The sequence below is a fragment of the Acomys russatus genome, chromosome 26 (genome assembly GCF_903995435.1).
Source record: "Acomys russatus chromosome 26, mAcoRus1.1, whole genome shotgun sequence".
In the NCBI taxonomy this organism is placed as follows: domain Eukaryota; kingdom Metazoa; phylum Chordata; class Mammalia; order Rodentia; family Muridae; genus Acomys; species Acomys russatus.
In genome coordinates, this window is record NC_067162.1 from 29,138,220 (window position 1) to 29,244,793 (window position 106,574).

General features: G+C 46.8%; 7 protein-coding genes across 7 annotated transcripts; 6 read left to right on the forward strand and 1 right to left on the reverse strand.

The window, feature by feature from the left end:
* Positions 1-6,636: 6,636 nt before the first annotated feature.
* Positions 6,637-27,995, reverse strand: Tk2 (thymidine kinase 2). The gene is made up of 10 exons (XM_051168687.1): positions 27,845-27,995; positions 27,080-27,117; positions 22,231-22,305; positions 21,201-21,254; positions 18,894-18,983; positions 17,139-17,212; positions 10,078-10,166; positions 9,439-9,518; positions 8,230-8,310; positions 6,637-7,262 (listed from the first exon to the last, which is right to left on the reverse strand). Exons 1-10 carry the CDS (start codon positions 27,993-27,995, stop codon positions 7,164-7,166), a joined length of 831 nt encoding a protein of 276 aa, XP_051024644.1. The 3' UTR covers positions 6,637-7,163.
* LOC127209121 (40S ribosomal protein S26-like) lies at positions 15,569-15,802 on the forward strand. Its single transcript, XM_051168686.1, has one exon. It carries the CDS (start codon positions 15,569-15,571, stop codon positions 15,800-15,802), a length of 234 nt encoding a protein of 77 aa, XP_051024643.1.
* A 2,467-nt stretch (positions 27,996-30,462) lies between the features above and the next one.
* Positions 30,463-45,479, forward strand: Cklf (chemokine like factor). Its single transcript, XM_051168908.1, has 4 exons — positions 30,463-30,727; positions 37,542-37,700; positions 43,163-43,258; positions 45,041-45,479. Exons 1-4 carry the CDS (start codon positions 30,650-30,652, stop codon positions 45,149-45,151), a joined length of 444 nt encoding a protein of 147 aa, XP_051024865.1. The 5' UTR covers positions 30,463-30,649; the 3' UTR covers positions 45,152-45,479.
* An 822-nt stretch (positions 45,480-46,301) lies between these two features.
* Positions 46,302-59,173, forward strand: Cmtm1 (CKLF like MARVEL transmembrane domain containing 1). Its single transcript, XM_051168843.1, has 4 exons — positions 46,302-46,700; positions 51,089-51,247; positions 58,230-58,328; positions 59,153-59,173. The coding sequence occupies exons 1-4, from the start codon at positions 46,302-46,304 to the stop codon at positions 59,171-59,173; spliced, it is 678 nt and encodes a 225-aa protein (XP_051024800.1).
* Positions 59,174-59,960: 787 nt separating this feature from the next.
* LOC127209315 (CKLF-like MARVEL transmembrane domain-containing protein 2B) lies at positions 59,961-63,302 on the forward strand. Its single transcript, XM_051168907.1, has 4 exons — positions 59,961-60,104; positions 60,206-60,364; positions 62,187-62,288; positions 62,894-63,302. Exons 1-4 carry the CDS (start codon positions 59,976-59,978, stop codon positions 63,188-63,190), a joined length of 687 nt encoding a protein of 228 aa, XP_051024864.1. The 5' UTR covers positions 59,961-59,975; the 3' UTR covers positions 63,191-63,302.
* Positions 63,303-82,327: 19,025 nt separating this feature from the next.
* LOC127209245 (CKLF-like MARVEL transmembrane domain-containing protein 2A) lies at positions 82,328-90,799 on the forward strand (the record flags this gene model as incomplete). Its single annotated transcript, XM_051168844.1, has 4 exons — positions 82,328-82,414; positions 82,515-82,673; positions 89,920-90,021; positions 90,707-90,799. Coding segments are annotated over 4 exons (441 nt in total), but the record flags the coding sequence as incomplete, so codon positions are not given.
* A 5,247-nt stretch (positions 90,800-96,046) lies between these two features.
* Cmtm3 (CKLF like MARVEL transmembrane domain containing 3) lies at positions 96,047-101,966 on the forward strand. The gene is made up of 4 exons (XM_051168973.1): positions 96,047-96,206; positions 98,831-98,986; positions 99,855-100,431; positions 101,874-101,966. Exons 1-3 carry the CDS (start codon positions 96,060-96,062, stop codon positions 100,077-100,079), a joined length of 528 nt encoding a protein of 175 aa, XP_051024930.1. The 5' UTR covers positions 96,047-96,059; the 3' UTR covers positions 100,080-100,431; positions 101,874-101,966.
* Positions 101,967-106,574: the final 4,608 nt, after the last annotated feature.

Sequence of the window (106,574 nt, forward strand, 5' to 3'; positions counted from 1 at the left end):
CAGGAAGGTCTCTTATTATCTCTGGCCTGAGGACATGTGCCACTCTCAGGAAGGTAAACAAAAGATTCTGTCCTAGGGTGGGCTTTCCAAAGGCGAGAAAGAGGCAAAGAGGACTATATACTCACAGGCTCCAGCCTGTTTCCTCTGCCTTACCCATCATCCTACCACCATGGCCAACGTGCCACATTCTACCCACCTCAGCCCTTTCCGTCATGTTGTACCCATCCTGGTACCCAACCATCAGTCTCAGTGATTGCCAACCAGAGGTAGATGGTGACCACATGGGGATGACAGATGCCCAGGAAGGCAAGGCTGGGGACAGTTGCTGACCAAGGCCCCTGGCCTATAAAGAAATCAGAGCTGGCCTCCAGCTACACTGGACTCACTGAGCAACATCTTGAATCCATCTCAACTCGTACCTCTGAGGTTTCTCTGTTGGGAGGAGGGGACCCTGTGCCCAGAGAGGCACAGCTCCGATGACCCATTGTGCCTAGCGGCAGACTCCATCCTAAAAACATTCTATGAGTTTTGGATGTGCAAGGCCCTCACGAGAAATACAGTCACCACCCTGCCCCCAGTTATACAGGCTTTGCTTCTGAAGAGGAATTGGGCAAAGGTCTGAGGAATGGATCTGTGACATCACATAAGGCTTGAGGCTGCAGTCCAGTGGCTGTCTCCTCCCTCAGGACTACCTCACTGGGAACTCTTGTCTCTCCTCCTCCAGCCTCTCCCTTCCTGAGTGGTCTACCTGAGATGAGGTTCCAGGGTCAGGGCTGGTTACTCTCCCCAGGGGGGCCAGTCCAGCACAGAGCTCAACAGGGATGGGTGAGGCTTTAGAACAGAAAACTGTTTAACAACACATAGTGCTATTCTGACAGGAAACAGCCCTCCCAGCCCTCCCCCTGGTGTTATGCGTGAGCATGATAGTTAGGTGCTGAATCTCAGACCTGGGACCCTCCTCTGCCCAGGCATCACTTTTAACTGGCTCTCCTCCTCCCTTAGGACCCCAAGTTCATAGGTTATACAAGGGCCTCGGGAGCTGTTGAAAATGAAGGTCCCTCAGTCTACTGAGACCAAAGCAGTCCTTGAATATCCCTTGTCCCTTGTCATTATACCACCAACTCCACCCCTCCCCACCCCAAGCTAAGCACTTGGGCAGCTAGTGAAAGCAGTTTCTCCCTGAAGGTCCAGAAAGTGTCACTGGTTCTCTGCACAACAAATACACCAGGCTGCAGCAGGCCAGTGTGGAGCCAGGCATAAGCTGCCATGGAGAAGCAGGACAGGATCAAACATGGCGGCCGGGGGGGGGGGGGGGGGGTGGCGGGGCGGAGACCTGAGGAAAACACACCTGGTGTTTTCACTCCCTTTTCACTCCCCTTCCAATCACAGCTTCCTGTGGAGAATTAGGAGAGGCCAAGTGCTGGGAGCTGAGATGTCTAGATTGGGGGAAATGGTTAACTTAGTAAGAAGTCAACAGCAAACAGAAGAATCGCAAGGAGGAAACGACCTGCCAAATCGTGAGGTCTGGGCTAGAGGAAAAAGAGGAGGCCACTCCAGCCTTCCCTTCAAGGAGCAAGCCTGCCTACAGCCAAGGAATGAATGAGAGAGAGACAGGAAGCCAAACATGGTGAAGAACGTCTGTAAGATGCCAGAGTGCATGTCAGCACTCAGGAGAATCAATTCAAAACCAGGCTCGGCTCCGTACCAAGTTTGAGGCCAGCCTGAGTGACATGTGACCCTGTATCAAAAACAGGGGAGAGCGGAGACTCTCGTTTTACACTCTCCCCCCCCACCCACACACACACATACATACTTCTTGGCCAAGTGTCTTAGTTAGGGTTTCTATTGCTGTGACAAAACACCATGAACAGAAAGTGCATTGGGGAGGAAAGGACTTATTTGGCTTACACTTCCACATCAGAGTCCGTCACTTGAAGGAAGTCAGGACAGGAACTCAAACAGGGCAGGATCCTGGAGGAGGCAGGAGCTGATGCTGAGGCCACGGAGGGGTGCTGGTTACTGGCTTGCTCAGCCTGCTTTCTTTTAGGATCCAGACCACCAGCCCAGGGATGGCACCACCCACAATGGGCTGGGCCATCACTAATCGAGAAAATGCCTTGCATCTGGATCTAATGGAGGTATTTCCTCAACTGAGGCTCCTTCCTCTCTGATGACTCCAGCTTATGTCAAATTGACACACAAAATGAGCCAGTACAGCCAAGAGACCATGCCCTTTAAAACAAATCAAAGACCTAGAGTCCTGCATATAACCATCTAGAAGCCTCGACTACCAAGTTTCACAATGTTGGAAAAATATGACTTTGAGTATCAAAATAGATTTGGGATGATAGAACAAAGAGGGACTCCCCTCCAATGCAAAGATGTTTGCATCCTAACCCCAGAACCTGGGAGCCTGCTGCCTCTCTTGCTGGTGGTCAGGGCTGTCTGGGTGGCATCAGGTATTTCTAGGTTCTTGGCCTTTTATCCAAAGAATTGGAAATGAGGGCTCACATCTGTAGAGGAATCCTAATTCAGAACACAGCTGCTCTGGCAAAAGATCACATCCAAAGACCTGGGTCTGTGTGATCTGGCTGGAATACAAACATGCCTTTAATCCAGGAGACAGAGGCAAACAGATCCTGAGTTCAAGGCCAGCCTGGTATAGAACAAATTTCAGGTAAAGAAAAGCTTAGGTCCAGGCATGGTGGTACACACATTTAATCCCACACAGTGAAGGTAAAGTTCGTTTGTAGAAGGAAGCATGTTTGAAAGTGATGATTAATTGACAAACAAAACCAGCCAGTACAGCCAAGTCAAAAAGTGATGAATCAGAGAAAGATTTGACAAAATAGGATACACCCAACTCTCACAAGAAGAAAGAGGAAAGAGAAGCTACCTAAGGGGCAGTGCAGAGATAAAGGGGAGGCAGTTTTACTGGGAGAGTTTTACAGAGAGAGGTTGAATGAGGGAACAAGCTGGACACAGGTGAAGATAGGAGGGGTCAGGAAGGTAGAGCAGATTGCTGGAGTTGGTTTGAGGCCAAGCAGAGCAATTCAAAGACTGAGAGAAAAGCCAGATTGAATTAAGTCAGCCAGGAGAGAAGTTTGAGCCAGAACATCTGAGTTGAACCTGCCAGCTCAGAAAGAACTAGAATGGGTGAGCTTATTCAGCAGTTTAAGTCTCAGAGGCTGAAAAAACAAAAAAATCCTGGCCAAGGTTACGTTGTATGGAGGCTAGAAGCTTCCAGGACTAGGCCTATGTTAGCAGACAGAGGCAGTAAGCCTCTGAGACAGACAAATAAAAGTTCCTTTTACACACACCAACTTGAAAAAAAAAATTAAAACAGCAACTCTACCCAGAGGGAAGTGAGAGAGTAGATGAGAGACATGCTGTCAGGACTGGCACGAGTGAGGAGGCTCAAGGCTCCAGTTCTTGTTCGGGGCTTCCTTTTATGGCTCCCAAGAGAATGAAGAGCTTGTTACTAAGTGGTGGGGCGAGGGTGGTTGTTTTGATCAATAGATTTGGTCATCAAATCACTTTCTGCTGTGCAAACCCCTTCCATTATGCACCTGACCTTCATCGTACACAGCCTGTTATGCATAGGCATAAGGTGTTAAGAAAAAAGAGGATTCTCCCTAAAAGCTTACTCCAGGACACAGTTTTGCCTTATCCTGCATGTACACCCAACCCAGTTGAGGCCAGATCAGTCTTCGTATTCTTCATTCCTAGACACACTGGGAATATATTTCAATAGAAACTAATTGTTGCTAGAGGAGGTGGAACTTATCCCAGTGTTTTCTTTCCTTTTTTTTTTTTTTTTTTTTTTTTTGAGAAGGCTGTATTTCCAAGATATAAAAATATAAAACCAGTGCGCAGTTGCAAATAAAGATGTTCAAATCTTTTTATTTTTTATTTATTCAGATCACATCCTGATATGTTATCCCCTCACTTGTATCTTCCCATTCCCCCTCCTCTCTTTCACCTTTCCCCCTCCCCTAGGTCTGTGACAGAAGGGACCTCCTCCCCCACCATAGGATCACAGCTTGTCAGGTCTCATCTGGATAGCTTGCTTCCCCTTCCTCTGGTTGCCACCAGGCCTCCCCACCAAGGGGAAGTGGTCAAACTGGGGGCACCAGAGTTGATGCCAGAGGCAGTCCCCGCTCTCCACACAACTGTGCAGAAGGAGCTGTCCACTGGCTAGATCTGAACAGGGGTTCTAGGTTTACTGCATGCATTGTCCTTGGTTGGTACAGCAGTTTGTGCAGGGGCCCTCTGGGTCCAGATCCACCAGCCTTAATGGTCTTCTTGTGGGGCTCCTGAACCCGCTGGGTTGTTCTGTCTCCCCATTCTTCCCCAGTGTTTTCAAGGCATGTGCATGCAACCTGACACAGGTGTTGAGCCAAGGTCACAAGGTTACAGAGGGGTACTAGGTCACCCATAGTTATTAGAAGAGGGAGATGTGCCTAGCCTAATCCAAAGAGCCCCAAGTTACTGAACTACCCTAGATTGTCTGCCTCACATTACCTAGCAGAGGAGATTTGATAAAGAATTGATTATAGAGTGAACCCAAATTTGATTTCCAGCACCCACATCCAGCGGCTCACAACATGTTAACTACAGTTCCAGGGCATCCAAGGCCCTCTTCTGGACTTCATGAGCACCGTACCCATGTGCATATGTGGGGTACCACACAAATACACTGCCATACACATAATTCAAAATAAAAATAATGTTTTTTATTTAGGAAGCCAGAGACCAAGAGGTTCAGAAGAACCAACCATTTCTTCTTCCTCCAAGAAGTCCAAACCTCACTAGCCTAATACCCAGCCTGCAAATCCTGAGGCGAGAAGCAAAGAGAGCTTGCTATTTGGCCATGGGTCAATTTTCACAGCAGACTGAGAAGTGACCCTCCAAAATGTAGTTAGTGAATCTGACCCAGATGGAAGGAATGAGTTGTCTTGGAGTCAAAGCATGGACACTACAGCTCTACAAGGATGCCAACCCCTGCCATGCTCTACCAGCCACTCAGGGACAGCTGTCAGGAGTGATGCCCTGTGGCCTACCGTGTGCTACCCACCTTCTTCTGGCCATGAGATGGTAGTGCTGGTACTTGCTCCATGACCTTTGCTCCTGCCTGGCCTGCCTGACAGGTCACAGCCCTTGTGAAAGCTGGCTCTCTGGCTGTTTCAGGTGTGACCTCTGAGCTGGAGGTTTCTATAAGCCTAGCCTGGGCCATAGATGGTCTCCTGTGTGCAGTGTCAAGGTGTGAGGACAGGAGGCTCTTTCTGAACCGTGCACACTATGTTAGGAAACAGGGTATTTGAAAAATGAACACACGGGGCTTGGTGGTTAAGAGCACTGGCTGCTCCTCTAGGGACCCTAGGTGCAGCACCTAGCACCCATGTGGCAGCCCACAGCTAACTCCAGTCCCAAAAGGCCTGGTGTCCTCTTCTAGCCTCCATGGTTACCAGGTACACATGAACACACAGGCAAAACACCCAAACACATAAAAATAAACAAAGAAAAAAATTACATTAAATTAAAAATGAACACACCAGCCAGACGTGGTACTACATGCCTGTAACCACAGCACTCAAAAGGCTGAGGCAAAAACACTGCTAAGAGATCAAGGCCAGCCTCAGCTATAAAGTATGACCCTGTCTCAAAAATAAATAAATAATAATAAAAAGAGAAAACTGACATCAGGGTTTAGATGTAGAATTTATTGGCTACTACACAGAGCAAGAGAAACATCACATCTCTCCCCAAAAGAGGTGCTCTGGCTGAGCAGAGGGGCAAGCGCTGGAACATTCTTTTGCAAATTCTAAAGATGCTCCTGTGTCAGGGCTGCTGGCTCAAAGGTTTGGGCCTTTCTCAGGTTTATGGCTTATCCCTCATACTACGGAAAGGGCCCAAGACTTGGTCCAAGCAGGAAGGACCGAGAGCTGGACTCCTGGCCCTCTCTCTGGCCACCAGCTGGCACACACTCGTCTGCAGCCCACCTTGCTGTGTATCTCCAGAGTGCACAGGAATCATTCTGAGTCCGTGTCCAGTCTTCTCCTAATAACTCCGCCAACTCCAGAGTGTCAAGAGCAAGGCTTTGGATGCCTTTCTTGGCAAGCCCTGACTTCCCAGCCCCACTGTCCCCGAGGAATGGTTTCTTTCTTTTGGTCTTTCAGTGCAGTTACGGCCAAGCAAAGCTAAGGTATTTTCTGATCCCATAGAGATCGCTTCATGCTCTGTGATCCAAGACATCCGCTCAGATGGAAAAACACTTCCAAGGAGCTAAAGCCACTGTGTTTCTCCCCAGAGCACAAATATTCAGTAATTCCAAGGGCGCTGCCCCTCACACAAGGACAGGAGAGAGTGACGGGGCCTTGGAAGGCCAGCTGGCTGCCCTTGGCCTCGCTCAGCACAGGGCAAAGCATCCAGGTCCCAAATGCCTTTTTTCCTGACACAGAATGACATGAAACTGGCAGCAGTCTGGGAAGGACCTTCATCCTCAAGGACACTGGCACCATCTAAAGGCCAGTGCAGTATTCTCCTATGGACACTGCGGTCCAGATGACAAAGGGCAGGAAGCATAGCAACTTTATGCCAGGAAGCACTGGGCTCAGGCCAAATGACAAACTAAAGACTAGCGGTGTCTCTTCTCCTTAAAACTTGCCCGGTAGTGAAATATGATGGAATCCACATACTGCCAGCTCTTCTCATGAAGATGTGGTGGGCAGGAGCTCAGAGCAGCAGCAGTGCTGTGGGGATTGGCTCAGGTGTCTAAATGGTGGCAGCTCCGCTATGCACTGGCTGTGTGACCTTGAAGAGTCCTGCGCCTCTCTGAGCTTCAAATCCTTGCCTGGGATGGAAGACTGTTCCCTTGCCCTACCGGGTGGCTTGATGCACAGCACCCAGAACACCACGAGAGACCCAGCGAGCATTTTTTTACAAACAGTTTCAGTATCAGGAAGCCACCAGCAGGGACATCTGGATGTGTGCTTCAAGGATCTGACAGACAAAAGCTATTTGTCCCATAATGAGAAGGCCATTATGAGACTAGATCTGAACAGGTAAGAGACCCTCCTAAGACTGGATTCTCCCAAACGCTCCTAGCAGCTAGCCTGGCCTGCTAGGCTGCTCCTAGCCCTGTCTCGTAGACGGCTCCAGTCCTACGGGCCATGCTTCCAGTTCTCTGGAGTTAATATCCGGGCCCGGTTTTGTTCAAAGAGTTCTAACATTTTCTCCAAGTTGTGGTCAGCCTCAATCACCTGGAAATAAAACAAACAGGTCACAGGCTGCACTAACCAACTCCATGCCCACTGGGAAGGCAACAGAGGCTGAGAGGCCAAGAAGGTCAGAACCCTATAGCTCCAAGCTCCAGGGTAGTCTACACCCTCGACTGGATTTTCACAGAAGGATCCACCCCATCATCAATGCCTTTTCTTTTCACTGGGTCTGGGAGCCAGGGGGCTGTGCCGGGGGCTAAACCTGGGAACTCACCATCTAGACGAGCTCTCTGTGACTCTGCTACTTCCCCTGCCCCCAGAAGTTTTAACAGCGAAGAAAACAATAAACTCTGGAAGCTTCCACAGTGAAGCGCTCTCTTGCTGCCTGCCTCTCGTGGCCAGAATGTCTATGTGAGCCACAGGCCAAGGCCATAAACAGAAGCTCATGATTCCCTACTGGATATGTGACAGCCTCGCCCAAGTAGTATCTGCCTGCTGAAGGAAATTTAGGAAGAGCAAATTAGAACACAGGGCATAAGCAGTAGGCCATATGGATAGGGAGGACATGTCAACACAATGCTATGAGGAAGTGCTACAGTCAGCCCAGGAGCTCAGAGGCAGCAGGCAGGGGTGTGGCACTTGTACACACTCAGCACTTCCTGCAGGTGCCACTGTGTGACAACTAAGGACAGCCACTTATAGGCCTTCTGAAGACACCGAGTCACCTAACCATGATGAATGGACTCTGTGTCCCCAACTAAAGGATGTGGACCATCACGCCCAAAGGTCCAAACTCAAACCCAGGTGCAGAGCAGCTGGAGTACTTCTTTGCAGTGATGCAGTGTATGTGACACATCACTAAAGTAACCAGAGAGAAAGAGAGAGAGAGAAAGAGAGAGAGAACGGGGGGTGGGGTGAGGGGGGAACACGCTCTTTTCTGTGGCATAGGTGACATTCTCTGGGTCTTCCTCCTCATAAAGTCTCCACTCTGGGAGGGGCACAGACTTACCAGAACAGGGGCTGCAGCTGGGAAAAGGCCACCATTGAGCAGCCACTCCTCGTAGAGACAGTGGATAGCACAGAGGTATTCCTGCCATGGAAATACAAAGGCTGAGGGGAGAGGGAGGGGAAAATCCCACCCACCACCAAGGGTCTCATGGAGACAAGGCAGGACAGATTTCTCAAGGACTATTAGGAAGTGACATGAACAAAAGACCCTGTAACAATCAGCCTGGCTGTGGGAACTGCCTGTGACTTAAATGCTCAGTGCGTCCCCCACCACCCACTGGTCTTCCCCAGCCAACTTTAAAAGCACACCTCCCCCCACCTGGCAGCTCCCATTTCTTGCCACTTCTCCAGCGAGAGACCCAGTTCCACCATGTGGCAATGTACAGCTGTCACTGACAGGTGTCCCAGCGCTGAGCAGCTCCTACCCCTCCCTCTGGCTTGTCATCAGGAAGACTGAACCTCTCCTCTTACTAAACTCTCCGTGTAGAGCACTCACGTGAGAGATTGCTCAGGCCGTAAGGACCTCTCCTGGGGAAGGCCTGATGTGGGGCAGTACAAGGAGAAGGAGATAGTTGCCCCCACGCCACTGTTGCCCACATGCATGCTCAGGCAGCCAGCCAGCCCCTCCAGCAACATTCTGCCCTCCACCCCCGAAGCTGGCCCACAAACCACACTGCTGCCTTCTTACCCACCACTGGACTCCCCCTGGGTACTAGGAGCCAAGCTTGTCCTAAAGACCTTGTCAAAATCACTAGGTCAACCCCTTGGATAATGGCTTGGGAGGACTCCAGCCAGGGCATTTCTTGGGAACATCTGAGTTGTTGAATAGAGCACAGAAATGCCAAACCCCAGCACAACACAGCTGCCCAAGCTGAGCTCCATGGTGCTCCATCACTGTCTCCAGGATTTCAAAGGAAATGCCTGGAGTAAGGCTAGGCCTTCATGGCTGGGATGTGCCTTGTCGGTCCAAAACAAAGCTTGGCTGGGCTTTAGGAATTAGACAGGCCTGGAGCACGGTATACATGGGAGTGCAGCAGCCTGCATCAGGAACACAGGAAGTAAAGCAGCTCTGGCACCCACAGGGCTCCAAAGCCATACAGGAAGCCAGAGTTCACCCTCAGTTGTGAACTTCCTGTTTTTTGCTACAAATATTCTTGATAATGTTGTGGTGAGCTAGCAGGATGAGGCGGACATGCCTCTGGCCTCTTACCATCGGAATGACTTTCTCCTCTTCCCTGCACCTCATCTTTAATCTCTGGTAGCAGATCTCAGGAGTGGTTCGAAGATAAACTGAGATTTAAAAAACACAAGTGGCTCTGGTTGCTGAGCTCTTGGTGTAGGAGAAAAGACGAGGGAGACACATGGGCGGGGGTGGAGATATACTACCTCAGTCATGGCAGGAGCCTCGCCAAGCCTGCTCAGTCTCCCCCTAGCCCCAGGAGCCTTGACCCTCAACCCAACCCCCTTTCCTTGCCCTCAGCCCCCACAGTATCGCCATGAAGTGTAAAGGGATTCCATTCCTACACAGAGTCTGGCAAGCCAGTGGCTTCAACCACTGTCCAATTTCTGTCCCTCCCACACAACACAGAAAAGCCATCAGATCAGAGCAGATTGAGGTGGGTCGGGGGGGGGCTGGAAGTAGTTGACCCAAGGGAAGAAAGTTTAAGGAACCAGGCCAGAGTTCCTTCACAGGGAGAAGAAACCCCTAAATTCTGCCTGCCTTTGGGGAACTACGATGGAGAAGGAATCCTGGGTGGTAGGAGTCCCTGCCTGCTGTGTCTGCAAAGTAGAACCTCACAAGCTGTGCCCCCAGGGGCCTCCAGGTAGGGACAGGGAGAGGCTGTCTTACCTATCAGGTCAACAGAGACATCAATGCTCCTGACAATCCAGTCAAACCACTCAGACAGAACCACATAGTCCACCTCAGGCATCTTCCCACTGCAATGAGAGGACCAAGGTTTGTTTTCACCTATGTGCTGTGTTACTTCGCCCCAAAAGACCCACAGGTGGCTTCTGTTTGGAAGGCATCGCCAAGTCCCATAGTGTGGTCTACAGATGGTGGATGGCATATAGAACGCCAGGACCATGTGCATCTACCTTTCTGGCCTGCCACCACCAGGGATGGGGCTGGCCATGGCACTGACTGACTGAGGGTGACTGCTTCTGGAATTGAGACAAAAGCACTTCAGTCTGTCCTCCTCCAAGCACAGAGACAGCATTCCAGTTGGGAGTGGATCAGTGGATCATTTTCACACCTCTTTCTCAGTGAAAATACTCAGGGATGCTTACCATGCACTGCTCAGCACAATGAGAAAGCAAGTCTTGGCAGCAGTAAAGCACGCCGTGGCTGCAGGGTGGTGTAGTAAAGTCATACGCAGAAAAGGGAAAGGCTCTGAACTTACTGCTCAATGAACACAGAAGGTTAAACTGTCTGCATATGCCCCGACCACATTAAAAAAAAAAAAAAGTGTGTCCACACTTTGAAGTGACTAGAAATGCACCAAGCCGTCCAGCGTGCTCTTCTCCGAGCTGCAGAACTACTGAAACTACAGCTGTCAACTTTCTTCTCCTTTGCTCTTTACTTTTCAAACTAGAACAAGGTACTAATGCTCAAAACAAGAGTGGGGGGGCATTATTACATATTTTAAATGTTATAACTTAAAAAGCAAAGCTGGGAAATTGGCTCAGTAAATAAGAGTGCCTGCTGTGCAAGCATGAATGCCTGACTTCAACTTCCTATAGGAAGGGGCGGGGGGGGGGGGGGGGGGGGGAGCTAGGCATGCCCTATGTGCCTATAAACCCAGCCAATCTAGCCAAAAGGCAAGATTTCAAGAGAATAAGGAAGAAATTTCAACTGAGAAAACGCCTCTGTAAGATCCAGCTGCTGGTCCTGGGTTCTGTGAGCAGGCTAAGCAAGCCATGATGAGCAAGCCAGTGAGCAGCATCAGCTCCTGCCTCCAAGTTCCTGTCTGGCTTGAGTTCCTGCCCTCACTGCTTTTGATAATCAACTGTTTTGTGGAACTATGAGTGAAATAAACCCTTTCCTCCCCAAGTTGCTTTTGGTCACGGTGTTTCATCAGAGCAATAGTGGCCCTAACCAAAACACAGAGAGACCAAGTCAACTCATTAACTGAGCCAGTGAGTCCCACTGCTCACCATACTTTGTATCAGGTTTCTACTTAGTTCAGCTAAAAGTACCAGATGCTAAAGAACCCACATCACAGGTGGCGCCTGCCTGGGGTCCTAGGAGCGTCTAAGATTCCATAGCTAATCTTAGGAGGCCAAGGCAGGAGGATCTCATGATTGACACCAACCTGGGCTACATAAAAAATTCTTAGTTCCTGACTACCTGGGCTCTACAAAGAGACGCTATCGCAAACAAATTAAGACAGAAAGCCTGTACTTCTGCTGAGGCCAGTTCCAGCCCTAGGTTACAGATGAGGAGAACATGGAGGTTCAGGCCTGAGCCTCACCCGCAGTCCCACCTGCTCTCCAGTGCATTAGTTGTCTTCCCTGCTCTGTCAGCAGTGATCAGTGTGGATCAGTGTGTGGACCACCATGTGGATCAGGGTGTGGATCACAATGTGGATCACAGTGTGGATCAGTATGTGAATCACAGTGTGGATCAGTGTGTGGATCAGTATGTGCATGTGGATCACAGTGTGGATCAGTGTATTTCTGTGGCCTGGCCTGGCTCTGGCCAGGTAGGGGAAGTGAGAGGGCCCATGTTCCCCGCTGGCCCCACTCCATTCCTCTACTGCTGTTCTTAGGAAAGGAGGAGCAGGCAGTCTTGTGAAGCCTTTGCAGTCAATTCTTCAGCCCACGGGGCTTACCACACAACTGCCCGTGTGGCCTCCTTAGCCATTTGATGCTTCCGCGCCACCTTCAGCTTTGCATTGCAGCCCTGTGCCCACAGCTCACAAGTTCCTGTTTCTGATGTCAGCATGAAATCCGAATCTTCTCTTCAGCAATTTGCACAAAGCCCTCAGACTGCCTGTGGCATAATTGTACCCACTCTGCCTCCCACCCTCACCAGAAGAAGTGAGCTTCTCCTTTGGGGTGCTCTTCACTTGTTTATGGTTCCAAAGGCAAGAACACTCTGAGAAATTATGCTTTGAGGAGATGCAGAACTCCAAATCATGTCTGTGGGCTTTTCCAGAAACCCAAGCCTTTAATTATGGAGTACAAAGCCAGACCCCCTCCTCCAGATCCTCAGCAAAGGTCCAGATCCTCCCAAGGATCCCTGAGAAAAATATCAAGCGAACACTGCCAGGTCAGCCGTGACTACATCCCTGTCTGTGAAAGGACTCTCTACCACCCCACATTAGCAAGCCTTTCCCTTGGGCATCTCAGGAAATGAGGAAACATGAACCTCTGGGCTAGAGTTGATCCCCATGTATACCTGTACTCAGCTGAGCTTCCACAGTAAGAACCAAGATATTTTGGTCCAAGTACAGGCTAAGATACCACCAAACCTAGTTAGTTCTATATTGCCTGTGGTTCAGGCTCGAACAACAGGTTGACAGTTCACAGACATGTTGGTTGTAACTCTATTTTATCCACTATGTGAACCTAGCATGTATTCCAAGCCCTAAAGAACAAGAAAAGATATTCAGATAGTCATCCAGGGAGATGTATGTTGGTCACTGATGCCCAAGCTGCTTCTTAACAGACACAAGACACATTGACAGCTTTTTCTTTGTTTACTTAGTGATGGTTTTTTGAGACAAGGTTTCTCTGTGCGGCCCTAGCTGTCCTAGAACTCACTCTGTGGACCAGGCTAGCCTCAAACCCAGAGATCCACCTGCCTCTGCGTCCCAAGTCCTGGGATTAAAGGTGTGCGCCACCACAACCCATAACCCTGACAGTATTTTAAGAAAAGCCAGGTGCTATCCAATTTCCTGGCTGAACAAATAAACCTCTCTTCCTGCTTTAGGGTACTGGGATCCACCCTCCTATCTTCCTGTCACGCTTCTGTCCACAAGCCCCTAATAAATTGTACTTTGACAGTCCTGGACCTAGTTGCCTCTTGGGGTTCTCAGCGCCTTCTGTCTGTGGTGACTACTTCTCAGCCAGCAGGATGATGGGAGTGGAGGCAGAAAGCGCTAAGCAATCCCTCTCCAGCACTTCATTGTCACAGCCCAGTTTACTGGGCATGCTGGGATTGAGAGGAGAGTGGCCTTACAGGACCTCCCAATTCCCTTCTTCCTCCCACTGGCCCTCTAAAGCTGTGATCCAGAACACTTTTCACTGTCAAAGCAGTGGCTGACAGCTGCCCGACTCTAGGCCTGGAAATAAACCTGGAAACCTTTACCACAAAGACAGTATAAACCCCACCCAGCAGAGCCAGAGGCAACACCTGTGAGAGACAAACCACAGGCTCAGTGCAGGAAAGAAAGAACCTTGCACAATAAACCCTCAGTCCCAAGAACAACTCTCAGAACTCAATCTTGTTCCCACGACAGAAGGCCCACACTCCAGGAAAAGGGCAAAGGTGTGGGGATAGAGAGCAACCTGTACCACATGGTGGCTGGCCTCTGCTGGACCTCATTTACAACCTGTTCCTCAACCAGAAGGTTTTTAACCAACACTGAGAGTCCTGGGCTCTGCCCACCAGTACTAAGGAGACCTGTGTGTCTATGGGATGCCCAGGTAGGTGATGGAGGGAGAGGCACAAGTGAGGCCGGTGTGGAAAGAGGCACTGGCTTCAGTGGTGCCTGTAGTTTGCCTCTCACCATTCCTCACCCCTCACTTGCCCCATGTAGCAGGGGGCAGACTACCATCCCTGTCTTGAACTGCTCCTTGCACCTCCGAAATGCAGCTGCCTTTGCAATCCCTTCTGAGTTCCTCCCTTGCCAAGTAGAGCCTAAAATCTGCTGACCTCGGGCTCAGGGTGTGAGACTGGGGGAGGGGGCACTCCCAGCCACTTGTTAAGCATGGTATTTACTAGGAGATCAAGCATTTCTCTGGAGTTAAGCACACAGACTAATTTTCAGATGTAAACAGACAAAGTCCTAGAGTAAAAGATGATACTCAGAAGGAATGTCCAGACGGTTACCAGAGCTGCAAGGCTACGCTGGGGAGGCAGCACCCAAGAGGGCTTTCCACTGCCCCCAGAGAAGGTCTGAGGGTCGCCGCCCTCTCCCATGCTCCTGTACCCTGAGACAAGTAGTCTCACCCTTCAGATGTTCCACTGCCCCAGCAGCCTCTGAACTACCCAAGGCCACTTGTGGGCCAACAGTCACTGGCTTCTTCAAAGGTCTTCAGGGAATCCTGACCCCTGGAAGGCTAAACAACCTCAGAACAATTAGCTCCCAAGGACAGAAACAAAGAAACTAAACTGTTCTGAGCTTCATGGTCTCAGGGAAATCCAGATCACAGGTGCCAGGGAGGCACAACCCTGAAGTCACCAGGACAGGAAAAGAGGTGGAAAAGGAATACAGAAAAGGAGGGGCAGGGGACACTACATTCTCCTCCTGTGCCACCCACAAACACCACAGAGCAGGGAAGCTTGGAGCTGCCTGTTAAGCCTAATGAAGAAATGCTGTAATAAGGTACCAGCTTGTCTGGCATATACAAGGACCTGGGTTTGATCCACAGCACCACACAAAAAAACAAAACCAAGGAGGCTCTGTCCACATACATAAGATGGTCTGGGAGCTGGAGAGAGAGCTCAGCAGTTACGAGCGGCTGTTCTTGCAGAGGGCAGGTTTTGATTCCCAGTGCCCACAAGGAAGCTCACTGCTGCCCATAGCTCTAGTCCAAGGAGACCTGAAGCCCTGTTCTGACTCCATGGGCACCAGGCACAAACATGCACACAAGCAACACACACACACACACACACACACACACAAATAAAAGTAAATAAATCTTTTTTAAAACAGGTGGAGGCAGAACAGTGAGGACAGCTGTGGACAGCAGGGAGGGAGCTGAGGAGCCAGGACCATTCTGCACAACTATGAGGCCCAGCTCTCCAGGAAGTAACAGTAGTATTACAAGCTCAAAACAGGAAGCAGTGGTAAGACTGGGGACACTGATAAGGACAGGGGCACCAGGCACACGGCTATAAAGATGGAAACTGCTCAGAAAAGGCTGGAACCTCAGACTTCAGTCTGAAACCCACCTCCTCTAGGACCCTCCCAAATCATCAGTAACCTGAGCACAGAGATGTAGGCCCCCCGCACTTGACCCAAAGAACCGGCGGGGGGGGGGGAGCACTAGAAGCCTTCCAACTGTAGGTAAGATAAAAAAAAAATGATAAAAAGATAAAAGATGGTCTTTCTTTGAATGATCCAAAAAAAGAAGACACAACGGTCTTGCTAACAAAGGGCCTTGGTCATATGCAGCGAATTCGCTGGATGAACAGTGCCCAGTGCCTGCTCAAGGACAAGGGCATTAAGACGTTCATCATTTGGAATATTGTAAGGGCCCTTGCTGTCAGGGACATCTCCAAAGCAAATGCCTTCGATGCTTATGTGCGCCCCAAACACTATGTCAAGCTGCATTACTGCGTGTGCTGTGCCATTCCCAGCACAGCAGTCAGGAATCGATCTCGTGAAGCCCAGAAGGACTGAACACCCCCACCACAGTTTAGACCTGCTGGGCTGCACCACGACCTCCACCAAAGCCAATGTAAAGACAGAAGGACAGAAGAAAAAATACTTTGGACAAATAAAATGGATAAAAGATAAAAGATGAGGACAGAAGCCAGCTTTGAGTGAAAACCCACAAACAACATCAGTGCCGGCAGACTGACCACTCCTGACGTCCCAAATCTCCATCTTCCCACCAGCCTTGCCCTGTGCCATGGAATCCTCTCAGCCTCTCGCCTGCCACCCCTGGGCTCCTGTGCACTGGGACCAATGAAACACCAGCAAGAGTGGAACAACTACTGTGGGCGTGCTGGTGTGTTCCCACTGGGACTGCTGCTATCCGCATGCGATGAGAAGGCCTATGCTTGCTTCTGGTCCCAGAGGACATGGCAGGCAAAAGGAAGGAGGAGTTGCCTGGGTTATTGTGGCCAAGTCCATCCTAGGCCAGCCCAGTCCCAGAGATTTTGCTAGGCGAAGGTAAAGGAGCCACCTGGCTGACCTCCGAGCCAACGTGGCAATAAAGGAAGGTGGCTGTCACTACCTGGTTTTGTGGTTGTTACACGGTACCATAAAGCAACAGAAGCTTGTCGATGCTGTTGGTACTCCATATGTGTCAGGTAAGTAGGCAGTGCTTTAGGGCCGGGAGACAACTGCTGATAAAGTGCTTGTGCAAGCATGAGGACCCGAGTTCAACTCCCATGGAATCCTCTTGGCCCTCTCACCTGCCACCCCTGCCTGTGAAAAGCACAGGCCTGATGGTATCTGCCTGCAATCCTAGCACTGACCAGTAGAAACAGGCAGGTCCCTGGGGTGTGCTGGCCAGCCGCCTAGCCTAGTCAGTGATAACTAAGCCAGTGAGTGAGCCTGTCTCAAAAAGCAAGGTGGAGGGCTGGAGAGATGAGCCGGTGATTAAGAGCATTTGTTGCTACTGCAAAGGACCTGGGTGTGGTTCCCAGAACCCACGTCGTGGCCATCTATAACTCCAGGGGATCCAATACCTCTTCTGACCTCTGTGAACACCGGCACACACACGGTACACATACATACATGTAAGCAAAGACTGAAACAAAAAACCACTCATACACATAAAATTAAGTAAATCTAAAGAAAAAAAATTTAAGATAGATAGTTCTGAGGACTAACACCCAAGGTTGTTCTTTGGCTTCCATATGTGTATACACCCATGCGCGCGTGCGCGCGCGCGCGCACACACACACACACACACACACATACACACACACACACACACACACACACACACACACACACACACAGAATGAGTGGTTTAATAAAGGGCAGACTATACAAACTACAGTACCTTCTATACAGGTTTTCTACAAAAATGTATCTTGCGCTGTAAATTGACCTTTCCATCAACCGTACAGGTGACATCTAAAGGAATGGAAAAAGTGATTTACTCTCAGGTGCAGAAGACAAAGGCACAGGAAGTCCTGAGAACTGCCCCACCACTCTCATGTGTCCCTTCCACCTTTGCTGCACATTAGACTATCCTGAGAGGGCAAGAGGACAGCAGAGGCTCATAGTGCCATCTGCCTCCACCCTGACCTGACCCGGCCTGAAGTTTCCAGGATGAAAGACAGTGACGGCAACAGTGTTGGGGGGCCCACAGCACCTCTTTCCATAGGAGAAGAGAGACCCAACCAGGATATGGAACATGCTAGCAACGCTGCCAAGTACTGCCTGATTGGCACAGTCTGGTGAGTAGAGCCTTTACTTCAGGACCTGGGTATGTGAAGCAGAGCCACAGAAGGCCAGGGCCGGGGAGGAACTCTGGAGGCTCTGCCTACTGAGACCGGGACGTCCCCTGCCCAGTGGGGAAGAGGACAGCTGGACATCACCTTTCTGCAAGGTGCTCACACCCTCCATGGATCCTCTTCTTCTTTAACACACTTTGGGGAAGCAGGAGGGACTTGCCCACCTGACACCTAGTGGACAAACACAGTGCGGCCCACAGTGGCCACGGGCAGTTTCAGATCTCTAACTCACTCTCTGCTCACCGACCTGCCCTCCAGGATCTCCGAGCACCCACGTTTCCTTCTATCCCTTCTGTACGAGCTGCTCCTATCTTTCTTGGCCCATCTTTTTCTATCTCCCCCTTCAGCCATCTCGCTACTGCTCAGTCCAACTGGCTCTGCCTCTGCCTCCTTAGCACATTTCAGCCCACACCCCATAATAGTCACACATCATTAGATATAATTTAGAGTGCAAAGCAGCGCAGACCAAGGAGGAAGGTGATGACTGTAGGTGCTGATTTATGGAAACATTTAGAAAGTAGAATAGACTTCAAAAAGTCTATTCACATCTGTCAATTTGAAAGGATACAGATTTATGTCAAGTGAAGAATAAGAGCGGCAGCTATACGTCATAACCAGCTGTAGCCAGGCTTGGACCGAGCTGCTCAGCCTAGTGACTGTGCCAGTGCTATTGGCTATAGGGGTGTCCTGTCTCCTACATGGAAAGGCTCTAGCTGTGTTTAGACTTTTGCCCATAGGTAGTGACCATGATCATCCTTGCCACCTTATCTCCTAAGACAATCTGCTCCTGCTGATGGAGGGGCCTGGGTAGCTCCGTGTGTCCTGTCTTGCCCCAACACCTACTTGAACCAGTGCTAGATTGCTGACCCAAGGTGAGTCAGATTATTGAAGAAGCTGAAAGCCAGACCCCATGGAGATTTGATCAGTAGTTCTCAAACACACGGACACACAGAGCATGCATCCAGGAATCCTGGACAGCTGGGTAACGCAGATTCCTAGACCTCTCAGCCCTAGATTTTCTGACTCAGTAGCTCTGGGGAGGAGCCAGGAAGTGGACAATTCTAACAAGTCCCCAGGTGATGGTGCTGCTGCAGCCCACTCTGTTAGATGATGGTAAGCCCATCAGTGATCAGATTACAAAGACACGAGCTCGGGATGACATCAAGACAGCCACCTGTGAGGACAGAAGGCCTTGCTGTAGTCAGAGATGACTTCCTTGTGATACTTCCCTTTGTGACAACACCTGAATTTCAAGAGTGTTCTTATTTGACCAGGTCAAAAGTGAATCTGGACTGTACCTGAGGACGAGTGTGCTGGTCCAGCATAGTGAGCTGCACGTAGGTCTGCAGTGTGAGGCCCCATCGACTGGCATCCCGGTACATTAGCCCCTGCATAACAGAAAACAAAGCACTTCCTGTCTAAGTGGAAAGTGCAGGACCCAGGTCTCCCAGTCCCTGAAAGCCATCTCAGGAAACCCACATGGGCAGGGCTGGGGCCAGAGGGAGATGCAGGACAACTGCCAGGCTCTCCGAACAGGGTGGACAGAGACAGGTATTAATTATGGAGGGCCCCTAAAAGCCAGACCAAGATGCACCCCCTGAGGAACAAGCAGACACGCATGGTCAGCTTTGAGTTTCCCCATGATCTGTTCTCTATCCAGCAGCCAAAATGAACTTGCTAATGTCTCCTCCGCGCCAGACCTTCTAGGGACTTTGCACTGCATTCAAATGAAATACATCCTGGTCTACAGGCCCCAGAAATCCACTGCCATCCTCGTCTCTTCCCCCTCTTCCCCTGGCCAGTCAGCTTTAGCCACACAGCTTCCTTAGTGTTCTGCAAACATGCCAAGCAGGACCCTGTCTCAGGGCCTTTGCACCTGCCTCTTTTCCTCTTCCTCCAGATGCCTGCAGTGCTCCCTCCCTCATAGACAGGTCTCTGCTCAACTGTCACTTTATCAGAGATGTGGTCTCTGGCCTACCTTACACACAGTAGGGGCCAGCCCTCAATCCCTCTATCACCTACAGACAAAAACACTTCCTGCTCCAGTCTGCTCACTAGTAATCTTTTGCTTTACTTTCTGCAGGGGTGGGGGAGGGGCCTGTTTGGTGAGAAGAGGAAAGACTGGGTCTTACTATACAGGCAGGATGGTCAGGGACCCAGGATTTTCCTGCCTCAACTTTCCAGAGTGCAGAGACTACAAGCATGGGACACTATGCCCAGCTTCTTTTCTGCATTTTTGTTTTTGTTTTTTCCTCTTGGTGTAAACTCAGCATTGAGTGCTCAGCATTGAGAATAAAAGGTTTTATTAATTATAGTGAAAGAAAATCTGAGCAAATCACAAGCTGGAAAACACTGCAAAAACACCTAATTTCCTGCACCACAGAACGAGCATGGTAAGCCAATTGTCACACAAGAATCATCAATCTTGCTCTGTGGATCAGCAGAAAGTTGTGGAAATGATGATGATGACGACGACGACGACGACGATGACAAGGATGACAATGATAACAACAACACTCATAATGCAATCTCCTGAGGCTGTACTTCTGGTCTGTGACGCGTCTCCTATAATCCTAGGTATCTGAGACTACAGCTGTCTCACTTGATATTCAGTCCTAGTTCCTCTCTGGCTTCTAGAAAGTATGACTGGCAATGGGTTTTCTCTGTTATATGCCAAGACGGCTGACAATCTCTCTTCTGCCCCTGGCATACGTGTCACAGGTCTGGGTGCTTCTTATAGACTATGAGCTTTGCTTATCTAGCAGCATTGCTTTCACCTGCTGTAGCTCTCTGCACAGCTCCCTTCACAGCCACCATATTCTTACACCTAACTGTCCTCCAACTGACTATTAGGCCAGGGGACCAGAGACTTTATTTAAATTGTCCTAGCATGCAGAGCAGTGTCTGCCACACAGAAGGTATGTAACAGTCGCTGAGCGAATGACATGCAGATACTAAAGGCTAGGCGATGCAGCTTCGCTCTAGCAAACGCCAGTGAGCACAGTAGACACAGGTGCTGCCTGCTGCGGAACTGAGTCTAATGAACTCCAGGAGACACTGCCGAAGTACTACAAGGCACTGCTAAAACTCTGGGACCAGTTTTTTTAGCTGAGGAATACATGGGAGCCCAGCACCAAGAGCTCTTTCCTCATCCCATCTGGTACTATCTGCCTTCTATCCATCTTTGTCGAGCAGGCAGCACACAGCTTTCTGAGTGCAGGAGGGAGAAGAGGTGCATGCACATCACGGGCCCTGCTGTGTAGGCCCAGCTTGGGAAGGGAGATGGGCAGCTCCAGGGTAAAGCACAGGAGTCCATGACTAGACATGAAGCCCAAAGATAAATCAGAGGCCTGTTGAGGAAACTGACAGCCTGGACAGCAAGGTCCCCGGGAAGCTAAGGCACTGGGAAAGTTAGAGACAGCTGCCAGGAGACCCCTGGGTTTGTGCACACCCAGGCCTCAAGAATCCGTGGCTCGCCGTTCTCCGTTTCTTCAAGTCAGCTAACAGTGGGGACAAAGAGTGTGTGTGCTGGGCTCAGGATCCAGCATCGTCATTCCTAGGTTCTCAAGGGAAGCTAGCAGTTTGTGCAAGAAACAAACACTCACCAGAGGATTATGGCCGCGCACATTTCTCCACTTGAGCACAGGCTCCATTAACACCTGGAAGGAAAGAAGATATGTTGGGACAGTGTGCTATTTAAATACAGACAGAGAGAAGTGCTGACTGGGTGCCACGAGTGGGATGAACCCCCTCTGAAAGGCCACCCTTTTAGGAGGAGAAACCATTACAGAAATGACCTGTAACTAACTGAAAACCAGCTCAGGCTAAAGGGGAGTGGGCTTACTAAAGTCAACCAAGCTCTTCATAGCTTGGAAGACAAACAGGGGCAGACCTGGCCCAGACACACCACTGTATAGGTCAGGGCTCTCCACCAGGGCAGGTCCAACTACATGGGCATAGAGATTGATGTACAAGAGGGAACTCGTTAGCAGAATTGGCTTGTGCAAACATGGAGGCTAAGAACTGTCTCATGACAGGTTGTCTAAAGCTAGGGCCCCAGGGATGCAAGCAGCACAACTCAGTCTAGGTCCAAAGCTTGAAAACCAGGTAAGTTGTTGGCGTGGTGTTAAGTCTGAGTCTGAAACCCTGGAACCTGGGGGCCTCTGGCTAAGCCCCAAAGTCCTAAGGCTGGAAAGGCTAGCATTGTGATGTCCCACAACAGGAAGGAGAGAGAGAGGAAGTCCTTTCCCTTTTTGTTCTATCTAGGTCTCTGGGCAATCATATGGCCCTGTTATATTATTATATAATTATATCTGAGGCCCAAATTGAGAGTGCTGCAAGTGCTAAGTGAACTCCAGATCCCAAGGACTTAGTGTGAGACACAGAACGCAAGCAGTTCACTCATGACTTCACTGCTGACTTCACTGGGACATGTTAATATCTGGGGTGTCTTAAAGTGCTCTTTCTGCTGCACCCCCGCCAGGCTTCTGAAAGCGCTGGATCACATGTGTGGACTGCACAGGCGGCTGGCGGCAGCCTTCTGTTGGACAGGGCTATCTGTGCCCTGTACAATTCATTCCACTGAGGCAGTTTAGGTTCCTTCTAACCCAGTGGGTGGGGGGGGGAGTGCCATACCTCCACATCTGGAGTGTTGGAGAAGAACTCCAGGCATGTCGTCTTCCCACTTGCAATGTTGCCCTCGACACAAACCTGGCAAAAGACAAGTGTACATTAGAGATGAAGATAAAGCACCCAGGGAACACGAGGGAGCGACTAGGCTCAGGCAATCAGACCACTTGGTTCCATGCAGGACTTTGAGTGGCAAGCCAAAACCCTGCCTCGGGAATCCCTCAAGGTCCCACTAAGCAGTAACAGGAAAAGCACACCCCATCCTATATCCTCCTCGCAATCCCACGTGATCCATCCACACCACACCCAGTCCCTACTTCTGTTTTAAACAGCAAGCTGAGGAGCAAACCCAGAGCCTCATACATGCCAATCAACCTCTCTACCACTGACTACACCTCAGCCCAAACCAAGACACCTGATGTCACCCACTCAGCTTGACTGCCCTGTCAAGTTCTGAGCCCTTCCCTAGCTCCACCCTTTGGACAGTCATGTGTCAGCTACAAACTTGTTCTGTTTCTGTAACCTAGGTCTTATGAATGGCTTTGAGGTTAAAAAGCATCCAACTCGCTAGCTTGTACAGACAAGAAGCTCGCAATTGGTTATGGTTCCAGTGGGTCACAAATGGTGTACAGTTCAGCATAAGACAAATTGGTCCTTCAGAACTCTCTTACACATCCTGTGGGTCACACAGAGAAGTAGCTACCCCGCCATATAGTGGCTTATTGCACACCCAGGCTGGAAGTACCCCCAGATATGTAGTGACTTGCCAAGGCAGTAATCCAGGTCGGTGGGGTGAATTTGCACCCAGACCATGGCTTTAGGTGTCACCTGTCACATTCTACATATATAACATCTATCACAACTGGCCACCTCACCACGCCCAATGCAAAGCCTTCCCTAGCAAGGACACTGTTGATTGCTAGCAATGGTCTCCAATCTTGAACCTAACAAGTGTCCAGAAATGGACAATGATCCTTCCCACAGATGCAAGGCCACCCTCCAACCCAGACCTCTGCCAGGTCATACATACTTTAGAATCCAGAGTAAATACAAAATGAACGCAAAGGAGTAAGTGAACAGCAAGAAGCAGCCGGGCAGGGCACTACTGGCCTTTGGTTGCTACTCTTCCCTGAAGAGTACTTTTCCTCTCCCTGCACACCCACAAGGAGCTCAAGCTGGACACCACTCTGCATCTGACCCTATTCAGACTGCTCAGAACACTCGCTTCTATTCCCACCACGAAGATCTAGAGAGATGGTAACTGTTAACCTCCAATGTGCTCAGCCAGCGTACCAGGCCCTCATCAGAGAGCAAGCATTAGTGAGGGCTCACTATGTAGTTCAGACTGGCCTGCTTCGGCCTTCTGAGTAAAATTACAGGCATACACCACCACCCACACCCAGAACAGATCCTTCTTTCATGAGTGTACACGTGTGGGCAGGTATATGCACTTACACGTGCGCATGTAAAAAACAGACTCCAGGTATTTTCCTCAATCCTTCTCAGCTTTATCAAGTGGCTAGACGAGCTGGCCTAGGAACCCCAGGGTCGCTCCTGCCTCTGCTTCCCAGCGCCAGGAACACAGGCACGTGCCTTGCTTTCTATCCAGGGGCTGGGGATCCCAACTCGAGGCTTCACGCTTACGCAGCAAGCACTTTACCACTGAGCCATCCCCACCAGCCCCTGCCTGGACCCTTCTTAGTGTGATGCCTACAGATACTTAAGAGGGCTGTCTGCCCACAGAAGACATTCAAGGCACCACATAGAAAATATCATCCATCATCTTAATGCAAAGATGAACACCATCACCTTTTCTTCCATGTGCACATTCCTCATCTGTGAGTCGTTTGACTGTTTGCTGAAGGCCTACTATGTGCCTGGCATTTTATATGCAGAACCCAACCTCCACAGTGCTCATGATAAACATGAAGGTGTCAAAGAAAGTAATGGGTGATTACAGACATAGAAAGACGTGCTGTCAAAGTATTCAGGCAGCTTGGACCACAGTTCAGTGTCTACTGCAACTCACCCTGCTTTCCTCCAGAGGCCGAGTCCAATCTCCAACCATTATGACTGACACGGCGAGCCCCCACCCTACACCTCTCTCTGGTGCTGGGAATATAGTGCACCTTACGCTTGCTAAGCTACACCACCAGACAGAAAGCTACCCCTTCTCTCATTTCCACTTTTTAGTTATTTACAGATAGAATCTTGCTGTGTTGCCCAGGCTGAGCCTGGATTCTCCATCCTCTCCCCAACACTAGTATTACAGGCCTGCATCACTGTTTCCAACTGAACACCTTTCTTTTTAAGTAACATTTAATCTCTCCAGAAGATGGAATGTAAGCATTCTTATTGTAGGGGAGACTAAGACAGGCATAGTGGCACCCACCTTTAACCTCTGCACTTAGAAGGCAGAGTTAGGTGGTCTCTGTGAGTTCCAGGCTAGTCAGGACATGGTTGAGACCCTGCCGGGGAGGAGGAATACTACTAATAATAATTACCCATAACCCCACAGAACTGCCAGTCAAAACCAAGGACACACGAGTAGCATTCCTCCTACTCCTACTCTCCTCTCCTTTCCTCTCCACCTCTCTTACCCCACAGGACTCCCACTGTGGTCCACCACCATCCCACCCTGAAAGGCAAATCAGATCACCCGGCATGGCAGTGCTAAGATTTGAACTGTGTCCCCTAAAGCTCACAAGCTGTAAACTTGTCCCCGGTGCAACAATGTTGAGAGATTCAACCTTGGAGAGGGATTGAGAGCTCTGCCGTCAAGAATGACTTGATGTCAATGTTGCAGGTCAGTTATCGGTTATCAGAAGAGGGATTCCTGGTGAAAAAAGCATGAATTGTGGGTGGGCCCCTCTCTCTCTCTCTCTCTCTCTTCCCCCCCCCCCTTCCCTTTCTTGGTATGAAGCATGCATGCAGCCTCCAGCAGATACTAGTCCTTTAACCTTGCCCTCCTCAGCCTCCAGAAACACGAGCCAAATAAAGTTCTACTCCTCAAAAGTTACGTGATGCCCCCTTCAATCCCAGCACTCGAGAAGTGTGAGTTCCACTTCAGACAGGCCTATACAGTAAGATAGTGAGATCCTGTCTCAAAAATTTAAATAAATCAATAGAAGTTACATGGCCTATGGTGACGTCCTGTGGTGGCTCTGCTGTTGGCACCTATCCCCAGCTCCTCTGCACGCTCACAAGCCTCCATCTCTCAAGGGGCATCAGCCCCCTCAGTCATCAGTCCCCTCCTCAAACCCTCAGACTCACTGCTTCTAGATCCACCACTGTCCTTTTTATTGTCTCCTCTGTCAGAATGGCCTGAGACTGCCTAACGCCAGCGGCTACTTTGTTTTCAGGTCCCATGGTTCCAGCCCAGCACCTCCCACACAGAAACGTACTTAAATGGCTATCGGCTGTGCTGAGTGGGGCTGAAAGCAGGCTCCACACTACCCACCTCCTACAAACTGCTACTGTGCACCCAAGGGTGCTTCAGACCACACCCAGACAGGCCCAGCACTTAGCAACATTAACTCAATAATTACCAACACAACGATACACTCACTCCCCCTTGCTGCCATCTGTCATAGCCTCTTCTAATTTTTTAGGTGTTGCGTGGATGTTTTGCTTGCTTGTATGTCCAATACATGCCTGGTGTCCAGAGAGAGCAGAAGGGGGACAAGGAGTCAGATCCCTTAGAATTGGAATTAAAACCGTTTGTGGGGGCTGGAGAGATGGCTCAGAGTTGTTAAGAGCACTGGCTGTTCTTCCAAAGGTCCTGAGTTCAAATCCCAGCAACCACATGATGGCTCACAACCATCCGTAATGAGATCTGGTACCCTCTTCTGGCCTGCAGGAGTTATGTATGTATGTATGCAGGTAGAACATTGTATACATAATGAAGAATAAACAAACAAACAAACAAACAGTTTGTGAGCTGTCATGTGGGTGCTAGGAACAAAAACCTGAATCTTCTGCACAATTAACAAGCACTCTTAAGCACTGAGCCATTTCTCCAGCCCCCCTCTTCGAACCTTAGTGAGACTGCATGAATCCCAAGCATCTTGAGAACCAGGCCTCCTCTCCCTGTGATGTCACTCCTTCCCACGCCCACTTCATCTTCTGACTACCTTCCCCCCACAGGGGGCACACCTTCTACCCTCAGCAGAGACACCCAGGTGCTCCTGCTACCCTTTCCCCAGCCAGGCTTTCCGCCTCCTTACAGAAATGAGCCCCTGACCACATGTGGTGACACGCACCTGAAATCCCAGTATTCAGATCACAAATCTGAGGCCAGGCTGGGGTACAAGGGGAGACTGTCTCCAAGGAAGAAACCGACCCCCTGGGCTGATGGTAACCTCAGCACCTGAACCTGTCCAACCTGCACTTCCTTTGACCTTCAACCTCACAGCCCTACTCCTCTGAGGGTGCCCCCAAAAGCTAGCCTGTCAAGATCCTCAGGACTAAGGCCACCCTGTGGACCCTCCTGGATTCTCTGGTCTCCACCAGACAGAAGGTAGTGTGAAGTTTCCTCACATCTGGGCTGGGCAAGCAGAAGTGAAAACGTTTACAATGACTCCTCATCTTTAGCAGTTCATACCTACCTGAAAAACAGCACCAGAAGACCCCCATCTGGGGGTAGGGGGATTGCGGGGGGGGGGGGGGTGCATACAGGAAATAGCTAACAGAGGTGGTCTCTGGAGAAAAGACCTGGGGCACAAGAAGGAAGAGAGCTTTTATCCCTGGATATCGTCTTGTACTTGTGTTTTCACTGTGTGGGCACATTGCTTCACGCGCCACCTCAAATAAGAAATCATTCTACACTGGAGAACGCATGCAAAGAGGAACTTACCACTGCTTTTTTCTCTTTATCACTTTCTCTATCTTTATCTAAAAAAGAAAAAAGAAAAAAGAAAGAAAACCAATGTTTCAATTATTCACTCTTCTCTGTGCTAATCTGATAAATGTCCACACAAATAGTCATTTTTATAATTGCTCCTTGGCTTTAAAAAATGTTTACCATTCTCAGGCCTCTCTGTGGTTGGGTCCTGTATGTGACACTGTACAGTGGCTGCCTGGGTCCAGGTCTATTTGTGTTTGCTTACTTTCCTTCAGTTGGTACATTCTACTTTCCGTTGTCACCTGCATTGTGTGTTCAGGAACCTCACAGTGGACACAAGGAATGACCTGCACTCAAGACATCCCGAGGGGCGGCGGATGGGCTTAGGCTTAGGGCTGGGGACCCAGGCTGTCTGTTCCCTAAGCTAAGGCTGGCAACACTCCCAACCCACGGGGCAGTGAAAGTCATGCCTCTTGGCTTTCCTTTCGGAAGAGGAGGATCCCCCAAGGCCAGCAACAGTGGGATAAAGTCAAAAGCCTGAACCCCGCCCCCTAGCTCCGCAGGCACCTGCATCCCTGAGAGCTGATTAAAAGCGGCTCCTGTCCCAATGTCCCCAGGCTTAAAAACTCTTGACAAAGAAATGGACCGAGAAGCCGTGCTTGGGCCTCAGAGTTCTTTAGGGCCCCAGTCCCCTGCCCCAGGAAGTAGGGCGACTAGCAGGTGAGGGGGGCGAGGACCAGCGCAGCCCCTACGAGATAACACAAAAATACTAGTTACCCGGAGGCCAGGCGTGGCGAGGTGCCCACAGCGGCCCGGCGCCAGAATCGAGACTCCCGGGCCTCCCGGGCCTCCCGGGCCTCCCGGGCCTCCCGGTGCCCATGCTACGCAACAACCGGGGAATCCAGGCACGCAGCGACCGCGGCAGCATAGCCCAAGTTGATGGGCTAGCCCAACTTCCTTCCGGTGCGTCTCTCAGCCCCACCCCATCCCTCTCCCGGCCCCGCCCCTTAAACGGTCCTCTCGTATTTCTTCCTCTAGACTAGACCAAAGAGATTCAAAGTGAGGATTGCCAAGTTTACAGACCGCGAAATGCCCTTGATTAGAGAATGGATGGCTAGTAATGCCAGAGACATATTGGTTTCTTAGTATATCAGATTATTTCATTGATTGCCTGCTCCATCCATACCTAGCGCGCGCCTACTCAGGATGCCCTGCATTTTCCTTCTAACTACTGTGCAGGTAGATCTGTCCTTCCCATTTTCCAAGCTTGGAATTGGGCACCTTGCTTAAAAGCGCCCTAGGTTTAATCTCCATCATCACAAAAAGCAGCGTGAGGGACGACGTACGGGAGAGGGGAGCTGGGTGAAAGCTATTGTTTCACAAGCTCTTTGGCATTTCCAACGTTTGGACCCCTCAGAAAGGCATAACCAGCATCTCCACTGAATGGAAAAAAAAAAAAAAAAAAAAAAGGAACTTAACACCCCCCACTTGTAAGGAGGTAGCAAAATATGCCTGGGTTAGGCACGGCTTGGGTACTATAATTCATCCGTCCTAGACCAGTAAGTCCAGACGTTGCCACCTTGACTGTATGTGGCAGTTACAACGTGAGGGTTAAGAGGTTTTCCACTTCTTCCAGATTGCAGGATGCTGGCAGTCCTCTTGGACAGGAGGAAGAAAGACAATTTCAGTTTTGCTCTTTAGACGCCATCATCCTAACTGGCCGCCCTGATTATTTGCTAGGCACCTGGCAAAGGCAAAAAAAAAAAAAAAAAAAAAAAAAAAAAAAACTTCAAAATCAAAGTTAACGTGTTTTTGTTGTTGTTGTTGTTGTTGTTGTTTTTGGTTTTTCTGTTTTGTTTTGTTTTGTTTTGTTTTTTGTTTTGGTGAGCGTCTTGGGGTGAGGCTGTTGGCAACTGCTGATCAGACTCAGCAGAATGAAGCGGCCTTAGATGGTCCCAAGAGGTCTAAATGGATCAGGGTGCTGCACTAGTTAGTTCTTATCAACTTAAGACAAACTAGAAACATCCGGGAGAAAGGGCACCTCAGCTGAGAAATTAGCTGCATTGGATTGGCCTGTGGACATGTCTATGGAGCATCTTCCTGTCGCTAATTGATAAAGGGAGGGCCTGGTCGCTGTGCGCAGTGCTGTCCCTGGCCAGGTGATTCTGGGGTATTTATGAAAGGGCACTCCTGGAAATGGAAGCCAGTAAACACTGTTTGTCCTTCACGGTCTCTGCTTCAGTTTCTGCCTCAGATTCCAGCCTTAAGTTTCTGCTTTGTCTTCCCTTGGTGAAATAATAACCCTTTCTTCCCCTAAGGTTTTGTTTGTTTTTTGTTTTGTGAGTCTTTGTTTTATCGCAGCAACAGAGACACAGGTAATGGACCCAATTCTCCAAGACCACCACAAGACTTAAATCACAGAAGAGAAGTGATGTATACTTCCTGTGTCTAAAAGGAAGTGACAGTAGTCCTGGCTACACTGGAGCACTGTTGCTGTTGCTTTGTTTTGTTTCGTTTTTGTTTTTCAAGACAAGGTTTCTCTGTGTAGCCTTGGCTGTCCTGGACTCACTTTGTAGACCAGGCTGGCCTCAAACTCACAGAGATCTGTCTGCCTCTGCCTCCCTGAGTCCTGGGATCACCGGCGAGTGCCACCATGCCCAGCTGTCGAGCACTTTTATAAACTGAAGGCAGATCTAAAGCACTCTAGAGACAGGCTTGCACATCCTGAGAGCAAGGACTGGCAAGGAGGGCCAGGCTGTAAGTTCCGGCTACATATTCTACAGCTATTGATGAGTGCCCCCAGACTCTGGGGACCCTACAAGGAGAGAAGTAGACAGATCCTTGGTTTGTACAACTTATATTTCCATCTTAACTGAAGACATACGAATTTATGAGGTATCACGTGGTGTTTCATTACATGTGCCCATATTGAATATGTGTAATATTCGTCTCAGGGTAAGTTTGTCTCTTCGGAATAATTTCTCTGCTGAAAATATTCAAATTCCTTTCTTGTAGCTTTTAATTTAAACGAAACAATTCACTTTTGTTATCCATAGTCAATCATACTAACAGAACACCGGAATTTCTTTCTTCTAAATCTAAATTACCAATGAATCAACGTTTTCCCGCTGGGTGTGCTTATACCTGGGAGGAGCTACCCAAAAATTGCAGAGAAATTCCTGCCTGTTCTAGACAAGGTGACCAAGGGAAATTTTAAGGAAGTGTGAGACCCGCAAAGAGCGAGGAGGCGGAGCTGTCGTTCTTGGGTCTTCCTCCCCCTACTCCAACAGCGCTTCTCCACAGGAAAGCTCCTAGGCGGAGCCGAGGTGAGGAGCTGGCCTGCGTTAAGTAGAGCGGATCTGCTTGGCTCCAGCTCTGCGCTTGTATCGGGGGAGCTTAGAAACCTGCCGGCGGAGCGAATGGGCGGTCTGTGCTAGTGCGCACGCGTGCCTGGACTTGAGCTAAAGAGAGGAGGTACTGCCAGCTCGGCCGCGGCAGTTGAGGACTTGGCGCGAGTCCTAAAGAGAGCAATTAACTGAGAAGGCTTGAAAGAGAAGCCAGGCTGTTGGGTCTGTGGGCGAGATGGAGTCTCAACAGGAGCACGCTGAACATCCACCCTTCTGCTTGACTCTGAAAGGCTTTGTGAAAATGCTGCGGTTGGTGAGGACCAGGGCGGGAATACAGGGCGGTGGTCAGGTGTGTCCGGGGTGGACAAGACTGAGTTAGGAAGCCTGGCCCAGCTTTTGCTCGGTCACCTCGTTTCTGGCCATGTCTTGCCAGACGCAAGGCATTGTTCTGTTGCTCTGTCCGCTGATAGGTACAGTGACCCTCCCCCCCTTCAGATGGTGTAGGGACACACCCATGGGTCTACCTGAATGTCCCTTACTTGGATCACAAATCGGTGGTAACCTAGCAGATAAGACAGTTGCAGTCTCACCACTCAGAAACCAACAAGATTTTTTTTTCTAAGTGGACGGTATTTTACTGTAAGTCGGACATTTGACGTCACCCAACTCAGAGAGCATACAAGCCAGAAGAAGAGCAAAAGAGGAAACTGCCCTTATTAGGGCTTCAGACAAAACAGGGGGGCATTGCAGTCCGTTGTGGACAGCGTTTTGGAGAAAGGAGATCATAACGTCCCTATCTAATTAGAGAAATACAAACTGTCAGGCCCCTGAAGAAACCCCTGACCGGCTCACTATGGCTCCTCCCAGCACGTAGAGAAATACAAACTGTCAGGCCCCTAAAGAAACCCCGAGGGGTTCACTGTGGCTCCTCCCAGCACGTCTCACCCCGCCCCCTGCCCTAAACCTCTCCAGCCCAGGGTCTGGGCTTCTCCACCCTAAACTCAGCTTCTCACGTCTAAATCTGCCATTTCAGCCAGCTCTCTGGGTCCGCTCCTCGGCTCCTCTCTTTCTTTTCTTTCTCTCCCCACCCCACCCCTCCTCTCACGGTCCAGTTCAGTCTGGACTCTTCCAGAAGCCTCTGGCTGTATTCTCCCTCATATCTACAATAAAAACCTTCTTCTTTCTCCTCAAGCGTATCTAGGAGCCGTCATGTTTCTCATTTTCATTCACAAAGTACTGAAGTTAAAGGAATCTGAGAAAACTCAAAAAGTATTGATCGTCTACACTTTTGAAGAGTTGGCATGAGATAGTTAAAAGTTACAAGGGAAATACTTCCACGTAGCACGAAGAAGAGTTTTTATATTGAAAAGGGCGCCAAAATTAGATGAACACCAGTGATAGCAATATTTCCCCAGGCAGCAGAAGGCACAGATGGGCACTGGTGAAGGGGTTGTAAAGGAGATTCAGACTTCAGGTGAATGAGTAAAAGAAATCGCATATGAAATCTTCCCCGGGCCAGAATCTGTGGTTCTGAGAAATAGCTACAAGTTATGACTCATATGAGACCATTAGAAAAGTATTCTAGAGTTAATGAAGAGACTGCCTTTTGGTTTATTTAATCCAGAAGATGATTGATGAACTGAAGCTTTACATTAGGGTCCAAAGGTTCTAGAACACTGAAAGAAAAAGGTTTGGTGTTTGGGTTTTTTTTTGGGGGGGGGGGGGGCGCGGGGTTTAAGTTTGGTATTACTTCTTTTTTGTTGTCCTGTTTTGGTTTTGACAAGGTCTCACAGCATGTCTCTGGGGCCTTGAAATCACAGAGTTCCACTTGTCTCTGCTAGATTTAACATTATCATCATCATCATTATAGGTAATAGCCAACTTCTATATATTTTTTTTAAACATTTATTCATTTTATGTGAGAGTGGTTTGCCTGCATGTGTTTATGCATACCACATGAGTCCTTGGTGCTCTCAAAGATCAAGATGGTGTCTGATCTCCTGGCAATGGAGTCACGGATGGTTGTGAACCACCATGTGGGTGCTGGAAAGCAAATCCAAGTCTGCTATCAGAAAAGTATATATGTTTGTTTGTTTGTTTGTTTGTTGAGACAGGGTTTCTCTGTGTAGCCTTGGCTGTCCTAGACTCGCTTTGTAGACCAGGCTGGCCTTGAACTCCCAGCGATCCACCTACCTCTGCCTCCCCAAGTGCTGGGATTACAGGAGTGCACCATGGCGCCCAGCTCAGTATGTGCTATTAACCACTGAGCCATCTTTCCAGCCCCTGATATTACTTCTCAATACAGTGCGGATATATAAAATAGCTAAGTGCTTATGGGTAGGTACCGCTCTTACAAAGAACTGGGGTCCAGTTTCTGGTACCTATGTGGAGTGGCTCACAGCCACCTTAACTCCAGTGCCAGGGGATATGACGCCCTCTTCTGGCCTCCATGGGCACTACACACATGAGGCATACACATAAATAAGTCTTTAAGCAATGTGACTATTTAATGTGTTCCAACTTCTGGGCTAGTAGCTGGAAATAAGATACCAAAGTGGATTCCTATCTCACAGAATTCTTCCATTTAGTCACTAGGTCCCTGAGTCATAGAACTTCTGTATTTAGTCACCAAAAGTTCGTGTGTGTGTGTGTGTTTGTGTGTGTGTGTGTGTGTGTGTGTGTGTGAGAGAGAGAGAGAGAGAGAGAGAGAGAGAGAGAGAGAGAGAGAGAGAGAGAGGATCCTCTGGCAGTGTTCCTCAAAAGTCACCACCTTGGTTTTTGAGAGAGGGCCTCTTCTTGGACTGGGGCTTGCCAATTAGGTTAGGCTGGCTGAGCAGCAAGCACCAAAGATCTTCCATCTCCACCTCCCCAGTGCTAGGATCACAGGCAGATTATAGGCGTGTTCTACCATGTCCAGCCTTGATTTTTTTTGTTTTTTTAGTTTTCTTTTTTATTAATTTATTCATATTGTATCTCAATTGTTAGCCCATCCCTTGTATCCTCCCATTCCTCCCCCTCCAAATCCCCCCCTAATCCCCTCCCCTATGTCTGTGACTGAGGGGGACCTCCACCGCCTATATATGTTCTTAGGGTATCGAGTCTCTTCTTGGTAACTTCCAGCCTTGTTTTTTAATTGTTGTTGTACAACAAGTGCTTTACTGACTGAGCCACGTCACCGACCACAAGAACAAAATTATTATTTTTTTCTTTTGTTTTTTCAAGACAGGTTTTTTCTATGTAGCCCCCTGGCTGTCCTGTAACTTACTGTGTAGAGCAACTGGCCTCAAACTCCAAGCTCCACCTGCCTCTGCCTCCCAAGGGCTGGGATTAAATGCACATGCTTCTATGCCAAGCTCAAAACAAAAGCTCTTGACTCATAGAATGGTTCCATTCGGTCCACAAACACAGGAGTAAATGGTTATAATCTGTGATAATGACGAAGATAGGGCACAGAAGTGGGACATCTAACCAGAAACTTCCAGAAGAACCTAGAGTTAGGACTAAGAGAGAGGGACCTGAATGAAGGAATGGTGACATGGAAATCTTCAGGATTGCTGCAGTAAATAATAAGAATTTGAATGGTGCTTCGTGTATTCATTCAACAAATATCTGCTGAACACTTTCCATCTGCAGTGAACAAAGAACCCTATCTGTACTGTGGAAATTACATATTGGGATGGGAGGGTGGCAGAGTCAGGCCCAATAGTTTATGTAGCACCCCAAGAGCAAGTGCTCTGGGAAAGAAAAACAGAGGCAGGCAAGGGAGCCTCAGGGGAGGAGACATTTGACAAAGGTGACAAATTGTCATTACAGGGTGATCAAGTTAGGCTTTGTTGAAGAGGTATTGGTGAGAGTTAAGTGAGATGAAGTATTATTAGTAATGAGAATATGTTGTGAAGAAGAAAATTCAGTGATGGTTCTGTGGCAGCCATGGAAAGGGGTCAAGAGAGAGCAAGGAGCCAACAGGTCTGAGCTGAGTAAGTAAAAGGGGATGCTGTGGAGATAGGAAGGCTGGTGGTGGCAGAGTGGGTAGCAAATTGTCATATTTGGAAAACACAGGTCCCCATCCCAGATGCTTCAGATCAGAACTGTCTTGAACTGGCATCATGTACAACATTAAATTTTTTTTTTTTGGATTTTGACCAGCCATGGTCAAAGTTACATGTCTTTAATCCCAGTGTTTGGGAGACAGAGGCAGATGGAGCTTTATGAATTTGAGGCCAGCCTGGTCTACATAGTAAGTTCTAGGCAAGCCAGAGTAACACAGTCAGACCTTGTTGTCATCCCACAACCCACCCCAACAACAACAACAAATGTATTTGGGAGCATTTTGGGTTTTCCGATTAGAGGTGCTTAAGATTTGCTAATGGTCCAATGGGTAAGAGAAAGCAAGGGTTTCAACCTAGCACCACAGTTTTGAGTCTACACAGGTGGGGGAAAAAATCGACTTGCTATCTACTGGTATCAGAAAGCCTGCAGGAGCAGCAAGTGGAAGGAGGGAGGAGCAGAAATTGAGCTTCAAATTCAGTATTAGATTAGAGGTACCTATGAGACCCATGAGCAGCCAAATTGACTAAGGGGAGTTGGCACTGGATGGAACAGGATTTAGGTGGACAGACGGAAGTAGTTCAAGGTTGATTGACAAGTGATGCCATCAAGAAAGAAATGTAAATAGAACAGATAAGAGGATAAATGAACTCTGGGAGTCTGACCATTAAAGGGAGGAGCAGAGAGCAGAATTAGCAAAGAACAGGAGAGAGCGATCAGGGATATAGAACAAGTCAAATGCACAGTGTCTTAGAAGCTAAGAAACGGAGGATGTGAGCCGGGCGTAGTGGCGCACGCCTTTAATCCTAGCACTCGGAGGCAGAGGCAGGCAGATCACTGTGAGTTCAAGGCCAGCCTGGTCTACAAAATGAGTCCAGGATAGCCAAGGCTACACAGAGAGACCCTGTCTCAAAAGAAAACAGAAAGAAAGGAAGAAAGAAAGAAAGAAAGAAAGAAAGAAATGGAGGGTATGATAGGCTGCATCAAACAATCAAACACCAGGGACAAGCCTGAGAAGTGACCACTGGAACTTTCATGTGTAAACTGAGAAACAGATGGCAGATGACTCCTAGATCTTGGCCATGTGGGAAAGGGAGACTCTACCACACAGAGCTGAAGGATTTTTTAAATAGATGAAATTTATGAACAATTTTTCACTTTAGGCGTTTGTGTTATGATAGTTGATGGAAAAGACACTTGCTATTGATCAGATGTTTCATCTGATCAATTTTAACACAAATATATAACTGTTAAACTATCACATAATCAGGATAATTAATACAGCCGCACATGGCATACTGTCCTAGGTGTGGGTTGATTGGTTAGACAACGGTGGTCCCATGAGATAATGTCACCTGGTGACATCAGAGCCATCATAGTATCTGTATTTTTATGATAAATTGCACAACAAAATCACTCAGTGTATTTCTTAGGGTATGTCTGGTTGTTAAGTGGCACGTAAGTGACACATAAAACCCCTAAGATCTTCCTCATGGCCCTGCTAATCCCTTCTTCCTGCCAAGTCTAGTCCCAGGGGGTCCACTTATCTGCTTTCTGTTAACTATATTTTCTATAAAGTATAGTTCTGTTTTCTATAACTAACTTTTGCTGTAACTGCCAGTATTCTTTCATTTCCTAGAATTTTCTTTAATTAACATATAGCATATACTCATTTTGTCATCTTTCATTTCATCATAATTTTTGAGATTCATCCATGTCATATGTCAATAGTATATGCATATTAATACTTCATTCTTTTTTGCTGCTAATACTCCATTTTGTGGATAGACTTGTTCCCCTCTCCAGGTAGGGGTGTGTTTGTGTGTGTGTGTGTGTGTGTGTGTGTGTGTGTGTGTGTGTGTTTTAGTAACTCAGGGCATTAACAAAGCCTTCATATGTACCAACTTGGTGACCTCTCATATCTCTTATTGAGCTACACCCATCTCTGATCACCTGTTCTTTTTTTTTTACATTTTTTATTAATTTATTCATATTACATCTCGATTGTTAGCCCTTCCCCTGTTTCTTCCCATTCTTCCCTCCCTCCCACTTCCCCCCTTCTCCCCTCCCTATGTCTGTGATTGAGGGAGACCTCCTCCCCCTATATATGCTCTTAGAATATCGAGTCTCTTCTTGGTTACTTGCTATCCTTCCTCTGAGTGCTACCAGGCCTCCCCATCCAGGGGACATGGTCAGAAAAGGGGCGCCAGAGTTCGTGTGAGAGTCATGATCACCTGTTCTTTAACCATCCTCTAATTGGCATCATGTAGGTTGTTTCCGATCTTTAGCTGTCCCTTAATTCTAATGGCATTGTATTTAGTAAGAGGAATTATATGAGAATGCACATTGAACAGTCACTTTTAAGACATCAGTTTTATGTGCCCTCTGACAATATGTTTAAACCTATCTCCTCCACTCCCACCTTCCCCTCCACCGTTGTTCCCTCTTGGCAGCATTCCGCTGATGTTTAATAGTAGATTGCAAATTACTAAGCGTTAAGGAATGATGAGGGCGTGGACAATGAAGAGTTTTTGGGGTGCCATGCTGTAGATGTCTCTGAGGAGTAACAAGAAGCAGAAACAAACAGAACAGAATTGTCTGAGGAAGAAGAAAAGGGCTGTAGGGTAGGAGCGTTTTAAGAGAAGCCAACACCAATGTGTTTATAGGAAGGTGAAGAAAAGAGCTGGCAGAGGAGGGCAGACTGAGAACGAGAGGAGCTATTTGGAGGGGAAGATCAGAGAAATACAGTTGAGTGATTAGCTGCCCTTGAATCAGGGTCACATAGTCCTCTAAAACCCAGCCAGAGGTCAATGCCCACATGTTTAGTCATGCCTTCCATGTCTACAATGTACCACCAAAATCTTACTGAGTTGCTTATAGACCTCACTGGGGACTAGAAATGTATGTGACTGAGCAACGTTTCAGCATGCACATACATGAGACCCTGGACTCAATCCCCAGTGCCACACATGCACACACACACACACACACACACACACACACACACACGAAGTAAACCTATCGTTTCTATACGCTAAATGTGTATGCTCAATGACTAAATCGTTGTTTTCTTCTTCTAGGGAGTAACTGTGACGTCTATGGTCTTTTTCATCATCGCACAAGCCCCTGAGCCGTACATCGTCATCACTGGGTTTGAGCTCATCATTGTTTTCTTTTTCATAACTTTGTACATGTGCAGGCTTGACAAAAAGATGAGATGGCTGTTTTGGCCTTTGCTTGTAAGTGATCAGTTTCAACCTTAAACGTTAGCTACTTTTTCCTGCTGTAGAATGACACTGTGTTCAACTACTTAGTTCTTCTAAATCTTCAAGGTGACCTCTGCTCACTGCTACAGGCCCCATGTTGTCCTTGGGGAAGGCTCTCAGGGATCCAGGGCAGCCAAAGAATATAAATTCTCTTTATTGCCTCTGCCTAGTAGATGTAGCTGGCCTTCCTCTGTTTGGAGAATTCTCTTGAGTATAAATGTTCTAAACAATTTAGACTTAGAGCCATGTTAATAAGAGCATGGTCTTAGCTTTTTTGCCTCCTTTTTTATTTGGGGGGTTTTTTTTTGTTATTGGAAATAGATCATTTTTTTCATATAATATATCCTGATTACAGTTACACCTCCCCTTCTCTCTGGAAACACTCCATTTCTGTCTCTCATTTAAAAAAGAACAGGCTCCTAAGAGATGAACAAACATGACAAAATAAAAGATAAGATGAAACAAAAGCTATCATACCAAAGTTGGACTCTGCACTCCACCAGGCACAAGAGTCAGAGAAGCCACTCGTTCTCACAGTTAGGAGTCCCATAAAAAAATACTAAGCTATAATATATATTCTGAGGCCCTGACACAGACATGTGTTAGTCCTGTGCTTGCTGCTTCCGTCTCTGTGAGCTCAGATGCTCCTGGCTCAGTTATTCAGAGGGCCTTGTTCTTGTTCTCCTGGTGCCCTCCATCCCTTCTGGCTCTGACAATCTTTTTGCCTCCTCTTCCCTAACCTCTGAGGAGAGTGATTTGATGGAGACCTCCAGTTTAGAGTCTCTCTTTGAAGAAGCCTCTCTGGTTTTGATTGGTTACGCCACTGGTCTATGAGGAGAGCAGAATATCATTAGGAATCATTTTATTGATATTTTTTAGACCAGTAGTATTTGGTTTTACCTTAGATCTCTGAACTATGTCTCTGCTTCTTAGTTACCCAAGGAGTGCCTGGTGTGGGTTCCTTCTCATGGGGGGAGGGGAGGGTTTAAGTCAAATCAGACACTGGTTGGCTAGTCCCACAAGTTCTGTGTCACCATTGCCCTAGCATATTTTGTAGGCAGGACAATTGTAGGTCAAAGGATTTGTGGCTGGATTGGGGTCCACATTTCTCTTTTGGCAGGTTGCAGAGTACCTTCACACACCAAAGACACTAGAACATAGGAGTGAGGGTGCCATGACAGCACCAGCTGGACTTCTCCATGTTCAGTGAGTTGTGTGGGTGTTGTCCTTGGCAATGGCCCCCACTGTCAGTTTGCAGAGAGCACCCTTTTGTCTTAACAACCTGGGTTGTTTGGGGATTTCAATGGGCCCCTCTTGGCCAACAACTCAATTGAATGCATCTCTTGTAGCCAGGCAAGGCTTCTAGTCCCACCCACCACTGGAAGCCTCACTGGCGACAAGAGATGGCAGGTGAGACCCTGTATCCCCCATTACAAGGAGTCCTCATTAGGATCACCTATACAGATTCCAGGAAGTTTCCACTGCGCTAGGTTTCAGTGCCAGCATACAAATGCCTTCGCCCAGTTCCAGCTGTCTCTTCCTGCACTCTCTCCTTTTAGCCCATCCCCAACCTGACTCCCCGCTACTCAAATCCCCAACCACCCCAGTCCACCCATTCCCTTCCTGTGGGGATTCCCCCATATCCCCCCTCTCTTTACCTAACTTCTCAGTCTACAGATTGTAACTTGATTAACATTTTACCTAATGGCTAATATCCACTTATAACTGAATACATACTATATTTATCTTTCTGGTTCTGGGTTACCGCACTCAGCATGTTTTTTTTTCTAGTTCTATCCATTTGCCTAGAAATTTCATGATATCATTTTTTCAAACAGCTGAGTAATACTCCATTATGTAAATATGCTACATTTTTCCATCCATTCTTCTGTTGAAGGACATCTAGGTTGTTTCCTGTTTGGGGCTAATATGAATAAAGATGTAATTAACATGGTTGAGCAAGTGTCTTTGTGGTAAGTTGAAGCATCCTTTGGGTATATGCCAAGAGTGGTATAGTTGGGTCTTGAGATAGATTGATTCTCAATTTTCTGAAGAACCACCATATTGATTTCCATAGTGGCTGTACAAGTCTGCACACCTACCAGAAATGAAGAGTGTTCCCCTCCCTCCACATCCGTGCCAGACTTGTGTTATTGACCTTAGCCATTCTGGCAGGCATAAGATGGAATCTCAGAGTAGTTTTAATTTGCATTTCTCTGATGGCTAAGGATGTTGAATATTTCTTTGTTTCTCATCCATTTGATATTCCTCTATTGAAAAAAAATCTGTTTAGATCTGTATCCCATCTTTAATTGGATTATTTGTTTTGCTGATGTCTAGTTGAGTTCTTTATATATTTCGATATTAGTTATCAGATGTGGAGTTGGTGAAAATCTTTTGCCATCTTTGGAAGCAAGTGATGAGCATTTTGGCGGTGTGTAATTCAATTGATAGAGTGCTTACCAAGTATGAACAAAGCCTCCATTTGGTCCCCCTGCCTAGCATAAATTAAGCATGTTGTTAGCACACACCTACACTCAGCCTCTTGGGAGGTGGGGGCTGGAAGATCAGAGTTCAAAGGTCATCCTTGGCTACACAGAGAGATGGAGACCAGCCCTATCTCAAAACAATAATAACATAATGGAGGTTAAAAATAAACCCCAAACTAGAAATGGCTTAAAGAGGCATTAGGTCTTTTATCATAATCTAATCATAAAATGATAAAGGCATGGACTAAGAATACAGCTATAGGTGGAGAAAAAGGAGTTCTCTAATGGGGTTTCTGGTACTACTGACTGAATGCAACATCTGCCTTCTACACAGCTGTCATCACTGAGGCTTTCTGGGGATTGTTTCTATGGCCTCTTGCATGTTAGGCAAATACTGAACCACTGAGCTACATGTCCAGCCCTCCTCGTACTTTTTATTTTGAGACAAGGCCTCACTATGTTGCCCAAACTGGCTGTGAACTCACCCTATAAGCCCAGGCTGGCCTTCAACTTTCACTCTTCCTGCCTCAGCCTCCCCTTGGGGGAATCTGAGGTAAGAGAACAGGCTGAAGAGCTGGGTGGCTCATGGGACGTAAACTGCCAGACTGTCGTCACTGCAGGGTCTTCAGGTGGCGGTGTTGATGATGTCAGCAGCTCAGGAGGAGAACTAGAGCTGAGGTGCCGGCAACTGAGCTCAGAGAGAGTGTAGGAACCGGAGATAAGCGGCCAGCAAAAGGCAGACGAGGACCCAAGGGAGCCCAGTGTCACCGACACCAGACAGGGGAGCATTTCATAAAGAACGGAATGGTGACTAATGTCACACAGACAAAAAGAAAAGTGCTAAAATACACACCCCACCCCCAGGCTGTGCTCATAAAAGGTCCATGGTAGGCTTTCTCCAGAGTGGCGAGTAATACGAAGGTTGTGAGGCCAAGTACAAAAGGAGAGGCAGCTTATAACCAGGAGGGTACCACGGGCCTAACTTCCTATTTCCCAAGGAAATCTCAAGGACAAAGGTAGTAGTCATGGGGCCCCTGCAAGATGAGTAGGAGAGAGGTCAGGGCTTTTCCCTGCCATTAAAGTGAAGTGAAGGAGGCAGATGGCCGAGGACCACAGCCACTCTGGAAGGAGCAGAAGGAGATGACAAACACTGATGTCCTACAGCCAGTGCCCCTAACTAGAAGATACTGGTCCATCTGTCTGCCCTCAGGATCTGTCATGCATGTTCATGCCCTGACATAATCCATACACCAGGCCTCTGTTTTCCTCCAGCACTGATAGATTATGAACATAGGAGCCAACCCAGGACTTTGTGGTTCAAAATTACTATGAAATCTCCATATTTTTTGTAATTAAATTTTCATTCTGCTTCACAACATATTGAGGATTTGGGGCTTTCTTTAGATTTTTGTTTTATGACAGAGATCTCACTAAATACCCCTGGCTGCCCTAAAGCTCACTATGTAGACCAGCTGCCCTTGAGCTCACAGAGAGCGGTGTGTCTCTGCCTCCTGAGTGCTGGGGTTAAATGTCTGTGCCACCATGCCTGGCTGTATATTGAGTTTTCAGTGTTTAAGTTAGGTGTGCCCCCTCACACTTATCATCTCAGCATGCCGAAGACTGAAGCGGGAAGCCTCTGAGTTTGTCCATCTGGGCTGCGTGATGACCAGCTTAGGTCACAGCCTGAAACCCTATCTCAAAAAAAAAAAAAAAAAAAAAAAAAACACTAAACAAAACAAACAAACACAGTGTTCTGACTTTCCACTAGGGAGCGAGGGTATTCTGAAATGAGCACATCTCCCTCTTATCCCCCACCCCCCGTAGTTCCATGTGCCCCCAAGAACACCACTTCTGTTCAAACGCATCGACAGCCTAACTCACAGGTCTTTACAACGGCCCAGTGCCTTGAAGGAACGCAAAGGATGCAGCCAAAAGGGATTTTACCCAAGACAACCGGTCTCATTGTCTGCTGCAACCCTTTTTTCCTTAAGTCAAACCTCTTTTCTCTTTATTAAATAATTTTCTTTTGGAATCTAGTATTTCTTCATTAATTTCTTCCTGCCTACTTACCGCAAGCGTTAGATAGGCCATTCCATGATAAGGACAATTTATTTTTCCAAAATACCCATCAATCTAAATATGTAAATCGTTCTTGTTAAAATGCTTCGTTTTGGGGAAAATAATAAATGAAGTAACAAAACTGGCAAGCTACTGCATTACAGATGTGGGTGGGGTTTATCCTGGAAATTGCCACCCTAAATCTGTGCTGTCTTCAGCTTTTTTGAGTTTGGGGTTTGCTGTTGTTGCTGTTAAACAGGGTCTCACTGTGTGGCCCTGGCTGGCCTGGAACTCTGTGTAGACCAGGTTGATGTCAAACTCCTGAGTGCTGGAATTAAAGACAGGGCACACCATGCCTGGCTTCAGTTTTATTAATTGCATTTTAGTAACAAAGTTATTTGTAGCAAAATTGTTTCACATCTCCTAATTTAAAAAATAAGCATTCCAGCTTCCTAAGGGACCTTCTGTGCTCTAAACCTTCTGCATAATTATCTATTTTTCCTAACCAGGTAAGTTCTCTCTCTAGCTATATCTATGTTAAGTGAAAAAAATATATAAATGGTTAAATGATTAAATGAACTGATATGTTATAAGAGACCCACTAGGTAGACCATAGAGCAAATATATGAGCATTATTTTACTGTGACATTTTAGTTTCCTAAAAGACACTGATGTGTGCTAAACTGAATAAAACACAACTTTCAAAAAAAATTAGGGAGCTGCCCCTACTTTTTTTTTTTCTTGTACTGCCTTTTGGTCTTGTCTCCCCTGTGACACCATGATGCTAGGCATGGAACCCCAAGCCTAGAGCCGTGGTAGCATCTGAGCTGTATCCCCATCCTCAGTGGTCTTTGGTAGCAAGCTGGCTTTTCCGTTCTGTGTTTTTAGGATGTCATCAACTCAATGATAACAACGCTATTCATGCTTATTGTGTCTGTGTTGGCTCTGATACCAGAAACATCAAAAATGACTGTCCTTGGAGGGGTAAGTAGAAACCTTTTGAGTTTTTTCCAGTTTGATCAAAATACAAATTTATTGGGAATTCTGACACAAGTACAGCAAGCGGCACTATAGTCGTGCCAGGGACTCCTGGATTGGCATACAGTGCCTACTGGCCTTAGAGTTTGTGTGAGCGAATGCATTCCCTGACTGGCAGAAACAGACTGGAGTCACGCAAAGAAAGAGGTCCCTGCATGTTTCTTAGAGGGCTACAGCAGACTGAGAGAAGCTGCTAGATTCGGCTGCAACTCTTAGCTCTGACAAGCCTGATGCTAAGAAAAGGAACGTGATGATGGGTGAGTGTCGGAGCTCTCCTTCTAAAGGATTCCTATCACTTGTTAGGCGAGACAGAATCTTCCCATAAGTCTTCAGGCGCAACATAACAGATTTCCTTACTGCAAGGGATGTGCTAGGGAGCCTCGCAACCAAAGGGTTATTCTGAGTACTGCTTAAAGAGAAGCAAGGCAACTTGGTCAGACTTAGTCCTGGCAGGAAAGCCAAAATAGGAGAGTGCAGTAATTCACTGTACTTCCACCTGGCATGCTGCTGAGATTGGGCCATTTGACTTTTCTGGCTCTAATCTAGAGAACTGAATTAGAGATTTCTTCCTTCCTACGTTCTTGTCCCTTCTTAGCAAGGGCCATAATAAAGCTGTCTGTGCTCTGCCATGTCTGTCAGAACCCTAGATTTCAACTCCTGTAGGCACTAAGCAACTTCATAAGAGAGTATAGAATTTTTCTAGAAATAAGGTATGCTGAAATACTAACCTCCCCCAATTATCTCACAGACAATCCTGTCTATTATTTAATGAGCTAGTCAAAGGACTCAATTCTTTTACTTGTCTGCCCTCTCACTTATACATTGCTTGATCGATGACAAAATAGAACTGTTGTCTGGCACAAGGGCCCAGTAGCCCAAAAGAACATAGAATATTTCATTAATAACTTTTATTATAGCAGTGATCTGTAAAGGGATAATATTTTGGTTATGTTGAGCTAAATAAATGTACTAAAATTTCACCTTTTTTTTTTCTTTCTAAATGAAGCTCTTGGGGAAAAAAAATCTTCATTATGTGGCTCATGGTGGAGACTTTGTATTCCTTCAGGATGGTGCTGGGCTACCAGTGCATGAGGTTCAAGTAGCCTCAGGTTGCTGAGAGCCTGACACGGCCGATGGAATGCAGCCAGCTGTAGATAAGCACGGACGAGAGAAAACAGCTGCTTCTCTCTGCCAGTGGAACTACACTTTGCTCAGTTTCTCTTTAGCTCAATCTTATTTTCCTCGGGCCTGTTTAAACTCTTATGCCTTGCGAGGATGTTGCCAGCCTTTGAGAGTTCCCTGTGGAGGATCTTTTCACTGCACTTGCACAAAACTGGCATCGCAACTACGGTTCCCAGGACTCAATCTTGAGCCACTGCCAGCACCGACTCTTTCCCCAGTCAAGTCTGGTGATAAGAAACAGCAAACAGCTGACCACTGGAGAGAGAAATGTTGGGTGAGAGCTGCGCATGCTCCCTGGGGCTTTAAAGGCTGCGTGTCAGAGCAAATCAAGATGGAGAGACCACATGCATGCCACCCTGCTCTTATCTTTTTCCTTTACTGTGGCTGGGTATGGGGGAAACGTAGCATTGATCTCCAAAGTCCCCTCCTACTTCGGTGTTGGAACAGTAGCACGGAGAACAAGCTCCCTACGCCACTGAGTCCAATGGGTAGATGACTGAGAATCTGTGTGTGACAGAAACTGACAACAGTGTCTCTTGTTTATAGGTGTTCGGTCTCCTGACGGTAGTATGTACCATTGCTGACTGTGCCCTTACATACCGGAAACTTCTGTTTAATCCAAGTGGACCTTTTCAGAAAAGTCCTTCTATTGATTAATAATAATAATTTGGGAGCCGGGCGTGGTGGCGCACGCCTTTGATCCCAGCACTCGGGAGGCAGAGGCAGGAGGATCTCTGTGAGTTCGAGACCAGCCTGGTCTACAAGCAAGTCCAGGACAGCCAAGATTACACAGAGAAACCCTGTCTCGAAAAACCAAAAATTTAAAAAAATGCCGGGCTGTGGTGGCGCACGCCTTTAATCCCAGCACTTGGGAGGCAGAGGCAGGTGGATCGCTGTGAGTTCGAGGCCAGCCTGGTCTACAGAGCGAGTCCAGGACAGCTAAGGCCACACAGAGAGACCCTGTCTCAAAAAAGAAAAAAGAAAAGATAATAATTTGTACTCATTTTAACTAGTTATTAAACATACTTCTTTACTCTTCCATAGCCTTTCTGCAGTTCTCTCTTTAATTTTAATGTGTGTGGGTCAACTGGACCCAAGCTAGAGTTCTTTTGGAAAGAGGGAACATCAGTTAAGAAAATGTTCCCAGATTGGCAGGCCTGTAGTATATTTTCTTGATTGATGGGGGAGGACTCAGCTCACTGTGGGGAGTACTGCCCCTGCTGTTCCTGGGTGCTACAAGAAAGCAGGCTGAGCAAGCTGGGGGGGGGGGGGGGGAACAAGCCAGTAAACAGCACTCCTTTGCATCAGCTCTTGTCTTCAGGTTCCTGCCTCATTGCTGCCCTGACTTCCCCAGATTATGGACTATAAACTGTAAAATGAATGAAACCCTTTCCTCCCCAAGTTGCTTTTGGTCGTGCTGTTTTATCACCAACTCTTAGATAATGTAGTAGCTTCGCAGATTTTTGGACCCTAAACTCTGCCGGGCATCCTTATTGTATATGGCTCAGTGCTGGAATCTGGCTAGGCATCTCCCCAAAACGACTCCAGAACTCTTTTCCTCTGGTTGGCTGGCAGCAGCCCCTATGGGTGTGGTTGCTGGATTTTGAATTTTCAGGCTAGACAAAGGACCTTTCCCACAGATCAACCAGACTGCTAGACTAGGCCACAGCCATCAAGAGCAGGTGCACGCGGGACCGGCTGCCAGCAGCCGTTGACGCTGGCTCCCCAGCGGACTACAGCCCTGCGGCCGCCCCACCCACTTGGAGCTGCAGGGCCAACCAGACACAATCAGGCTTAGGACCCCACCATGAAACCTGCACCCTCCAGGCCTGAATCCCGCCGCTCACCCAGCGGTGCAACACTTCAGTCTGTGGCCAGGAATGCTCCCTCACGCTCCGAGTCACTAGCATCTGTTGCCTCGACAACATCTCGCCAGTACAGACCTCCCGTAAGCGCCACACCATCCGTTAGATCTCTACATGCCGAGCAGTCAGCGCACAAAACTCCGAGTGCCGGCCAATTACCAAAGAAACCCGTCAGCAGCAAGAAGGCAACACCAACTAGATCATCATACCTGGTGTCTAAGAAAATCCAGATATCTGCCAAAAGACGCGCTGAGGGCCGCGTTAAAGTCCCACAAAAAATCAGAGGCAGCTTCAAGGAGTTTTGCTTCTCATCCAATGGGGTCTTGAAGGTCTTGAGGATGGTGAGCAGGAGCTGCCCCGATAGCTGGGTGGGTGTGGGGAGGGCGGGTGGCCTCAGGAGTTGAGTGCAAAGGTGCTGCCTAAGCAAAGTCTTCACGGTTCCCTTTGCCACAGTGTTCTGCTCCCTTTCTTGTCCCTTTGTTTGTTTTGGGGTCTTTGTTGTTGTTTTGTTTTGTTTTGTTTTTGAGACATCATCACTGTGTAGCCAAGGCTGACCTGGAGCTCACTGTGTAGAGCAGGCTGGCCTTAAACTCATAGAGTTCTGCCTGCCCCTGCCTCTAGAGTGCTGGAACTAAATACTGATGCTGCCACACCCTATCCTCCCCCCACTCCCCGTGTGTGTGTGTGTGTGTGTGTGTGTGTGTGTGTGTGTGTGTGTTTTATTTTTTAGGGTTTTCCCCACACAAATGAAAGTAGGAAAAATAATGAGTATGTAACAGAAAGTTGTAAACTAGCAAGCACAACCTATAAGAGCTGTCCTCCATAAGACCTACTCAAGCAACCGACAACAGGCAGTAACCCGGGGAAAAAGGAAAGGAGGACATGCATTTAAAGTGAGGATGGGAAAAAATAAAATAAAATAAAGTGAGGATGGGGAAAACATCACTGACAGCAGGAGGACCTGCAAAGAGGGGTCATAAAACTTCCGGGAAGGAAGGCTTAATGATCCAAACCGAACCCCAAATAGAGACCCCAAACAGAACGACATATAAAACAGGAAAAGCAAGTGGCCTAGAAGGAGGCTCCGTGTGTAACCCCGCTACAGTCAATCCCCAGAACTCAGAGGAAGGAGCAGGCCATGCCCTGCAAACTGCCCTCTGACCTCCACATGCACCCTGTCCCACACCTAACACTCAAAAACAAATAGGTATTATTATTATTACTTATTATTGTTACTATTGTTTTATTATAAAAAGAACATTTCCAGGAAGTACTTCTCAAAAAGCGAATCCGACCCACCCTGTTCAGACTCGGCTCTTCCAAACCCTGACACCTCACTCTGATGATGCTCAAGGTTATTTTTTTAAGGAACAAGCATTTGGGGTGCTCTATGTTTCTGAAGACTGAACTTGTCAGCGAACACTCTACTGCTGAGCTAAATGCTATCCTCTTTTGAGTGATTGTTTTACAAAGTCACTCTAACACTGACATTGAAATTTGATCAGGTTTAGAAAAGAAAACAAAATAGAGACCTCATAGTACCAAAGTAAAGATAGCAGACAGACCCAAGATGCTTAGCAAGTGTGAGATCCTGGGATGGATCCCCAAAATGGGGGCAGGGGGTACCATATTAACAACAGCAAAATTCATCTCTATTTTTAAATAATACGTTACAAAGAGGAAAGACAAGAATGATTTGCTACTAGAGCTCTTAAAATAACCCACTGTATTATAAGTGAAGAGTCAGGGTATCAAATCAAATAGTGTTTGAGAACATGGGAAAAACCTGAAGATTTGTTTCTGGTTCCCAGAAAGGAGGAGGATGAAGGGGAGAGACCTGTGAACTAAGAAGAGAGATTTCATTGATGTTCTAAAGCCAAGCATTTTTACCCCCAAAATCAATAAGCTCTTTAGGTAAAATATCACAAGTACTCTTATTAAAGTGAAAAAAAAAAAAAAAAAAAGGTGGAGCCAAGCACGGTAGCACACGCCTTTAATCCCAGCACTCGGGAGGCAGAGGCAGGCGGATTGCTGTGAGTTCGAGGCCAGCCTGGTCTACACACAGCCAAGGCTAACACAGAGAAACCCTGTCTCAGAAAAAGAAAAAAGAAAAAAAAAAGTGATGCCCACCAACATTAGTGAGTGTTTTTCTGGAATGACAAATCATAATTAAGGAAAAATAAGAATACTTGAAAAGAGGCCAAATATATTTCTTTCCACTGATACAATATAATCTTAAATCCACTGGGAAGCCATTCAGGACAAAATAATTTGGCTAGATGGTAATCAAATTAATAAACTAAAAAGATTTCCTATGAATAACTAAAATGTAAGAAGCCAAGCAACAATGATCACCTTTAATCCCTGCATTTGGGAAGACAGAAGCTGACAGATCTCCGTGAGTTCGAAGCCAGCCTGGTCTTGTTAGTGAGCCCAGGACTGCCTGGGCTATGTAGTGAGACCCTCTCTCTAAATCAAAATAAAACACACAAAAACTAAGAAAACATTTCTCTTCACTATGGCCATTAAAATGATCAATATTTAGCAAAGAAGTAAAAATAAAAACCTATAAAAAGAAAACTTTAAAACTTTACAGAGAGAGAAAAGAAGAACACACGCAAAAATCTGTTACTGATTAAAAATTAGATGAAATCCCAATTAGAATGGCAACAAGGCTAATGTAGAAATATACCCAAGATAAGCATGGGTGTCATAAACAGTCTGAAAATGAAAGGTGGGAGAACTAACTTAAACAGTAGTGCAAGTGAGCCACCCGACCATTTGAAAAAACACTCTAGAGGCTGAAGAAATGGCTCAGCGGTTAACTCAGAGGTTAAGAACACTGACTGTTCTTCCAAAGGTCCTGAGTTCAATTCCCAGCAACCACATGATGGCTCACAAGAACCACCTATAATGAGATCTGGTGCCCTCTTATGGCCTGCAGGTGTACATGCAGGCAGAACATTGTATACATAATAAATAAATAAATCTTTAAGAGAGAGAGAGAGAGAGAGAGAGAGAGAGAGAGAGAGAGAGAGAGAGAGAGAGAGAGAGAGAGAGAGAGCCCTTGCTGCTCAAAATCCAGTTCAGTTTTCAGCACCCTTAGCTCACAGACCCTTTCAATCTAACTCCAGGGATCTGACAGCCTTTTCTGGTCTCTATAAACACATACATACATACATACACACACACACACACACACACACACACACACACACACACACACACACAATTTTAAAAAGAAAAGTACTTTAAAATTAACAACCCAATGAAAGAATAGACTCCAAAGAGATACAAATACATCTGAGAATTTAGTATATACAAAGATTGCCTTTTTTGGCCATTGGGGGTAACCGTAGCATCTCCCAGGACATGACTGAGGTAATGAGCTATATGCACAGAAAGAACACTGGGCTTCTCCCTCACTATTGCTGTCAAAAATCAACATTTATTTACTTATCCAAAATATGCTTGAATTTCCTTCTGGAAATACAAACCAGTAGTAGTGATTTCTTTTCAGGAGCCAGACTAGCTGGGAGTGGTGGTGCACACCTTGTAATCCTAGTACTCAGGAGGTAAAGGCAGGTGGGTCTCTGTGAGCACATAGTGAATTTCAGGCCAGCCAGGGCTGCATACTGAGATCCTGTCTGAAAAACAAAACAACAAAACAAAGAGTCTATGTTTGATAGAGAAGAGAAAAGAAGCTTAAACTCTTTTCTGGCCAGTCTTTTTTTTTTTTTTTTTTTGAAGACAGGGTTTCTCTGTGCAGCCCTGGCATTCCTGGACTCACTCTGTAGACCAGGCTGGTCTCGAACTCACAGAGATCTGCCTGCCTCTGCCTCCTGAATGTTGGGATTAAGGCGTGTTGTGCCACCACTGGCCAGCATCTGGTCAATGATGGTAGTGGTGGTGCACGCCTTTAATCCCAGCATGATGAAGGCAGAGGCAGGTGGATCTCTGTGAGTTTGAGGCCAGCCTGGTGTACAGAGAGAGTTCCAGGACAGCCAGGACCACACAGAGATACCCTATCTGTCTTGAAAAACTAAAAACTGTTCCGTGTTCAATCTTTACTATTTTCATATATTTTAGTCTTTGCATATATTATTTAATTTCCAAAAACACTTTTAAGTAGGGCTGGGAACGTAGCTCAGTAGTAGATCGGCTTGTCCAGCATGATGAAGGGTGAGGGTTTGATGCCTAGCACTGAAATTTTTAGTTAGTTAATTAAAAATTGAAGGATGAAAACCAGGAATGTGACTTAGTAGTAGCATGCTTACCTGGCATATGCCAGCCTCTGAGCGCAATCCTCAGTACCATAAAAAATGTAATATTAAAAGGAAAATATTTGTGGGAAACAATACAGGCATGGGCTGGAAAGATGGCTCTGAACAAAAGTGCTGCAAGGCTTGACCTCCTGAGTTCAGACCCTCAAAACCCACAGAGAAGCTGGGTGAGGTGGGATGCAGTCTGCAACCCCGGCATTCCCACAGTGAGTTGGAAGGCAGGAGCAGGAGCCTTGAGGCTTGTGGGCAGCCAGCCCAAAGCACATGACATGGCAGCAAACACACACACACACACACACACACACACACACACACACACACACACACACTTTCTAAAATACAGGCTATTTCAATATAATAAAAGTAAATGTAACAAATTCTGCCAGTTAATATGTGCTACTGGTGAATAGCTAAGTACATTGAACAAACCTGTTCTTTTCTTGCAGTGTATTATTGCAGCATCCGTGTTTTGTTTCATCATTGGTGGCAGCCAGGACATGTTTATAGCAATCACGATTCAGGAAACCTGCATCGTCCTATTTTTTATCATAATATATTTGACAACCCTTCAACACTTGCTGATCTGTGTACACTGGCCTTTGCTTGTAAGTGTTCATTTTCATAAATCCGATGTAAGCTTTGCCCATGACTCCAAGAATAAGCCTGTCCTCACTTTTCTCTGAGAAGACAAAAGAGCTCTCCAGATAAGTGTATAGTGGAGCTATGACAGAGTACTGTCCTGGTCCCAGGAGAGAAACTGCCCATAGTCCAGAAAAGTCTGTTGGACTCCTGTCTTTGGGACAGCCTCCTGCTTTTAGCTGAGAGTGGAGAGTCCATCTCAGAGGACTTGTGAGATTGAATCCATGCCATGTTTTCACCTTGCCCTAATGAAGACTCGAGTTAGCCTACCCTGTGGTAAAAGCATTTCTTACCCATTGCTTGTAAAAGAGTGCATGCTGCTTTTCAGTGTCACCCCAAGTGATTTATAACCCACCCCCAAACAAGAGTTGGCATAACAGAGTTGTGAGAAATCCTTGGGGTGGGGAGGGGAACTCTTACAGGTTATAAATGACCCTATTTGTGTAGATTTGGGGGCCACAATCTTAAAGGTGTGGTGGGGTATCCAGGAAAGAGTGCTGTGTAGTTTTATTTACACTTTCATTACCAATTGAGAATGCTGAAAGCTCGTCCTGGAAGGCCCTACCTGGAGAGGTAATACAGTTTTGTCCAGTGTCCCTTGCCTTGGGGCCTGAGTAGCTCTGTGACCTTTATCGTTATAAGAGGCTGTTGGGAGGGGGTTCAGATGAGGCATTGCTCTATAGAGCAAGCTAGACTTGAACTCACAAGGTAGCTTAGGCAGTAGCATCCTTCTGCCTTGGCCTCCCAAGTGCTGGGATCACAAGCATTTATCACCAGACTCTTAAGGTTTTGTCAATTCAGCTTCCCCATCTAGGAAAGCCAGAAAAAATATACACTCTGTACACGGTCTCCAAAAGAGGAAAAACAAACTGCCACATCCCGTGTGGTATTTGGAAAGCTTAGGCCATCCAATCTTGTGCTGGGAACGATTCTGGCATGGGTCGGATCTCTTCCACACACCAGTTCCTCTGTTTACAAGGTTGTGGGGATTGAATCTAAGGCCTGTGCGTGTCATGCAAGCTTCGTGTTTTCCTCTTTTAAGATTTGTTTTGATTTTATGTGTATGAGTATTTTGCCAGCCTGTGTGAAACATACTGCAAGCATGTCTGGAGCTCATAGAAGCCAGAAGATCGGGCCAGATCCAATGGAACTGGAATTACAGTCAATTGTGAGCCACCACATGGGTGCTGTGAACCCAACTGAGATCCTTGGCAAGAAATACCAAGTGCCATTTTATCACTGAGCCATTGCTCCAGCACCACACCTCTCTTTTTTTTATTATTATTATTATTATTATTATTATTATTATTATTATTATTATTATTATTAATCTTGAGACAAGATCTCAGCCTGTTTCCCAGGCTATCCTTGAACTCAGTCTGTAGCATAGGCAGGCCTTGAACTCGAGATCTTCCTGAATGGCTGGAATTACTGGCCCAGTCTCCCAAACTTATAGTACATTTTTTTCTAAACTTAAAGTGGGGCTGGTTGCTAGTAGCCAGGCCTCAGATATTTCCTGCAATGGTATGAGGGTTTTTCTAAAGAAGCTTGCCGAGAGCTGGCCATGGTGGCACATGCCTTTAATGCCAGCACTTGAGGAGGAGGAGGAGGAGGAGAAGAAGAAGCTTGCAGCAAAATACTGACAAAACACAAGCTGCTGTTACTGGCTGTATGGAAGAGAGCTGTCCATAGCAATTTTCACAGGAAAACAACAAGTGCATTTCTCCGCACTCCCTGTGTCCCAACACCTTTCCATATTTAGTTTCAGTTGGTCCTTACAACCACCCAGCGGGGTTGAGGTCGTCTGCCACTCCCTACCTAACAGACAAGACAGCTGCAGTGAGAAGATGACGTTGCCCACAGCCGTGTGTATGTTCCACTGAAACTGAGGCTTGAGGTCAGGCCTCACTGACCCTAGAGCCCAGACTCTTCTGGGGCTTTCTCATCTTGAGAGTGTCTCTCCACCTTCATCCTGCCTGAGCCTTAAGTCGGCAACTCAGTGAGTCCACATCCTAGTGACTTTCTTAAAGTGTGAAGCCAAAGGTGAAATTAGTACCCTGATGGGTGTGTACAGGTGTGAGTGACCCAGTGGCAGTAGTGGCCAGGGTGACCAGAGTCCTTTGAGAAGAACTCAGTAGGCCTAGAGTGACTGCCATAAATCTACCTGGATAACATATCAAGACCTTATTTAAAAAACAACAACAATAACAACTCTTTTTTTTTTTTTTTTTGGGGTTTTGAGACAGGGTTTCTCTGTGTAGCCTTGGCTGTCCTGGACTCACTTTGTAGACCAGGCTAGCCTTGAACTCACAGAGATCTACCTGCCTCTGCCTCCCATAACAACAACTCTTTTAAAGGATTTTTTAAAAATTATGTGTATGAATGTAGAGTGGGGGGCGGGGTGCACAAGAGTGTAGTGCCCATAGAGACCAGAAGAGGATGTTGTAGCTGCCCCCCCCACCCCCCGGGAGCTAGAGTTACAAGGCAACTGCCTTGTGAGCTGCACAGCACAGGTTCTGGGAACTGAACTCAGGTCTTCTGCTGAGCCATCTCTCCAGCTCTCAAGACCTTAAGAAGAAAATAGAAGAAAAGCTGAAGAGGGTCACGAGGTCCCACGCCTCACTGTAAGGTACATAGGAAATGCCCAGGAAGGAATCCGGACAGGCTGGCTGGCGGGAAGCTCTTGAGCATGAGAGATGGCCGCTATAAGAGAACCTCTGTACACAGCGGTCCAGGAATCTCAGGCCGCTTTCCTGCTCACAGGCCTTAGATTAATTGCAGGATGGCCATCTCTTCTTGCCATATCCATCTGAGGTGAACACGTCCTCTTCTCTGAAGCTGGCTATGAAAGGCCCAAGTGGGATTCAGAGCTCCCATCATTTTTGTTGTTGTTGTTGTTTTGTTTTGTTTTGTTTTTTCGTGCAATTGTTCTCCAGGGCACAGGCCAGTGCCTCACACAGCACCTGGAACATGCCTGAGTTCCCCAGAGACTAAATGGGGAAACCGCGTGACTAAGGCCGCCCAAAGAATTCAGATGTCCAACAAGTAGGTAGATGTGATGAACCTCCACACCGTCAGGCAGAGGGTTAGGGAGGTGGGGAATGGCCTAACACCCTTGAAGGGGTTTTTTGTCCCTTCAAAATAGGACCCAAATTCTTGCCTCTTATCCATTCCCCCTCCTTTCTACTACCCTTCTACCTTTTTTGGTCCCACAAGATGAAGGACACTTGGCACTTTGGTGCAACTAGCTACCACTGGGAAGAAAATGAGGAGACGCTGGCAGGAAACGTGCCGGTCTCATGAGGGTGTTGATTCTGGGGGTGGAGACCCAACACTGCGGCAGGTAGGTGGAACTGGAGATGTGGCGGCAGCGGTGGCATTACATTGCAAGACCTACATGGGACCTATCCCAAGACAGGTGGGAGAAGCACAGCTACCCAATGGGCATGACTGCCACTTCCTCTCAGACAAAAATATTTGGTTCCCGAAAGGTATAGGGTGATGGCGAGTGGTGACTTCTAATTTACAGGCCCATACAAAGATAAAGATCCTTATCTCCTGTTCTTCTTCTTGTGGGACCACAGGCTGGGGGTGGGGGAGGGGTCTCAGAAGGTAACTCAGTCTGGATAATGTGGGCCCAGCATGCACAAGGCTCCTGGGTCGATCTCCAACACTACATCAGCCTCCTGCGGTGGTATACACCTGTCATCCCAGTGCTCAGGAGGCAGAAGGATCAGTGGTTCAAATACCGACTTCAGGGCTAGCCTTATACATGAGTCTCTGATTAGGGGTAGGAAAAAAAAAAAAAAAAACCAGACTGCAGTGAAGGTCCCCACCCACTGGGGACATAGAAAGTCTAATTATCAGGCCTTTGCTTACCCCACCACGCCTCCCCAATCCCCCCACCCCCACAGGTCAGCACCAATGAGGAATGTTTCAGGTGTGTGTGTCTGTGTGTGTGTGTGTGTGTGTGTGTGTGTGTGTGTGTTTGTGTGGTATTTTGCCTGGACCACCCTCTCTGATGAACCATGAAGCCTGGACTAGGGATTCCAAGCCTTCTGATGGGTGGGTCCCTCGAAGTCTATACCATGAGGAAGGCACAAGCCCAGCGATCTGCCCCCAGCATGTGTAGAGTGTGACTGCAGCACAGCGCCAACTGCTCACCATTTCCTGTGCTGGGGTCACTAGCTTCAGTTTTAGAGTCCTTGACTTTATCAAACACGTTCTCATGTCATGTGTCAATATGCCCAAGAAAATCGTGGATTCCAACCACTATGGGGCCAGGAGCTGGGGCGCACACATGGACTCCCAGCACACCAGAGGCTAGCAAAAATGGACTGTGATTTCAAGGCATGCCTGAGCTACATAGCTGTCTCAAATAAGCACACAAAAAACTTACTGTCTTCTGGATGAAGAGCATGTATTTTAAACACTTCTTTCTATGTATTACTAGTATGGTCTGAGAAATTGAGTTCTGGTCAAGAAGATATACTTTCCAATAAAACGAGCTTTTTGTTTGTTTTTGGTTATCGTTTGGGGTTTTTTTCCCCCCATTATATTTGGTGTGTGTGTGTGTGCGTGCGTGCAGAGATGCGTGATCAGGATAACTTTCTGCAATCAGTTTTCTCCTTCCATCATGACCTGTGTTGTCAGATTGAGAAGCAAGCCTTTAAGACACTGAGCCATCTCACCTGGCCTTTGTTTTTTGCAGTAGCACACTCCCTGTGTTGCCCAGGCCAGCCTCAAACTTGAGTTTCTCCTTTAGTCTCCTGAGCACTATGATTCCAGGGGTACACAAAGACAAGGCCTGGCTTAGAAAGAGATCTTTCTAGACAATGAACATACTTTACCCTGAAGCTCTCCATGCTATGGCATCCTCTGTAAAAAAAACCAAACACGCTGCATGGCAATTGTCTGAGGACCGCTTTGTCACAGTGAGCTAAGGCAGTCTGCGAATGGCTTGGCACGTTGAAGGGAACCATAAAGGTCATAAGTCCTACACTGAATAGCCAGGCTTCTCTCTATGTTTAGGCTCATATCCCACACAGGCTGCCACCATCAGTTAAGCCATTGATTGTAGACTGTGGTAAGGAGACAGTTCATTTGGCAAGGAAATGGCCTTGCAAGCATGAGGACCCAAGTTAAATCTCCAGAGCCCGCATTTTAAAATAAATAAAATGTCTTTAAAAGACAGGTTTTTAGTCTCAGCACTGGGGAGACAGACACAGGCACACGTCTGGCTGGGAGCTCTCTGGCTAGATGGTCTAGCTTGCTGGAAAAGGTGAGGGCTACTGAGATGGCTCAGAAGGTACCTGTCACCGACCTTAATGACCTGGGCTCAATCCCTGAAGCTCACATGGGGGAAAAGAGAAAACCAACTCCCAAAAGTTGTCCTCTGTCCTCAATATAATGAGTAAAATGTACATGTCCCACCACGTATACACACAATAAATAAAATGTAATTAAAGATTTTTTTTTAATGCAAGGTAGACAGCTCCTGAGGAATGATGCCCAAGGTCATGCTCTAGTACATGTCTGTGAGACACACACACACACACACACACACACACACACACACACACACACACACCTATCCACACACTGGTGCCACTGACTCCATCACTACCATGAAAGTGTAGTGTCCCACTCCAAGAGAACCCCTTCCACCTATTACTAACCCTTCCAGTACACAAAGAGACAGGCTGACTTGTGCTTGGAGGGTCTGCAGCCAAAGCCCAGAACAAAGGATATAAGAACTTGACCATATGGGGCTGACTTAATTCAGGCCATGGCTCAGGCACAAGCAAACAGCATAGCCATTCACTCCAAAAATTACATCTGCTCTTCAGATGGGTTTGTGTGTTCTCAGGATACATGAGCTAACAAAATATAAATATAACCAACATCTAGAGCACTGATTTTTTTTACTGTGGATTTAGGAGTTATTGTAAATGAATGAACCACTAATGTAAAATTTACCCCCCAAGAGCCAGGTGTGGTGGTGCACATCTTCAATCACAGTGCTTAGGGAGGCAGAGGCAGGTGGATCTCTGTGAGTTCAAGGCCAGCCTGGTCTACAAATCAAGTCCAGGACAGCCAAGAAGGCTACACAGAGAAACCCTCTCTAAAAACAAAACAATTAAAAATTAAAATTTACCCCCAAAACCATATGTGTGTGTGTGTGTGTGTGTGTGTGTGTGTGTGTGTGTGTGTGTGTAAATACATATAATACATGTGTTATGGGATAGTGAGAAATTCACATTATAATATAAAACTCTGACAAAAGTCATGTTAAGGAAGGCCAGTGTGGTCTACAGAATGAGTTCTCAGGCAGCTGAGGCTACAGAAAGAAACCCTGTCTCAAAAAATAAATAAGGACAGAGAGAGAGAGAGAGAGAGAGAGAGAGAGAGAGAGAGAGAGAGAGAGAGAGAAGAGGGGGGAGGGGAGAATAGAAAAAAAGGCAATGGAAGAGGATGGAATGATAAATAGTAAAGAGTGGGAACAGCTCCTGCAGAGGACTCCAGTTCAGTTCCCAGCACACAGAGGATAGCGCACAACCACCTGTAAATCCTGTTCCAGAGGATCCTACGCTTTCTTCAGGACTCTGAGGGCACGTGCACTCATGTGTGCACATATCCATACACAGACTCTCAATACTAGATAGATAGATAGATAGATAGATAGATAGATAGATAGATGCCAATGGAAATGTTTTTCCCTTAATGTTCTAATGAAACTAAATCTATTTCTACCATGGCCTACCCAAGACCTTTAAAAATCACATAAACTAATATCTCTGAAAAATACAATTATAACCTTGAAGGTCCCTGTCAATCAAAGAGAAAGTGTACAAAAGGCATACATCCTAGGGTGTGTAACTGACCAGTTTAAATATTTTGAAATTACATTCTCATTAACAATTGATCATTTTCAACTCTGTATTTCAGGATCTTATCAACAGTTTGATTTCAGCTGTATTTCTTGGAGGAGTGGCTGTAGTAACAATTAAAGAAAAGGGAAGAAAGCAATTGTTGTATATTGGAGGGGTAAGTAGAGGCCTTCATGATTCTATGTTAGATCAGTGTTCTGCTAAGATCAGGGGTCAGCAAGATTGCTCAGTGAGTAAATGACCTAAGAAAGAGAAACAGAGACACACACACACACAGAGAGAGAGAGAGAGAGAGAGAGAGAGAGAGAGAGAGAGAACACAAGAAAGAAGAAAGAGAGGTAGGAACTTCAAGAGAGTTTTAAGTTCTTAAAGTTCATTTTCTAGTTGGTGAATATTCGTCAGCCCCACAGCATTCTGCCAAGCTGTAATTGAGCACTGGGAACAAGGGTCCTTTCCCCTGAGGCTGAACAAGGCCTCCTAGGAAACTGTCATCAAGTAACACAAAGAAGAAACATCTGTGCCTGGAATAATAGGTACCAGGTGCTACAATGCCTGGCTGCAACTCATCAACTGAGCTTTGTACTCCCAGGGCCCCCACACACCCACAACCTCCATTTCTTCTGGCTTGTACTGGCACGAGCGAGCCCAAGCCGGTATCTTCTGTCTCAGCCATCCCTTTATCTCACATCCTCTGCGGGTGGGTGTTCCGAATCTCAAACCTGCTCCTTCCTCTTAATAAGAGCTTCAGACCAGTCAGCACCTCAGCTTCAACTCTGCCAGGTGCTCAGAACTCACAAACTCCCTAATGCTCTGAGCCTTTAATACAGTTCCTCATGTTGTGGTGACACACACACACACACACACACACACACACACACACACACACGCAACCCTAAATTATTTTTGTTGCTACTTCATAACTGGAATTTTGCTACTGTTTAGAATTGTACCGTAAATCTCTGTGTTTTCCATTGGTCTTAGGAGACCTCACCCACAGGTTAAGAAACTCTGATGTAATGGCTAGTCACAAGGCCAGACCACTGTGGTTGGCAGAGCCCATAGTCTCCCTGAGATGGTTGTAAAGTAATCTGGCCTTTCCTTCTCACCTGTGCTGTGCCTGACAGATCCTGTGCCTCTCAGCAGCAATCCTGTGTGTCATTGATGCGATGTTGGTTACCAAGAAGACGAGGGATAACAAGAAGGAGGCCCTGGGGGCGAAAACTTAGCCCTCTGCCGCCCCCGCGGAGGCAAAGCTACGCGGAAGCCACCCAGTCCTCCCCAGCATTTGGCAGAGACTCGAAGCCACATAGAATCACTCCCGCCAGGCGATCACGGAGCTCCCATGCCCACGTGTGTGACCATAAAGGCAGGGCTGCCAAGTCAGCTACACTTCTGCTTCCTTTTGTGGTCTTGTGTCAAAGTCGCGTTGTAACTTCCACTTGCTCCACAAGGTGGCCCCAGGTGGTCGGGAGGGACAGGACCCCAGGGAGTGACAGCCACAAACCTGGGGCTCCTTTTCAAGGAAGGCCTCCCTAGGACAAGTGGGGCTCTCAGCTGCGTAGAGGGTGGAAGTGTCTGGTCCCTGCTGGGCGGAGATGATCCCACTGTTCCACGAGCGAGTGAGCCGAGGTGGGCGCGCGCAGACCAAGAGCAAGCGTTGAAATTCTGCAGTCCCAGCGGTCAGTTGAGCGCCGCCCTTGAACAGGTCTAGAGACACCAGGCTCTCTCTAGAGCTGGGCCTGTTCAGGGACTGCAGGCAAGTAGGCAAGGCTGGACAGTAAGAAGCTGAGAACTACTGCTAACCATGGCAGCGCCTCCGCCTGGCCAGGCCAAGGAAGATATAGGAGGATTTAAACGCTACAAGTTGGAATTCAAAGACGCCAATAAAGAGTTCTGGACAGCGGGACACGCCGAGGTCAAGATCATTACTTTGGTAAACTAGATTGAAATCGCAGGAGCGTCTGTTGGGGGAGGTCCGGAGAAGTTACAAAGAGGTTTTTGCAGTAGCTCAGGTGTATGTATTTTTCCACTCAGGGCTGCTTAATCGCTGCACTGTGCCTCTTCGAAACAGTGGCCACACACCCCGTCCTGGTCCTGCTTCTCACTATGGAAGTGTCCATCTTCTCTTTCTACCTGTTCTTTTACAGCTTTGCCATCAACAGATATTTGCCCTTCATCTTCTGGCCTATTGCTGTAAGTAAAAACTGTAGGGAAGGTGGTACAAGTCACATTCTAGTACCTGGAAAAAGAAACCTCACCCCGCCCCCCCCCGGAGTGCTCAGCCTGGGAAGCTGGGTTGGAGAAGGGCAGCCAGACAGGAAATGCTCCCCCAAAACCTGTGTTGGGTCAAAGAAAGAGGGACCAAAGCGTTGCTAGCCAGAACCAGGGAAGGTGTGACAACCAGCCATTTCTGATGACGCTTTTGGCCGCCATACATCTCATTGGAATGAGCATTCCAGGATTCACACAAAGAGGAGATCAGACTCTGCACTGAACCAGTGGTGAAAATGAAGCAAATGCCAGTTGTGTCTAAAACAGTGGCAGGTCCCCAGGGAATATAGAGGATGCTTCAGAAGCATGGTTCGCCTGGAATAGTCCTGCAGTGGGGTGAGGCTGGCTGAGTCGGCTCCACACCCACTCCTTCAGCCCCTTGTCCCTGCCCCAGGGACTGCGATCATCCCTAATCAGATTAGCCACATGCAAACTTCTTGCCATTGTGTCTTAGGACTCAGGACTTGGGCTCCTTCCTGTCACTTATGGAGTCACTGAGTACACCCCTCCTTGCCAAACAACACCTCAACTTCCAACCCCCCTTGCTCATTACCTACCTCCAGAGCCCTCATCTCTTCCACTTTACAGACAAGCAAATCACTTTACGAAACAGCAAGGGGAAAAAAAAAAAGATTCAAACTTAATGGACTATGCTTCTGACAGCCTACCCTTGTTAAAAAGCTGTTAGTGTCCAATGATCCTTCCGTCTTCAGGAAGACCACCACTACAGAAGGAACAGACAGAACTGCAATAGGAGGCTTGGAGTTCAAGGCCAGTCTGTACTACAGAGGGAGTTTGAGATCAGCCTTGTGTAAAAAGTGTTTCTGGGGTTAGGATGTCTCTGGCGAGATTGTTCAGGGTTAAGAATCCGTGTTGCTCTTACAGAGGACCTGGGTTCAGTTTCCAGCATCTGTGTCAGATGCTTTTCAGCCTTCTGTAACCTGACTTTCAGAGGATCTGACCGCCTTCTGACGTCTATTCACACTAGGCACATATGACACACATACATACAAGCAGGCAAATCACTCATACATATAAAGTAAAATAAAAATAAACAGAATGAGTGAGCAGATATGACACAACTAAAGAGAGAATTAGTGGAGGCTAGAGAGATGGCTCAGCAGTTAAGAGCAATGACTGCTCTTCCAGAGGTCTTGAGTTCAATTCCCAGCAACCACATGGTGGCTCACAGCCATCTATAATGTGATATGGTGCCCTCTTCTGGCCTGCAGGTGTATATTCAGGGAGAGCCCTCTATACATAATAATAAATAGTAAGTTTGAGGCCAGCCAAGGATACACCATAACAGGTGGTAGAGGTCTAGCCAAGTTGTTTTTAGGTTCTTGGCCTCTTATTCAATCCAACAGAGGCTGCAAAGTAAGGAGCAAATCTCATGGAAGTTCCAGAGAGGCGAATAGAGAAATGTACATAGAGGTACCTAACAGGGATTCCATGAAGTGGCCTGTTTATGCATTTATTTACATGATTGCTGGTGGGCACCAATTAACCTGATTTTGTAGTGAGGGCTGATCAATTGTTTGGATTTTATGCTCCACTCAAAAATGCCAGCAGGGAATCACTGGTTGATCTGCCTGGCCAGGAGCATATTTGCCTTATGTATCTTATTTTAAACTATGGGGGGAAAGGGGGGCATTTGGAAATGGATTATGTGGAGGGAACTGTGCTGTTTCTGGGGTGAATGGGGCATGGCTACCTAAGAACAATTTCTCTCTCCCACCTTTAGGACCTCCTCAATGACCTATCTGCCTGCGTCTTCCTCATCGGTGGCATAGACTATGCTCACAAGGCTAGACGCACGTTTCCAGTGCCCTACTTAGCTGGTATGGTAAGGTGTTTCTGCTGATCTGAGGATATCCTCAAATCACTATCACACAAATCATAGGCTCGGGCGCTGGGACGTGGCTGAGTCTGTAGAGGGCTTGGCTGGCTTGGTCTATGGTGCTAAACAAAACAAAACAAAACAAACAAAACCTACTGCAGTGCCTCATGCCTAGCTAGAATGTTGGCATGAAGGAGGCAGAAGCAGAGGATCAGGACTGCAAAGCCATCCTTGGCCCAATAGCAAGTTCAAGGCCAGCCTGGGCGTACATGAGACCCTGTCTCAAACAGAGAAATGAACGAAACTTGGGATGTCAAGGCAAATGTAAGACGCTGGTAAATGTTTCTAATAGTGAAGACACACTTTTTAAAAGGGGGTGTCTAGAAGGTAGCCAAGTTTACCTGTGACCTTCATGTATGTTGAAAGAAAAGGGTAAAGAAACAAGATGAGGGGCTATTGGGTGTGAAACCAGGGGGAGCTGACATAGGGTGTGGGATCAGGAAGTTTGGAGGGTACACTACACATGGCCTCTGATGAGAGACCAGGAAGGGAATCTGTGCCTTTCTTCTCAGTACAAAATCAAAATAACGAACATCCATTTGTTTTCCTAGATCCTTATGGCAGTGGCCGCCTTTTTTGCTATTGTCGACCTATGTCTTCAAAGGAAACAATTCAAAGCCAAGAAGCTCCGAAAGCTCGCTCTGCTTGCCCCAGACAAGGATGGCAAGATGCCAGACCCAGGTCTCCAAGCAATGCTGGAGGCCGCCAGAGAAGAGGAGGAGGCAAGGCAGAAGGAACAGGAGGAGAGGGAGAGGAAAGCGAAGGAAGAAGAATTGAAGAAGAAGAAGAAGGAGGCGGGGAAGAAACAGGGGAAGGGAAAAAAGGGCAAGAAGGAAAAGAAGAAGTGACCGGACAGCGACGCACGTGGTCAGGAGGGGCAGCCAGCTTTGCCGCCAGGCCTCTCTGCACGTCCCTTTGTCAGCTTCCTCGCATAGTTTTCCATCAATAAACACCTCTTGGCGAACACACTTCTCTCTATGAGCAGATTTTATACTAAAAGTTGGACAGTGTTTGCCCAACGCTCTTTATTCCACAGAAACTCCTGGAAATTAGGGTGCTGGGGTCAAAAAACACACCTGGGCCTGGAACCCAGCATTTCCCACGCTCCTGGGCCTGAGGACACAGACAGTTTGAGGGTAACCTGAAATAATGAGTGGCGTCGTCGGCCGTGAAACTGATGAGCCGAAAGGACCAGAAAAGAAAAGGAGGGAGAAGCACACAAAGCTGCAGGGCGTGTTGTTCACAGCAACCTTCTTGTAACCTGTCTCAAAGCCCCAGCTGGCTGCTATGAAGAACCGTGCTCAGCCCCTTCATTACTCTCACCCTGGAGTTTAGTACGGACCTTAGTGAAGGTTAAAGGCCCCTCACAGACGTGCCCGGAGATTTTTCTCCCAGGTAATTTAGATCCCATCAAGCTGACATCAGATCATCACAGAAGACCTGAGCACACCCCCAACCTAGTGTCCACCAGGCCGTGGCCCAGTCATCGCCCAGCTCCCCAGGCCACCCACCAAAGGCCTACTCTCCCTAGACCGGGGTTCTCAACTTTCCTAAGGTTGTGATCCTTCAATACGGTTTCTTGTGTTGTGGTGACCCCCAACCATAAAATTATTTGCCTACTACCTCATAACAGCAAGTTTGCTACTGCCATGAATTGTAAAGGTCTGATATGCAGGCTGTCTGATATGCTGCCCCTGACGGTCCTAGGAGCCTAGAGTCGGAAACCTCAGAAGGAGAAACAGGAAAAAGTGGGGCTCCTCTGGCAGCGTGGCAGACTTTCTCACCTCAGCTGTGCGTAACACAGGGGTTAGCTCCATAGCTTTGTCTCGGGAACTCAAAACATGAAATTTACAAAGATGAGTTTCTAAAGGCATTTTATTATTATAAGAAGGAATCTCAGGGACTAGAGAGATGGCTCTGTGGTTAAATCACCCTGCTCTTAAGAGGAGCTAGCCTGGAATCCTAGCTCCACAATCCAACTGCCTCTTCAGGCATGCAATGTAGACATGCTCACACAGTCCAACCCCTCAAGCCCCCCACACACACGTACAGAAAACAAGCCTTTAACAAAACATAAAAGAGAAAGTTTAAAGATGGGAAATTAAAGATTTGTAGGAGAGGGTCTGGAGAGATGGTTCAGCAGTTGAGAACAGGGCTGTTTTTTTCGGAAGACCTTAGTTCAGTTCCCAGCACCCATATGGTGGCTCACAACCACCTGTATGTCACTCCAGTTCCAGGGGATCTGAAGCCTTCTTCTGATCTCTATGGGCAACACACACACACACACACACACACACACACACACACACACACACACGTAGATGAAACACACACACATATATTTTTTTTAAGATTTATTATGTACACAATGTTCTGCCCACATGTGTGCCTCCCCACCAGAAAAGGGCATCATATCACATTATAGATGGTTGTGAGCCACCATGTGGTTGCTGGGAATTGAACTCAGAACTCTGGAAGAGCAGAGAGTGCCCTTAACCTCTGAGCCATCTCTCCAGGCCCCATATTTTTAAAACTCTAAAAAACATTTTTTTTTTAATTTATGGCAAAAAGTAGAGCTCCAGAAAGAAGACGACCCTCCCCTCCAGAGGGATCCCCAAGATAGAGGAAATCGTCAGACTGTTTGTCTAGCAGCTTTTTACAAGACTTATGGTAGAGAGTACCCAAAACCAGAAGGAAGTTCTGTTGAGATGGAACAGTTCTCTGAGCCTACCACAAGAGGGCGCTATGCAGATTCCTGTGGATCAACCATGCAAGAGACCACATGCCACTAATACACTGCTTGCCAGCTAGGGAGATGGTCCCACAAGAAGCCCTTGTTCTAACCTTTGCTCACCCGCCGCCCCGCTCCCCACCCCCCACCCCGGCTCCATGTAGCATTATTAGTTGCCTATCATGAAGGCCTTACTGACCTTTGCCAGTGGCTAGGTCTGCTAGAGGTAAGACTGTATTCTGTCTGTATGCCCAGCTTCTTTTACCGTGAGCCCTCTCCTTCGGGGTCTACAGAGAGTTAACTCTTATCATGCCTACCCAGATATAGCTACAGTTACTCCTAGCTACGCCCTGTCTGTGGCATGCTCTGAGATGTTTCTGGAATAGGGGGCAGCCTCTTGCCAGAAGCCATTTTTACTTACGATTTGGTATGTTACAATTAGCTGCATTAGAAACAGTGTGTGAAAGAGCAACAGTGCCCTGTATACGTTCCTCAAACAGGGGGATTTTGGGAAGAATCAACTGGCCTATCTACCCTGACTTTGCTGCCAGAGTCTTTATCGGCTCCCCTTGTCTAACTCATACCCACGTACAGAGCCTTTTATTCCTCGTCTTTAGTAGTCCTGCGTCTCCTTTTCAACTCTTAACACTCTTTAGCTTTTTTAAAACATTTATCACATTTATGAGCATGCGGTGTCAAAGCATGTACATGGAGGTCAGAGGACAACTTGTGGGAGTTGGTGCCCTCCCTCTACCATGACAATTCCAGGTGTCAAATGCGCCTCATCAGGCTTGACAACAAGCTCCTTCACGGCTAAGGTGCACCAGGTGCTAGGGTGCTCTGCCGCTGAGCTGTCTAAACAGCTCCATAACATTTCTTTTAGCCCTAATGTCTAGAGTTTTTTTTTCCTTTCTTCTTCTTCTTCTTCTTCTTCTTCTTCTTCTTCTTCTTCTTCTTCTTCTTCTCCTCCTCCTCCTCCTCCTCCTCCTCCTCCTCCTCCTCCTCCTTCTCCTCCCCTCCTCCTCCTCTTCCTCCTCCTTCTCGTTTTTTTTTAATTTCTTTTTACCATAACAAACCCAGTCAGGAACATCTAGGGAACAGGCTGGCCCTTGGGGCCCATGATACCTTTAGCCTTCATCTTAGGTGGCATGGGAATCCCTGAAGCTGATGCAGGGTCTGATGGGAGAATGCTGCACACTAGGCTGTGGCATGGGACATAAGGCAAAAGGAGGCTGCTGCCTCTGTTTCAGGCTGGTGGAGACAGGAAGTATCTTAGTTAGGGTCTCTGTTGCTGGGAGGAGACCCCATGACCAAGGCAACACTTAATTCAGGCTGGTTTACGGTTTCAGAGGTTTTCTCCATTATGATCATGCCAGAGAGGCATGGCAGCACGCAGGCAGACATGGTGCTGGAGGAGCCAATACTTGTACATCTTGGTCCCAACTCAGCAGAAGGAGACCTCAAAGCCCTCAAAGCCTGCCTCCACAGTGACACACTTCCTCCAACGAAGCCACGCCTACTCCAATGAGGCCACACCCCCCTAGTAGTGCCACTTCCCTGTAGCCAAGTATTCAACTTCAAACCACCACAGGCAGCTAGGGCAACACCTGTAGTACAGCAATTTCCTCTGTGTTAGTTAGAGTGAGGTTGGCCATGATGAAAAACCGTGACCAGAAGCAACTTGGGAAGAAAAGGCCTTCTCTTGCTTACACTGCAGCACTGTTCATCAACAAGAAACCAAAACAGGAACTCAAACCGAGTAAGAACCTAGAGGTAGGAGCTGACGCAGAGGCCACGGAACAGTGCTGTTTCCTGGCTTGCTCCTCATGACTTGCCCAGCCTGTTTTCTCTTAGAACCCAGGGCCACCATACCGGGTGAGTCTCTAACCACAACGGGCTGAGCCCTCCCTCCATCAAGCACTAGTTAAGGAAATACCCCCACAGGCTTGCTTGCCTGCAGCTGGAGCTTCTGGAAGCATTTTCTCAATGGAGGTTCCTTCCTCTCAGATGACTTTAGCTTGGGTCAAGTTGGCAGGAATCTAGCCGGGATGTCCTCCAGACAAAGACTCCCTCCTTCAAGGAGGAGAGATGCTCATGAGACTTGACTGTAAACCCATCCTTGTCTAGGAAAGCTGACTGTTGACAAAATTCGCAAGGCCCCTCTCTTAGGGTTATAAAGGCAGCAAACAATTGCTGGCCAAGGAGACTCTCCAAGTAGCTAAGCTGCCCACAGTTGACTCTCCAATCTCCACAGTGGCAGCCTCCATAAGGCATCATTTATGTCGGTGTGGGGTTTTCAGTGACACAGTGGTCTTTGAGTTAATCCATGCTTCTGATATATAGCCCCTTACCCATCCGGCTCTGAGGAAGCACAGTGAACTCACTGGTTCTTCAAGTTGGACTCCAGGAGAACCACTGCTCTGTCTGTCATTCGAGACCCATCTGCACTGAGCAGACATTTATTACCATCTTTCACATCTCCCCAGAAAAGACTGAGACAACGCCTGGTATTAAGACCTAAAATTGGGGATACCCAACCCCTGTTCCTCAGTCTTCTGCTCCTGCGGGACAGACAGTGAGAGCCCCTGGATGTAGTTGTCCATATTGTTTGTTCTTCTAGGAAATCATAACTGTTTCTCCTGGGTACCTATCCAGAAGTAATGGTATGCTAGAATATTCCTAATAGACAACAGCAAGAAAGAGCCCAGTGTTCCAAAGGAGACAGACTATGCTCCTCTCTCTCTCTCTCTCTCTCTCTCTCTCTCTCTCTCTCTCTCTCTCTCTCTCACACACACACACACACACACACACACACACACACACACAGAGAATGCTACTTGACAGTGTAAAGAATTACCAGCTGAGAGAATAACATGAGTGACTCTCACAGACTGAGCAAAAGAAACTCGACATGAAAGAAGGACGTGCCATACTGATGCAGGGGCTCGCAGAAGAAATGCCTGTGGTGAAAACTGCAAGTTGTTCACATATGTTGCTATGAAAACAGAAGCTGGGGTTCAAAGGAAAAGTAAGGGCCAAAACAGCCTGGGACACATGGGAGGATGAGTTAAAAGAGTTTAAGACAAGGTGTAAGATAACACAACTAACTAGATAAGAGGAGGGACAGGCTATGAGTCGACAACATCAGGCCAACTGCCGCTCTCCCACATGTCCTGGGGGAATGTGTAAGGTCCTGTTGTCTTTTCATACGCAGCCAAGTCTAACAGACTAAGTAGAGATTGCTTCTAAGAAAGCCTCCATGAGGAACAAAGAAAACTTAGTATATAGTCAACAGTAAGTTAGACACCAGCAAGATCAGAGGGGATTAGCAGATGGCAGGGGATAGGCAGACTAGCTGTACCAGCAAACTCTCAGGCAGTTCAAATTAGAATGTCCCCCACAGGCCAATATGTTTGAATACTTAGTCTTCCATTAGTGGAAATGTGAGGAGGTTTACCACAGAAGTGGGTTTTGAGGTTTCAAAAGACTCATTCCACCTCCAGGGTACTCTCTGCCTCCTCCTTGTGGCTCAAGATGTGAGCTCCCAGCTGTGGCTCCTGCTGCCTGACACCTGCTACCTCCACCCCCTCGCCATGAACTCTAACCCTCTGTGGTGGTTTGAATGAGAATTGTCCCTCATAGTGGAATTCTTTGGGAAGGATTAGGAGGTGTGGCCTTATAGGAGGAGGCGTGGCCTTGTTGAAGGAGGTATGTCACTAGGGATGGGCTTTGAGGTTTCGAAAGCCCCTACAAGGGCTAGCCCCCCACCCACCCACTCCCTACCTCTCTCTGTTTGCCTGTGTATCAGGACGTAAATTCTCAGCCTCATGCCTGCCTACTTGCCTGCTGCAGTGGCTGGTTATGGACTAACCTTCTGAAACTGTAAGCAAGGCCCTAATTAAATGCTTTTTAAAAATAGGAGTTGCACCAGATGGTGGTGGTGCACACCTTTAACCCCAACACTCGGGAGGCAGAGGCAGGCAGATCGCTGTGAGTTCAAGGCCAGCCTGGTCTACAAAGCAAGTCTAGGACAGCCAAGGCTACACAGAAAAACTCTGTCTCGAAAAAAAAAAAAACAATAGGAGTTGCTTTGATAATGGTGTCTCTTCACAGCAATAAGAAGACAGGCCTCGGGCTGGAGAAATGGCTCAGTGGTTAAGGGCACGTCCGGCTCTTCCAGAGGTCCTGAGTTCAATTCCCAGCAACCACATGATGGCTTACAACTATCTATAATGTTATCTGATGCCATCTTCTGCAGATAAAGCACTCATATGCAATAAATACAATAAATAAATCTTGAAGAAGGAGAAGGAGAAGAAGAAGAAGAAGAAGAAGAAGAAGAAGAAGAAGAAGAAGAAGAAGAAGAAGAAGAAGAAGAAGAAGAAGAAAAAGAAGAAGAAGAAGAAGACAGGCCTCCAGGCTGGAGAGATGGTTCATGGGTTAAGAGCACTAACTGCTCTTCCAGGGCTTCTGAGTTCAATTCCCAGCAACCACATGGTGGCTCGCAACCATCTATAATATGATCTGATGCCCTCTTCTGGCATGTAGGTGTACATGCAAATAGATCATTCATACACAGTAAATAAATAAAAGACAAGCCTCTGAAACAAGCCCGAAACATCCTCTTCTATAAGTTGCCTTAATCACAGTGTCTTATCACAGAAATAGAAAAGAACACATACAGGGTGTTGGCCTTTCTGTTCGGACGGGAAGGTGTCCAGGAAACCTACAACTCCAAAGCTCTGGAACCACTCAGCTCTGAGAGGATAAGAGACATTGCAGCTCCCAAGGGAGGGTTTCCCCAACCCCAGCTGAGCTGAGGAGCTCAGAGACCTAAACTTCGCTCCTTCTTTGCTTCTTCTCTTCTGGGCTTCTTTTAATGAAAGAGTCATACAAAGCAACAAATCACTTAAAAGAGATTTATTGGAGGGACAAATCCAGGAGTAGCTGCCTCTGCTCCCAGGAGAAGACAACAGGGAAGTGAGCAGACACCGCCTTTATATAGGATTCTTAGGGGGCAGAGATTTCTAGAGTGAGGATTGGTGGGATTTCAGGTCCTGAGCTTGAGGGAGCTTAGGGATTTGTTGGTTCTCCTGCTCAGGCATTGGTGAGTTTGTGGGAAACTCAGGGATTGCTGGGTTTTCCTGCTCAGGGATTAGTGAGGTTTTTGTTCAGACTTTTCACCTAAAAAGTAGCATAATCTGGGAAGGGTCCCACTGAGGGGCTGGAGATGGCCACTGTGACTGTTAGAGGAACTGCCAATTTGACAGTTAGAGGGGTGTGGGGGAGGAGCCTATTAATTCATGCCCTAAGGGGTTTACACAGACTTGAACTCTAAGCTAAACAAACATCTTTCCTTAACTAAACTATGAATTTATGCTAAGGGGTCAGATTCCTGGCCCTGGTCCCTGACTGACAATGCCAAACCATGTAAAGCTCTCTGCTTGGAGGAATATCTAGTTTATAACTCCACACCAGCAAAACCAAAAGAAGCACACACACACACACACACACACACACACACACACATGCCACATATACACTCTACCAGCACCAACATCAAAATAACAGGAATAAAATCATTGGTGATTAATGTCTCATCAATGAACTCAATTCCCCAGGGAAAAAAGACACAGACTAACAGAATGGATGTGCAAACAGGATCCAACATTCTGCTGCATGCAAGAAACACACCTTATAGGGTGTGGTGGCACACGTCTGTAATCCCAGAACTCAGGGAGGCAGAGGTAGGTTGATCTCTGTGAGTTCGAGGCCAGCCTGGTCTACAAAGGAAGTCCAGGACAGCCAGGCTACACAGAGAAACCCTGTCTCAAAAACAAAACAAAACAAAAAGGAAGAAAGAAAGAAACACACCTCAGAAACAAAGATAGACATTATCTCAGAGCAAAAGGGCTAGAAAAGGGTTTTCCAATCAAACTGAGCCAAGAAGCAAGCTGGAGTTCCCATTCTAGTATCTAATAAAATAAACTTCAAATCAAAAATAATCAAAAAAGATGGGGAAGGACACTTCATATTCATCAAAGGAAAATCCACCAAGATGACATCTCAATTTTGCACATCTATGCCCCAAATTTGAAGGCATCCACATTCATAAAAGAAACATTATAAATTTTTAAATTACACATTAATAGTGGAAGACTTCAACACCCCACTTTCACCAATGGAAAGATCATTAAGACAGAAATTAAACAGAGACATTATGAAACTAACAGATGTCATGAAACAAATGGACTTAACAGATATCTACAGAACATTTAAGCCAAACAGAAAAGGTTATACCTTCTTCTTAGCATCTCATGGAACCTTCTCCAAAATTGAGCATATACTTGGTCATAAAGCAAGCCTCAACAGATATAAGAAAACTGAAATAACACCTTGTATCTTATCAGACCACTATGGATTAAAGCTAGATTTCAAAAACAGAAACAAGAGAAAACCTAAAAACTCATGGAAACTGAACATCTCTCTAATTAATGACCATTAGTTCAAAGAATAAATAAAGAAAGAAATTAAAGACTTTCTAGAATTCAATGAAAATGAAGGCACAACATACCCAAACTTAGGGGACACAATGAAAACAGAGCTAAAGGGAAAGTTCATAGCACTAGGCCTTCATAAATAAATTGGAGAGATCTCATACTAGCAATGTAAAAGCACACCTAAGGGGCTGGAGAGATGGCTGAGAGTTAAGAACACTGGCTGCTCTTCCAAAGGTCCTGAGTTCAATTCCCAGCAACCACATGGTGGCTCACAACCATCTATAATGAGATCTGGTGCCCTCATCTGGCCTGCAAGTGTATAGGCAGGCAGAGCACTGTATACATAATAAATAAATAGGAGGCAGAGGCAGCTGGATTGCTGTGAGTTCGAGGCCAGCCTGGTCCACAAAGCAAGTCTAGGACAGCCAAGGATATACAGAGAAACCCTGTCTCAAAAAAGAATAAATAAATAAATAATCTTAAAAGCAGACCTAAAATCTCTAGAGCAAAAAGACACAAACACACCTAAGAGGAGAGTAGCCAGCAGGAAATAATCAAACTTAGAGCTGAAATCAATAAATTAGAAACAGCGAGTAATATAAAGAATCATTGAAACCAAGAGCTAGTTCTTTGAGAAAATCAACAAGATAGAAAATTCTTTAGCCAAACTAACTAAAAGGCAGAGAGACAGTATCCAAATTAACAAAATCAGAAATGAGAAGGGGAACATAACAACAGATACTGAGGAAAATCCTAAGAATCATTAGGTCTTATTTCAAAAGCCTGTGTTCCACACCAGTGGAAATTGTTCATTTTGTTTATATTTTTTTAGATTTGGATTGAAAATCTGAAGGAAATGGATGTCTTTCTTGATAAATTTTGCTTACCAAAGCTAAATCAAGATCAGGTAAACAGTTTAAACAGTTCTATAACCCCTAAGGAAATAGAAGCAGTCATCAAAAGTCTCCCATCAAAAAATTAAAAAAAAAAAAAAAAAAAAGGACAGGACCAGATGGTTTTAGTACAGAATTCTACCATACTTTCAAAAAAAGAGCTAATAACAATACTCTTCAAACTATTCCAAAGAATAGAAACAGAAGGAACATAGCCAAAGTTATTCTGCGAAGCCACAGTCACTCTGGTACCTAAACCACACAAAGACACAATAAAGAAAGAGAATTTCAGACCAATTTCCCTCATGAAAAATACTAAAAAAAAACCAAACAAACAAACAAACAAACAAAAAAACTGAACTGAAGAACATATCAAATACATCATCCACCATGATCAAGTATGTTTCATCCTGGGCCTACAGTGATGGTTCAACAAACAGAAATCCATCTATGTAATCTACCATATAACCAAGCTGAAGGAAAAAAAAAAAAAAACCTCACAGGATCATCTCATTAGATGCAGAAAAAGTCTGTGACAAAATCGAACACCCCTTCATGATAAAAGTCCTAGAGAGATCAGGGATACAAGGCCCAAACCTAAGCATAATAAAGCCTATATACAGCAAGCTGGTAGCCAACATCAAATTAAATGGAGAGAAACTCAAAGCAATCCCACTAAAATCAGACACAAGGCAAGGCTGCCCACTCTTTCCGCATCTCCTCAATATAGTACATGAAGTCCTAGCTAGAGCAATAAGACAACTAAAGGAGATCAAGGGGACACAAATTATAAAGGAAGAGGTTAAAGTATCCCCATTCACAGATGATATGACAGTATACATAAATGACTCCCAAAATTTTACCAAAGAACACGTCCGGCATAGTGGCTGGATACAAAATGAACTTACAAAGTCAGCAGCCCTCCTGTATACAAACAACAAATAGGCTTAGAAAGAAATAGGGAAAATACACTCTTTACAATAGCCACAAATAATATGGAATATCATGGTGTAAGTCTAACCAAGCAAGGGAAACACCTGAATGACAAGAACTTCAAGTCTCTGGAGAAAGAAATTGAAGAAGATATCAGAAGATTAAAAGATCTCCCATAAGGAAAGGATTTAAGAGAGGTATGCTCATTTAATAAGTTCATAATAAAGTATAATTGTTAAGAAAATTGAGCCTACAGTTGGCACTCAATGTGCTTTGGGCATAATGGGTAACTTAACTTCTAATATTGAGGAGGTGGATACAGGTTTTAAAGATATAGCAATGCTCTTTCAGGGTGTCACCAAAGCCCCAACTGCTGTTGCAAAGTGCTTTCCTGCTTTATACCCAGAGGGTTCTTTCTCAGTCTTTTTACTGTATAATATTTTTTTTAAAGATTGGAAAAGAGTCTGATAAGATGTGAAAACTGGAAGGGTCAGTAAGTACTATCGTTCTGGAAAGGATTGCAGAGTGGGCAGTTCAGCTAGAGAATTTGAAGATAGAGGCTGAAGCAATTGGAAAACAATAGGCATCACTGATAAAGGAGAAAAACCTGGTAACTGAGAGCAAGTGTTTCCCACAGTTGCCACCTCGCCCTGCTCCACGGACCAGGTGGTCAGAACACCAGCATGCAGAAAGGGGTGGAGAGAAATGGGAAGTCTGAGAGGTTGAAAAACAAAAACAAAAAAAAAAAAAAAAAAAACAAGAGGAACAGGACAGCAGAAAAACAAAAGGGTCTCTGGAGAAAAATGCTCCCATGGTGGAACCCTCCAAAATCACATAGACACCATTAGCTTTTCCAGTTATGATAAGACATGTGCCTGCTCAAAATGGTGCTGAGGGTTATGATGAAATGGCATGGAGTCCAATAGCTACGCTAGATTTAAAACATTTTAAGGAATCTGTCATCAGGTATAGATTACATTCCGCTTTCGTTAAACAAATGCTGAATAATTGGGACACACAGCATAGACACGCAACATAGGCTTGTTCCCCAAGATTGGAAAATTTTGGTTTCAGCGGGATTAGAAGCTGCCTAACAGCTGCAATGGTTATCATGGTGGCCAAGGGAAGCAGAGAATAGAACAGAAAATAGGAGAAGGGACATAAATGTGAGTAAAGAGCAATTGTGTGGTGAAGGGCTGACCTAAGACAACAAGTCCAATATGATGATACAGTGATTGAACAATGTCGTGTTGCAGCCTTAAGAGCTCGGAACATGGTGGAGGAACCTGGTAAGATAACCATTGCTTTTACTAAGATATTGCAAGGGCCTGGGGAGGCCTTCACAGAATTTTTACATAGATTGGGATCAGCGCTAAATCGAGCAATAACGGATTCTGACACCAAACAGGCATTGAAACTCATTATGGCATATGAGAATGCTAACACGAGATGTAAGAGGGCAATTAGGCCCTTAAAGGAAAGAGGAGCTCCATTAGATGAGCGGGTAAGAGAAACAGTTAATATAAACTTTCCAGGACATCAAAACAATATTGTAGGACAAGCTATAGCCACAGCTCCCAGATATCATAACACCTGGCGCTTTAAATTGTGGCAGAATTGGTCACATACAAAGAAACTGTAAGGTTAAAAGTTCAGCCCTCAAAATAACAGGTGCACTCAATTTGGAGTAAATGGTACTCATGGGGCAGAACAAGGAGCATCTGGCCATGATGATTATGAGGTGCCAAGACTTCCAGGGCAGCAGGGTGTGGTGGCACATGCCTTTAATCCCAGCACTCGGGACGTAGAAGCAGGTGGATCAATGTGAGTTCAAGGCTGGTCTGGTCTACAAAGCGAGTCCAGGACAGCCAAGGATGCACAGAGAAACCCTGCCTCAAAAAACAAAGCAAAACAAAACAGAAAACAAACACTTCCAGGGTCATGTAGCCAGTGTGGGAAAGGAAAACATTGGGCTAGGGGATTGTCAATCTAAAAGAGATGTGTAAGGTAATATCTTGCCGACAGGAAATGGCAGGAGGGGGCCCTGTGGCTCGGGGCCCTACCACCAACAATACAAGCCAAATTCCCCTGGCCAGTCCAGAAGTTACGGACTCCCAGGAAAACAGGAACTAGGTATTGGTTACCTAATGCATGCTACTGAAGGCAGTGCAGCCTTGGACCTGGCCTCAGATCTATCTATTACATTATCTCCACAGGTTGAATGCTACAAATTAAGTACTGATGATTACAGCCCTTTGCCTCCAGGCACAGTGGGAATAATTCTGGGAAGGAGTGATTGACTTTCCAAAGTCTTATTGTGCATCCCGGTATTATAGATGGGGATTGTAAAGAGGAAATAAAAATCATGGTATGTGTAAAAAAAGGAGATGAAAATTAATGCAGGGGCTAGAATTGCTCAGCTGTTACTGTTTCCTTACGTTAAGGGCAAAGCCACTCCAATAGAACGAACAGGTGTGGAAGTACAGGGAATTGTGTGTTCTGGCCAACAATGGTTAATGATCAAAGTCCTAGATAAATAATACAAATGAATTACAAGGCCTGGTAGATACCAGCACGGACATGATGATAATTTCAAACAAGTATTGGAATCCAAATTGCCCACTTCAGAAGGTTTATACAGAAATTATAGGAATTGGTAAATTATCTCAAATACAACAAAGCATATGGTGGCTTAAGTGTGTGGGACCAGAAGGGCAGACAGGGAAGCTGAGACCCTATGTAGCTGGCATACCCATAACTCTATGGGGAAGAGATCTCTTACAACAATGGGGTAGTCAGATTAATATTCCTGCAATTACAGAGATTAAACAATGATGAAGCTAGGGGTTAAATGGCGCAGGCTTCTGGGGGAGATATTTAGATGAATAATCAGGAGCAACCACGAGCTATGCCCATTGTCCAAACTCAGACAGGTATTGAGTTTCCAAATTTATAAGAGGGGCCACTGTTGATGTACCAACAGCTTTGCCCCTAAAATAGATTTCAAACAGCCCTATGTGGCAAGAGCAGTGGCTCTTAACAAAAGAAAAATTGCAGGCTCTTCATCATTTAGTACAAGAGCAATTGGAGGCTCAGCACATAGAAGAGTCTACTAGCCCCTGAAATTCCCCTGTGTTTGTGGTTAAAAAAAAAAAAAAAAAAATATATATATATATATATATATATATGTGTGTGTGTGTGTGTGTGTGTGTGTGTGTGTATTCAGGCCGCTGAAGGATGATAACAGATTTGAGAGCAGTAAATAAGGCGATCCAACCAGTGGGTCATTTATAGCCTAGAATTCTTTTACCTTCCCTGTTACCTAAGTCTTGGCCTATAATAGTAATTGATTTAAAAGACTGTTTTGTTTTGTTTTTGTTAATGATGGCTTTGCATGAGAAGGATAGGGAAAGGTTTGCTTTTTCAGTACCTACACTGAACAACAGTGGTCCAATGAAGAGATACCATTGGAAGGTACTTCCACAGGGAATGCTGAATAGCCCCACTTTATGCCAAAATTGTGTGCAACAACCATTAGAAATAATTCGTAGGCAGTTTCCTCAAGCTATCATTTACCATTACATGGATAATATTCTGTTGGCTGATTCTGATTCAGAGACTTTTTTTAAAAAATGTTTAAAGAAATACAAAGAATTCTGCCATGTTGGGAATTACAGATTGCTGTAGAAAAAATACAAAGAGGAGATTCAATTACCTATTTAGGCTATAAGCTAACTGAACAAAAAATTAGACCACAAAAGGTACAGATCCATACAGATCAGTTGAAAACTATAAATGACTTTCAAAAAAAATTTTTTTTTCTTTTTTTTTTTTTTTTTTTTTTTTTTTTTTTTATTAATTTATTCTTGTTACATCTCATGTTTATCCATCCCTTGTATCCTCCCATTCCTCCCCCCCCCCATTTTCCCATTATTCCCCTCCCCTATGACTGTTCCTGAGGGGGATTACCTCCCCCTATATATTCTCATAGGGTATCAAGTCTCTTCTTGGCTACTTGCTGTCCTTCCTCTGAGTGCCACCAGGTCTCCCCCTCCAGGGGACATGGTCAAATGTGAGGCACCAGAGTATGTGAGAAAGTCGTATCACACTCTCCACTCAACTGTGGAGAATATTCTGACCATTGGCTAGATCTGGGAAGGGGTTTAAAGTTTACCTCCTGTATTGTCCTTGGCTGGTGCCTTAGTTTGAGCGGGACCCCTGGGCCCAAATCTGCCTATCATATTGTTCTACTTGTAGATTTCTAGGACCCTCTGGATCCTTTTATTTTGCTGTTCTCCCATGCGTCTCTCATTTAGATGACTTTCAAAAATTAATGAGAAATATTAACTGGTTAAGGCCTACAATTGGACTAGCTACCTATGAGTTAAATAACTTGTTTCAAACATTACAAGGGGATTCAGATTTAAACAGTCCAAGGTGTCTAACAGCGGAAGCAGAAATGGAATTAATTTTGGTAAAGCAAAAACTGCAAAAGGTATATGTGGATAGAATTAATCCGAAACTTCATTGCATTCTGGTTATTTTGCCTTCAAAACATTCTCCTACTGGCTCCTTATGCAAAGGGAAGATAGAATCATGGAATGGGTCTTCTTAGCAAACAAACAAAGTAAAAAATTGAAGACATACATAGAAAAATGTTCTGAATTGATTATAAAAGGAAGAATAAGATTGCATCAGCTGTCAGGGACAGACCCGGTGGAAATTTTAGTACCTCTTACTAATTCTGAGATTATGCCATTATGGGTAACAAGTGAAGATTGGCAAAGGGTTTGTAGTAACTATTTGGGAGAAATTAATAACAAATACCTGAAAATCAAACGTATAGAGTTTATAAAAAGAACTAATTGTATCCTTCCAAGTATTGTAAAGAGGACACCGATACCAGGGGCAGCCACCTTCTATACTGATGCAAATAAGATGGGTATGGCTGGTTATAAGTCTGAGAAAGCAAACAAGGTAATCAAAAGTCCATTTACCTCTGTTCAAAAGTCAGAATTATATGCAATCCTTATGGTACTGTTAGATTTTCCTGAATCTCTTAGTATAATCACTGACTCTCAATATGCAGAAAGAGTTGTTTTGCATATAGAAACTGCTGAATTTACTCCTGATAACTCTGAATTAACTACATTATTTATACAACTGCAACAGGTCATCCAAAGTAGAAACTATCCCATACAGGTTTACCAGGTCCATTGGCACAAGGAAATGAAGTAGACCAATTATTAATAGGAAATGTGCTTGAAGCCTCAAAATTTCATGAAAAAAAATTATGTTAATGGTAAGGGTTTGAAGAAAAGGTTCCCTATCTCCTGGCAACAAGCCAGAGAAATAATTAATAGGCATACTACATGTTCTTTGTATAATCAAAACTCTTTTCCTGCTGAAATTAACCCTAAGGATACAAAAAGGAATGAAATCTGGCAGATAGATGTATTTCATTTTGCAGAATTTGGAAAACTAAGATACATACACCATACTAACAATACATATTCAGGATTTCGATGGGCAACTGCCCTGAGTTCTGAAAAGGCTGATTGTGTACTTGCTCGTTTATTGGAAATAATGGCAATAATGGGAAAACCTGCACAAATTAAGACCGACAATGCTCCAGCATCTGTGTCCCTTAAGATGAAGAAATTCTATACATGTTATAATAGTAAACATATTACTGGGGGCTGGAGAGATGGCTCAGTGGTTAAGAGCGCCACCTGCTCTTCAAGAGGTCCTGAATTCAATTCCCAGCAACCACATGGTAGCTCACAACCATCTATAATGAGATCTGGTGCCTTCTTCTGTAAAGCACTCATATGCAATAAATAAAATAAAATAAAATAAAACATATTACTGGTACACCTCACAATCCAACAGGGCAGGCAGTTGTAGAAAGAGCGAATCATACCTTAAAAGAGATGCTTATTAAACAAAAAGGAAGGGTAAAGAACCTCAGGGACAGATTAAATAATGCTTTGTTGACTTCAAATTTTCATAATGTTGGTGATGAAGGGAAGACAGCAGCTGAGAGAGAAGTTTGCTTATTTTCAGGAAAAAAAAAAAAACAGATAATTATGAAGACAAAGCAGGTAGCCCAGGCGATTCAACATCGAAGACTGCTTCAGCTACTGTTTCCTCAAGAAATTGCATGCATTTCAGTTTTAAAAGGGCTAGCCAAAAGCATCGATCCCAAGAAGACTGGACAAAAACAGATACAGCTAGCTTTTCCAGCACTTAGCCAACATCTTATTTCTCTAAGGGTGCCCAAAAGATGTTTTTCCCCCTAAACAGCAAAAAGTAATTTTGAGAGAATGACACCCTCATTCCCAATAGGTGGGGTGGCTGTTTTCAGTGAGTTATCAATGTTCATTTTTGCCTAGGGGGTTAGTTATAATTTAACAAAAGTTTCATTTAGGAATTTCTTTCTTCTATCCTTCTTTTCTCTTATCTTTCTATCCTATCTAGTGTTAGAGAAAAGGGAGGGGGGATAAGGGAAGGATATAATAAGTTTAATTATATATATTATATATAACTTATTTAATAAGTTCATAATAAAGTATAATTGTTAAGAAAATTGAGCCTACAGATCAAGGGGACACAAACTATAAAGGAAGAGGTTAAAGTATCCCCATTCACAGATGATATGACAGTATACATAAATGACTCCCAAAATTCTACCAAAGAACACTTTCGGCATAGTGGCTGGATACAAAATGAACTTACAAAGTCAGCAGCCCTCCTGTATACAAACAACAAATAGGCTTAGAAAGAAATAGGGAAAATACACTCTTCACAATAGCCACAAATAATATGGAATATCATGGTGTAAGTCATGCAAGGGAAACACCTGAATGACAAGAACTTCAAGTCTCTGGAGAAAGAAATCGAAGAAGATATCAGAAGATGAAAAGATCTCTCATGCTCTCGGATCAGTAGGATTAACATAGTAAAAATGGCTACCTTACCAAAAACAATCTACAGATTTAATGCAATCCCCATCAAAATACCAATACAATTCTTTACAGACATTGAAAGAACAATTCTAAATTTCATATGGAAAAACAACAACAACAAAAAAACCAGAATAAGCCGGGCGTGGTGGCGCATGCCTTTAATCCCAGCACTCGGGAGGCAGAGGCAGGCGGATCACTGTGAGTTCGAGGCCAGCCTGGTCTACAAAGTGAGTCCAGGATGCCCAAGGCTACACAGAGAAACCCTGTCTCGAAAAAACAAAAAAAAAAAAAAAAAAAAAAACAATAACTAAAACAATCCTATACAATAAAAGGACTTCTGGAGGTGTCTCCATCCCTGACTTCAAGTTATACTACAGGGCAATAGTAATAAAAACTGCATGGTACTAACATAGAAATAGACTGGTTCATCAAGGAATCTAATTGAAAACCTATAAATAAACCCACACACCTACAAACACTTGATTTTTGACAAAGGAGCCAAAACCAAACAATGGAAAAATGAAAGCATCTTCAACAAATGGTGCTGGTCTAACTGGATGTCTACGTGTAGAAAAATGCAAATAGACCCATATCTATCACCTTGCACAAAACTCAAAGACCTCAACATAAAACCAGAAACACTAAATCTATTAGAAGGGAAAGTGGGGAAGAGCCTTGAACTCATTGGCACAAGAGACAACTTTCTGAACAGAACACCAACAGCTCAGGCTCTAAGATCAACAATTAATAAATGGGACTTTATAAAACTGAAAAACTTCTGCAAGGCAAAGGACACTGTCAATAGAACAAATCAGCAGCCTAAAGATTGGGAAAATACCAACCCTATATCTGACAAAGGGCTAATATCCAAAATATATCAAGAACTCAAGAAATTAAGCACTATCAAACCACATGATCCAAGTTTGCACTGGTGGATGGGAGTGAATTGTAGTATGGTTATCCCGTACTAAAATGGCTAATATCTGCTTATAAGTAAGTCTGTACCATGTGTGTCTTTCTGGGTCTGGGTTACCTCACTCAGGATGATCTTTTCTAATTCCATCATTTACCTGCAAATTTCACGATTTCCTTGTTTTTAATACATGAGTAGTATTCTGTTGAGTAAATGAACAACATAGAATCGCTCCCGCCATGGGGCTCAGAGCACCGGCTGCTCTTCCACAGGTCTTGAATTCAATTCCCAGCAAGCACAAGGTGGCTTACAACCATCTATAATGAGGTCCGGTGCCCTCTTCTGGCGGGACGGCAGAACACTGTATACGTAATAAATAAATTTTAAAAAGGAAAGAGAAAGAGAAAGAAAGAAAGAAAGAAAGAAAGAAAGAAAGAAAGAAAGAAAGAAAGAAAGAAAGAAAGAAAGAAAGAAAGAAAGAAAAGAAAAGAAAAGAATCACTTCCGCCAGCGATCACAGAGCTCCCATGCTCATAAAGGCAGGGCTGCCAAGTCAGCTACACTTCTGCTTCCTTTTGTGGTCTTGTGTCAAAGTCGCGTTGTAACTTCCACTTGCTCCACAAGGTGGCCCCAGGTGGTCGGGAGGGACAGGACCCCAGGGAGTGACAGCCACAAACCTGGGGCTCCTTTTCAAGAAGGCCTCCCTAGGACAAGTGGGGCTCTCAGCTGCAGCTGCGTAGAGGGTGGAAGTGTCTGGTCCCTGCTGGGCGGAGATGATCCCACTGTTCCACGAGCGAGCGAGCCGAGGTGGGCGCGCGCAGACCAAGAGCAAGCGTTGAAATTCTGCAGTCCCAGCGGTCAGTTGAGCGCCGCCCTTGAACAGGTCTGGAGACACCAGGCTCTCTCTAGAGCTGGGCCTGTTCAGGGACTGCAGGCAAGTAGGCAAGGCTGGGCAGTAAGAAGCTGAGAACTACTGCTAACCATGGCAGCGCCTCCGCCTGGCCAGGATGCTGCCAAACAGGCCAAGGAAGAAAAGGTCGCAAAAAAGGGGTTTAAACGCTACAAGTTAGAATTCAAAGACAGCAATAGAGTGTTCTGGACAGCGGGACACGCCGAGGTCAAGATCATTTCTTTGGTAAACTGGATGGGAATCCCAGGGGTGTCTGTTGGGAGGTTCTCAAAAGTAATGGGGAGCCATTCTAGCAAGCTCAAGCGTATGTGTTTATTCCACCCAGTGCGTCATGAGCCAGGCCCTGCAGCTTTTCGAATCATTGGCCTCACACCCCATCTTAATCCTGGTTCTCACTATGGAAGTGTCCATCTTCTCTTTCTTCATATTGCTTTACACCTTTGCCATCGATAGATACATGCCCTTCATCTTCTGGCCTATTGCTGTAAGTAAAAACTGTAGGGAAGGTGGTACAAGTCACATTCTAGTACCTGGGGTGGGGAGGAGGCGGGCGGGAAACCTCACCCCCTCTCCCGGTGCTCAACCTGGGAAGCTGGGTTGGAGAAGGGCAGCCAGACAGGAAATGCTCCCCCAAAACCTGTGTTGGGTCAAAGAAAGAGGGACCAAAGCGTTGCTAGCCAGAACCAGGGAAGGTGTGACAACCAGCCATTTCTGATGACGCTTTGGCCGCCATACATCTCATTGGAATGAGCATTCCAGGATTCACACAAAGAGGAGATCAGACTGAACCAGTGGTGAAAATGAGGCAAATGCCAGTTGTGTCTAAAACAGTGGCAGGTCCCCAGGGAATATAGAGGATGCTTCAGAAGCATGGTTCGCCTGGAATAGTCCTGCAGTGGGGTGAGGCTGGCTGAGTCAGCTCCACACCCACTCCTCCAGCCCCTTGTCCCTGCCCCAGGGACTGCGATCATCCCTAATCAGATTAGCCACGTGCAAACTTCTTGCCATTGTGTCTTAGGACTCAGGACTTGCTCCTTCCTGTCGCTTATGGAGTCACTGAGTACACCCCTCCCTGCCAAACAACACCTCAACTTCCAACCCCCCTTGCTCATTACCTACCTCCAGAGCCCTCTGTTCCCCCATCTCTTCCACTTTACAGACCAGCAAATGAGCCCCCAAAAAGCCAAATAACTTGTCCTTCAGGTCACCTAACTAGGTAACAGCAAGGGGGGAAAAAAAAGATTCAAACTTAATGGAATATACCTTCTGACAGCCATAACCACCTACCTACCCTGCCCTCTTGTTAAAAGCTGTTAGTGTCCAAGGATCCTTCAGTCTTCAGGAAGACCACCAGTACAAAAAGAAATGGACAGAACTAAAATGCAAACTCCTGGAAACAGAATGGGCAGGAGACAATGTAAAAAGATGGAGAGCACATGGCCAGTGAAGAACCCGAGAAGACTCCTTCCATTTAGTACAGCAAAGTCCACCACACATGAAAGTCAGTTGTCCTATATGTACCTAAAATTAGTGGTAGAAGGGTAACCAATACTGATTTAACTAAATAGCTAAGCTGGAAGAAAGGAAGGAAGGAAGGAAAATGAGGGAGGAAGGAGGGAGAAGAGAAAGAAGGAAGGGAGTGCAGGAAAGGAGAGAAGAAAGGAAGAAGAGGAGAGGAATAGAGGAAGGATGCAAGGGTTCTAGAGACAGAAAACAGGGGCCATGACGGTACAAGCTGTAGACTGCTGGGATAGAGACATGAGGAACTTGAGATACGGATTTTCAAATACCCTCAAGTCAGTAGATGAGGCCTGTCTTTGAGTTTCTAATGCGAAGACCAAATGTCATGACCAAAGCAATTTGGGGAGGAAAGGGTTTGCTCAGCTTATGTTTCAACACCATAGTTTATCATCAAGGGAAATCAGGACAGGAACTCAAACAGGGCAGGGACCTGAAGGCAGGAGCTGGTGCAGAGGCCATAGAGGAACGCTGCTTACTGGCTTGCTCCTCATGGCATGCTCTGCCTGCTTTCTTATAGAAGCCAGGATCACCAACCCAAGGACAGCACCACCCACCACAGGCTAGGTCCTTCCCTATTAATACTGAGAAAATGCCTTACAGCCTGTTTGTTCTTATGGGGGCATTTTTCTCTATTGGGGCTCTCTCCTCTCTGATGAGTCTAGTTTGTCTCGGGTTGACATAAAAACCAGCCAGCACAAGGCCTTGAGCCAAAGCCAAGCAGAAACCTGGGAAATCAAGGCAGCACCTGAGAATGTTGCATCTGTAGGGGAAGGAGGAGAAGGAAGAAGAAAGCATTTTTGCTCACACAAAGAAGCAAGAAACACTAATCTGTACCTGGCCTGTGGGAGGCGGGAGGGGAGGATCCTCTTTGAGGATAGGAAAGCTAAAGCCCTTCCCTTATATAGATTTGAGGTTTTGTTTGTTTGTTTGTTTTTGTGACAGGGTTTCCCTGTGTAACAGAGCTCTGGCTCTCCTAGAACTCACTCTGTAGACCAGGCTTGCCTTAAACTCAGAGATCCGCCTGCCTCTGCCTCTGGAGTTCTAATTACATCCTTAGAGCTCATAACAGAAATAAATGCAGAACCACAGCCAAAGCACAAAGAGATTTGTGATACACTCAACCTTTTCAAAGCTCTCCAAACTAAGAATCAAAAGTTGGCAAACACGGTAGGTGTTTTGATAGCATCTGTCTATAATACCAACAGTCAGAAGCCATATCAGGAAGAATGGGCTCAAGGCTATCCTGAACGGATAACAAAAGTTCTTCACCAAAAAAATAAACAAGTTGGAAAATTGGAATTCTGAGAATTCTAATTAGAATTAGGTGTAAGTAGAATCTCTGAGTTCAAAGCCAGCTTTGTCTACAGAGTGAGTTCTAGGACACAAAAGAAACCGTGTCTTGGAAAAACAAACAAACAAAAACACCATAGGGAAAGAATAGACAATTTTCTAAAGTGCACAGTTTCATGTCTATAATAGGAAATGTAATTATTGAAGTGAAAATGTCAATAGATGAGTTTAAAAGCAGCCCAGGGCCCGGTGTGTTGGCTCACATCTGTCTTGTCAGCACGTAGGAGGTTGAAGTAGGACACCCAAGAGTTCAAGGCCACCCTGTGCTACACAGTGAGTTTTAGGTTAGCCTTGTCTAAAGAGTGTCGGGGGTGGGGAGTTGGGGGGGGGGGAGCTGGAGAGATGGCTCAGAGGTTAAGAGCACTGACTGCTATTCCAGAGGTCCTGAGTTCAAGTCCCAGCAACCACATGGTGGCTCATAACCATCTGTAATGGACTCTGACACCCTCTTCTGGCCTACAGGTGTACATGCAGGCAGAGCACTGTGTACATAATAATAAATAAAGAAATCTTTTTTGAAAAGTGTTTCTGGGGTTAGGATGTCTCTGGCAAGATTGTTCAGGGTTAAGAATACAAATTGCTCTTACAGAGGACCTGGGTTCAGTTTCCAGCATCTGTGTCAGGTGCTTTTCAGCCTTCTGTAACCTGACTTCCAGAGGATCTGACCGTCTTCTGACGTCTATTCACACTAGGCACATATGACACACATACATACAAGCAGGCAAATCACTTGTACATGTAAAGTAAAATAAAAATAAACAGAATGAGTGAGTGGGTATGACACAACTAAAGAGAGAATTAATGAACAGAAAGGTATGGGGGAATTAGCTAGAATGAGCACTGAAAAAGAAAAATATGAAAGAAAAGAGGACATACAGAATACAAAATCAGAACTCCATACAGAGTTACCAAGAAAGTGGAGGAAAAAGAAACATTTAAAGTGATAATGATCAAGAACTTTCTAGATTTAATGAAAGTGATAGCACTAAATATGCCATAAAGAGAACCTTTGTCCTTCCACAGTAGCAATGGTTAAACTGGGGGAAAAAACTGGCAACAAACTTTTCAGAAATCTTATTTATAACTTATAATAACCAAGAGAAATTTGTTTTGTTTTGTTTTTCAAGGCAGGGTTTCTCTGTATAGCCCTGTCTGTCCTGGAACTTGATCTGTAGACCAGGCTGGGCTTGAACTCAGAGATCCCTCTGCCTATGTCTCTGCCTCCTGAGTACTAAGATTAAAGGTGTATGCGACCTCTGCCTGGCCAAAAGAATGTTTAACAAAAAAAAATAAACTTCTAAATCATAGTGAGAGAGCACTGGGCATTTTAATTTACCAGGCAGGCAGCTATAGAACTCAGGTAACTTATTTGTTACATTTAAGTCATTTGATCTGTTTGAGCGACTTGGGGGTGCACCCTTGTATTTGTTGCATTTAAGTCATTGGATCTGTTTGGGGGACTTGGGGTGCACCATGAAACAAAGCTTCTGCCTTATTATCCTAGTAATTAGCTGAATAGTTTTTCAACACCATCACCCTGTTGTTGTTTTATTGAATAATTCACCTTTTTCCCCTCCACTAATTTGAAATGTCAACCTTCTCAAATGCTAAAAAACAAAATCCCACAGATAAGATTCATTTTCAATCTTTACATTCCATCCCCGCTGGTCTGGTTTTCTTTTTCTCTCTTTTTAAAGATTGTTTAATATATTATATTTTCTGATAGGGATTCCATTTTGAAACCACATGTTAGAATTAAAATAAGTATAAGCTTTCCTTAGTTTGAGAATAGATACCTAAATGGTTCAATAAAATCTGAGTACACCAAATCAAGCAGTGTATCAGAGATAAATATATCCCAGTGAAGTGGCCCAGATATGGTTTTGTCTTCAAGTTCTACCAATACACTTTTACTCTATTGTATTTACATTAAAAAATATTGTAAGTTGCAGGAAAACTATTCAGTAGTGATCAAAAATAGTTTTTTAAAAAGACTTTTAACAAGCTGGGCATAAAGGACACATCTGGTCTTAATAAGAGGGATGTACCCAAATCTTCAACCAACATCTTTTTTCTTGGTGAAGCCTTTGTTTAGAATCTCTGCTGATTCTTTCTCCTTTAAAAAAAAAAAAAAAAGATTTATTTTTCTCCCTTTAAGCTGAGTCTGAGTAAAACGTGACAGGAAAGGGCAGGTGTGTGCAAATTGGGATGGGAAGTGAGGATTCCTCCCGTGTCACATGAGTTTCTTCAGAGAAAATACAGAACAATCCACAGCCACGTTGGTCCGAATGAGTGCTTAAGGCTTCCCGAGACCAAACAGCAGATTTTCTGCTGCCAACAGAGAACAGTGAGAAAATGTGGCCTTCCCACAATGCAGAGACCACCAGGAGTCTAAGAATAAACCTGCAGAAAGACAAGTTAAACTTCACGGCAAGATTATGGAATCTGGTTAGCGGATATCAAAGGAAAACCTAAATGAGTTGGGAAATGTGCTGCGTTCCCAGGCGTGAAATTATTGCCATAGAGATGGCAGTTCAATTCAGAACTGAGTTCTGAATCTACGGACGGCATTTCAAGTGAGCAGGGGACTTTACAAGGCAGTATTAAAATTGTTTGGTTAGTCATGACTGACTTTGTAACCGATCAAAATACTAAGACTAAATGACAGTTGAACACTCAGACACAAATGGGACATCCATATGTCACCCTGTCAAAGGCTCAGGTATTCAAAGGATGACCTCTGGCTTTTAGACATGATTGATGTGGCTGTTACATTTAAAAAAAAAATCGTAACAGCTGTGATTACATATACAAGATTAGGCTCATTATAAACACCCTTCCTGGAAGGTGCAGACGCTCATGTTTCCAGGCTAAGATTGATGCAGAAAGGAGAGACATTTCCCTTCAGTAACGTAGCCACTGGTAAAATGCTCCTAAATATGACCACAGTGAAACTCAGTGGGACACACACACACACACACACACACACACACACACACACACACACACACACACAGGAAGGAGAAGGCGAGGACAGTTGGGAAGAGCACAGTAGTTGGAGTGGGAAATAGGACAAAGAGGTGGTGACAGGGAGAGGGACTGTGATTGAAACACTTTATTTATATATTTTTCATATATATGTGTATATATGAAAATAAAATGAAGGCTGGAGAGATGGCCTAGAGGTTAAGAGCACTGGCTGCTTTTCCAAAGGTCCTGAGTTCAATTCCCAGCAACTACATGGTGGCTCACAAGCATCTATAATGAAATCTGGTGCCCTCTTCTGGCCTACGGGCTCACATGCAGGTAGGATACTATATAAAATAATGAATTAAAAAAAAAAGTATAATGATCCCATTATTATGTATAACTAATATGAGTTAATAAAAACATTACAAATAAAGTTCTTTGGAAGAATAAAAAGAATGACAAGAGTGGATTTGCCCAATCAGATACCAGATTTAGCATAAAGCTTTGGTGCGAGATTAGGAATTTAACTAATGAAACTGTTACAAAGGCAATGTCTGTGTCCTCCCTGGATTCCCATCCTGAGATGGGGCCTTTGAGGAAGCAATTAAACTTAAGGTTAGGACCCTGATCCAGAACAGTATCATTACAAGAAAAGACAGTAGCCTTTTCTCTGCCCTGCTCCCTACCCCTCCTCTCATTTTGACAATGAAAGGTAGTGTGAAGACAGAGAGGGAAGGGCAGCCTGTCTCCAGCCAGGGAAAGGGCCCTCACCAGAAACCACACTTTCTGGCACTTTGATCTTGGTCTTCCAGCCCCAAGAGCTATGAGAAGAAAACCGTCTGTCTTTTAAGCCACCCAGTCACAATGGTATGCAAAGCAGACTAGCTCAGAGAATTCAGACTTATATACATACTGTGACTTGTATATGCCAGAAGTAGCATTGAAAAACATTGGGGCAGCCAGAAACAATGTCACACACCTTTAATCCCAGCACTCAGGGAGGCAGAGGCAGAGGCAGGCAGATCTGTTTGAGTTCCAGGCCAGGCTGGTCTACAAAGCGAGTCCAGGACAGCCAAGGTTACACAGAGAAACCCTGTCTCGAAAAACTAAAACAAAATAACAAAAAAGATTTGTTTATTTTTATTTTATGTGTAGTGCTCCTTGAGTGCTGAGATCAAAGGCATGCGAGACTACGCTCAACAACAAACCTTTAAAAGACAAAACAAACAAAAAAAACTCCACACAGTTGAACAGAATATTCAATGAGAGTCCCAAGGAGTACTTCTGGGAAGATTGTACATCCCACTAGATTTAAAAACAAGTTAAAATTCTATGGGGGAAAAAAAACTAATAGAAAAATGGGACAATGGGTATAAATACACAGAAATTTGGTTTTATTCTGTGTGGGGAGAAGAAAGTTTGTAGGTAGTAAGGGAAGACCAAATACCCAAGGAATGAACAGGAAAAAAGTTGAACAAGGAGGAAGCAATCAGAGAAGGAAGTCCAGGGAGGAAGGAAAGGGTTAGGATGAAGAGGAATCTACAAGGCTCTCAGGGTTATCTCATGGATGTTCCAGAGGATAAAGAAAGAGTGTGGGGAGGTACCCAACAGAGATGCACCGGACACCTGATTTTGTAGACAAGATGGTATCTTGTGTCTCCTGAGGGCTGAGCACTTAAATTTGGATTTTATGCTCCACTCCCAAAAGCCAGCAGGGAATCACTGGTTGATCTGCCTGGCCAGGAGCATATTCGCCTTATGTATCTTATTTTAAATTATGGGGGAAAGGAGAGGCATTTGGAAATGGATTATGTGGAGGGAACACTATGCTGTCTCTGGGGTGGATGGGGCATGGCTACCTAAGACCATCTTATCTCTCTTACTTTCAGGAAATCTTCAACGACCTGTTCGCCAGCCTATTCCTCACCGGCAGTGTGGTCTTTGCTATCAAGGCTAGACGCACATTGCCAAAGCCCTACTTAATCGCTGTGGTAAGGTGTTTCTGCTGAGCTGAGGATATCCTCAAATCACTATCACACAAATCCTAGGCCCGGGCGCTGGGACGTGGCTGAGTCTGTAGAGTACTTGGCTGGCTTGGTCTATGGTGCTAAACAAAACAAAACAAAACAAACAAAACCTACTGCAGTGCCTCATGCCTAGCTAGAATGTTGGCATGAAGGAGGCAGAAGCAGAGGATCAGGACTGCAAAGCCATCCTTGGCCCAATAGCAAGTTCAAGGCCAGCCTGGGTGTACATGAGACCCTGTCTCAAACAAACAGAGAAATGAACGAAACTTGGGATGTCAAGGCAAATGTAAGACGCTGGTAAATGTTTCTAATAGTGAAGACACGCTTTTTAAAAGGGGGTGTCTAGGAAGGTAGCCAAGTTTACCTGTCACCTTCATGTATGTTGAAAGAAAAGGAAAAAGAAACAAGATGAGGGGCTATTGGGTGTGAAACCAGGGGGAGCTGACATAGGGTGTGGGATCAGGAAGTTTGGAGGGTACACTACGCATGGCCTCTGATGAGAGACCAGGAAGGGAATCTGTGCCTTTCTTTTTTTTTTTTTTTTTTTTTCTTTTTTTTCTTTTTTTTCTTTTTTTTTTTTTTTTTTTTTTTTCTGTGCCTTTCTTCTCGGTACAAAATCAAAATAACGAACATCCATTTGTTTTCCTAGATCCTTACAGGAATAGCTGCATTTCTTCCCCTAGTCGACATATATTTTCAAAGAGTACACTTCAGAAACGTGAGGCTCCGAAAGCGCAGATAGTCTTAAGTACTCTAGACCACCGCAGAGGAGCCCGGGGCCAAAGTAAAGGCAGTAGAGGGAGAGCGGAGAAAAAGAAAAGAAAGACAAGAAGTGACCGGACAGCGACGCACATGGTCAGGAGGGGCAGCCAGCTTTGCCGCCAGGCCTCTCTAAACGCCCCTTTGTCAGCTTCCTCGCATAGTTTTCCATCAATAAACCCCTCTTGGCGAACACACTTCTCTCTATGAGCAGATTTTATACTAAAAGTTGGACAATGTTTGCCCAATGCTCTTCATTCCACAGAAACTCCTGGAAATTAGGGTGCTGGGGTCAAAAAACACACCTGGGCCTGGAACCCAGCATTTCCCACGCTCCTGGGCCTGAGGACACAGACAGTTTGAGGGTAACCTGAAATAATGAGTGGCGTCGTCGGCCGTGAAACTGATGAGCCGAAAGGACCAGAAAAGAAAAGGAGGGAGGAGCACACAAAGCTGCAGGGCGTGTTGTTCACAGCAACCTTCTTGTAACCTGTCTCAAAGCCCCAGCTGGCTGCTATGAAGAACCGTGCTCAGCCCCTTCGTTAGTCTCACCCTGGAGTTTAGTACGGACCTTAGTGAAGGTTAAAGGCCCCTCACAGACGTGCCCGGAGATTTTTCTCCCAGGTAATTTAGATCCCAACAAGCTGACATCAGATCATCACAGAAGACCTGAGCACACCCCCAACCTAGTGTCCACCAGGCCGTGGCCCAGTCATCGCCCAGCTCCCCAGGCCACCCACCAAAGGCCTACTCTCCCTAGACCGATGGCTCTGTGGTTAAAGCATCGTGCTCTTTGTTGTTGTTGTTGTTTTTCAAGACAGGGTTTCTCTGTGTAGCCTTGGCTGTCCTGGACTCACTTTGTAGACCAGGCTGACCTCGAACTAACAGTGATCCAACTGCCTCTGCCTCCTCAGTGCTGGGATTAAGGGCGTGCACCACCACTGCCCCGCTGCACCCTGCTCTTAAGAGGACCTTCCTCGATAGGATGGCTAACAACTGCCTGAAAGGAGGCGTGTTCTTGTAGTAGTTATTTCACTGGGGGGTAGGCTTTGACGCCAGGGCCAGCCCCCGCCCAACCACTCCCCACCTCTCTCTGTTTGCCTGTGCATCAAGATGTAAATTCTCAGCCCCATGCCTGCCTGCCTGCCTGCCTGCCTGCCTGCTGCAGTGGCGGGTTATGGACTAACCTTCTGAAACTGGAAGCAAGGCCCTAATTAAACGTTTTAAAACACAAAACCAAAAGAGTTGCCTTAGTCATCATGTCCCTTCACAGCAGTGGGAAGCTAACTAAGAGCTGGGGGTGGGGACGCACGCCCTTAACCCGAGCACCCTGGGAGGCAGAGGCAGGCAGATTGGCTGCAAGTTCAAGGCCAGCCTGGCCTACAAAGGTTACACAGAGAAACCCTGTCTCAGAAAAAAAGAAAAAGAAAAAGAAAGAAATGAAGGAAGGGAAAGAAAGGAAGAAAAAGAAAGAAAGAAAGAAAGAAAAGAAAGGGATTCATAGAGGTTCAAGTAAGAGCTCCTGCCTCATTGACTAAGGTGAGGGTAACTGATGAAGGCTCCCGATGTCAGCTTTGAGATGCTCATCCACAAGTGCACCCATACACATGCATACCTACTCCAGACACACAGACTTGCTAAAACGAAACAAACTGCAATGGGCATCTCTCTCCCTTTTGGTACAATGCCAGTGGCTCCCCCTTGTACCCTTCTACTTGGAAGGGTCCCTCCACACACACATACCTGTCGGCCATTTTAGCGGGAAGTGTTAGCGTCTTGTTGCACGCCTCTCAATCATGCTTTTGCGTCACTGCAACCAAAATGCTCGACAAGGGCCACTTGGAGGAGGGAGAGAAGGTTTGCTTGGCTCCTGGGAGACCTCAGCCCATTCCTGGAGAAGCCATGGCAGCGGGAGCATGTGGCACGAGGGAGCACAGCAGTTAAAACCAGGGGGCCATTTACAACCTTCACCGTGACCCCTTCCAGCCACGTCCTGGCTTTTTAAAGGCTTCACAGTCTTCAAATTAGTATCACAAGCTAAGGACTTCAAAAATCTTGCCTTATTTTCTATTTGTGCATATCCACTTCTATGTGTATGTGTGAATGTGGTACGTGTGTGTATGTGTGTGAATGTGCTCTGTGTGTGTGTGTGTTTGCGCGCATGCGCGCGCGTGCCTACCTCTGCCTGTGGAGCGCAGAAGGAGCTTCCAGTTTTCTCCTCCGTCACTCCCCACTATCCTTTGAGGCAGAGTCTCTCCTTGGCTGTAGTGCCATCTGTTTCTTGCCTAGGCTGGGAGCCAACAAGCCCTAGTGAGCCTTGGAGCTGGAGTTAAAAAAAAAAAAAATAGGAGAAATGCCTAGCTGTCCCATGGGCAGAGAAATTGGAACTCTCATCCTCAATTTTGGGCAGCAATCACTCCTAACAACTGGACCAGCCTCTCCCCACCCCCCCACCCCGGTCGCATTCCAGCCCCAGCCTACCCCCCTTTTCAATGTGCTAATTTATTTATTCAACCTTCTCCTTTGGTAAATTACCTATTCAAATCTCTGGTCTATTTCCTTACTAGTGACTTTCAATTTACAGCTATGTTTTTTAACAACACAGATCAGAAGTGGGCCCTTCTATTAGAACCCTCACATGTCTTCCTTGGGTACTGTAAGTGAAATATGGGTACCAGGGTCTCCTGAGTCCTGCCCCAGGCAGTCTCTGATCAATCCCCTCCTTTCATTTTAATGATAGTTGGCTGTCCACTAAACCAGCCAGTATGTCCCAGGACTCTTTTTTATTTTTATTTAATATTTTGGATTGTGAGTCTAGCTTTAAATTACTGAGCCATCCCTTCAGCCTTGTTTTGTTTTGGTTTTTTGTTGTTGTTGTTGTTTGTTTGTTTTTAATTTTTAATGTGTGTGTTTTATCTGAATGGTTCTGTGTACCAGGTCTTGCAGTACCCAAAGAGGCCAGAAGGGGGTGTCAGATTACTTCCCCAACAAGGAACTATTACAGCTGGTTGTGAACTGCCCTGTGGGTGCTGGGAACTGAACCTTTGAAAGAGCGGCAGGGGCTCTTAACAGCTGAGCCATCTCTCCAGCCCTGCCAGGACTAATCGGGTTTAGGGCTACCCGGTGCAGCGTGCCTCCTACCCAAAGCAGCTGGGGCTTCTCCCATAGCCTGGTTTCTTGCTCTGCTTCTGAATATACGACGGGATGTAGGGAATGTCTCTCTGAAGAACTCACAGTGCCCTACCATCTGTGGAGAAAGCCTTCATCAGGTAAGACCGTAGAAGCAGAAGCTGGAAAGGCGGCTCACGCAATAATGTGCTTGCTTCATGAGGACCTCAGTCCGATCCGAATTGGATCCCACAGAGTGGCACCCCTGGTTCTGGGAAGGCGGAAATGGAACATCCGAGGATCTGTGGCCAAGAAAGTTTTGTGGAAATCCCATGTGCTCCAAGTTCAATGAGATACTGTCTCAGAAAAATAATGTAGCTAAGAAAGTCACTTCTGGTCTCTGTCAGCACCCAGACATAAGACTATGTACACACACACACACACACACACACACACACACACACACACACACACGATTAGAAGGGACAGATGTACAAAGGTCCCAAGGCAAGAGGAAGCATCAGTTTTCGTGAGGGAGCTTGGAAGGGAGTATGACTAGCGATTTAAGCTTATCTGGCTGACAAGGAAGAAAGCAGAGGCCATTTAAAGAGCCCCACAGGGCCGGGCGTGGTGGTGCACGCCTTTAATCCCAGCACTCGGGAGGCAGAGGCAGGCCGATCCTGTGAGTTCAAGGCCAGCCTGGTCTACAAAGTTGAGTCCAGGACAGCCAAGGCTGCACAGAGAAACCCTGTCTCGAAGAACCAAAAAAACAACAACAAACAAAAAATAAAGAGCCCCACCGCAGTCCAGGGAGCAGGATTGTGGGATTTAGTGCTAAAAGTGAGTCGATGATGGGCTAACAGTGAGGGGGGACAAGAGCAATTCGCAGATCTCGGGGTTAGGCCTGCACAGGAAGAAGCCAAGCTAACAAAAGAGGCCCGGAAGGAGGATGCACTAGCTGAGGACTGACAGGAGTGTGGCCAGGAAAATAGTGGGGGAACTCCAACCGGAGAAGGGGGAGGGTGGCCGGGGAAGTAGCAAGGAAACTCCGAAAGGAGCCAAGCCGGGAAAGCACTTTGCAAGAGCTGACCTAACATGGTTAGAGGCAAGCCAGGAGAGGATCGGGATGGGGGGTGGGGAGTCCCTGCCCAGGAGTTTTCTAGGCTCCTGGAAGGTGTCTGACACTTGCAGGGACAGGTGGTCAGCGCGCAGGAGCGCTCAGGGCAGATAACTAGTAAGTGGCTGTGTGTCAGCCAGGCTGGGGTGAGACACAAAGGATGCGAGAGGATTCCAGACTAGCAGGCAACACAGAGCAGAACCGGCAGTTGGGGGTCCTAGGGGACTGGGAGGACCTAGGTACAGAATCTGAGGAGGTCTTAGGAGCATAAATAGTGAGGGAGGGAAGCCAGGAAGTAGATCCGAAAAGGCAGAGCGGGAAAGGGTTGGAGAATGGGGCAAGGGTGAAGGAGGCTGTTAGAGACTGGGCGGAGAAAAGGACGGGGGCGGGGCGGGGATGTAGTTGGGGAGCGGAGAGCCGGGGTGGGAGGCGAGTGATCGGAGGGTAGAGGGCTAGGAATGGTCAGAGGGGCATTGTAGTGCGAAGGTCGGTACGTGGAGAAGTGGGCAGGGCAGGGTCCAAGAGACTGTAGGGGTGCGCCGACGTTTGTGGGTGGAACAGGATCCGAGGAAGAAGTGAGAAAGGACTAGGGGCAGGGGAGGGTCCTAGGGGTAGTGAGAGGCGGAGGATGTTAGTGGACGTAGAAAGACTGGACTAGGTCTGAGGGGCAGTGAGGAGCGGGTGGGAAGGTGGGGTCGGGGTATCGACGGGGCAGAGTCAGAGGGGCTGTAGGGAAAACTGAGATGGGTGTGAGATGATGAGGAAGGAGGGATGGGTAGGGCAGCGTCCCAGGGACCTGGGGAGGAGGGGGTAGGGAATGGAAGGCGGGAGGATGGGCGGGGCAGGATTCGAGGGGCAGTTGTGGGTGGGGATGGGGGAGGTGGGGGGCGGGACAGCGGAGGATGAATCCTGGGCCTAGTCTAACTCCACTTTTTCTTCTTCCGCACAGCGGGTTTCCGCTTCCCTCCAAGGCGCTGGGTGAGGCAGTGAGACCGAGGGTCCACGAGGTAGCGCCGCTATGTGGCCCCCGGACGCAGAACCGGAGCCCAATCCGGAGTCCGCGGACAGCCCCCGAAGTGGCCGTACAGTGCCGGGACTCCGCGCCCTGTTGCCCGCGCGTGCCTTCCTCTGCTCTCTCAAAGGCCGCCTCCTGCTGGCCGAGTCGGTGAGTGCTTGGGCTCCCCGGGTGCCCTGCGCACCCCAAGCCCCGGGGCCCTGCACCTCCAGCCCGGAAGAGTGGCGTGAACTTGGGCCAACAACACCCTCGAGCTGAGCGCTAGTCAGTCAGGCCCGATCCATGGTCTTCCCGGCTTCTCCAGCCCACAAGGCCCTGGAAAAGGACCAGAGGTCACGAGTTTGGGGACCTGGTCCCTGCTGGAGCCGCAGCCCCGCCGCTGTGTGACATCGTGCGCCTCCACCCTCTCTGGGCCCTCAGAACTGTTGAGCTCGCCTGGCTCCTTCTTGCCTCTGTCGCCTGCTCTGCACACCCTCCCTACTTCCCCGAGTGAAACCCAGCCACCTGTGGGCGAGCGGATCCTGTGGGGTGGGACGACCCGGGGAGTGGGTGAGGCCCGAGCTTCGTAGTGAAGGTGCAGGCAGACCGCTGTCTCAGGGTAGCCAGCCAGTGGAGTGACTTCATCCTCTTCTCCACCCCTACCCCCCTCCCCGCGTGCTCCTTCCTCCTTCCCGCTTGTCCCCACCCGGCTAGGAAGGTCTCCTTTGTCCTCCCAAGTCTCCTGCACCATCGCGTGTGGGGCGGGAACTGGCAAGGGGCCTATGGAGATATGGAGAGGGGCGGGAGGAGGGACGATGGAAGGAGGAAACAGCCCATGGTGACCGCCACTTGTTGCTTAGATCCCTAGCAACTTGATATCCGACAAGTTCCCTCTTAAGGGTGGGGGATGGGAGAGACAAATAGTATCTTTTTTGTTTTGTTTTGTTTTTCGAGACAGGGTTTCTCTGTGTAGCCTTGACTATCCTGGACTCGCTTTGTAGACCAGGTTGGCCTCGAACTCACAGCGATCCGCCTGCCTTTGCCTCCCAAGTGCTGGGATTAAAGGCATGCGCCACCACACGCAGCTGACAGATAGTATCCTTACTATCTGATCCTTAGTTGCATCTTGGAAGTTTGACAGGGTCAGGGTTTCTGTCCTAAGAAATCTTGTACCCCAGGACATACGGAGAAGGTGTCAACCTTGAGGTACCGAGTGGACCTAGATCCCACTCTTTGACTGGCATCTCAAAGTGGCTTTGAATCTATCAGCCACTGGCTTCAATCTTTCTCTACCCAGTACCCCTTCATGGAGAAAGGGCGAGTGCCAACCAGAACTCAGAGGATGTCCTTGTCCTAGCTGGGCGCCAGAAATCCAGGCCTAGGAAAATAACAAGGGAAAGGAGTGAGCTCACAGGGTCTAGGGGAGCCACACTCCCCACCCTCCACCCCCCACCTCCAGTCACTCCTGCCCTTGGTCCCATGCAAGTAGGGAGCCTGACAGGGATAGGAAGCTAGGGGAATGAGGAATTTGGGAACTGAGAAAATAGGAATTAAAGGTGGGGGTGGGGGAGGGGCTACCAGAACTTAATCTTGAGTATGGGAACGGAAAGGAGGGACATAACAGCTTTTGGCAAGGAACTGGGAGCTGACAGCAACCTCAAAAAGCTTTTCTCAGAGTCTCCTGTTTGTCCAAGGGAAGCCTAGCTTCCCCCATGTTCCCATTCAGGGGAAGGCATGGGGGTGGGGGTCCCTGAGATCAGTTCATTTGTCTGAAGCAGGACATGGGTTTCCCCTTACAGCCCCTTAAAACTACTGAGCCAAACCCAGCTGTGCCGATAGCTTTATGCCAAGGAAGATGAAAGCCTCCAGTGCCCTGAGTACAGATTCTGATACCCTCTTATTAGCTGGGTGACACCAAGTCTGCTCCTTTTAAAGATAGGCTGTGAGTGGTGCGTTGAGTGCTGAGGAGCATAGAAGTCCAGAAACCTTAGCAAGAACTGGGGCTCAGAAAGCCACTGACCTACCAACTTCATCTTGCTTCCCTGCCAGTAACTTTAGCATCCTCCACACCTGCAGCATAGTGGGCCAGACTTCTGGGAGATAGCTAACCCCACCTCTCATGCAGACTATGAATGGTAGGTACATCAGGAGCCCCGGGCGCCACGCTGTCTCCTGGAGAGTTAAGATTTTGTTGAGATCAGGTTTCATGTATCACGGGCTGTCTGAAACTTCCTAAATAAAACTGAGGATGACTTTGAACCTCTGGTTGCCCTGTTTCTCCTTCCAAGTTCTAGGATCACAGGCTTGTACCACCACGCTGTGCTTGGGAATGGAACCCAGAGCTTTGTGTGTACTCGGCAAGCACTCCACCAGCTGAGCTACACACCCTCCCAGCCTCATGCATAGCTGCTGTTGTTTTAGGTAGGCACCTAAGGATGACTCGTGACCATCAGGTGGAGCTGTTGTTCAGGCCTTGCATGGGTACAAGTCACTCCACCATGCATATCATCGTTAATGAAGAGTGTTCGTGAAAAGCAGCCACCGTACATGTCTGGTGTGACATTTTGAAAGCGGTCCATTTTAGCTCCAGCTCGCCCCCTTGTGGACACAGTTGATTTGGTCATATGTTCTGTTGTAAGAGCCAAGAAAAGTGCTGAGCAGCCCCACAAAGTAGCCTGCTAGGGGAGGCTGAGGCTTCAAGATGAGGGGTCCTAGCTGGGATTCAGCAAGAAAGAGGACTCAGATTTCTAGGTCCTGGGTGGCAAGAGGGTTTGAGTGTCCTTGCTCTTCTGCAGGGTCTTTCCTTCATTACCTTCGTCTGCTATGTGGTGTCCTCGGCATCAGCCTTCCTCACGGTGCCTCTGCTGGAGTTTCTGTTGGCGGTTTACTTCCTCTTTGCTGATGCCATGCAACTGAATGACAAGTGGCAGGGCTTGTGCTGGCCCATGATGGTAAGGATGGGGGTGGGGAGGGTTGGTTGTCACCCTACTGAATGGTGAGCAGCTTGAATGCTTCAGGTAAGTCAGGACTCTCACAGTCCACCCCTGACCATCCAGCAGCCCTGGGATAGTGGGACCTGCTAAGTACTAGGGGCTTCCTGAATTTGTGGGGTCTTGAGAAGCGGGGCATCTAAGGATGACTCCTGACCACCACCAGGTGGAGCTGTTGCTCCGGCCTTGGAGGAGGCACACGCCTTCAGCCACAGGCATTCAAGCCGTCTCCAGCAGGGCAAGGTAACTCTGAGGACGTCTGGGACTTCCTAGACTTGTCATCTGGCACCTGGCCTTGTTTGATCACCTGAGGACATTGCAGTCCCGAGAGAGTGTCTTTTAGTGGATAAAATGCATCACAGAAAAGAGGCAGCAAAGACTAAGCTTGAACTCTGCTCCCTAGACTTTAGTCTCCAGCATCCACATCACCACATGGTGACAACTGCCCCCCCCCCCAGTGCAGCCCCAACCTAGCCGGTAAGCAGAGACTATGATCATAGATGGAGTTCACTGTGGCAATGCCAGGACTCTTGGAAATCTACTTCCCATTTCTGTCAAATGGGCTAAACTGCAAAGCAATGTGTATCCTAGCCTATACCCTATTTGCTACCCGTGAGGCAAAGAAAATCCAGCTGGACCAGGAATAGGGCAGTGTAAGCTGACAGAGGCCTGAAGGACAAGAGGCACTTGGGGACCAGATCAGGACCAGGGCATGCAGGCGGAGCCAGGACAGGGACTCATGGGTGCTAGGGCTGGGCATGTTGGGTCCCCATGCAGTGTCCCATTGGGGGAGGTCAGAACGGTGTGGACACGCCCCCTCTCTCCTCAGGACTTCCTGCGCTGTGTCACCGCTGCCCTCATCTATTTCGTCATCTCCGTCACTGCTGTTGCTAAATACTCAGACGGGGCTTACAAAGCAGCTGGAGTGAGTGGCCGCCCTACCTACCCCTCTGTGGAGATAGCCAACAGTGTCCCTTCCCTGGGGCTCTGGTTCATCCCCCTTGCAACACCCACTTCCACAAGTGGGACCTGGGCATTTCCTGCCCCTGCTTAGGCGCTTGGCACTCATGTGAGTCTCTGAGGCTGGTGTCTACCAGGCTCACAACACATCTCCCCTATTTGCCATGACACGGAAGGGCTCTGAGGCCTGCCCATCAGTCCTGGTTGAGACATCTTTTTTTTTTCAATGCTGCTTGCTTAGGCCCAGTCTCCTGGCCTATGAACCCAGAGGTCCTGGCCATCCTGTCTGTTCCCTGCCATATGCCATGCGTGTATCCCACAGGTTTTTGGCTTTTTTGCCACAATTGTGTTTGCAATCGACTTCTACCTGATCTTTAACGAAGTGGCCAAATTCCTTAAGCAAGGAGACTCTGGGAACGAGACCACGGCTCGTAGGACAGAAGAAGGTGAGTGGCTACCTAGCTGATCACTTTTAGGATAGCTTCCTTGGGGACACCTGGTTAACTTGAGGCAAAAAGAAAAGTGGGAAGTGTTCTACAAACGTAGTTGGCACACCTCTTCATTGTCAAAATTAGTCCTCTAGGGCCTCAGTTTAGCAGGAAAGGGAGTGTATACCTGCATCTCTGGTCCTTCCAGGCTCTAATATCCACCCCCCACCCCCCACCCCCAGGGCAGCTAGTCAGGCTACGAAACCATCTGAGACCAACCTACTAGACCCGCCTTCACCCATCTCCTTTCTTGCTTGGAAGCCCACAGCACCCAGGCAAACACAGGTGCAGTTTGGCCTGGGTTCTGCTTTGACTAAGTTTGGTTTTGAAGCAGGATCTCACTCTGTATAGCTCAAACTGGCCTAGAACTCACTTTGTAGCCCAGGCTGGTCTCAAACTCATGGCAACCCTTACCCGTCTTGTTTGGAACTTACTTCCCCGCAACAAACAAAGTGCATCTAGGCCAGGTCTTCCCTGGAGCAAGCCAGTAGTGCTGTGGCTAGACAGAGTTGCTGGGGGTGGGTCTTGGCCATAGGGTCTTCCCCATAAAGCACTAAGTGTTTGAAGTAGGGCCTTGCTGGTTAGATTCAGGAGCCACCAGCCTCCCCATTGGAAGTCTTAGACACTGTCCCACTGCTAAAACCTGAACGCCATTCCAAACTCATTGCTGGTCTGTGAGTTAAATGTTCCTGGCTGTTTTCTTCAAGGCTTTGGGACCTTCAGCAAATGCTGGTCAGCCAGCTAAGGGATCAGGGCATAAATGTCTGTGAACATGCATTTTGAGTTCTGTGTGGTTTTAATGTACAATAGTTGTCTTTTGCAATGAAAGTACTCTTGGCCTGTATGTTAAACATGCATGTTGCAAACTTGGTCCCTACTTGTACATCCCTGGCTAGTGGGTGAGGGGGAAGAACCAGGGCTGGGAGAGGGAGGTGAGGAACATTAGAAACAGCCACTAGTACTAGTGACAGACACTAGAGTACAGTGCTTTGCCTTATGAGACATGAGGTTCCAGAAGGTTCTACAGAATAATAACCTTTATGAACAGCTAAGCCCATAAAATAGCTTTACCCAAAAAGAAAAAAAAAACAGCACCCCATTCCCCACTGTATTTTAGTTCAAGGACAAGGAACTAGTTGTCCTTGCACTGTCCTGCTGAATGGGGGCAGAGAAGGGAGTGCTGGTGTGCAACTCTGACACGCTCAGGTGAGAGGGGAGGTTTGGGGCATGCCTAGACCCCCTACCTAGAAGGAAGCATCTGGGCTTTGAGCTGAGTAGTAGGGTCTGCCCTATCCCTTGTGCCTCTAAGATGGGAGAGGCTGGGCCCTGGCCTTCTGCTGGCGCCTCTCGCTATGCCACAGCCCAGAGCCTGGCGCCAGCATCTTCTGCTTTCCTTTCAGGCGAGAATTCCAACTCAGACTCAGACTCTGACTGAGGCCTGACTGCACCTGGCAACCGGAGCCACACAGCCCTCTCACCCATACTTATCCTGCCGGGGCCAGAGAAGGAGCATGACAAGGGATGCCCATGGGAGAGCAGACGGAAGAGCCAGTCCCTGGAGACTACACTCCTGAAGCCTCACGTTCAAAGTTGGCTGTGTTGGCTTGGCAGGGCTGAGCTAGCACGGTAGGGCACTTTGAATATTCTACCTTCTGTTTCTGTCCTAAGAACCTTGAGCCCTTTAACCTCACTGCCCCCAACGAAGCACACATCAAACAGAGCCAATCACTGCAGTCCACAGGGCTGACTAGGACTACCTTTCACTAACAAGGACAGACAGAACCACAACGGGCTGGGCTACCGACTGCCCTGTGTGCACTGCATGGAGCGCTCCTGTTCACACCTGCACTTTGTTGAGATGACTTTCAGGAATCTGTTCAAGTTTCCCGCCGCACTGTGAAGCAGGGGAAAACCCAGCTAGCCAGGTCTTCCATTATGGGTCTGAGACCTTTTCAGAAACGAGCCCACAGATTTGTTTTTCAGGGCCAACAGACAGGGAGCCAACCAGGGCAGTGGCAGTGACCAAGTCACAAGTGGCTGGGCAGGCCCAGCCAAGCACTCTCTCCTGGGGACACTCTGGACACTTGGGCAGGTCCACTGGTGACATAGCCTTCTCTGTGTTCACTTGGGGCTTGATAATGTGTATGTGTCTTTGATGGTGTTTTCTAACTTTTTTATACTTTTTATATATATACACAAAAGCAGTGTAACAAATGGCATTTTCTGTGATTCAAGAAGCCCTAAGAATGAGCCGGCCTTTGGGCCCACGTCTTGGGCATTTGTAACCTTACTCTTATCTTGCATGTGAATCCCCTCCCTATAAGAATGCCGCAATGGATTAAAACAGTCTGACTACCTGCCTGGAGTATGCCTGACCGAGAAACCCTGCAGAAACTGCCTACTTCAATACAAGTGGCACAGGGAGTCCTGGCAGCTCTGGTGTCAGCAGCAAGGCAGTACTTCCTCTCGGCTGAGCATTAGGGTACTGTGTGACCACTGCTGGTGCCTTTACCCAATCGTGCAGTCGAGGCAGTGCAGGTAAGCAGACGCCCTAGTTAAGATGGTGTCCTGAGGTGGGCAAAACCTGCGGCTTCGTGGTTTGGAAACTAGCTGAGCAAGGGCCCCAGAGCACCTGCTATGAGGACCCTAGTGAGCATTCTGGCCCAAACACATGGGAAGCAGCAAAGCATTCTGGTCACCATCACTGAACACACACTGACAACACGTGAGCATTCAGACGCACTGAACACACACTGACAACACGTGAGCATTCAGACGCACTGAACACACACTGACAACACGTGAGCATTCAGACGCACAGACAGAAGTTATGCAATGCCCTGCAGCCTGGCAAGTTGGTACTTCTAGAGTCTGCTTACAGCCTGTGGATAGTGGCTCCATGTCACCCATACAGGGCAAGCTTGTTGCAGGAGTGGGATCCAAAGCCTTGGGGGAAACAGAAGAGACAAAAGCATTTTTCATATGTCCATTTATTAAACAAGAACTCCTTCATAGCAATACAGTATTCATTAGTGATTAGTGCTGAGAAAATTATTTTCCTCTACATACAAAAATACAGATTTGAACACTATGAAAACAATCAAGACAAGTACCATGAAAATTGGTCCTTCAAAGGGTAACAGGGAGATTGAGGGCAGTGTGAGGATTTGTCTGCTGTCAGGGGCAAATCAACGGGAGCAAATACCATGGCTCCCGCGCCATTTAAAATGTACAGGGTCAAACCTGGGAGTCAGGGGTGGCCATGTCAGATGGGCCAGGATGTAAAGTCCAGTACTACAAACAACACAGATCAAAGTTTGTTCAACGGCCTCTACCTTGAAATGCCCACAGCCATGGCTACAAACTGCAAACAAGAAAAGCTTCAGCTGGGCATGGTAGCACCCTTCTGTATCCCAGCATTTAGGAAGAGGCAGGAGGACTGCTACAAGTCAGAGGCCAGCCAGGTCTGCCTAGCAAGATCCTACCTCATAGAAAACCTGACCTCAGAAACAATATATGGTGACTACTACCACTGTCTCCCCAAAGTGCCACTAGTTAAATGAAGTGCCAGTGGCCCACCCTGGCAGAAAGCTGTCACTCAGCCACCTGATAACTCTTGCTGTCACAGAGTTACATGTTTTTGCCTCTTAAAAAGGACAAAAACAAAGAGCTACAAGTTCATGTCTCAGCAAGTTTGGCCTGACCAGACAACACCAAGGTGCAGGGTTGGAAAGCAGAGTGGGTGGCTAGATCACCCTGTGCCCTGGCTTCATCAAGCCACCACAGCAGAGTACCTACTAATTCAGGCCACTCAGAAACCCACCCAGGGTATCCACAACCTGAATCCAAGTGAGGAAAGTCCCAGAGCAGCCTGAGACTGGCTAAGGGTGGAGCACGAAGAGCCAAATGCGAGCTCTTCACGTCAGACCCAGCAAGCGGGAAGGCAGCGCATGGATGATGCTTGTGAAAACTGAGGGTGTGTTCTTCTTGCTGTTGGCAAGCAGTGGCTCTCTCAGCCCAACACACAGTCGAAAGATGCCAGATAGGACTGCAAGGACACAGCTTTTTTCAGATATAGCCTGTGGCTCTCAAACTAAGCCAGCAGAAGTGCAGTGTGGGGAGAGCACAGCGCAGGAGCAGGACTTGCTGGAGGGCATTTGAAAAATTCTTAGGATGTTTAAGAGGAAAATGGCCCAAGTGTCAAGACCAATATAGTGGGAAGCAATATTGAAAGGACACAATCATGCTACAAAAATAGTGTTATCTGTTTTAACTAAATGACCATCCCGCCCCCAAGTCCGTGATTGACAAGTGCTTATATGACACATGGAAGGCACCAAAGGTGAAGTGATTATTTGTCATAAAATATACAAAGACAGAATTCCCTACTTAAAACAAAAACAAAAATCAGACAGACAAATAAATAGCTTAGTGTTTCTCCCGTGGGTTCCCAAACTCCTACAAACTGAACATACACAGACAGCTTCACTCCCTCGCATTCCTCCAGATGGAATCAAACAAAATCGAGTTATTAAAAAGCAATCATTTTAGGCAAATAGGTTCATTTCATCATGATTTGAATTATTTTTTAAAACAAGTTAGGAATGAGCGAGTTGGGGACAGGCGGGCCTGGGCTACAGCGTGCCCTTGCTCTCGCCCTCTCTAGCCCTTGGTGGCATGCCCTGCTCTCTACCTTGGGGATGTCCCCTCTCCCAGAGACCCTTCACCAGACCTTTGACTCTTTTCCCACCTCCCTGCTCTCTCCTTCCCTTCCCCACACCCCGCCCCCAGAGTACGCTCTCCTTCCTCCTCCTATGCTGCTTCCGATAACCCTGCAATTACATATTATAGCTTTGTCACCATTAGCTCATTCTGATATTTAATCAGTTTTCTGGTGCAACTTCTTCCAGGGTTAAAGATGACCAGAGTAGGCGGAGAATGATGAGGTATAGGGAGTAGCCCCAAATGAGGCCGGCCTGCTGGGCTAAGCGGGGCTCAACTTCCCCGAGTCCAGGGCACACGATGAATGATTAAATGTCAGGATGAGCTAAAGGGGACGAGTTATTGGAAGCAGCGCGGGGGTGGGCGGAGCGTGTGCTGCGGGTGGGGTAAAGGAGAGAACAGGGAGATAGGAAAATGGGCAAAAAAGGGGGCCACGGAACCTGAATGGCTGGATTACACAGTGAAGGGTGTCTGGAGGGGAAGCCCCGCCCCCAGGTGGAGGGCAGGGCAAGCCAGCCACGCCCTGCGGCAGGACCTAACACTCAGTGTGTTCTTCAGTGCCAGAGAAAGGGGACAGAGTTTTGAAACTTGCTAAATCAGTTCTGAGAAGCAGAAGCAAAGCGGGTTTGTGGAAGGAGGCAGCGTCAGTCAGGCCTGGCCCTGCCTTGGGCTGGAGCGAGTACAAGTCTTCCTTCCCTGTCCTCGGTCCACAGATCCCTTGGGTAAAAAGGTGGGGCTAGGTACTTCCTGCTGGGGTATTAGCAGCATCTCTCTTTTCAGACACAATTATGAAAGAAAGCAAACAAATCTACCTCTTGACAAGTGGTTCCAAACATGTTACCATAATTACACCAGACATATCCTGCTAGCTCGCCACAGTCCAAGTGATAGTAACCCTAACCAAAGGCTTAGCTGAATTAACGCATCAGAATAAAAAGGGTGACAAAGTAAGATAATGACAAACACACTGTTTACGAATCTATAATCTAAATTTGGTTCTAGGCAAATGGCTAGTGCTCTGAGCTCAATGGACTTGTGCCTCCTCTTAGGAGAAAACTAGAAAGGGGGAAAAAATCCTAAAGCCTAAGAACTTATATCCAATGCTATACTGACCAGCATAAAACCCAATAGAACATCCTCTTTTAGAAGAAAATTCTAGATCTAACACTGATGGTACCTTCTTTTAGAGATAAAGTCTAAATAAACATAGACAGGTCAAATATTTCAAATTATTTTCACAACCAAACAAATTGGATTACTTTAAAGATATCTGCTGAGAAGAGACAGAATAGATTTTAAGGAGTCAAAAAGCTAACAAAAAAGCCAAGAGGGGGGTCTGTTATATCTGCATCCTGCCTGGAATGCACCTGAGGCAGATC

Excerpts from the sequence above, each read along its gene's own strand:
- Tk2 (XM_051168687.1), bottom strand. The coding sequence starts at position 27,995 with ATGCTGCCGCGGTCGCTGCGTGCCTGGATTCCCCGGTTGTTGCGTAGC. Across the intron at positions 21,255-22,230 it reads CCAACACTCCAGATGTGGAG|GTGTTAATGGAGCCTGTGCT; the intron begins GTATGGCACTCC and ends CTTTCCTTCCAG. Across the intron at positions 7,263-8,229 it reads CAGCTGCAGCCCCTGTTCTG|GTGATTGAGGCTGACCACAA; the intron begins GTAAGTCTGTGC and ends TTTTATTTCCAG.
- Cmtm3 (XM_051168973.1), top strand. The coding sequence starts at position 96,060 with ATGTGGCCCCCGGACGCAGAACCGGAGCCCAATCCGGAGTCCGCGGAC. Across the intron at positions 96,207-98,830 it reads GCCTCCTGCTGGCCGAGTCG|GGTCTTTCCTTCATTACCTT; the intron begins GTGAGTGCTTGG and ends GCTCTTCTGCAG. Across the intron at positions 98,987-99,854 it reads GCTTGTGCTGGCCCATGATG|GACTTCCTGCGCTGTGTCAC; the intron begins GTAAGGATGGGG and ends CTCTCTCCTCAG.
- LOC127209121 (XM_051168686.1), top strand. The coding sequence starts at position 15,569 with ATGCAGCGAATTCGCTGGATGAACAGTGCCCAGTGCCTGCTCAAGGAC.
- Cklf (XM_051168908.1), top strand. The coding sequence starts at position 30,650 with ATGGAGTCTCAACAGGAGCACGCTGAACATCCACCCTTCTGCTTGACT. Across the intron at positions 30,728-37,541 it reads TTGTGAAAATGCTGCGGTTG|GGAGTAACTGTGACGTCTAT; the intron begins GTGAGGACCAGG and ends TTCTTCTTCTAG. Across the intron at positions 37,701-43,162 it reads GGCTGTTTTGGCCTTTGCTT|GATGTCATCAACTCAATGAT; the intron begins GTAAGTGATCAG and ends CTGTGTTTTTAG.
- LOC127209315 (XM_051168907.1), top strand. The coding sequence starts at position 59,976 with ATGGCAGCGCCTCCGCCTGGCCAGGCCAAGGAAGATATAGGAGGATTT. Across the intron at positions 60,105-60,205 it reads AGGTCAAGATCATTACTTTG|GGCTGCTTAATCGCTGCACT; the intron begins GTAAACTAGATT and ends TTTTCCACTCAG. Across the intron at positions 60,365-62,186 it reads TCATCTTCTGGCCTATTGCT|GACCTCCTCAATGACCTATC; the intron begins GTAAGTAAAAAC and ends TCCCACCTTTAG.
- Cmtm1 (XM_051168843.1), top strand. The coding sequence starts at position 46,302 with ATGAAACCTGCACCCTCCAGGCCTGAATCCCGCCGCTCACCCAGCGGT. Across the intron at positions 46,701-51,088 it reads TCTTGAAGGTCTTGAGGATG|TGTATTATTGCAGCATCCGT; the intron begins GTGAGCAGGAGC and ends CTTTTCTTGCAG. Across the intron at positions 58,329-59,152 it reads AATTGTTGTATATTGGAGGG|GAGACCTCACCCACAGGTTA; the intron begins GTAAGTAGAGGC and ends CATTGGTCTTAG.